This window comes from Musca autumnalis, unplaced genomic scaffold (assembly GCF_047663935.1).
Source record: "Musca autumnalis isolate F117 unplaced genomic scaffold, ASM4766393v1 scaffold_2, whole genome shotgun sequence".
Taxonomy (NCBI): domain Eukaryota; kingdom Metazoa; phylum Arthropoda; class Insecta; order Diptera; family Muscidae; genus Musca; species Musca autumnalis.
In genome coordinates, this window is record NW_027411755.1 from 243,887,156 (window position 1) to 244,031,334 (window position 144,179).

General features: G+C 36.5%; 1 protein-coding gene across 1 annotated transcript; it reads left to right on the top strand.

The window, feature by feature from the left end:
- The first annotated feature begins 135,242 nt into the window (after nt 1-135,242).
- On the top strand, nt 135,243-137,180 carry LOC141392557 (glycerophosphocholine phosphodiesterase GPCPD1-like). Its single transcript, XM_073965492.1, has 2 exons — nt 135,243-135,478; nt 135,616-137,180. The coding sequence occupies exons 1-2, from the start codon at nt 135,370-135,372 to the stop codon at nt 137,178-137,180; spliced, it is 1,674 nt and encodes a 557-aa protein (XP_073821593.1). The 5' UTR covers nt 135,243-135,369.
- The last annotated feature ends 6,999 nt before the right edge of the window (nt 137,181-144,179 follow it).

Here is a 144,179-nt window from a genome sequence, read left to right on the forward strand (position 1 = left end):
TAAACGGTGAGAAGACAAAGTTAATGGTTTCGTCGCGCAATGCGTCCATAGAGATCGGGCCAACTTTTGAAGATGGTTCCTATAATTTTGAGGTAGTAAAAGACTTCGTATACCTCGGCACCGCCGTAAACACAACTAAGCACATCAGTTGTGAAATAAAAAGAAGAATTGTATTGGTCAACAACTTTGGCCTAAGTAAGCACTTCAAAAACAAAGCCACAACTCGTCAAACAAAAATAACGTTTTACAAAACACTGATACTACCCATGCTGATGTATGGTTCCGAAGCCTGGGTACTTGCGCAAGCAGATAAGGCAGTGCTACGGACCAATCTGAATTGACGGTGAATATCGACGTCGTATGAACCACGAGCTGTATCTGCAATACAACGACATCAATATAGTTAAACGTATCGAGATGCAGCGATTGCGTTGGCTAGCCCATATAATAAGAATGAGCGATGATGAACCCCCTAAAATAGCATATAAATGCGGGACACATGGCGGTGCACGCAGAATAGATGGCGCAAACAAGTGGATGAAGTGATGACAAGGCGCGGTATTCCAGAAAGCGAAGCACTAAACAGAGACAATTGGAGATCTTTTCTTAGTTCGGTCTATGGAACAAATGTTCTGTAATGGACCATCTAAGTAGGTAAGTAAGTAATCAGCACCCACTCTTGGTTATACAACGGGTTCCTTGGACAATACCTTGCCCCTACGCTGATACGTTATCGGACCGAGGAGTGTTATTGCAGCTTACCGATGTCAAACTTTCATGTTGTGTGTATTCGTACATTACTAGTTCACTGCCGACCAAGAAGAGGGCACACAAAATTCTCAATATTGGCAACTTTTGACAGTGTGTTAGTAAGGTTGTAAGCACGCATGCTGCAAAACAAAAACAAATCAAAATATTTGCTCTTATTTGTATGCTATTTTGTTGCGTTCGGGTCGTGTGTGTGTGAATTACCGAAAAACTTCGTACAATACTTCAACAATACAAAAGAACGGCATTGTACTAGTTAAGTATAATCGTTTTTGTGCTTTGCAGCCACAAGGTAGTGATTCGACTGATGCACGGATTGATCCAGCACGCTCGATGAATGTCTTCAATTTATCACAACGTGATCAATTTGATTTCTTGTTTTTTGATCAGGAGATAGCCATGTGCCCTTATGGATATGATTTAATATGATGCTGTCAACTTTACCTCATCCCCAATCTCATCTTCAGCTACAACCATATAACGACGCCTACCTATTTTAAACATTTTCAAGTATTATGTGCATTTTTTACCGAACTACTTGTTACTTGACATTTCAGGCAAACAGTGGTAAAAAACACTTATCCTCAAAAAATTATCAACGTAGGTCCATGTTTTGGTGCATTCTACATATAACGGAAACTCTCAATTTTGAGTATTTTGAAGATTTTAGCTGAATTTTTTGACTGCACTAGCCACCAAAAATTTTCAATATAGGTCGATGTTTTGGTAGAGTCCCTATGTAAAGGTACCTCCAGAAATCACCCTCTCTCTGTAGCACCTCAACCGTCAGTCTTTTGTTTTACTCTCTGATAAAAATTTTACTTCATTCTGGTTCCTGTTCGCGCTTCTGCGCTCTTCTTTTCTCGAGAGAATTTCGAGTTACTATTGAAAACGATAGCACATCTAACACACTGGATGATTGTCTTCCGCATATCTTAATTTGATCAATCTGATTTCTGTTATTACTACCTGGGAACTTCTATGCAGCCTTATGTATATCGAGATGTGGAATCTGGTGATGGTTACTATCATATTTTTTACCGCTGCGACATCGAATTTTAACTCGTGTGGGCAGAACTTGCAGACCGTGGATCCTAATATGTTTTCCCTCCCAATTTTAGCATTAATGTCTCCTAGCACAATTTTAATGTCATGGCCAGGATATTGGTTATATTTTATCTATAGGCGGTCACAGAATATATCTTTAGGATAAAAAGTGTTGTCACGGCGTGTTAGCGTTCAGAGCCAAACTCAATACTTTCAAAGGCAGCGCTAAGAGTTTGTCGTGAAAGCACAACTAAATGGGAAAATCCCCATTGTTGTTGTAAGTTTGAGGGCCAATAGCAAGAGATTTAACATAATTTGTTGCTATAAACGAAAAATTAAATTTTTACAATGTTGGTCTTTGCAATACATTTGTTGTCTAACCGTAGATAGTAACATCATACATCGAAAAAATTCTTTCAGGATTGTCCTTTTGCAAGTGTTCTCAATAAAATAGAGCCATAAAATTATAAAAAAAGTCAACAAGACATTTTTGTCCACTGAGTCACCAGTGTGCGTAGTATTTATTAACTTTACGAGCTGTTTACCCAAAGAGACACATTTTACGTAAAGTTATATTAACATGAGTGACAGGTCAAAACATTGGAAAATAGAACAATCATTGGCAAATCTATTTTAATTTCTTACTGCCATAACCACCAATATTAGTAAGTAAGGGCAAAGTGTTTTATAGTGATGTGTGTGTGCAAACTTTTGAACCAAAGCCTTTGTCCCACAATGGTGTGGGACTACAACAATTTCTAAATCTAGTTCTATTATCAAACAATAATAGCAGTAAAATAGTATAATTAAATTTTAACTGCCTGTAATTCTATTCTCACATTAACGAACACCTGATGGTAATCATTTCGAACAACCAACCAACACCCATTGAAAATTGCTGGTGTGAGGTGCTAAACGATCACTGCAACTCAGGTGTTCTTTTATTTCACAAAATGTGGATTTAAACGTTTTCGAAACGACTCTATTTTCAAGGAATCAATCAAAGCTTTAAAACGATCGACCAATCATGGCTGGCTTGCTGCAACTTCAACTGCCTGCCATAATTTAGAACACTGGGAATTGCAACAGCGGCTTTAGTGCAAAAAAAAACTGCATAGTTTGGCAACCAAAAATCTATAAAACAACAATGTTATGATAGTGATTGCAACAACCAAGTGTTGCTGGTGTTGTTGTTGTTGTTGCTGGCAACAGACATTTGTTTGGCCATCAACTCTTTGGCTAAGAATGAATTTCAGTGTAAAAATTTACTATAATACGCCCACAATTTGCTTAAGTTCAAAGAAGTTCTTTAATGGGATGGAACGGCGGCAAAGTGGCCTTTTAAGCCAATATAAACATCGTTCATTGCTCATCTCTCAAGGAGAACGATATTTAGTGCGGTGGTGGTGGTAGTGGAGGTGGTAACGCCTGCACCAAATACAGTTAGGGTTCATAAGTCCATCATCTGTGTGTGTCTATGGCTTACTAATCACTTTACTGACATATGATGTAAATGTAACATTAAAGGCTGTTCACAAGATCCGGGTAGTAGTTGTTGTTGTTGACCATATGAAGTGATAATTATTCCCTACTTGGTGGTGGCAAGGAATTCACTGACTTTTTGAATTTAAAACAAAAATGTTCACACGCATTTTCTGTGCTGCTCAATAAACAATAATAAAATTCCATAAGGTTGATCTACAACAGCACAACCGTTTGATGTAGTTTCTCCTACTGGAGGATGGATTAACGGCAGCAACAGCAGTGGGATCAAACCGCTTATAAAACCATAAACTCTATAAAAGACCAAGAACCACATAATACGCCCAATTAGTTTGATGCTTCTTCTGTTGATTATGCTGCCATAAAGGAGAAGAACACATCACATTCACCTTCAGGTTCAAAACTCAAAACCACACACATTTATAAAATCACACTTTATTGGTTTCGTTTTTACTTTAGCTCAGGTCATCTGACTTTGTTTTGGCTGGTTTGAATTTTTTTGATTTTTTTTCGTTTGCAATTTTTCTCAGTAACGAAAGTGAGAGCACAGTGGATTCGATTTTAAATTTGGTACCAGAAAGTGACATGAAACTGGACATGGGTTTAGACCAGAGCTGCTCTTCTTTGCAAAGACAGTATACTCAGCGATGCCACTGAGTTGTCTTTGGATTTGCTTTTCTCCCTCACGTACACTAAGCTTGAACAAAAACAAACAAAAAAACATCATTTGGTTGTTGCTATTTTCACTCATACATTCACACATGCATCCGTTTTGTTCGTATTCCTATGGTCGGCGCTGGCTTAGACTCATGGGAATGGGAGACAACTTACAAGTCGGATAGAAGCTACATTTTTTAATATCATTTGTGCCCTTTATAAGACCGAAAATAAGGACGAAGAAGCCCAATCCCACATCGCCGGGTTCTTCGATACCGGATGAACCTAGAAGCAAAGTGGCTGCCACCTCAGTGTACATACATATTATGTTTGTATTTGTATCGTTTTTCTGTATTGGGAGCAGCATATCCCAGAATACCCACTACGGATTCTTTTGGTTCGTTGTGGGGGCGGAAGAAAAGCCAGGACAAATATAATTGTGCTCGGTTTGTCACATCCGCATTTTCAAACATCTTCGGTGAGATTCAAAAGATGTCGACAGTGGGTGCATCTAAGCGGTTGTTCCCTCCTTGCGAGGGACTACAACATTGACTATGTTGCTACATGCTGCGTGAACTCAGCCCCCAGAGAGTCGTCGTCATTATAATACGCGACTCTCCCGCAGCCCCACACGCAGCACTTAACTCCAGCCGTTGCATCCATTTTTTACAATTTAATTGCAATGGACTTCGAGATAACCTTTATAGCCTGTTTTTGGAAGGTCGTAACTTCCTGGTCTTCGGGGACATCAATTCTCATCATGAGTTGTGTCATTCGGTCCTCGGAAGTGACCACAGAGGTATAGTGCTGGATGAGCAGATAGATAGTTCCACGTTTTGCACGGTCTATGAGGACGCCCCAACCAGAATTAGCGGAGAGTGTTACAATTCGCCAGTCTGACAAATGACGTCAACTGGTAAACCGTTGTTTCTCTTGGATCAGACCTTCTCCCCATAATTATCTCCATCAGCAGACCGCCTGACTTTATCACCTCTGAACTTGCTTTAACCAATCACTAAACACCGCTTTAAAGATCTCCCCAACCCTTTTGATATTCGGACTTTCCGAGACATCATCACTGCCGAGGCCGCTCGCCATATACCTGATGGTCGAATATCCGAAGTGAGGCCAAATTTTCCAGTAGAGGCGACAGGATAAGTAAATGAGAGTGATGAGTTTCGTCGTACCAACCCCAGTGACCCCCAGAGTCAGGGAGCTGGCACTGGAAGTAAACATGTTGGTCGGTTAGCGGTGGTTAAATCATTTGAAGAATTGCAACATTGGAGCCGGAATAAGTAAATTGTGAGCAACGGTTAAGTCACTCTCGAACCCTAGAAGGAAGAAAGATCTCAGTGATGTTTGGCGACGTTACGCTGACTGATCCAAAGAGGTACGCACGTAATTTTAATCAATAGATTTCGTCCTGTCGGGGATGAACCATCACAATTTGTAATGGATGATGTTGCGAATGTCATCAGGAACGCTAAAACATCTAAAGCGTTGGTCCCTGATGGAATATCCATGGTAATGCTGAAACTGCTTGATGAGCCGGGAGTCGGGTATATCACTAAAGTTCTCAACCTGTCGTCAGCCATCGTTCACGAAGTCTAGAAAATGGGCAGGATGGACCCGCTACCGGCAGAGGTGAATCGTATAGATCGATTTTGCTTTTGTCGCCCGTAACAAAGACCCTTCAGGTTTTAGTTCTCCTCAACGTCAGAAATATCTACCCAGCTGCCGATCATTGGTTCCGCAAGCAGCACGGCAACACAACAGCGCTGTACGCCAACTCCACACATATTAGTCGAGGACACAACCAAGCCTTGTGATTTTAAAGTGATTTTAAAGTTTGACTTGATATGTCAAGCACTCCACGCTGCTTAAGGACATCAAGCAGACAACCCTCAGATAAAGTTTGAAACGTTGGATTATTATCAATTATATGTGTAGACGCCAATCCTGCAGGGAATTCAGAACAAGAAGTCCAAGACCAGTAGAGTGAAACAGGGAGTTCCTCAAGGTGGGTTGATATCTCCAGAACTGCTTAACCTCTACCTCTCCAGTATTCCGCCCCCTCCAGACGTCATCGAGAGAGTAACGTATGAGGATGATTGTACGATCTCGGCATCAGTTACCTTCCTACATGTCATTTGTGAAAGGCTGAACTACTCTTTGACTGTTCTTACCAACGCGAGGATTATTATTATCAAAATATTCGCCACTAAATCTACGACTACTCGGTTCACCACATGAACGACAGAGGTGAGAACTGAATTGAATGTCATGGTCGATGGTAGCAGAATTCCGACAACAACCAACCATAAACTTCTAGGGGTCACATTTGACATCATGTTCATGTCGTTCGCACGTGCCACAGCTATGTGCGACAAGCTGTAGCTGTAGGAACAAGGTCCTCAAGTCCCCGAGACGGCAGCAGCACTTGGAGTGCAGATAATGAAACCTTATTGACCACATATAACGCGAGAGGTTAGTCTGCGAATTTAAGTGCAACGCGGAATGTCACCCTCAGAACTGCAACAGGGTGTCTCCTCATGTTTTCTTACATACTTACTTAGCTGGCCCATTACAGAGCACTTGTTCCATAGACCGAACTAAGAACAGATCTCCAATTCTCTCTGTTTAGTGCTTCGCTTTTTGGAATACCGCGCCTTGTCATCTCTTCATCCACTTGTTTGCGCCATCTATTCTTTGGCCTGCCAATTCTGCGTGCACCGCCATGTGGCTCGAATTTATACGCCTTTTTAGCGGGTTCATCATCGTTCATTCTTATTATATGGCCTAGCCAACGAAATCGCTGCATCTCGATACGTTTAACTTTATTGTTGTCGCTGTATAGCAGATACAGCTCGTGGTTCATACGACGTCGATATTCACCGTCAACGCAGATCGGTCCGTAGATATTTCGAAGACTTTTCTCTCAAACACTCCAAGCACTGCCTTATCTGCTTGAGCAAGTACCAAGGCTTCGGAACCATACATCAGCACGGGTAGTATCAGTGTTTTGTAAAGCGTTATTTTTGTTTGACGAGTTGTGGCTTTGTTTTTAAAGTGCTTACTTAAGCCAAAGTAGCATCTGTTGACCAATACAATTCTTCTTCTTATTTCACAACTGATGTTGTTTGTTGTGTTTATGGCAGTCCCGTAGATGAAGTCTTTAACTACCTCAAAATTATAGGTACCAACTTTCACAGTTGGTCCGAGCTCAATGGACGCATTGCGCGTCGACACCATCAATTTGGTCTTCTGCCGTTTACCGCCAGACCCACTTTAGCAGATTCTCCTTCGACCTTCATAAAGGTATCGGTTACTTATTTTACTGATCGTCTCATGATGTCTATATCATCAGCATAAGCAAGTAACACGTGGCTATTGGTATAGATTGTGCCACATCTTTTGACGTTTGCCTCTCGTATAACCTTTTCTAGCAGGATGTTGAATAAATTACACAAAAGGCTGTCTCCTTGCCTAAAACCTCTTTTGGTACAAAACTCTTCGGAGAGGTTCTTTCTTATTTTAACTGAAAATCTTGTGTCAGTTAGAGTCATTTTACAAAGCCGAATGAGCTTTGCGGGGATACCAAATTCAGACATTGCTTGGAATACCTTTGAACGTAGCGGGCTGTCGACGGCTGCTTTATAATCGACAAAAAGGTGGTAGGTGTCGATCTGCATCTCTGGGGTCTTCTGCAGGAATTGCCGCAGGGTAAATATCTGGTCAATGGTGGACTTGCCTGGTCTAAAGCCGTATTGGTATGGTCCAATTATTTCGTTGACCATGGGCTTTAGTCGTTCGCACATTTCGTTGACACTATCTTGTAGGCGATAGGGAGAAGACTTATGCCCCTATAGTTGGAGCATAAAGTCTTATTTTCTTTCTTATGGACGGGACACAGGATGCTCAGGTTTCAATCGTCGGGTACGCGTTCTTCCAGCCAGATGGTGCTAACTAGCTGATGCATACACCTTATCAGCGTGTCGCCTTCGGTTTTAAACAACTCGGCTGGTAGGCCATCAGCTCCTGCTGCCTTATTATTCTTCAGCCGGTTTGTTGCTGTCTTTTCCTCATCTTGGCCGGGTGGTATACATTCAATGTCATATTCTTGGATTGGATCTGTGGTATCTTCGTCGACTTCGCTACTATTGGATACCAACAGTTTGGAAAAATGCTCTTTCTTTCTTTGTTCACACTCCCGCAATTCCATCTCTCCCTTTTTCCTGCGGAAAAGACGTTTCTTCTCCCTCCTTTTCTCCCGATACCTCTCTCGTGCTCTACGCGTTGCTACTGATTGTAAAGTAGCCCTATATGCCGCATTTTTCTCTTCGATAGCATCATGACACTCCTGGCCATACCATGGATTCCTTGGTGGAGGTCTCTGGTATTTACGTTCAGATTTTGGGGCTGTATGCATGGAGTGGGCAATGCTTTGCCATTGCGCTGATATGTTATCGGAATGAGGAGTGCTTTGATTAAGCAATTGGGCTAGTTGAGTGAAATATGCTGTGGCCATCTGTTCTGATTGCAGCTTACCGATGTCCAACTTCCGTTTTCATTGAACACAATGCTTCCGTTACAGTACTCGCTCGGGAAATACCGTAATAACCATCCTAATCTCCATATGGTGTATAGTACCCCACCACACAAGGGGGAGAGAGGTCCAGCGTTACAAGAGAGAACCTAGATTGATAGGCTTCAAGCAGGTTTAAATAGCATTCACACAGACGCAGTCGCATATGCCATAAACAACTACTGTGTGAATGCGGAACTCGGAGAAGGTCCCCCATCTTGTCAGTTGCCACGACAAACCAGAGTAATAGTATTTAGGTTAAAGAGGGTATCTACACTTTCTTACAGCAAAATGTGTCTCATCGAAATAAAGTTTAGACCCCAAGTACGTTTGGACGAAATTCGTTTCAGACAATTTTGATTCGATTTAGCAATGTCCATCTGTCTGTCTGGCTGGAGCGCACGATAAGTTTTGAACGTATGAACCGATTTTGTCCAAAATTTGGCATTTTTAATATTTTGCCCAAACTTAGTTTAAGTTCGAAGATGAGCCATATTGGTCCTATCTTCCAGATACTTTACCACAAAATTTGACCTTAGTCATATTTTGTCCAAGCTTAGTTTCAGTTCGCTCTACAACTTTCGGTACTTCCCCCCAATATTTAAAAAAATGTCCGAATTTAGTTTAACATCCAAAAGTGGCCCATATCGGTACTCTACATAGGGTACCTCCCCAACAAAAGTTCAATATTTGTGTCTAAGTGCAGTTTAGGGTCCGTTCGAAGATTTTTTGGAAATGTATATCGATGCTGTTCGTTGTGGTCCTGTTTGCAGCGATATTATATTTTCCGTGGACAAGTTCATCCTGGTCCAAAAGTTATTCGATGAGCCACTGATATGATTAGTAGGTGTGATATCTATCGAAAAGACATGACTCCCAATATAAGATCCACTTCCATAATGGACTACGTCGGTCCATTCCTTTAGGTACCTCTTCCGGAAAACTTTTGAACTTTAATCCAAATCGATATTTTTGCCGGCAAGTTCAAATGTCCAAAAAGGGTCAAACAAATCTGAAAAGACCCAGAATACATTCGATCTGTCCGCAGATGAAAGTTTCACTTCACAAAGGCTGAGGGTATATCTCCGTCGGCAAAGTCGACTGATACTTTTCTACTTGTTTATCTACATTTATGGACAAGATTGGATGTCCTTTGGTATATATGGTTCCTAATATTTAAAAACTTCATTTATGGTTCCCAATGTTTAAAAACTTCTCCATCAGAATTTGTGGATATAAGCCCACGTTGTAGTGTAGGCCCCATATAACGAAATCAATTTGGGCGAACTTTCGCGAGATTTGGAAATTTTGAATAACTTTAGTAGTTACGAACAGCAGACCTATCAATGTACTACAACAATAAAGGCTATGTTTAATACCTTGAAGCACTGTGTAGTGTACTATAGAAACCTGAAGAGTTTCTTCTTAGTTTCTCCAAAAGATCAACTTGACTGACGATAGATCTGTTCCTTTAAAAACACATAAAACCAAATGAAACATCAGTGGCATGAATTTTTATTTTGAAAATTATTTCTTTTTGAACTTTTGACAATTTAATAACAGACTACACAAGGCGTTCGCTACGCAACATTTGAACAGAAAGAAGCGGCAACAGCAACAATAACAAACATATCAGGAGCACCAAAATTCAACAGCCATACAAACATATTGTTGAAGAACAAAAAAAAAACATTCGCCCACCATTTCAATGTTAAGTCTGTTTTAGACAAATTTGATTTCCAATGAAATTCGTAGAATAGCTGCTACTCAAGCAGGCGTTTAAGGGTCTCCCTTTTTTCGGGTTTACCGCTGTTTGGTCAATTGGAACAATACAATGTTCGACCAGTTGAACAATGTTGAGCATGTTTGTTAAGCGTTAAATTTTATTTAACATTGAAAATTCACCTTTTTGGCCCTAGAAAATACCAACAAATTGAAGATGAGCAGCAGTAGTAGGAAAAAAAGAAAGGTGACCGACGACGACCACGACGTGTGCAACTGGTTGATTAGCTGACTCAGAAGAGTTCAAGCAATGATGCTACTCGGTAGTGTTTAAGGTAGCTGCTAAGCATTCACTCACTTGGTATTGGGGGCGTTAATATTGGGCAGATCACGTTCAGTTCAGTGTCCCAGCAAAATTGTGTAGCTGGCGCATTCACACACACACACACATAACGACTGACTCTCTCATTTATCCATTGCCAAATATAAATGATCTACAACATTTTTCTTAAGAATTTTGGGAAACAATAGCGGTCGGTGGTTTCAAATTAAATTATTTTAATGATCAGTAGTTAATCTCGTCCTTCCTCTTTTACTTTCTGTTCGGTCTTGTGGATTTCCAGAAAAACACACCGTTCAGTTATTTAACAAAACGTCAATAAGATTTGTTCTGGTTGCTGTGATGTTCTAAGCTTGACGCCTAAACGTGCTATCATTTCACCTACCATATGGTCTGTCCATGCAGATATTTCTGAAGCTAACCATGACTTATGCTTCAATTTTCTGTCATTATTGATATATTTTTTGATAAACGGTGCTAAATTGGGGGCCAAATTAAATTATTATTATAAACGCACCAAAAATCAAATCCAAATCCACATGACCGGGAAAAATTATCCTGATTGTGGTATTGGAGAATGATTGCTGGCATTTAGATTCGAAGTTGGGTTGAAATCGCTGAAGATTTGTACGTTGGTATTTTTTCAGTGATTTTGGTTCCCACAATTTCTGTTGAGTCAATCATCAGCCATTCTTCAGTTTGTGACTGACAGATTCTCTTGGCTTTAATATTTATTAGCGGTCCCAATTTCCTTTCGTTTACCTAATGATATGTTTTATTTTGAGAATTCACTTTCAGTTTTACTGCTGCGTGATATATGGCTATTCCCTTCAAAACATCAAATAGTGCTACTTCAGTATGTCAGTTGAATAAATGTTGTGGGATGGCATACATTTATAATCGGAGCGCTTAAGACTGTTCATTAAATTAAACGGTTTCGTGTCTATGACCACTTTGGGTTGGGGAACGCAGATTAATTCTTTCAAGGTTAGAGCAAAATAATAAACATCAATTTAGGATGTCAATAATTATAAGGATCAGCATCCCTCATGTGGACCAAAACTATGGCAAGGACCAGTATAAACCAATAAACGTGGTTTTTTTAAATAATATTTTTCAAGGACCACCACAGCAATAAACGTGGATTTTTTTAATAATATTCTACAACCACCCATACAACAATAAACGTGGATTTTTTAAATAATATTTTTCAACCACCCACACAACAATAAACGTGGATTTTTTAAATAATATTTTTCAACCACCCACACAACAATAAACGTGGATTTTTTAAATAATATTTTTCAACCACCCACACAACAATAAACGTGGATTTTTTAAATAATATTTTTCAACCACCCACACAACAATAAACGTGGATTTTTTAAATAATATTTTTCAACCACCCACACAACAATAAACGTGGATTTTTTAAATAATATTTTTCAACCTCACACACAACAATAAACGTTGAATTTTAAATAATATTTTTCAACCACCCACACAACAATAAACGTGGATTTTTTAAATAATATTTTTCAACCACCCACACAAAAATAAACGTGGATTTTTTAAATAATATTTTTCAACCACCCACACAACAATAAACGTGGATTTTTTAAATAATATTTTTCAACCACCCACACAACAATAAACGTGGATTTTTTAAATAATATTTTTCAACCACCCACACAACAATAAACGTGGATTTTTAAATAATATTTTTCAACCACCCACACAACAATAAACGTGGATTTTTTAAATAATATTTTTCAACCACCCACACAAAAATAAACGTGGATTTTTTAAATAATATTTTTCAACCACCCACACAACAATAAACGTGGATTTTTTAAATAATATTTTTCAACCACCCACACAACAATAAACGTGGATTTTTTAAATAATATTTTTCAACCACCCACACAACAATAAACGTGGATTTTTTAAATAATATTTTTCAACCACCCACACAACAATAAACGTGGATTTTTTAAATAATATTTTTCAACCACCCACACAACAATAAACGTGGATTTTTTAAATAATATTTTTCAACCACCCACACAAAAATAAACGTGGATTTTTTAAATAATATTTTTCAACAATAAACGTGGATTTTTTAAATAATATTTTTCACACAACAATAAACGTGGATTTTTTAAATAATATTTTTCAACCACCCACACAACAATAAACGTGGATTTTTTAAATAATATTTTTCAACCACCCACAATAAACGTGGATTTTTTAAATAATATTTTTCAACCACCCACACAACAATAAACGTGGATTTTTTAAATAATATTTTTCAACACACAACAATAAACATGGCTTTTTTAAATAATATTTTTCAACAATAAACGTGGATTTTTTAAATAATATTTTTCAACAATAAACGTGGATTTTTTAAATAATATTTTTCAACAATAAACGTGGATTTTTTAAATAATATTTTTCAACAATAAACGTGGATTTTTTAAATAATATTTTTCAACAATAAACGTGGATTTTTTAAATAATATTTTTCAACAATAAACGTGGATTTTTTAAATAATATTTTTCAACAATAAACGTGGATTTTTTAAATAATATTTTTCAACAATAAACGTGGATTTTTTAAATAATATTTTTCAACAATAAACGTGGATTTTTTAAATAATATTTTTCAACAATAAACGTGGATTTTTTAAATAATATTTTTCAACAATAAACGTGGATTTTTTAAATAATATTTTTCAACAATAAACGTGGATTTTTTAAATAATATTTTTCAACAATAAACGTGGATTTTTTAAATAATATTTTTCAACAATAAACGTGGATTTTTTAAATAATATTTTTCAACAATAAACGTGGATTTTTTAAATAATATTTTTCAACAATAAACGTGGATTTTTTAAATAATATTTTTCAACAATAAACGTGGATTTTTTAAATAATATTTTTCAACAATAAACGTGGATTTTTTAAATAATATTTTTCAACAATAAACGTGGATTTTTTAAATAATATTTTTCAACAATAAACGTGGATTTTTTAAATAATATTTTTCAACAATAAACGTGGATTTTTTAAATAATATTTTTCAACAATAAACGTGGATTTTTTAAATAATATTTTTCAACAATAAACGTGGATTTTTTAAATAATATTTTTCAACAATAAACGTGGATTTTTTAAATAATATTTTTCAACAATAAACGTGGATTTTTTAAATAATATTTTTCAACAATAAACGTGGATTTTTTAAATAATATTTTTCAACAATAAACGTGGATTTTTTAAATAATATTTTTCAACAATAAACGTGGATTTTTTAAATAATATTTTTCAACAATAAACGTGGATTTTTTAAATAATATTTTTCAACAATAAACGTGGATTTTTTAAATAATATTTTTCAACAATAAACGTGGATTTTTTAAATAATATTTTTCAACAATAAACGTGGATTTTTTAAATAATATTTTTCAACAATAAACGTGGATTTTTTAAATAATATTTTTCAACAATAAACGTGGATTTTTTAAATAATATTTTTCAACAATAAACGTGGATTTTTTAAATAATATTTTTCAACAATAAACGTGGATTTTTTAAATAATATTTTTCAACAATAAACGTGGATTTTTTAAATAATATTTTTCAACAATAAACGTGGATTTTTTAAATAATATTTTTCAACAATAAACGTGGATTTTTTAAATAATATTTTTCAACAATAAACGTGGATTTTTTAAATAATATTTTTCAACAATAAACGTGGATTTTTTAAATAATATTTTTCAACAATAAACGTGGATTTTTTAAATAATATTTTTCAACAATAAACGTGGATTTTTTAAATAATATTTTTCAACAATAAACGTGGATTTTTTAAATAATATTTTTCAACAATAAACGTGGATTTTTTAAATAATATTTTTCAACAATAAACGTGGATTTTTTAAATAATATTTTTCAACAATAAACGTGGATTTTTTAAATAATATTTTTCAACAATAAACGTGGATTTTTTAAATAATATTTTTCAACAATAAACGTGGATTTTTTAAATAATATTTTTCAACAATAAACGTGGATTTTTTAAATAATATTTTCAACAATAAACGTGGATTTTTTAAATAATATTTTTCAACAATAAACGTGGATTTTTTAAATAATATTTTTCAACAATAAACGTGGATTTTTTAAATAATATTTTTCAACAATAAACGTGGATTTTTTAAATAATATTTTTCAACAATAAACGTGGATTTTTTAAATAATATTTTTCAACAATAAACGTGGATTTTTTAAATAATATTTTTCAACAATAAACGTGGATTTTTTAAATAATATTTTTCAACAATAAACGTGGATTTTTTAAATAATATTTTTCAACAATAAACGTGGATTTTTTAAATAATATTTTTCAACAATAAACGTGGATTTTTTAAATAATATTTTTCAACAATAAACGTGGATTTTTTAAATAATATTTTTCAACAATAAACGTGGATTTTTTAAATAATATTTTTCAACAATAAACGTGGATTTTTTAAATAATATTTTTCAACAATAAACGTGGATTTTTTAAATAATATTTTTCAACAATAAACGTGGATTTTTTAAATAATATTTTTCAACAATAAACGTGGATTTTTTAAATAATATTTTTCAACAATAAACGTGGATTTTTTAAATAATATTTTTCAACAATAAACGTGGATTTTTTAAATAATATTTTTCAACAATAAACGTGGATTTTTTAAATAATATTTTTCAACAATAAACGTGGATTTTTTAAATAATATTTTTCAACAATAAACGTGGATTTTTTAAATAATATTTTTCAACAATAAACGTGGATTTTTTAAATAATATTTTTCAACAATAAACGTGGATTTTTTAAATAATATTTTTCAACAATAAACGTGGATTTTTTAAATAATATTTTTCAACAATAAACGTGGATTTTTTAAATAATATTTTTCAACAATAAACGTGGATTTTTTAAATAATATTTTTCAACAATAAACGTGGATTTTTTAAATAATATTTTTCAACAATAAACGTGGATGTTTTTAAATAATATTTTTCAACAATAAACGTGGATTTTTTAAATAATATTTTTCAACAATAAACGTGGATTTTTTAAATAATATTTTTCAACAATAAACGTGGATTTTTTAAATAATATTTTTCACCCACACAACAATAAACGTGGATTTTTTAAATAATATTTTTCAACAATAAACGTGGATTTTTTAAATAATATTTTTCAACAATAAACGTGGATTTTTTAAATAATATTTTTCAACAATAAACGTGGATTTTTAAATAATATTTTTCAACAATAAACGTGGATTTTTTTAAATAATATTTTTCAACAATAAACGTGGATTTTTTAAATAATATTTTTCAACAATAAACGTGGATTTTTTAAATAATATTTTTCAACCACCCACACAACAATAAACGTGGATTTTTAAATAATATTTTTCAACCACCCACACAACAATAAACGTGGATTTTTTAAATTAATATTTTTCAACCACCCACACAACAATAAACGTGGATTTTTTAAATAATATTTTTCAACCACCCACACAACAATAAACGTGGATTTTTTAAATAATATTTTTCAACCACCCACACAACAATAAACGTGGATTTTTTAAATAATATTTTTCAACCACCCACACAACAATAAACGTGGATTTTTTAAATAATATTTTTCAACCACCCACACAACAATAAACGTGGATTTTTTAAATAATATTTTTCAACCACCCACACAACAATAAACGTGGATTTTTTAAATAATATTTTTCAACCACCCACACAACAATAAACGTGGATTTTTTAAATAATATTTTTCAACCACCCACACAACAATAAACGTGGATTTTTTAAATAATATTTTTCAACCACCCACACAACAATAAACGTGGATTTTTTAAATAATATTTTTCAACCACCCACACAACAATAAACGTGGATTTTTTAAATAATATTTTTCAACCACCCACACAACAATAAACGTGGATTTTTTAAATAATATTTTTCAACCACCCACACAACAATAAACGTGGATTTTTTAAATAATATTTTTCAACCACCCACACAACAATAAACGTGGATTTTTTAAATAATATTTTTCAACCACCCACACAACAATAAACGTGGATTTTTTAAATAATATTTTTCAACCACCCACACAACAATAAACGTGGATTTTTTAAATAATATTTTTCAACCACCCACACAACAATAAACGTGGATTTTTTAAATAATATTTGTCAACCACCCACACAACAATAAACGTGGATTTTTTAAATAATATTTTTCAACCACCCACACAACAATAAACGTGGATTTTTTAAATAATATTTTTCAACCACCCACACAACAATAAACGTGGATTTTTTAAATAATATTTTTCAACCACCCACACAACAATAAACGTGGATTTTTTAAATAATATTTTTCAACCACCCACACAACAATAAACGTGGATTTTTTAAATAATATTTTTCAAACACTCACACAACAATAAACGTGGATTTTTTAAATAATATTTTTCAAACACCCACACAACAATAAACGTGGATTTTTTAAATAATATTTTTCAAGCACCCACACAACAATAAACGTGGATTTTTTAAATAATATTTTTCAAACACTCACACAACAATAAACATGGATTTTTTAAATAATATTTTTCAACCACCCACACAACAATAAACGTGGATTTTTTAAATAATATTTTTCAACCACCCACACAATAATAAACGTGGATTTTTTAAATAATATTTTTCAAACACCCACACAACAATAAACGTGGATTTTTTAAATAATATTTTTCAAGCACCCACACAACAATAAACGTGGATTTTTTAAATAATATTTTTCAAGCACCCACACAACAATAAACGTGGATTTTTTAAATAATATTTTTCAAACACTCACACAACAATAAACGTGGATTTTTTAAATAATATTTTTCAAGCACCCACACAACAATAAACGTGGATTTTTTAAATAATATTTTTCAAACACTCACACAACAATAAACGTGGATTTTTTAAATAATATTTTTCAAACACCCACACAACAATAAACGTGGATTTTTTAAATAATATTTTTCAAGCACCCACACAACAATAAACGTGGATTTTTTAAATAATATTTTTCAAACACTCACACAACAATAAACGTGGATTTTTTAAATAATATTTTTCAAGCACCCACACAACAATAAACGTGGATTTTTTAAATAATATTTTTCAAACACTCACACAACAATAAACGTGGATTTTTTAAATAATATTTTTCAAGCACCCACACAACAATAAACGTGGATTTTTTAAATAATATTTTTCAAACACCCACACAACAATAAACGTGGATTTTTTAAATAATATTTTTCAAGCACCCACACAACAATAAACGTGGATTTTTTAAATAATATTTTTCAAACACTCACACAACAATAAACGTGGATTTTTTAAATAATATTTTTCAACCACCCACACAACAATAAACGTGGATTTTTTAAATAATATTTTTCAACCACCCACACAACAATAAACGTGGATTTTTTAAATAATATTTTTCAAACACCCACACAACAATAAACGTGGATTTTTTAAATAATATTTTTCAAGCACCCACACAACAATAAACGTGGATTTTTTAAATAATATTTTTCAAGCACCCACACAACAATAAACGTGGATTTTTTAAATAATATTTTTCAAACACTCACACAACAATAAACGTGGATTTTTTAAATAATATTTTTCAACCACCCACACAACAATAAACGTGGATTTTTTAATTCATTTTTTTCAACCACCCACACAACAATAAACGTGGATTTTTTAATTCATTTTTTTCAAGTTCCCACATACCACTAATCGTGGATTTTTTAATTAATTTTTTTTCAAGGTCCCACATACCAGTAAACATGGATTTTTTAATAATTTTTTCTAAGACCCAAATATATGAGCTACAGCATTAACTCCTGCACATTATGAAGCCAATCAGAACCTTTCATTTTTGTTTTGTCATCCCCTACGTCACCCTTTTTAAGTCCTTTCAGAGCTACCGGACACTTTACCCCCTCTTTGTCCGATAAGTCATGGTTCGTTTGTGTGTACCTAAGGTCCACACTTTTTATGAACTAATCGCAGTAGGAGGAAGTTGATTCCAAACGTATGTGACATTGTCACATAGCATCTTATTAACGCCGCTACCACCAAATGCGTAAAGAATCTCAATACGGCTACTGGAATTTCAGATGAAAAAACATGAAAATCCTTATCCACTATTGCAACCAGCATGAATCTCCTCTCCAAAAACTCCCACAGTTTGATAGGTGACGCAAATGAATGGGTTGATTTTGTGGCAGAATGAATTTGCCTCTGTATGGACATGATTTTGGGTTTGACCAAACAGTTGGACATGGAACGTGGTTAGATTTGTTGGTTTTAACTACCGACCGCTGTTACAACAAGATCATTCCAGGAATGGCAACTGCAATGGCCCGCATACCGTGTTATTTTAGGTTTCTTTTTTCGATTGGTCTACAAAACTTGAAGATTCACAACCTGCGTCTGATCACCAAAGGTGGTGGCTGCACAGGAAGTGCAGCTTCCTTTCAAATCAATGGCCAGGCGGGGGCAGAAGCAAACAGCAGAAAAAAGAGGCAGAGATTAAAACAAAACAATGATTCCTCAAAAAAGGCAAAAACGAACGAAATATCTTCATAGATGGCAACTAGAAGCAGGAAAGGTTGGATAGTAGATTGATTTCCAATGGCTATATATTGGTTACACCGTGTGGTATCAAGAGCTGTGGCACGTGTGGTTTTTCAAAGGAATTCCAAAGGAAATCTCAAATGCACCGCATGACGTTTGTCTAACTGGCAGGGCAGGGAGATGTGTTGTATAAGAAGTTCACCTCCTGCTTAACATTTCTGCCTCTTCGTTCTTTACGCTGCAGTACATTCGCTAAGGATTTGCTTACTACGCCTGCAATGTGGGTGTGCAAGCATGCGTGTGTGTGTTGTGCGTAGTTTTATGACTCTGCACCGCATGAAATTTTGCCATACATTTCGCTCTGTGCTGAGAGTGATGCGTATTAACACTGGACTTATCGCGATGTTTGTACACAGACATTAGTTACGTTTTAAGCGTTACATCCAAAAATGATACGACGACCAGAAATCAGCTACCTAAGAATTGTTGTTCTTGCTCTGCTTTAGCTAGCTGGTACGCAATTCACGCTGTGCTAACAAGCAAAACAAAAACTGTTTCATTCTCCACGCTTAGTTTCTGTTTATGATAAAACACACTGTGGTTTCTATTGCCTGAAGGACCACAGAAATTGCGATAAAGTGTCGATAGATCCTAGATGCTTTTCTAATTTGTTTCAGTCATGCTTGTATGCCATGAAACGAAGTGTTAATGAGAAATATTTTGTTAGATATTCCTTGCTCGATCTAAATTGAATTAAATGTCATACAATTGCCATACCCAAGCGGGCCAATTCCAAGGCACTCATGCGAAAAATATTAATTTTAAAAATCTAAGTTTATTGGTCTATGGGTCCTTCAAAAATATAAATTAAAAAATCCTCTTTAATTGGTCTGTGGGTCATTGAAAAGTATTATGTAAAAATCCACGTTTTTTGTGTTTGGTTGAAAAATATTATTTAAAAAATCCAGGTTAATTGGTCTGTGTGACCTTGAAAAATAATATTGAAAATTATTTGGTCTGTGGGCCCCTTGAAAAGTATTATTACAAAATCCAAGTTTATTGTTGTGTGGGTGGTTGAAAATTATAAATTAAAAAAATCCACGTTTAATGGTCAATGGACCCTTGAAAATTTATATTTTTCAAAAAAATCCACGTTTTATGGTCAATGGACCCTTGAAAAATATAAATTAAAAAATCCACGTTTATTGGTCAATAGGCCCTTGAAAATATTATTAAAAAATCCACGTTTATTGTTGTGTGGGTGGTTGAAACATATTTTTTAACAAGTAAGGACGTATCAGTCAGCTGTGCTGACGGAGAAATACCCTCAACCACTGACCAAGAAAAAAAACCAAACCAAACACAATAATTATGCCGTACATAAAATATATTGATTTTATATCACGAGTTTATTTTAAAATCTGTAGGTACCATAACGTGGGCTTATACCAAATCATTGACATATACCAAACATTTTTGACAACCAAACTTCCTCATAAAGGACTCAAAATATTAAATTATGTTAAAATAAATTTGAAAGAAATTTTTGAAAAAGTTTTAGAGTTATCTTGCACAATATCCGACAGAGTTTTGAAGTTTTTGGGTCATTATCTTAGGAAGTATTGACTTACTCCGGAACAAAATATACCATTGTAAATGAGGCCGCTCTACTGAAAAAGAGTCAAAACGATGCGAGAGGAGCTCCTAAACTTCACTTTATCCGAATTTTGTGTGGGAGGTACCCGAAGGAGTGGACCGATATAGTCTATATTTCAATCCCTGGGCTGGATGAAATAATACGATGTGCAAAGTATGCATTAATCAAAAACTCCCTGCGAGTATTATCTTGCAGATTTACCATTTTGGTTGGTCCGTCAGGGTTTCGTGGAGCTTTTAGGCCAATATCTCAGGAATTATTGACTTACTCCGGCAAAAAATTGTACCGTCGTAAAGCGAGCCACAAAAAAAACTTACTGAAAAAAATTTCAAAATGATCCGTGAGGAGCTCTTAATCTTCACTTTATCCGAATTTTGTGTGGGAGGTACTCGAAGGAGTGGACCGATACAATCCATATTCCAACCTGATACATGACTGGATGAAATAATACGATGTGTAAAGCCTGCACCAATCAGAAATTCCCTGCGAGGATTATCTTGCGGATTTGCCATTTTGGTTGGTGCCGTCAGGGTTTCTTGGAGTTTTTAGGCCAATATCTCAGGAAGTATAGACTTCCACAAGAAAAAAATTGTACCGTCATAAAGGGAGCCGCAAGGAAAACTTACTGAAAAAGATAGCAAAACCATCCGAGAGGTGCCCTTTAACTTCACTTTATACGAATTTTGTGTGGGAGGTACCCGAATGAGTGGACAGATATAGTTCATATTCGAACCAGATCTATACCTGGAAGGAATAATACGATGTGCAAAGTTTTGACCAAATCGATTGCTCTCTTCGAGAGTTATCGTTCAGACCCTTTTACAGAAAAATGTTGAACTTTTGTGGGGGAGGTACCAGAAGGAGTGGAAAGATATGGCCCATCTTCGAACTTAAACTAAGTTTGAACATAATATTACGATAGAGAAATATTACGATTCGAGAGTTATCGTGCGTACAAGCCAGACAGACAGACATTTTTCGTATCAAAGTGTATATACCCTTCTAGCCTAAAGGCTGAGGGTATAAAAATCCACGTTTATTGTTGTGTGGGAGGTTAAGAAATATTATTTAACAAGTAAAAAAGTATCAGTCGGCTTGGGCGACAGATATATACCCTCAGCCTGTGTATGTATATTGAAGTAATTTTTCTCAAAAAACGTATTTATTTAGAGGGTTTTAAAAATTTTGTGCGTATGAACCGAAAAAATGTTGATTGTGATTGAAGAGCAAAAGTTTTGTGCAGGAAATACTTAAGGAATGGATCGACATTGACCATTATGGAAGTGGATCTCCAGCCACTACATATGGTGCCATAGGGGGTTTTCACACCCTTCGGGCTGTTTGCTCAAGAAGTGTTGATTTGTTCCTGAAAAACTTTTACCATCGTAATTGAGGCAGCGAATGCAAGTTGCTTCAACAAAAATCAAAGTGATTCGATAGCAGGTCTTAAAGTGAACTTATCCGAAATTTTGTTTGGGAGGTACTAGATGAAGTAGACAAATATAGTCCATATATGAACCTTATCTATATCTGGTAGATATATTAGGATGTGTAAAGTATGGACCTATTCGGCCATTCCCTTCAAAAGTTACCGATCGAACAATTTTTCCGAAGATTTTTGAAATTTGGTGGGGGAGGTACCTGAAGGAGTGGACCGATATGGCTTATCTTCGAATTTAAACTATGTTTGGACAAAATATTACTAAGGCCAAATTTTTGACCCAATCGGCAGATCCGTTCGAGAGTTATCTTGCGCTCCAACCACCTCACACGGTGTCATAGGGGTTTTGTGCAACTTTCAGGCTATTTTCTCAGGAAGTATGGACATGCCCCTGATGAAACTTGTACCGACGTATGGGGGGCAGGGAATACAAGTTGCTAAAACAAAAATCAAAGCGATTCGAAAGCAGGTACTAAACTGAACTTATCCGAAATTTTGTGTGGGAGGTACCCGATGAGTGGACCGATTGAGTTCATATTGGAAATTCATCTAAGTCTGATAGACATTTTACGATTTGCAAAGTATGGACCAAATCGGTTACTCCCTTCAAGAGTTATCGTATGACAAATTTTCCGAACATTTTCGAACTTTTGTGGGGGAGGTACCGGAAGGAGTGGGCCGATATAACCCATCTTCGAACTTAAACTAAGTTTGGGGAAAATATTACTAAAGCCAAATTTTTGGCCGAATCGGTTGATACGTTCGAGAGTTATCGTGCGCTCCAGCCCGGCAGACAGACAGACAGACAGACGGACATGGCTAAATCAACTCCAAATTGTCTGAAACCCATTTCGTTCAAACATACTTGGAGTCTAAAACCATTATTTCGATGAGGCACATTTTGCCCGTATGAAAAAGTATATACCCCGTTAGCATAAATGCTGAGGGTGGGTGGTTAAAAACTATAAATTAAAAAATACACGTTTATTGTTGTTTAGGGGGCTGATCACTACCTTGTTGCAGCAAATGTACATACCAGATTAAACGTAGCAAACAAAATACGAACAGACACAACACGAAAGTTAGACATCGGTAAGCTGAAATCACAACAGATAGCCACAGCATATTCCACTCAACTAGCCCAATTGCTTAATCAAAGCACTCCTCATCCCGATAACATATCAGCGCAATGGCAAATCATTGCCCACTCCATGCAAACAGGCGCAAAATCCATACTTGGATACCAGAGACCTCCACCAAGGAATCCATGGTATGACCAGGAGTGTCGTGCTGCCACCGAAGAGAAAAATGCGGCATATAGGGCTACTTTACAATCCGTAGCAACGCGTAGCGCACGAGAGAAATACAGGGAGAAAAGGAGAGAGGAGAAACGTCTTTTCCGCAGGAAAAAGAGAGAGATGGAAAAGCGGGAGTGTGAAAAAATCGAGATGTACAGAATGAAGTCCGAAAATTCTACCAAAGAGTCAAGCATCAAACTGATGGCTTTGGTACAGGCACATCCTCCTGTAGAGACCAGCAAGGTAATTTGGTAACTGATACAGATAGTGTACTCAGGATATGGAAAGAACATTTTTCAAAACTGTTGGTATCCAATAGCAGCGAAGACGACGAAGATACCACAGTCCCAATCCCAGAAGATGGTATTGAATGCATACCGCCCAGCCAAGATGAGGTAAAGACAGCAATAAATCGGCTGAAGAATAATAAGGCAGCAGGAGCCGATGGCTTACCAGCCGAGCTGTTCAAAACCGGAGGCGACACGCTGATAAGGTGTATTCATCAGCTAGTTAGCACCATCTGGCAGGAAGAACGAGTACCCAACGATTGGAACCTGAGTATCCTGTGCCCCGTCCACAAGAAGGGAGATAAGACTGTATGCTCTAACTACAGGGGCATAAGTCTACTCCCTATTACCTACAAGATCGTGTCAGGGATATTGTGCGAACGACTAAAGCCTATGGTCAACGAGATAACTGGACCATACCAATGCGGCTTTAGACCTGGCAAGTCCAACATTGACCAGATATTTACCCTGCGGCAAATCCTGGAGAAGACCCAAGAGATGCAGATCGACACATACCACCTTTTTGTCGATTATAAAGCAGCCTTCGACAGCCCGCTGCGTTCAAAGGTATTCCAAGCCATGTCTGAATTTGGTATCCCCGCAAAGCTCTTTCGGCTTTGCAAAATGACTTTAACTGACACGAGGTCCTCAGTTAAAATTGGAAAGAACCTCTCCGAAGAGTTTGGTACCAAAAGAGGTTTCAGACAAGGAGACAGCCTTTCGTGTGATCTCTTTAACATCCTGCTGGAAAAGGTTGTACGAGAGGCAAACGTCAAAAGGAGTGGCACAATCTACACCAATAGTCACATGTTACTTGCTTATGCTGATGATATATACATCATAGGCCGATCAGTAAAAGAAGTAACTGATACCTTTATGAAGGTCGAAGGAGAATCTGCTAAAGTGGGTCTGGCGGTAAACGGCGAGAAGACCAAGTTGATGTTGTCGACGCGCAATGCGTCCATTGAGATCGGACCAACTGTTGAAGTTGGTTCCTATAATTTTGAGGTAGTAAAAGACTTCGTCTACCTCGGGACCTCCGTAAACACAACAAACAGCATCAGTTGTGAAATAAAAAGAAGAATTGTATTGGCCAACAGATGCTACCTTGGTTTAAGTAAGCAGTTTAAAAACAAAGCCACATCTCGTCAAACAAAAATAACGCTCTACAAAACACTGATACTACCCGTGCTGATGTATGGCTCAGAAGCCTGGGTACCTGCGCAAGCAGACATGGCAGTGCTTGGAGTGTTTGAGAAAAAAATTCTCCGAAACATCTACGGACCAATCTGCGTTGACGGTGAATATCGACGTCGCATGAACCACGAGCTGTATCTGCTATACAACGACATCAATTTTATTAAACGTATCGAGACGCAGCGATTGCGTTGGCTAGGCCATATCATAAGAATGAGCGATGATGAACCCGCTAAAAAGGCATATAAACACGGACCGCTTGGCGGTGCAAGCAGAATTGGCAGGCCAAGGAATAGATGGCGCAAACAAGTGGATGATGAGATGAAAAGGCGCGGTATTCCAGAGTGCGAAGCAACAAATAGAGAAAAATTGGAGATCTTTTCTTAGTTCGGCCTATAGAACAAATGTTCTCTTATGGGCCAGCTAAGTAAGTAAGTAAGGGTGGTTGAAAAATATTGTTTTAAAAATCCACGTTTATTGTTGTGTGGGTGGTTGAAAAATATTATTTAAAAAATCCACGTTTATTGTTGTGTGGGTAGTTGAAAAATATTATTTAAAAAATCGACTTTTAGTGATGCCATTGAAAATTTTGATTATTAGGCTATATTTGCCATGACTTATTCACTTTCAAAACATATTCTCAATTTATTGCTCTTTAGAAAATTGCGGTCAACCATAAGCCATTTATCACAATTAAAGACATCACAGTTCCACAACAAATGCAAATTGCCGACATCATAGATGATAACTTTCTTCATTAATTGGAATCAAATGAAATCAATTCGCAGAAATACTATATTTCTCAATGTCTATGATGGCCGATGATGATGACTATTCGATGATTGTGATGGATGAATCATTCATCTGTACCAAGTCATAACCACATCTATTGATGTGTTATTCATGATAAGACATATTAACCACCGTGTGATGCTGTTGGTAGCTGTACAAATTGCAGTCGCAGCATTCAAAATTCAAAAGAAATTCATTGATAAAATGCTGCGAAACCAAAGTCGTAACCACCAAACGCATTTAAACGAACGAAGAGTTGGCCATGACTTTAAAACTAAAAACATTTCAAAATTTATGTCTGTAGCTTAAGACGCAGCAGTCGCAGACTCATACATGGCTTTTCCGAGACCACATTAGTCAGCAGCATTAAAATAACGCAACACTGCCTATGTGAATTGAACGCTTTAGTATTGAAACTAAAACAGAAGCCCAATTATTTTAGAGCTCGGCCTTGGCTATGTGAGACATAAACCAATGCAATGAACGTCAGACTTCAGCTTTGTTGCCACATTCATATAGAGCATGCAAAACAACTCTATTTATTTCTGAATCATGTATGGTAATTTGTTTGTTTGGTGGTTAACTTGAAAATATCGTAAAAAGAAGGAAATTGACGTTCTAAATTTTGGTCTTGGATACCGACTATCTAACACTTTACGCATCATTTAAAAATATTATTTAAAAAATCCACGTTTGTTGCTTTGGTGGTGCTTGAAAAATATTATTTAAAAAATCCACGTTTATTGCTTTGGTGGTGCTTGAAAAATATTATTTAAAAAATCCACGTTTATTGCTTTGGTGGTGCTTGAAAAATATTATTTAAAAAATCCACGTTTATTGCTTTGGTGGTGCTTGAAAAATATTATTTAAAAAATCCACGTTTATTGCTTTGGTGGTGCTTGAAAAATATTATTTAAAAAAATCCACGTTTATTGCTTTGGTGGTGCTTGAAAAATATTATTTAAAAAATCCACGTTTATTGCTTTGGTGGTGCTTGAAAAATATTATTTAAAAAATCCACGTTTATTGCTTTGGTGGTGCTTGAAAAATATTATTTAAAAAATCCACGTTTATTGCTTTGGTGGTGCTTGAAAAACATTATTTTTAATATCAGTTAACGATCCTTTAACTGACCTTAAACTGCAGTTTAGGTTACAGTTTTGATTAATTCAAAGGAGAAAGTGAACGATGTAAAGTAGTGTACAAATTTATTTCACAATTCCTATTAACTTCTTAGCCATTCAAATATGATTCATGCCTTTTTTGTGATTTCTTCTTAACCGCAAATGTGCCACTTGGAACAAGACATCGTCATTGAGTTTGTCTTAATTTTTGCAAATTTTGATTTGGAAAGCATCATCGTCATCACCATCATCAACAGCATCCACAAAAGCCGCAAGAAAAAAACCATCAACATCAACACATTATTACCAATGACACCACATTGTCGCCGGTAATCAATAAAACTCGGTTCCGAAAAGCTTACTCACCAACGACGGTTTAACCCAAGAAAAAAAAAAAAAAAACAAAACAACCCAAAGCAAAGCTCCCGCTTAGATTGTTATAAGCGATAAATCGCCTGAATTTACATACATTCACTTTTTTGACGCCGTAGGTGGTGGTGGTTGCCTGATGGCCGCCTAACATTTTGGGCTTTGTGAGATTGGCTTTTGATGACTCCCGTTACTAAATGAAACTCATTTGGTGGTTGCTGGTGGTGGTGGTGGTACTGAGGAAGACGGACAAAGAATAAAAAAACCCTCGCACAAAAAAAGTGTCATAAAGGCCAAATTATAACTTCGACAACGAACATTACGATCAGCCTGATGCTGCTGTCGTTGTTAACATTCATACACGCGCTTCCTTATACCGATCTCTAGCTGCTGATAAGAATTCCATTTCGAAAATGCGATACCCCAATCATCTACACACCAACACACCCATTAAATGGTCCACAAAAATACAAAACAGGCAGCAGGTCTGACACAAATGTCACATTCACCAAACGACCGTCCGTCGTTGCAATAAAATGTTATAGTTGTTGTTTACAACAACGAAAACATACATATTCTCACTACGAGACACCACCAACAACAAACAATACATGTAATAAATTCAAAATCATTGTATCAAAAAGTCAGCAGAGATCACCAAGTGTCACGTACTTATTAATTTACACAAAATGTTTAAATGTGCCGATTTTTACTGAGGACGGACGGACAAGAGATATTAAAGACGGTTGTAATGGATTTTTACATGCTGTGAGTACTCACACACCCAACAACTATGCTAATTACATGTTAGTGGAGCTTATGGAATAGGGAGTTTTTTGGTGTCATACACAACAGTTCCGAGGGAAGTTAATATGTAATGTTAAGTTAAAAAAGGGCAATATCTTTTGGATATGCACTTTGCTTGAAAAATCGACAATAGATAAATTGTTCAGTCTACTTCAGGATAACAGAAGGTTATCCTCCTTTGAGAGCCCAATAAATTCGAACAGAAGATAGACCAAAGCTAGCCGCAAAGGACATCTGGTACTCTAGTTTATAGGCCTAACATTAGCCCGCTATTAGAAGGCAATTACAGTCTACTACTAGGGTATGACCAAAGACTTATGGCAACGCAAACTGGCAAACTGATTGATCTACGTTTTGCACGGTGAATGAGCGAGCCTCCCGTCATAATTCGTGGAGAGAGTCACACGTCGACACACATAATGGTTGTGTCACCTCGTTTGACAAATGTCATCACCAAGCCACCATTCATTTCTCTTTGGGAGCCACCGTGGTGCAGAGGTAAGTACGTCCGATTTGCTCACAGAAGGACTTCGGTTCGAATATCCGATATAAGACGAAATTTTCAAGCATGTGTGGCGGGATTAGAAAATCAGCGTGATAAGCTTCGTCGAACAAACCCTAATGACCTCAGTCAGAGGCAGGGTAATAACATTGAAGGTCAACAGTTTGGTGGGTCAAAATTAGCAGGAAAAGGGGCTAGATCATCCGAAGTGTTATGCAACATTGAATCAGGTATTAATAAACAGCAGGTACTAGTAAACAGTGGAGTAAACAGTGGTTAGGTTAGGTTAAAGGACGCGCAGCTGTCTTAGTAGACAACTGCTCCACTCGGAGACCTTAAGGTCCATTGTGTTCATCCTGGTAGATAGCTGAAGAGAGAAAGAAGAAGATAGTAGATGGTGGTAGCTGGTAGAGTGTGGATAGAGTTTTCGGATTATTGCATGTTTGTGGTTGTAGTTTGTGTTTGATTATATACTGTTTGTTGGAGCCATAACAGGCCCTTTGAGAGATAGAGCAAGTTTGCAGAATGCTGTTAAGGACTGGGTTGTATGTTCTCCTATGGTACGCAGTCTTCTGGAGATTAACATAGGACAAATACATAACAGGTGCTCGATGGTCTCTAGTTCTTCCTCATCATCGCACAGCCTGCAGTGTTCAGCCAAGCCTTCTTCCCATTTGCACGTCATTGCCCTTATTCTGCAGTGACCAGTAATAATCCCCACTGCTAGTCTCAGGTCGAATTTCTTCATCGTGAGCAGTGAGGCGGTTCTCTGTTTGGATGGTGTTGTCCAGATAGCCCTTGAAGTGGTGCAGCTCGACGTATTTTGCCAGAGTTGTCGAAACATATCCCGACAGCCCTGTTCTATTATTCCCATGACTTGATATGATGGGACTTGAGTGATTTAAGGGCCGCTTGGCTATCGACAAAGATAGTCACCGGTCCAGATAAGTCCTTTTTCAAGTTGTTAATCAGTTCCGTGGCTTTCCTGATTGCAAAAACTTCGGCTTGGAAGACAATACAATATTCGTTCAGCCTGTATGAGATTTGTATATCGAGAAATTCGCTACAGACACCTGCTCCTGTGCCTGTTTCCATCTTAGAGCCATCAGTATAGATCTCTATACCGTCTGGGCTGCTATGTGTCCACTCATCCCTATGGTGTATGTGCACCTTCGTTTCCTCGAAGCACATTTGTGGTGATATATAGTCACTGATGTTCCCCGAAGTCATTGGTACTTCAAATCGACGTAGGATTGCAGTTCGACCGTACTCGGAACTGCGCCATGAACCTAGCTCCTTGTGCCGGATTGCATTTAGAGCCGCTTGTGGAGTGTTCCGCTTGGCACCAGTAATTTAAAGTGATGCCGCTCTTTGGGTGCTGTTCAGATTGCTAAGATATGTAGTTTTATTCAGAGCATTCCACCATACCAGAGAGCCATAGATAAGAATTGGGCGTACTATGGTCATATAGATCCAGTGAATGACCGTTGGTTTCAGACCCCAACTCTTGCCTATGGAATTCTTGCAGGAGAATAGAGCTATTAGACCTCTCTTGGCGCGTTCCTCGACATTTCTTTTCCACGTTAATTGGTGGTCCAGAATGATCCCGAGGTTTTTGGCTTCCGAGGAGAGTTTAAGAGTAACTCCGTCCAGCGTTGGTAGGGTGAATGGTCTGACTTTCCTTTTGTTCGTAAACAGAACTTGATCAGTCTTTGATGGGTTCACTCCAAGACCATTGTTAGATGCCCATCTTGACAATTTGACTAGAGCTCCTTGCATAAGTTCCGATAGTGTTTGTGGGAACATTCCGCTTAACATAATGACGACATCGTCGGCATATGCTACCGTTTTAATGTGTAATTTATCAAATTTCATCAGTATCTCGTTTATCACTAGAAGCCACAGTAGTGGTGATATGACACCTCATCCTACCGATGTTTGAGTTGATTATTCGACTGCTAAGCATGCCGTCAATCCAGTTGATCAGTGTGGAGGAGATACCTAATTTATGAGAGAGCTATGAATGGATTCGAGTCTAACTTTGTTGAAGGCCCCCCTCTATATCAAGATAGGCTGCTTACGTGTAGTTCGAACCCTCCATATTTCCCTCGATATATCCTACGACTTCATTCAGCGCTGTTTCTACCGATTTGCCTTTCAGGTAGGCATGTTGGGCAGGAATTAAATCTGTGGCCGAAAGCTTGGCCCTAATGCCAAGATCCAGCAGCCTCTCTAGAGTTTTTAATAAAAAGGAAGAGAGCCTAATTGGTCTATAGTCTTTTGGAAGTGTGTGACTTGACTTCCCCGCTTTGGGGATGTACAGATAAACACAAACAAGCCCTGAAAATAAGTTCCAGATGTGGAATCAGTGACCCCAATACATTATGCAGCATTGCAGGTATGATTCTGTCTGGACCGGGTGATTTGAAGGGCTTGAATGTGTTAATGGCCCATTTAATTTTTGGTCGGCTTATGAATTCCTCTATAACATTCACATCTTCGGTGGTATGGTTGTGTACCGTTGGAGCTTCGGGTTGCTCTGATACATCCATACAATTGGGGAAGTGAGTGTTAGTTAGGAGATCAAAAGTCTCTAGGGCCGAGTTGGTCCATGTGCCGCCGTCCCGTTTGATACTGCCAATGGTCTTCGGGTCCTTTGATAGTACCTTTTTTAATCTGGACACATCTTTAACTCCTTCTATATTCTCGCTAAAGCAAATCCAAGATTTGCGTTTAGCCTTCTTCATTTCGCTGTTGTACTTATTGAAAGACACTTTATAGTTCTCCCAATCGGTCGGCAACTTTGTTTTATTGGCCTTATTATATAGTCTTCTGCTTATTTTCCTAAGATTGGCAAGTTCTTTTGACCACCAGACCGGTTGGCTTCTCCTGCCAGGGTGTGTAAGTAGGCAGGAGGCCTCATAGCTATCCACTAAAACCTCTGATACATGTTTCACTGCATTATTAACCTCATTAGTAGATGTGGGATAGCGGGGTGCCTCCAGCTTTGAGGTTACTAGTTCAGCAAACTTGCCCCAATCGGTGGTTGCCGAATTCCGTCAACAGAGACTTGGAAGAGTATCTTTCGGTGATAAGAAAAGGAACACTCTTTGGATACTATGGGATTCGTCTTTATTGATGAGCGTTATGTCAATAATTTCCTCCCTATTTTTATTTTGAAAAGTGCTCTCATTCCCCCTATTACATATTCTCATATTATATTTTAGTATAAAAGCGAATACAGACTGACCTCTGGCATTCGTGTCACTGCACCCCCAGTGGAAATGATGGGAGCTTGTCTGGAGGTTGGGGTTCTGTCTACTGAGTATTGTCAGTATTCTACTGAGTATTGTCAGCATTCTCGGCCGCGGGCGGTGGTACCCATGCCGACAATACCCTTCTCTTGGGGATCTCATTTACACCCACAGTCGACAGCCTTCCCAGAGTTCACCAAGGCCATATATTGTGTCGACAAGGAAGTTCAGAGATTCCCTGTTTTCACAGCAGATGACCTTGATGCCCCTGTAGGGCATTCTTCACGTTCGGGGTTATTTAATCCGACAGTTCCTCGAGCACCACGATAGTGACAGAAATTTCTTAACCAGTCAATAGCCACGTTCATTGTTCCCGAAGTCTGGTAAAAGGGTAGTCCCGCTATTGAAACCAGACACAGATGGCAGTAAAGGCGAAATGGTACAGAGATTAGAATGGTAGAACAATTCTAATCACCTACTGCAGCAGGGTCCTTGGTTCACATTCGATGGTATGTTTAAATTGTCCTTGTATGCCACAGCCAATGTTGTGAGGTGTAGCAAGGTCATTAAGTCCCTAGCCGGCAGCACTTGTGGTGCAGAAAAGGTTTGGCTATGCGGCGCAGGTGTGTGCAACGCAATGGATAATTATTTCGACCTGCCAGAACGCTGGCCTAAAAATCCAAGAGCGTGCGTTCTCAGGCAATTTACATAAGGAGATGCTTCCCGTACCTCAGCTTGGTTTAGAGATAGAGAGGCCCAACATTACAAGAAAGAAACCCTAGATTAACGAGCTTGTCAGAGAAAATTGGATAGGATTCACAAGGATGCAGTTCTTGATGTCATAAACAACTATAGTGTGAATGTCGTCTTAGGAGTACTTCTCTACTATCGCAAATCGCTATTTAATCACCAGCGCCGGGTTCGTCGATTGACCTGGAACCAAACATCAACCGTGTTTCGGCCAGTGGCTGCCGCCTCATTGTACACATGTTTGTATTTGCAGTAGCACATCCCGACATGCTTGCTCCGAATTCCTTTGGTCGGTGCAAGGACGGAGGAAAACCCTGAGCCAATATATATGTGATCGGTTTGTCACATCCACATCTTCACTCAAACAAAAACTTCAGTGCGATGCAATAGATGTCGGGAGTGGGTGCGTGATAATACGACAGGGACTATGTTGCTGCATGCTGCGTGAACAAACAGCCACACACGCAGCACTTAACACCAGCCGTTGTTGTTCCAATCCCCGAAAATGCATCCTGTTTCCAATTTCCACTGGACTCTGAGTTAGGATCGGAAAATAGTGGAATTCATGAGTCGGACGACAATCATGGGCGCGGCGGTGCAGGAAACCAAGCTCAATAACAACTGCAGCTTACAGCGTTGTGATGGTTAAAACGTACTGAGGAAGGATAGCACCAAATGGGGAGTTGGGGGATTAGCTTTCCTATTGCACCAGTCTTATCAATACAGAACTATCTCGCTTGAGCCTGACTCTAATGACCCGTACATGGAATATATGCAGGTAGCACTCATATGTGGTAGAATTGCTGAACGTAGAAATCCCGCCGAGAAATAGCTGTACTCCAGGTTATAGACCCAACATTAGCCAGCTTTTGGAAGGTCATAACCGTCTGGTCTTGGGGGACTTAAATGCTCATCATGAGTTGTGGCATTGGGTCCTCGGAAACGACCAGAGGGCTATAGTGCTGACTGAGCAAATTGATAGCTCTACGTTTTGCACGGTCAATGAGGACGTCCCTACCAAACTTAGCGGAGTGTGTCAGAGTTCAGCAGACATAACCATCTTGGATCCGACCATCTGCCCATAGTTATCTCCATCAGCAGACCACCCGATTTCATCACCTGTGAACGCCTCACTTTCACCAATCATGGGATAATTGTAATAGTTTCAGAGAGTTCACTAATCACCGCTTCAGAGATTTGCCCAACCCTTCTGAAGTTCGTTCGGGTAGCATAAAGGATGTTCGGAGACATCATCACTGCTGCAGCCGCATGTCATATACTTGCTGGTCGAATGCTCGAAGTAAGGTCAAACTTCCCAGCAGAGGTGACGGGATTAGCAAATGAGCGTGATCAGCTTCGTCGTGACCCCAGAGTCAGGAAGCTGACACTGGAAGATAACAGGTTGGTCGGTGAGCATAAGCAGAAGAAGTGGTTAAATCATCTGAAGAGTTGCAATATTGGAGCCGGAATAAGTGAATTGTGGGCAACGATTAAGTCACTCTCGAACCCTGGAAAAAAGGAACATAGGACCTCAATCACGTTCCGCGACGTTACGCTGACTGACTCGAAGAGGTGCACAAGATAATTCAATCGACAGTTTCTCGAGAACCCCGGGAGTGATAGTGAAATTATCCAAAGCGTTGGGCCCTAAAGGTAACTCTCCATGGTAATGCTGAAACAGCTGGATGAGCAGGGAGTTGAGTATCTGATGAAAGATCACAACCTCTCGCTAGCCACAAACATCGTCCAAACATTGTTTGGAAATGGGAAGGGTGGTCCGATACTGAAGCCAGAAAAGGATGCCAGCAAAGGTGAATCGCACACGAAGATTTCGCTTTTTTCGGCCGTAGCAAAGCTCTAGAAGCTTTATACCTCTCAAACCATCAGAACTAGCTATCAAGTTGCCGATTATCAACATGAGTTCAGTAAGTAACACCGCCCTACAATAGCCATATCCACACATATTAGTATAAGACTCATCCAGAACAATCCGTGCGATAGTACAATGTTGATGGCGCTCGACTTATCGAAAGCCTTTGAAACTTTCAAGCACTCTACGCTGTTGGAGGACATTGAGCAGACAATCATCCGACAACGTTAGGCAATCAGACGTACTTGGAATGTAGTAACAAGAAGACTATGCCCCGGGATGAAACAGGGACTTTCCCAAGCTGGGGTGATATCTTCGAAACTGTTGAACCTCTACCTTTCCAGTTCGTTTCGTTACGTATGCGGATGTTTGTACGATCTCGGCGTCGGGTACCTTCTATGATGTTATTAGTGAAAGGCTACATTCCTATTTGCTGGAGAGTTTCCACCTATGCAAATGTCCGCCATTAAGTCTACCATCACTCAATTCCCCACAGAGTTGAATGTTCCGGTCAATGATAACAGAATTCCGACCACTAACTACCCCAAGAACCTAGAGGTAACATTTGACATGGTGTTCACGTCATCCGCGCATGCCACTGTTATCTTCGACATGCTGAGATATAGTAACATAGCTTCTAGTCCTTAGTCTGCAGCACTTGGGGTACAAACACAGAAATATTGGTGACTACATATAACGCGATAGGTTGGCCTGTGCTATGAGGCGCCAGTGTGATCCGCGAATGGAACGGTATTCAAACTTGTCAGAACGCCGCCCTGAGAAATGCAACAGGACGCCCCCTGATGTCATCAGTGGACCATGTTCCAGAACGGCAAAAGTATGGCATGCTTTCGGTGCAGTAGTTGATCGGGTGTTACCGTGAGAGACATCCCAATCACCTATGGTGAATAGGACTTCTCCACTCAGGCCTGGTACGAAAAATCGTTGTGATCTAGAGATAGAGCGACAACCATAGATCAGCACACAGATGCAGTCGCAAATGCCATCAATAAATATCGTGTGAAGATTGTCCTCGGAGTATCGCATCTATCGCAGCTGAAGAACGTCAGTTGCCACGGCAAACCAGATAGTTTTGGCCCAACTACGTTCGAAACGTATTCAACTAACTCCCGTAGCTTTGTGTTCATGGCCCATGCAGTCACATTACTAAAGCCAGATTAAGCAGGAAAACGAACACACAAACATGACATATACTGTTACAACAACAACAACAACTGATGAGCCGATGTGGCCGAAACTTTGCACGTCGTACAATTTATTTCATTTATTTATTACATTGAGAAGGTACACATGGAGACCTACATTGGACAACACCTTAGTGTACCTCCCTCAAATTAGTTAAAAAAAATAGCCTAAGTGCATTTTGAAGAATATTGTTTTGATTTCCTTTTCATGGGAAAATCGATGCTTCCTGACATAATGGCCAAAAAGATTATGAAAAATCCTACGGCGATTGATAGCACAATGAATATCTAAATGAGTGATTGACATTAGCTCAAACTTTGCACATCCTTATATTTCTCCAAACTTCTATGAAGTTCCAAGATAGCCTATATCTGACAACCTTCCTCACAAAACTTATTTTCTAAAAGTTCCAAAGTATCAATTCGCACCCTAATAATGTTCACAATGGTATTGAATATCCTCAGCAAATCCTTACCATCCTTTGCATTTTTCCACATAACTCCAACAAAACGCATTGCATGGATTCCAAAAAGTTCTACACCAATATCCACAATTTATAGACGTTGCCGCGCACGCGTTCTCCACCAGCACTATCACAACAACACCAACAATAACAACAAATGGGAAACAAATTGTAAATTGTAGAACACAAATGTGTGTCATGTTGACAAATCAACGCCAATTCAATCTGAATTATTTATACGAGCCTCTCTCTCTATGTGTCTGTCGGTTGGTCGGCCTGATGCCCGAAATGCAAAACACAAAACAAATTCTTGCAGCTAATCTATCTTCAAGATCTAGGCAAATCTATGCATCTCATGGTGAGGTGAGTTAAGGCAATGAGACGCCCTTCTTCTAGTTGATGATGTCGACATTAGCAGTGCTGGTGGTGATGGTTGGGTGCTCTGCTTTTCATTGCTGGATAAATGGTGGGAGCGAATGTTCAACTCGGCCCAGCCAGCTAACCAGCCAGCGAGCACAGCATGGCATCTTAATATCAATTGTTGTCCTCCCGCTGTATGCCGTCAAAGTGGAACTGATAAATGGGTTCGTAAAGAATGAAGATCATTATCTGGTCTTGCATACGTTTATGCCAATGCCACCACCACCACCAACATACACTGGCGGTATGTCCGCTCATAGAGAATTGGAATGAAACGTTTCCGTTTTTTCTTTTTTCATTTATTTGTTTGTGGTGTAGCATTACAAACGTTTATTCAGAATAAATGGGAGCAGCTTTACAACAAACCTTTTGGTTTGAAAAGGAAAAAAATGCAGAGGTGGTTCTACGCTTTTTATTTTCTTTTTTTGTTGAAATACTAAAAACGTCATGTGGAGATCATCTTTCGATCATTTACATAACATTAGATGTGCAGGAGGAGATCGTTTGTCTACTTTTTTGGGTTGTTCGTTACTTTTGTCGCATATTTTTAAGTGGTGGTCGTTCGGTCATAGGAAATGAATTGTTGCACTTCCACAAAATTTTACCAATCCAAAATTCAGAATATTTGTCAGCTTTTTACATATTTTTAATTTTTAATATTGTAGCTTTGGTTGGGAGCGTCAATGAGGTGGACATTTAGCCTATCATAAGCCTACAACCATCCATGTATATACGTGATTATTTCAATGCCATCGGAAGAGCGTGGAATTGCAGAAAGTTAGAAGTTAAACAGTTTCGGAGATATCATCCCTCCTAGAGGAACTTTATGCTTCGTTATACGGGGTTTGAAATTCTTGTTACTGAATTCCACGTATGACTGGCTGTCACACATATAGTTGGTGACCCAGCAAGGTCGGAGGGTAGTAATTTTAGCATCCTCAAACAACTTAGCATGGGTGACGTTATCAATTGCTTTGGTCAGTTCCAATGTGCCACGGCCTGTTCTGATTAAGATCTCGGAAAATATATGTGGAAATGTTTTGCAGTGCTCATGTGCTACTATGATGCTTTCGGGATCCGTGTTGATGATGTGCACCTGGATATCATGCTCGGATGCTGAGGAGACCTTTCTGTCATTATTCAGGATAACGGATAACAACTGTAACAAAACTCATCTTAAATTGAGGTGGATCCTCCTCGGCTGGAAGAAAACGCAAACGACCCAAAACTCTTCTCCTCGCTTGTTCGTTATCTGGGTGCTCAACAAAAGTTGTCCGCTAAAATATATCGCGCACCTCTTCGGATGTCACAACCATTCTCTTTCCCAGGGTTCGATAATGCCTTAGAGAGCATGACATTGTGTTGCCGTTTCGGAAGAATCTTCGACTAATCATGCAGATGAGAGGTTTTATTACTGTTGCACTTATGTAGCTTACCACAGACCCACCTAACGCGTTATATGTGTTAACAAGGTTTCTTTGCCTACACCACACGTGCTGCCGGCTGGGGACGCTTTGCTACATGTCAGCTTGTCACCTATAGCTGTGACATGCGCGGGTAGTAAGTGTTCGGAATTCTGTTGCCTAGGACAAGTCCATGTGGTGAAGAGAGTAGGCTTAATGGTAGATATTTTCACATTAATTTCGCGGTAATAGGTGACATAATCGATCAAATAGGAAGTATTGTCAGATAAGCCACAACATATCTGCCTGTTGCGAACAATCTTCGATCATTCAGCATGGATTTTTTAAAAATATTTTTCAGGCATCTTCAGTGATATAAGCTTGGATTTTTTCAAAATATTTTTCAGGTACATTCAGCTATAAAAGCGTGGATTTTTTCAAAATAGTTTTTCAGGTACCTTCAGCTATAAAAGCGTGGATTTTTTCAAAAGATTTTTTTAGGTACCTTCAGCTATAAAAGCATGGATTTTTTCGGAACCTTCAGCTATAAAAGTGTGGTTTTTTTCAGGAACATTCCTCCATAAAAGCGTGTTTTTTTTTAAATATTTTTTCGGGTACATTCAGCTATAAAAGTGTAGATTTTTTCAGGAACATTCCTCCATAAAAGCGTGGATTTTTTAAAATATTTTTTCGGGTACATTCAGCTATAAAAGCGTGGAATTTTCAAAATATTACTTTAGGTACCTTCTGCTGTAAAAGCGTGGAATTTTCAAAATATTACTTCAGGTACCTTCTGCTATAAAAGCGTGGATTTTTGCAGGAACCGCCAGTTACAAAAGCGTGTATTTTTTAAAATATTACTTCAGGTACTTTCAGCTATAAAAGCGTGGATTTTGTCAAGAACCTTCAGCTATAAAAGCGTGGATTTTGTCAAGAACCTTCAGCTATAAAAGCGTGGATTTTGTCAAGAACCTTCAGCTATAAAAGCGTGGATTTCAGGTACCTTCAGTTATAAAAGCGTGGATTTTTTCAGGAAACTTCAGCTATAAAAACGTGTTTTTCATGGTATTTTTTCGGGCACCTTCAGCTGTAAAAGCGTGGATTTTTCAAAATATTTTTTCAGGAACCTTCAACTTTAAAAGCGTGGATTTTTTCAGGAACCTCCAGTTACAAAAGCGTGGATTTTTTAAAATATTTTTTCAGGTACCTTCAGCTATAAAAGCGTGGATTTTGCCAAGAACCTTCAGCTATAAAAGCGTGGATTTCAGGTAACTTCAGTTATAAAAGCATGGATTTTGTCAAGAACCTTCAGCTATAAAAGCGTGGATTTCAGGTACCTTCAGTTATAAAAGCGTGGATTTCAGGTACCTTCAGCTATAAAAACATGGATTTCAGGTACCTTCAGCTATAAAAGCGTGGATTTTGTCAGGAACCTTCAGCTATAAAAGCATGCATTTTTCAAAATATTTGTTTAGGTACCTTCAGCTTTAAAAGCGTAGATGTTTTCAGAACCTTCAGCTTTAAAAGCGTAGATGTTTTCAAAATATTTTTTCAGGTACGTTTGATTACAAAAGCGTAGATTTTTCAGAATATTTTTTTCGGATACCTTTAGTTATAAAAACGTGGATTTTTTGGGAGCTATAAAAGTGTGGATTTTTCAGGAACCCTCCGCTATAAAAGCGTGGATTTTTCAAAATATTTTTTCGGGCACATTCAGCTATCAAAGGTTGGTTTTTTTCAAAATATTTTTCAGGTACCTTCAGCTGTAAAAACGCGTATTTTCAAAATATTTTCAGGATAAAGGCGTGGATTTTTTAAATATTTTTTTCAGGTAACTTTATTTACTTTATATTTTTTCAAAATATATTTTCAGGAAACTTTAGCTATAAAAGCGTGGATTTTTCAGGAACCTTCCGGTATAAAAGCGTGGATTTTTAAAATATTTTTTCTGGCACATTCAGCTATAAAAGAGTGGATTTTTCAAAATATAATTTCAGGTACCTTCTGCTATCAAAGCAAGGATTTTTTCAGGAACCTTCAGTTATAAAAACGTGGAATTTGTCAAAATATTTTTTTTCAGGAACCTTCAGCTTTAGGAGCTTGGATTTTTCAGGAACCGTCAGCTATAAAAGCGCGGATTTTTTCAGGAACCTTCAGCTATAAAAGCGTGGATTTTTTCAGGAACCTTCAGTTGCAAAAACGTGGAATTTGTCAAAATATTTTTTTCAGGAACCTTCAGCTATAAAAGTGTGGATTTTTCAGGAACCCTCCGCTATAAAAGCGTGGATTTTCAAAATATTTTTCGGGCACATTCAGCTATCAAAGGTTGGTTTTTTTCAAAATATTTTTCAGGTACCTTCAGCTGTAAAAACGTGTATTTTCAAAATATTTTCAGGATAAAGGCGTGGATTTTTTAAATATTTTTTTTCAGGTAACTTTATTTATAAAAGCGTGGATTTTTTCAAAACATATTTTCAGGAAACTTTAGCTATAAAAGCGTGGATTTTTTCAAAATATATTTTCAGGAAACTTTAGCTATAAAAGCGTGGATTTTTCAGGAACCTTCCGGTATAAAAGCGTGGATTTTTAAAATATTTTTTCTGGCACATTCAGCTATAAAAGAGTGGATTTTTCAAAATATTATTTCAGGTACCTTCTGCTATAAAAGCAAGGGGTTTTTCAGGAACCTTCAGTTATAAAAACGTGGAATTTCTCAAAATATTTTTTTCAGGAACCTTCAGCTTTAGGAGCTTGGATTTTCAGGAACCGTCAGCTATAAAAGCGGGGATTTTTCAGGAACCTTCAGCTATAAAAGCGTGGATTTTTTCAGGAACCTTCAGTTGCAAAAACGTGGAATTTGTCAAAATATTTTTTTCAGGAACCTTCAGCTATAAAAGCGCGGAGTTTGTCAGGAACCTTCAGCTATAAAAGCGTGGATTTTGTCAAGAACCTTTAGCTATAAAAGCGTGGATTTCAGGTACCTTCAGATATAAAAGCGTGGATTTTTCAGGAAACTTCAGCTATAAAAACGTGCTTTTCATGGTATTTTTTCGGGCACCTTCAGCTGTAAAAGCGTGGATTTTTCAAAATATTATTTCAGGAACCTTCAACTTTAAAAGCGTGGATTTTTTCAGGAACCTCCAGTTACAAAAGCTTGGATTTTTTAAAATATTTTTTCAGGTACCGTCAGCTATAAAAGCGTGGATTTTGCCAAGAACCTTCAGCTATAAAAGCGTGGATTTCAGGTAACTTCAGTTATAAAAGCGTGGATTTTGTCAAGAACCTTCAGCTATAAAAGCGTGGATTTCAGGTACCTTCAGTTATAAAAGCGTGGATTTCAGGTACCTTCAGTTATAAAAGCGTGGATTTCAGGTACCTTCAGCTATAAAAACATGGATTTCAGGTACCTTCAGCTATAAAAGCGTGGATTTTGTAAGGAACCTTCAGCTATAAAAGCATGCATTTTTCAAAATATTTGTTTAGGTACCTTCACCTTTAAAAGCTTAGATGTTTTCAGAACCTTCAGCTATAAAAGCGTGGATTTTTCAAAATATTTTTTTCAGGTACGTTTGATTACAAAAGCGTAGATTTTTCAGAATATTTTTCGGATACCTTTAGTTATAAAAGCGTGGATTTTTTGGGAACCTTCAGCTATAAAAGTGTGGGTTTTTCAGGAACCCTCCGCTATAAAAGCGTGGATTTTTCAAAATATTTTTTCGGGCACATTCAGCTATCAAAGGTTGGTTTTTTTTCAAAATATTGTTCAGGTACCTTCAGCTGTAAAAACGTGTATTTTCAAAATATTTTCAGGATAAAGGCGTGGATTTTTTAAATATTTTTTTTCAGGTAACTTTATTTATAAAAGCGTGGATTTTTTCAAAATATATTTTCAGGAAACTTTAGCTATAAAAGCGTGGATTTTTCAGGAACCTTCCGGTATAAAAGCGTGGATTTTTAAAAAAAATTTTCTTGCACATTCAGCTATAAAAGAGTGGATTTTTCAAAATATAATTTCAGGTACCTTCTGCTATAAAAGCAAGGATTTTTTCAGGAACCTTCAGTTATAAAAACGTGGAATTTGTCAAAATATTTTTTTCAGGAACCTTCAGCTTTAGGAGCTTGGATTTTTCAGGAACCGTCAGCTATAAAAGCGCGGATTTTTTCAGGAACCTTCAGCTATAATAGCGTGGATTTTTTCAGGATTCTTCAGTTGCAAAAACGTGGAATTTGTCAAAATATCGTGGATTTTTTCAAAATATTTTTCAGGTACCTTTTGCTATAAAAGCGTGGATTTTGTCAATCTTGTTTCAGACACCTATAAAAGCGTGGATTTTTTCAAAATATTTTTTCAGGTATCTCCATCTATAAAGGAGAGGATTTTTGTATATAAAATCTAAATTTTTTTACTTTTTTAATAATATAAAGAAAAATGTTATTGTAGTACAAATTTGCAGCGTCTTGCAGATTCTGGAACAGAACAACTATCTTTTTAAATACACACCTATTTCTTCTAGTTATCATAAAATTTAATTATACCCTCAGCCTTTAGGCTAGAAAGGGTATATACACTTTGATACGACCAAAATGTGCCTCAGCGAAATAACGGTTTTAGACCCTAAGTATGTTTGGACGAAATTCGTTTCAGACAATTTGGAGTCGATTTAGCCATGTCCGTCTGTCTGTCTGTATGGCTGGCTGGTGCGCACGATAACTTTCGAACGGATCAACTGATTCGAACGAAATTTTGGGTATCGTAATATTTTGTCCAAACTTAGTTCAAGTTCGAAGATGGGCCATATCGGATACCTTCCCCACAAAAGTTCAAAATTTGTCTGTAAAACGCTGTGAACGATAAGTCTTGAAGGGAGCAATCGATTGGGTCCAAACTTTGCACATCGTATTATTCCTTCTAGATATTGATCGGGTTTTAATATGGAGTACATTGGTCCACTCCTTCAGGTACCACACAAAATTCGGTTAAAGTGAAGTCTAAGAGATCCTCTCGGATCGTTTTGAAATTTGTTTCAGTAAGTTGAGCTCCTCTTGGATCGTCTTGAATTTTTTTTTTGTTCGGCAGGTTGTCCTTGTGACTCCCTTTATGACGGTTCAATTTTTTTCTTGCGCAAGTCCATACTTCCTGAGATATTGGCCTTAATGTTCCAAGAAACCCTGACGGCACCAACCAAAAATTCGAAAAAAGTGAAGTTTAAGAGCTCCTCTCGCATCGTTTTGATTCTTTTTTTCGGTAGGTTGTTCTAGCGGCCTGATTTTCAACGGTACAACCTTTTTCAGGAGTAAGTCGATACTTCCTGAGATAATTGTCCAAGCACCAAAACCTAACGGATTACTCTAGATTTTTTCAAAAATTTCTTTCAAACTTAGTTTAACGTAATTTAATATTTCGGGTCCTTTATGAAGAAGTTTGGGTACTAAAATGTTTGGTATATGTCAATGATTTGGTATAGCCCCACATTACGGTACCTACAGATTTTAAAGCAAACTCGTGATAAAAAATCAATATATTTTTTATGCGGTATAATTATTGACTGACTGATACTTTCTTACTTATTTTCTTTACTTTATTCGATCATATTAATTAAATGAAATAATCACAATCAATTTACAATCAGAATCAATTTATCTTTCATTTAAATGAAGTGGTTTACTATAAAATAAATTCTTTAATACGACTTTTATTCTCGTCTCGTTAAATTCATTCATAGCAAAAGTTCACATAACCTTCATCAATAAACAACAACAAAATAAACAAAAATATTTCAATTTAAAAGTTAAAATACTTTCGAGATGAATTAAACCAGTTTTATTATCTTTTCAGTCGCATCGGCAGCCTCACTCTTGTATTTATCACCAGTACCACCACCCTCATGTTATTAGTCATCTCATCTGAATAAGAAATAAATAAAGATTTCTTTAAATTATTACCGATGTCTACGCTGAGATTAGCTTTGAATAAATTCAATCTGGATGGACTCCCTACCACCCCCCTACAAAGTTTATGATATCGAAAACAAAAAACCCTCAAAAATAAGAAAAAACAAAAGTTTCTTTTGTCCCATAACATCATTGAATGAATTGGACCGGATCGGATCGTAAATAAATACTTAAGTTTAAGTGACTCTTTTCTTCTTCATCTACTTGTGGTGTTGTGCGTTATTTGTTTATTATTGTATGTTTAAAAGGCGATCACGACCACAACGACGCGCACACCTAAAAAAATCTAGTTAGCTACGTATTTCAATCAGACAAGATAAAAAACGGTATCATCTTGTCTGTCTGGCAGCAAAGTGTTACTTAATCCGAATTGGGGGATTTAATCAAAATTTTCAAAATTAGATCATAATTCTTTTTATCGAATGTTAATCGTGTATGTTTCCACCTATTTCGTGGTCTTGTTGTACAACTCTAGCAACAACGCCACCACCGCCACATTAACTAACAACAATAGCGACAAAAGTCACATTAAGCCACCATAGTTAGTTCCGGGTATTTGTGGAGACGTCGTTTTTTTTTTCTTTTTGAGAGTTTTAGTTTCTTTGGAGATATCGATAAATCTGATTGTGTTATTGATCATAATTTACATTAATGAGGTCACATTGACAGCACTCGCAGAGACAGAGAAATATCAAAATTCAATCTTAAAAAACCACCCAAAAAGATCGACTAACCGAAATACCGATTCTATTCATTGGAGATTTCATTCATAAACGAAATAAAAATGGAAAATCCCAAAAATCTAAAACAAAAAGAGTTTCTGTTGTTATTTGTGTTTGACATGAAGAGGATTTAAAAACACATTGACTTTAAAATACACACGGCTTTTGTTGGAGTATTAAGAGACTTAAGAGGCGCTACATATAATAACTATGGGATCATAGGTCTCAAATTAAATATTGTAATCAAAAATGAATTAGGACATAACAAAAACAAAATCGCGGACTTAACTCCCATACATTTATTCTTATATTTGTTTCATATATCATGTTTAAGCCGAATACAATTTTGTACGAACAGCCACCTAGTGAAAGTCTTAAATCCCGATCTAAGGTGGGACAAGGTACTCAAATTTAAATTTTAGAACAATTTGAAAGGCGAAGATGATGTCGAACGTGGATTGTGCGTTTATCCAATTTAGAAATATGTATCTGTAAGACAAAAATTACCATGTACCCGAAGCCGAGTTTGCATTTATTAGGCTGACCTTTATTAGGCTGCAAAGCCCAGGACTTACCTTGCTCGTGCTGTCACCTAGAGAACAGGGTTTAACACCCATTAAAGGCAGAGAGTTAACATGTACGGCGCGTTCACTCCTTAGAATGATAAAAACTTGGGTTGTGCGTCGGATTAGTAACCCATATAAAAAAATCCCACTATGAAAATACAAAGAAACAAGTAAAAAAGTATCAGTCGGCTTTGCCGACAGAGATATACCCTTAGCCTGTGTCCTAAAATAAAACTTTTCAAAAGTTTGGGCGTATGAACCGACAAAAGTATGGATAGGATTAAAGCTCAAAAATTTGCGGGGATATCGATAGATAGGGCTTTTTTATCACGCTATCATACGAAAAACATAATATCGCTGTAAACAGGGTCACTAGGAAAACCTTCGGTAACAAATAAAAAAGTATCAGAATAATACCCTCAGCATAAGTGAATTGGAACTTTCATATACGGACAGATCGAATGTATTTAGAGTATTTTCAGAATTTTGTGGCACTTTTTGGGTATTTGAACTTGCCGACAAAAATGTGGATTAGGAGTAAAGTTCAAAAGTTTTGCGGAGGAAGGAAAGGACCGACATAGTGCATTACGGAAGTGGATCTTATTTTGAGAGTCATATATATCTATATTGCGCCCACTAGTCATTTCAGTGGGTTATCGTACACCTGTTGGACCAGTATGCCACGAAGCATGGACTTGTCCACGGAAAACATATATGGCCGTAAACAGGACCACAAAAAACATCATCGGTATAAATTTGCAAATGATCTCCGAACAGACCCTAAACTGTACTTGGACACAAATGTTGAACTTTTGTGGGGGACGTATCCTAAGGTGAGGACCGATATGGACCATTGTAGAAGTTAAACTTAGTTTGGACAAAATATGACGAAGGCAAAATTATGGACGAAATCGGTTTATCAGTTCGAGAGTTATTATGCACTCCAGCTAATACATATGGTGCCATAGGGATTTGTACAACTTTCGGGCTGTTTTCCATAGAAGTATGGACTTGCCACTGACAAAATGTTTACGATTGTAATTGTGATAGCGATTGAAAGTTGCTTCAACAGAAATCAAAGTTAGTCAAAAGCAGGTCTTAAAGTGAACTTATCCAAAATTTTGTTTGGGAGGTACCCGAAGGATTGGACAAATATAGCCCATATTCGAACCTGATCTATATCTGGTAGATATATTAGGATGTGTAAAGTATGGGCCAAATCGGACACTCCCATCACGAGTTATCGTGCGCACAATTTTTTCGAAAATTTGTCAACTTTTGTGGGGGAACTTAAACTAAGTTTGCACAAAATATTATGAAGGCCACATTTTGGACCAAATCGGCAGATCCGTTCGAGAATTATTTTGCGCTCCAACGGCCATCTCAAATCGAACTATATTCAAAATTTGTCTTCAAACCTAAACGAAAAATGTAGTCTACAGGAAAATAAAAAGTTTTTCTTAAAATTCGCAAATACTTTCTGAAAAAAGATAAGCGCCGCTGGCGAAAATATTTTTAAAAATTAAAATTTTAAGAAGATAAAAAGTTTTTTTTTTTAATACTTTGTGAAAAACGAAAACGGCCGCAGGCGAAAATATTTTTTACAACTTAAGAAAATAAAAATTTGTTTGCAAAAATATTCAAATACTTTCCGAAAAACGAAAATATTTTTGAAAAAATCGCGCGATTTTTTACAAAAATATTTCCACAGTTTAAGAAGATAAAAAGTTTTTGTAAAAAATATTCAAATAATTTCTGAAAAACGAAAAGCGCGGCAGGCGAAAATATTTTTGAAAAAATCGCGCGATTTTTACAAAAATGTTTTCACAATTTAACAAGATAACAAGTTTTTGTAAAAATATTCAAATACTTTCTGAAAAACGAAAAGCGCTGCAGGCAAAAATAATAAAAAAATCGCGCGATTTTTTACAAAAATATTTTCACAATTTAAAAAAATAAAAAGTTTTTGTAAAAGTATTCAAAAATATTTTCACAATTTAAGGAGACAAAAAGTCGAAAATATTTAAAAAAAATTGCGCGATTTTTTAAAAAAAGAAAAATATGTTCACAATTTAAGAAGATAAAAAGTGTTTGTACAAATATTCAAATACTTTCTGAAAAACGAAATTATTTTTGAATAAATTGCGCAATTTTCTTAACAAATATTTTTACAATTTAAAACTTTTCCTAACTGCTACTTACGTAATTACGGGCATAATTTCGTTTTTAACTAATTTTATAAAATCAGGAGGATTTTGTGGATACTTCGGTATTGGTTGGCACTTAGGTCTTCTCAAATGTATAATTCGGCTTACATTCTAACTTATACTCTAAAATTTAAAAAAAAATTATAACTATAAATTTCAAAATTAAGCAAAGAAATAATTTATAAACTACGAAAAAATCGTTGGGAGTTATGTCCGCAATTTTTGTGGGTGTTATGTCCGCTTTGCTTCACGGACATAACTCCCAACGAATTTTGGGAGTTATGTCCGCAAAGCGCAGCGGACATAAAGCCCAAAATCATTTTGGGAGTTATGTCCGTGGGAGTTTTGTCCGGGCACCCGCTCCAACCACTACACACGGTGTCATAGGGGTTTTTGTACCTTTCAGACTATGTTCTCAGGAAGTATGGACTTGCCCCTGATGAAACTTATACCGTCGTATGGGGGCAGTGAATACAAGTTGCTACAACAAAAATCAAAGCGATTCGAGAGCAGATCCTAAACTGAACTTTTCCAAAATTTTGTGTGGAAGGTACCCGAAGGAGTTGACTGATTGGGTTCACATTGGAACCTCATCTAAGTTTAGTGGAAATTTCACGATGTGCAAAGTATGGGTCAAATCGGTTAATTCCTTCAAGAGTTATCGTGCGCACCAGCCAGCCAGACAGACGGACGGACATTGCTAAATCGACTCCAAACATACTTGGGGTCTAAAACCATTATTTCGATGAGGCACATTTTGTCCGTATGAAAGTGTATATACCCTCGTTAGCATAAACGCAGAGGGTATAAAAAATACAATTAGTCCTTGGTATACAAAAAGTGTAAAAATGGTAGCAATTTTTAAGAGAGAGAACAAAAATGGCGGTCTCATCTACCACAGGCTACCAAACAAATTTCTTCGGGTAAAAAAATGGTAGAACTGATTTTTCGACATTTGTTTCACGATTATTTGGTAATTATGAAAAAATTAACAAAAATAAAAGAAAAAGAGAGCGCTGGCAAAACAAAATTAAAAACAGTGAAATAAAAAAAGAAATTTGATTTTTATAAAATCGGCATTTATGCTAAAAGGGTATATGGGCAATATTTTTGAAAATTTAAAATAGTTGAAGCCTAGGTTTAGCCTTTAACAACTCGCTAAATGTGGTTGAATATTATACAAATTAAATGCTTTCGGATAAAATGAAATGTTTGGACATGGCAAAAATATTGGCCTTAAAAGTTAATTTGCGTCGAAGCTGTGTCTACATTTATGTTAAATAATGGGTAAGAAGGGGTTGAAGCCAACGTGTCTTTTTTGTTTTCTCTCGATTTGTGATTAAACCACACTTTTCACGATAAAATTGTCAAAGTAAAAGTAGAAGGCAACTAAATACGGATAATCTCACTAGTGGATAACTTTTCAAAATTTGATCTGCGTCTATTAAATGATGCTGACATTTTGAAGCCAGATTTGAAGTGTTTTTTGAAATTTTCTTCTAATTTTGTTCCACAAAAAGGTTTGTCAAAAAATCACATATAGGATGATAGAACTCGCGATTCTGAGTTATTTGATATATGTGTCGTGAATGTAGCCTACACAGCATCACAGATATCTGCATCCAAATACGAAAATTTTGTGCGAACATTTTTCAAAAAATCATATTTTTCGGGCCTAATTTTTACAATTGTCATTCGATTTACTCGTACTTGATTGCAAATTTTAGATTTTTACGTTGCGGATCTAATAAATCTTTACTCGTGAAATTCCATCTACTAAAACGCGAGATACGAGAAATTCCAAGGTAGGAAAATCACCTAAAATTGTTTTCGAAAATATCGCGCATTTTATCGCGTATTCTGCGGGCCGTTTCCACTGCAATGCAAAAACTAGTGCAGCATCTTCGTTTTTGTGGAAACAGAGATTTAAAAACTTCACTGATAAGGGAGCTACATTAATTGTATCCCAAAAGATAGTGTGTGATGCTACATCCACGGTTCTTGATTGATCGCCTTGAAATAGATATATATCGATGAAGACTTTCGTGGTGACACTGGAACAAAATTGATTGTACTTTACGCAAATTAGAGATGTTTTATAGGTTTTTTTAATGCTTAGAAGCAGCCGATGCTACATCTAAGCGTCCAAGTTATATTTCGAAAAATATATACAAATTAAAAGATATGGTCTTGCTGTACATGAAAATCACATGCGGACAAAACGATTTTGATAATTACGCGATTTACACATATTTTAATAATGCATATAAATTAAAACGGTTTATTTGAACTCTATTTCCAACAACCCGATAACTTTCCTCAATGGGAAACCTTCTATGTGAATGTAGATAAACCAAAATCCGCCCATTTTCTTGGGAGTTTCAAGAAAAATAAAAGATGTTCTCCTATAGATTTTTTCCAATATTTTCAACTCTAGAATGCATGTGAAAACTATTATTCCAAACCAAAATTTGTTTTTTGTTTTGGCTATAATAATAATAAGTTTGGTCTCATTTGATTCCCCGTGGAGTCTTTATTTAAAACTGTTATTTTTTTTGTAATTTTTGACGGGTAAATGGACCTTTATTATCAAAAAATTCGGATTACATTAAAAATTTTGTCAATTTTTTGTAAACTCCGCGAATGCTGAGTAACATTTTACAAATATTATGCAATCTACTTAATGACATCACTTCGTGATAACTTTTTAGTGACAATTGTGCTCAATAAAATAATTAGCGTTTTTATAATAATTTTTTTCTTCAAAGCAGAAGTAAAAGCGCGATAACATTTGTCCGCAACAACCAAAAATATGCTCGCGAGCGGATTTGTACTGGGGAATTTTTTCTTAACCTATGTACCAAAAATCATTAAGGTAGCGCGAAAAAAAAACAATTTTTTGGAAGTGGAATATGACATAATTGGCAACATTTCCAATATACCCTCGTTAGCATAAATGTTGAGGGTATAAAAATGGTTATTGTAATTAAACTAGTATTGCGAGATTCTGAAACAAAGAATTAAAGTTGTGTGATTTAGTAAATTTCCTAACCTTCGGTTTCCTACTTATAACAATTCCTCTAATTTGCAAGGGTTACCAAATATTTTAGTTATAATATTGGTCAAAGTGGAAATATTTAATATAGATGTATGGATTTCCTTAAAGTTCTATCTGCTTTCCAAGTATATGTAAGAATCGCCATTAGTAGCAAATTGAAACCTACGGTCAGTTCTGCGATTTGTATTATCATGGTAACTTGGAGGACTGACTTTATTAAATAATTTTTCATTTTTGGGACACCTTAATGTTGAACCACGCCAGAAAAATGGATGGTAACCCTATGTGGAGGCTGTGTTCAAAAGTTGACCGATATCACATTTCTTTATAAGGTGGTGTTCTGAACTCAGAGTTCATTATTTAAACATATTCGGTTGGAATATTATGGTTATCATTTGCTGAAATAAATCGAGAAAGAAATCATATAGGGAGTATACCAAATCATGGACCAATACTGACAATTTTTCGGGGGCAGTTTCACTATGCAATAAGAACTTTTGGTACAGGATTACAGAAACTTCATTACATGGAGCTACCTAGGACTATAATATCTTTGTTTTTTGAGAGTTTTTTGATAAAAATTTCGGATCAATATATAATCTAGAAGTATTTTTGTCACACCTTCCAAGGTAAGTGCCACCAATGCGCAAAGAACTGTACTTTCCGATTTTCGATACTTTGAAGTCTGTGGCCTCAATACCCCACTGAAATGGCTGAAATTTTCGTTGGGGTATAAAACTTTTCACCTGAAACTTGTGAGTATAGGTCCAAGTCTTCATATAGCCCACATAGAACGGTACCTCGGAATTTTCGATATTTTGGTGGTTGTAGGCTCAATATAGCACCGAAGTGTCTGAAATTTGGTATTTAGCCTTCGTTGGAGGCTTCACCAGAAATGTGTCGCTATCGGTCCACGTCTTCATACAGCCCCCATAGATCGGTCCTCCCAAAATTTCGGTATTATCAAACCGTAATGACCGAAATTTGATATTTAGTCTTATATGGGGGTATAAAATATTCCAGAAGAGAATTTTCAGTATGGGGGGTAAGAAACATTTCACCAGAAATTTCTCGGCATAGGCCCCCCATAGAAGGGTACGTCCCGATTTTCGATTTCAGCGTCATTATCAAACCAAAATGGGTGAGATATTAGTATTTGGTATTTTTTAGAGTTAACAAGTGAGCAAAGGCTATAGTCGGGATTGGGCCGACCATGTGATACCCTACACCACTACCCCTTTGCATAAGCTTTTCACTGCTAAACATTTCTTTTAGGGAATATAATCCGACTACCACCAAAAATAATATGCCTCTTTCTCTCTGAGACCCCCATAAGCAACCAAAATTTCGTGACTATCCGATCAAAATTACGACCTGTAGCGTGATTGCAAAAAATGGAAGAATTCGATGCATTATCGACTATTGTGGTATCTCCCTTGTTTGACCACCTTCGCCAACCTTCTTTACACCAATGTAAAGGTAATATTTTCTTCTTCCATTGACAGGTTTTGCCGTTGGAATACCACTACTAGAAGCCGATATATTCACAAAGAATAAAACTTTGAATTTGTCTCCAAATGAGTTTTTCCCCATTCCGACCCCTAAATATTATCCGACTATCACCAAAATCAATAGGCTTCTTCTTCTGTGGGGCCCCCATCTACCCCCAAAATTTCGTCACCATCCGATCAAAATTCCAACTTGTAGCGTGATTACAAAAAATGGAAAAATTGGGTTTATTACTGAATTTTGCACTATCTCGGTTTGCTCACTTACGCCAACATACTTTGCATCAATATAAACGAGATCTTTTCTTCTTCCATTGACGGGTAGTCCTTTTGGAATACTCCAACCGGAAGCAGAGATATTCGCATAAGAAAAAAAACGTTGACTTTCCTCCACATAAGCTTTTCGCTTATTCCGACTCCTGAATATTATCCGACCATCACCAAACTAAATAGGCTTCTTCCTCTGTGGGACCCGCATCCACTCCCAAAATTCGTGACGATCCGATCAAAATTGCGACCTGTAGCGTGACTACAAGCAAATCAGAAAATGGGATGCATTACCGACTATTGTGATATCTCTGCTATTTGACCACCTACGACAACCTACTTTACATCGTTGTAAAGGTGATATTTTCTACTTTCCTTGCCTAGTTTTGCTATACCTCTAGATATACCTCTAAAAGAAACAGAGATATTGGCTTTGAAATAAAACGTCGACCTTTCTCCAAATAAGTGTTTGCCCATTCCGATCCCTGAATATTATCCGACCATCATCAAAATCAATAGGCTTCTTTCCCTTTGGGACCCCCATTAACCCCAAAAATTTCGTGACGATCCGATCAAAATTGCGACCTGTAGCGTGATTACAAAAAAATCGGAAAATGGGATGCATTATCGACTATTGCCATATCTCTGCTATTTGACCACCTGCGACAACCTACTTTACATCGTTATAAAGATGATATTTTGTAGTTTCCTTGCCTAGTTTTGCTTTTGATATACCTCTTAAAGAAACAGAGATATTGGCTTTGAAATAGAATGTTGACTTTTCTCCAAATAAGTGTTTGCCGATTCCGACCCCTAAATATTATCCGACCATCACCAAAATCAATAGGCTTCTTCATCTGTGAGACCCCCATTAACCCTCAAATTTTCGTGACGATCCGATCAAAATTGCGACCTGTAGCGTGATTTCCAAAAAAATAAAAAAATGGGATGTGATACCGACTATTGCGATATCTCCGTCATTTGGTTACCTACGCCGACCTAGTTTGTATCATTGTAAAGACGGGATCTTCTACTCATGCTTTGCTTTTGGAAATTTTACAACTAAAGCTGTGATATTCGTAAATATAATTAAAATCGCAAAAATGAAAATTGGGGTTTTATTTGTTACTATTGTGATATCTTCGTTGTTTGATCACCTACGAGTACCTACTTTACATCATTAGAAAGGTGATATTTTCTACTTTAATTGTCAGGTTTTGCTTTTGGTATACCCCATATAGAAGCTGAGATATTCGCTTTGGAAAAAAACGTTGTCTTTTTATCCACCTAAGTTTTTTGCCCTTTCCGACCCCTAAATAGTATCCGACCATCACCAAAATCAATAGGCTTCTTCCCCTCCGGGACCCCCATCAACATGCAAAATTTCGTGACGATCCGATCAAAATTGCGACCTGTAGCGTGATTACAAGGTTTAGATGGACAGACGGACGGACGGACGGACTGACGGACGGACACACATAGCTAGATCGACTCAGCTCGTCGAGACATTCATTTTGGTATATATAAGTATGGGTCTACGACCATTATTTCGATGCGTTACAAACTTTTTGGCCAAAACCAACTTATAATACCCTCCCCACATAGTGGTGTAGGGTATAAAAACTTATCGGTATAGGTCCACGTAATGATATAGCCCCCATAGAACCGCACTCCCAATTTTCTGTATTTTGAATGTTTTAGTCACATCTTAACTGGTACAAAACATCCCTTGCAAAAAATCAGAGAGTATAGGACATATAAACATTGTCAAAGTCTCTCTCCGTCTCCCCAGTGGAATGCTTATTCCATTTAAATCACTGTGCATCCATAGTAGTTTAAAAGTGATGTTCCTCTTTCGGTGTTGTACGACTGAAGTTCAAAATCTCCTTCTTCATCCAACAATCCATTCAACCTCCATGAGTAATTGCGGCAACAAAGTGTTGAATGTGAAGATAAATGAGTTGTTGTATTGTTGTCGATGATGTTGTTGTTGCTGTTGGCACTGAGAAAGAAGCTAGGCGATGATGACAATGATCATGGCTTTGTTGTTGTTGGTTGGCCTTATGCAATCATTCATTCTTTGCAATTCTCATATCAAAAGAATAGAGATCAGCGATCAACAAATAGCCTGACATTCAGTCTGTCTGTCACTCAGTCACTCATATTCGGTCGCAGTCCATCTAATAGGATTTTGTATGGTTGTGACATGAACGATGATGAACAACATTCAGTTCACATTCAGTGCCGGTCGGTCGGTCGGTTGATCTCCTTTAGAAGCTCTTTTGTGTCCGATCTAAATGACAAGCCAAGGTGGCTGGCTGACTGGTTGGGCTCTGAATGTTGGTTGGTGGCAGTGGCGGGCGTTATTGTTTGCATTTTGTGAGAAACATTTAAAGTGATTTTTTTCCAGAGCAGCCTTTTGTATTTACGTGCGTAACCATTTCACGTTCGCTTTTGTGTTTTTTCTGTTAATCGTTTAAACTATAATTTGTCAACTAAATTGTTGGGTAAATATTTGTTTGGTGAAGGTTTGTGGTCAGCCAGCCAGTCACTCGTGTTTTTCTTTAGTGGAAGTTAGCTTTGGTTATGGGAAAAATTTGAATTTCATTGATGAAGTTCCGAAATGATTTGTGTGTGTGAACTATGTAAGGTAATTGAGGACTTTTACACTTGGATTGTTTTGGGGCTTTCTTTTCCCAAAACATTTGTCATTTTTTTGGTGGAATGCTGGTCATTTGTAATTTTCTTTGAATAATGGAAGTCATAAATATGAGGATTGCTTTCAAATCGACTGGGAAATGTTAAACTTTTTATCTTGAGAATACAAGATCCTGGTGGTTACGAATATTTTCTGGCGAAAATAGAGAACATACAAATAGCAAGAAAGGGCTTAATTAAACGTTTCGGACCAAAGTATAATTAGAGGGGAGGTGTATGTTTACACTTCTTGCTGCAACTCGTGGACCAAAACACCTAAAATTACTTACACAATAAGGTAGACTGTTTCAGAACATTTGTCCTATAAGCCCAACTAAGAATAGATTTCTATTCATCTCTATTTGTTGATTTCCATACTTTCCCAATTTTGAATACCATGAGTCTTTACCTTGTTTACTCCACCGGAGTCTGCCCTTCTGCTCGTCATGCTGGCCTTATTAAGTGCGATCATTCTTATGACATGGTATAATCAACGTAATCATTGTAACTCGATACATTTAACTATTCCGATGTCGTGGGAGCCACCGTGGCGAAGTAGTAAGCACGCCCGCTTTGCACTCAGAAGGTATGTGGTTCAGAATTGACCTAAAGCTTTGTAAATTTGATAGCTTTGACAGAAGTACATCATCTCCACGTGCCTCCAGACAATATCACCCAAAGGTTTTGATGGGCAGAACCACATACAATCAGTGTTAAATTTGCGGTCTCAGTCCCCAAAAGTTAAGATGGACAGAACCACGTCAACCAGTTTTTAATTTGTGGTCTCAGTCCCCAACTTTGACAAATGATGTTCTTGTAGGAGAGAGGAATGGTGAATAACCTAATTTGTATTTTTTTAATTTCAGAATGTATATTTTTTAGGAAAATAATTGCATTTTTATTCAAACTTGAATTTTTATTAAAAACGAAACTTGATTTTTTTTAAGAAAAAAAAATATGATAAAAATAAAAATATAATTTTAAAAAAATATTTAAAAAAGATTAAAAAAACATTAAAAACAGAAACATGAATTTTTTTAATAGAAAAAAAATCAGAACATTGACATTTTATTTTTGAAGACAAATTTCAAAACATTAATTTGTTTCAAAGAAAAATATATTTAAAAAATAAAACATTAGAAAAAGGATCTTGAATTTTTTAATAGAAAAAATTCCACAACGTCGACATTTTTTCGAAGACAAAATTAAAAACGTCAATTTTTTTTAAAGAAAAAAAAAATAACTTGATTTTTTTAATAGAAAAAAATCCACAACATTGAAATTTTTTTGAAGACAAAATATTCAAAACGTTATTTTTTTTAAAGAAAAAAATATTTAAAAAAATTAAAAAATAAAACATTAAAAACATTTTTTTTTTGAAGACAAAATTCAATGCTTTAATTAAAAAAAATTTAAAACAATTAAAAAAAAAAATAGAACATTAAAGAACTTGATTTTTTAATAGAAAAAAATTCCACAACGTTGACATTGTTTTTTTTTTTTTTTTTTTTTTTTTTTTTGAAGACAAAATTCGAAACTTTAATTAAAAAAAAAAAATATTGAAAACAATTAAAAAAAAAGAACATTAAAAAAGGAACTTGACTTTTAAATAGAAAAAATTCCACAACGTTGACATTTTTTTGCAAGACAAAATTCAAAATGATAATTTTTTAAAAGAAAAAATATTAAAAAAAATGTAGAAAAATAAAACATTGAAAACATTTACTTAAATTTTGTAATAAAAAAAATTCCACAACATTGACTTTGTTAGGACAAAATTCAAAAAGAAAACAATTAAAATATGACCTTGAATTGTTTTATACAACAAATTACACAACATTGACATTTTTTTAAGACAAAATTCAAAACGTTAATTTTTTTAAAGAAACAAAATTTAAAAAAAATAAAAACAAGTAAAAAAGTATCAGTCGGCGTTGCCGACAGAGATATACCCTCAGCCTGTGTATATTGAAACAATTTTTTCCCAAAATACGTATGTATTTAGGGGGTTTTAAAAATTTTTGGCGTTTGAACCGACAAAACTGTTGATTAGGATTAAAGATCAAAAGTTTTGCGGAGGAGATACTAAAAGGAATGGATCGACATTGACCGTTATGGAAGCCACAACATATTGTGCCATAGGGGGTTTTTACACTCTTCGGGCTGTTTGCTCAAGAAGTATGGACTTGCCCCTAAAAAACTTTTACCATCGTAATTGAGGCAGCGAATGCAAGTTGCTTCAACAAAAATTAAAGTGATTCGAGAGCATGTTTTAAAGTGAACTTATCCGAAATTTTGTGTGGGAGGTACCGGAGGATTGGACAAATATAGTCCATATTTGAACCTGATCTATATCTGGTAGATATATTAGGATGTGTAAAGTATAGACCAATTCGGCCACTCCCATCCAGAGTTATCGTGCGCACAATTTTTCCTAACATTTTTGAACTTATGTGGGGGAGGTCCCTGAAGGAGTGGACCGATATGGCTTATCTTCAGACTTAAACTATTTTGGACCGAATCGGCAGATCCGTTCGAGAGTTATCTTGCGCTTCAACCACCTCACACGGTGTCATAGGGGTTTTTTTGCAACTTTCAGGCTATTTTCTCAGAAAGTATGGACTTACCCCTGATGTAACTTGTACCTTCGTATAGAGGGCAGTGAATACAAGTTGCTAAAACAAAAATCAAAGCTATTCGGGAGATGGCTCTAAACTGAACTTTTCCGAAATTTTGTGTGGGAGGTACCCGAAAGAGTGGACCGTTATAATCCATATTCGAACTTGATGTATGTCTAGAGGTAGTATTACCATATGCAAAGTTTGGTTCAATTCTGTTACTCCCTTCGAGAGTTATCTTGCGCACAAGTTTTGCGACAATTTTTGAACATTTGTGGGGGAGGTACCTGAAAGGGGTGGACCTATATGGCCCATCTTCGAACTTAAATCAAATCTGGACAAAATATTAGGATACCCAAAATTTGAACCGAATCGATTGATCCGTTCGAGAGTTATCGTGCGCACCAGCCAGCCAGACAGACAGACAGACGGACGGACATTGCTAGATCTACTCAAAATTGTCTGAAACGGATATCGTACAAACATACTTGGGGTCTAAAACCATTATTTCGATGAGGCACATTTTTGGTCGTATCAAAGTGTAAATACCCTCTTTAGCCTAAAGGCTGAGGGTATAAAAATAAAACATTAAAAACGGGAACTTACATTTTTTAATAAAAAAAATTCCACAACATTGACATTTTTTTTGAAGACAAAATTCAAAACGTTAATTTTTTTAAAGAAAAAAATATTTAAGAAAATTAAAAAAATAAAACATTAACATTGCATTTTTTAATAGTAAAAATTCCACAACATTGACATTTTTTTTGACGACAAAATTCAAAACTTTATTTGTTTTGAAGAAATGATTATAAATTTTTTGACAAAAAATAGAACTGGAATTTGTTAAAAGAAAAATGCAGAACAAGATTTTTTTAAGAAGAGAAGTTCCTAACATGGATGAAAAAAAAGAATTCAGAAAACATTTAGGATCGTTGATTTTTTTGAAGAAAACACAAAATAATTGGAGATTTTACAGTGGGTAGAGTATTATGTATTGTTTGTTAATAAAAGTGGAAATTTCAAAATTTTGAGTTACTACCCCACGGTGCTCTTGAAGCAACTTTAAATGGAAGGTGCTTACACCTTTTTCAATAAATCGCGATTCAAATTTAGGGGTTTTTTAGGTTTTTAGGAATATTATTGACATTTATGATAATTTCGTAGGATTTACCGTTATTGAGATGTAGAGACGTTCTTTTTGTTTGAAAAAATCCAAGCTCTAATATTTTTTTCCAAAAAAAAGTTCCGCATTTTTCTTTTTTTGAAAAATATACGTTCTGTTTTTTTTCGTACAAAAAATAATCGTTCTGATTGTTTTTTTTTAAAGTTCCAATTTTATTTTTTTCTTTAAAAATTACTTGTTTTAGTTTTTCATATAAACTTCCGCGTTTTGAAAAAAATTTTAAACAAAAAATACAGATTCCGAATTTTTTCTTAGAACTGAAATACAAGTTCTAAGTTTGAACTTTTTTCTTTAATCAAAATCCACGTTTTGATTTGTTTCTTTAATCAAATCCACGCTTTGAATTACTTTCTTTCATCAAAATTCCCGTTTTGAAAATTTTTCTTTAATAAAAATCCACGTTTTAAAATTTTTTTCTTTTATCAATATCCATGTTTTGAATTTTTTTTTAATCAAAATCCACGCTTTAAATGTTTTTCTTTAATCAATCAATATCCACGACTTGAAATTTTTTTCCACGCTCTGAAAAAATTTCTTAAAAAAAAATTCGAAATTTTCTTCTTAAAAAAATCTACGTCCTAAATTGTTTCTTCTTCTGGGATTTAAAAAATATATTTGTATAACAAAACCCAGGTTCTGAAAATTTTCCCCAATAAGAATCGATGTCGGACGACCTTAGAAAAGCAAACGTTATGTTAGCTCGATTAATTCAATCAATTAAAACCTTTCATAAATAATGACCTTCGTCCTAATAAGACAACAATAAATAAAAGTTGTGGAAATTGTTCTTCAAAAAATTCAAGTTCTAAAGTTTTTTTAAAAAAATGCATATTATGATTTTTTTCTCCAAAACATCCACGTTCTGAAAGTTTTTTTTTGATCCTTGTTCTCAATAAAAAATATGGTCTTTACAGAAATCCATGTTCCTATTTTTTTAATAAAAATCAAAGTTCTAATTTTTTTTTCTTAAAAAAAAAATTACATTCCTGTTTTTCATAAAAATCCAAATTCGGATTTTTTCATAAAAATCATATTTATACCCTCCACAATAATATGGGGATATAAATAAATTTGTCATTCCGTTTGCAACACATCGAAATATTCATCGCAGACCCTATAAAGTATATATATTCTTGATATGGATAAAATTCTAAGTAGATATAACCATTCCGTCCCTCTGTTTAACTCAAGATACAGCTGGCATTTTTTAAGATAAACCTTTGTAATTTGGTATAGAAGTTTCTATTACTCCTAGGATGTTCGGTATTGCAAATGGGCTATATCGTTTTGATATAGCCCCCATAGAAAGGTACCACCCGATTTTCGGTATTTTGAAGGATTTAGCTTCAGTACCACACCCAAATGGCTGAAATTTGGTACTTAGTCTTCGTTGGAGGTATGAAACGTTCCACCAGAATTTTGTTGGTATGGGTCCACGTTTCATATTTTACCAATTTTCGGTATTTTGAATGTTTTAGCCAATTATCACACCGAAATGTCAGAAATTTGGTACTACGCCTTCGTTGGGGGTATGAAATTTCCACCAAGAATTTGTTGGTATGGGTCCACGCCTTCATATAGCCCCCGAAGAACGGTACCTCCCGATTTCCGGTATTTTGAAGGTTGTGGCCTCAACATTTCTCTGAAATTGCTGAAATTTGGTCCTCACTTGAGGTATAAAACTTTCCATATGAAATTTGTCGGTATAGGTCCACGCCTTCATATAGCCCCCATAGAATGTTACCTCCCGATTTTCGGCATTTCGCAGGTTGTGGCCACAACAACCCACCGAAATGGCTGAGATTTGGTATTTAGTCTACGTTGGAAGTAAAACCCTTTCCGACTGAATCTTGTCGATATAGGTCCACGTTTCGATATAGCCCCTATAGAACGCTATCTCCCGATTTTCGTAATTTTGAAAGATGTGACGTCAATATCCCATCGAAATTTGTTATTTAGTCTTTCATGAGGTTATAAAATGTTCCGGAAAAGAATTATCAGTAAAGGTCCACGTCTTCCTATATACCTCATAGAAGCGTTCCTCTTGATTTGAAATATCGGAAATTTGGTATTTAATCTTTTTTGAGTCTAACAACTTTACGCCAGAAATTTGTCTGTATAGATCGACGTTTTGATATAACGCCCATAGAACGGTACCTCCCGAATTTCCGTATTTTTAAGGTTAGCGTTTTGTTTAACCGAAATTGCTGAAATTTGGTATTAAGTCTTCTTCACAAACGAAAGGAAACTAATTGTTCCATTTTACTTAAATACTCGTGGTGGAGGGTATAAGAAGTTCGGCCCGGCCGAACCTTAAGCCGTTCTTACTTCTTTTTATAAAAATTAAATTTTTTCTTCATAAATTCAAGGTCTAAAATGTTTTCAAGAAAAAAATTCAGAGTGTGGATTTTTTGAAGAAAAAAAATTTCAGAACATTTTCAATGAAAAAGGTTTAGAATAATATTTTTTTACGACATGCAATTTTCAGATCTTGGATTTTTTAAAGAAAAAACGTCCAAAGAACGGCTGTAATTTTGTTTTTCTTTAAATTAAATTTTTCAGAATATTATCAATGACTTGCGAAAACCTTGAACGACATATTTTTAAAGGACAATTTTTCAATCACCAGCATCTGAAAATGGATTTTTTAAATGAAAAAGTTTTAGAAAGTCAAAAAGTTTTAGAAAGACCAGTCAACGCGGGTTTTTTAAAGGACTTGCTACAGAAAATAAATTCAATGTCCAGTTGATCTCTGAACATGGATTTTTAAGGAGAATTATATTTTGAAACTACTGGGGTGAATTTTTGTTCAATATCACAACACTTCGCTGCTGGACATGCCAACTACTTCAACAAGCTTAACCAGAAGCACACTTAAGAACATTTGGGATTGTTTTAATGCAACACCCTTTTGTGATGCCCAGCACCTTGCAACAGGTCAGACAAGGTTGTTAAGAATTTCGCAATACTACGACATCATCAGCATAAGCCACAGCTTAGTCTTCAGATGGATGAAACTCAAAAGACTTTTTTTATTATGAAGAGACGCAATATGGTTGAGAAAACTCCCTCGGTGGTCGGTGAACTGGAAGCGGCGGAAGTACTTCTCCAACTTTATGTAGTCCCAATTTTCGTGCCGTCCAGCAACAATATATTACTATAATTCCTACTTTATCAATTAGTAAATTCGAACACTTCTGGCTGCGTACAAGCATTTTTTTTTTTTTTCGATGACAAAGTTACTTTTATTCCATTTTCAGATATTTGTTAAAGTTGATGTTAGATGTCAGTAAATTTGTTAAACATTGAATAGAGTGGCTGGCGGAGACATTGGCAGTAACACAAACAACAATTTCGTTTAGCCCAAGCAACAATCAAAGTCAAGTCAGCCAATCGAAAAAATGCCATCCATTGTTGAACGCTTTGAAGTGGTTGCCAGCAATTTGTATGGCATATTTTTGTTCTTTTTGTCATGTTTGCCTCTGCCAAAAAATGGTGAGTGTTTTGGGCGCTTGTTCACCAATTTTTTTTTACTTGAGTTTTGTTATAAAAAAAACTCTCGAGGGTTACCTTGTAGTTGGCGTTCAAACACGCTTCATAAGGTAAACATGAAAACTTAACGTTTACATATTATTCCCATTAGCATTTTTGCTCTTTCTACAAGAAAAAAAAAACGCACACAGAATTTTACCAAAAACATCAGCAAGGGAAGCAAAATATCAGCAGCAGCAACTCAAGTATAATATTTATATGACACGCGACCATTTTCATATACATATTGAGGAAGCAAAATTTCAATAAAACAAAAACGAAATCCAAAAATTCCTTGGTGAATAACTTCTCCAATCATGATAATATTCTCTGGTGGTTCTGGGATTGTTGCTGACTCTGCTGCTGCTGCTGTCCGCTGATGTTTCACTTTACTCGGTGATTTGTATTCTTAACACATATTGGCATGTGTCACCTTGTGTCGACTCTTGTCGAACTGTTGTCGATGCCATCAAATGTGAAGTTCTGGAGGAAACATATCCCCAATGACTTGGCTTGGCGTTAAATTCAGTTCTGTGGTTACTTTATATTTTGTTATTTTGTTGTTATTGTTGTTTAATCTTGTTAAGATGTAAAATATTTCCTTGGCCATAAAAAAATGTTAATGCCATTACTGTTGTTGTTACTGTGGTTTTTGTTGTTGCTGTTCTCTTAAAAGAAATTATTATTTTACATACGGCTTTCAAGGAAAAACCTATTAAGACCCCCAATAAAATACATGAATAACAAGCTCTGGTGACAATCTGTTGCAACACTTTAAAGTTGACACTTTAAAAATTACAATGGTCAGTCAGTCAGTTAGTTGGCTTAGCTAGCGGGTGTGTGAAACCCTTTAAACGCCTCGCTTGCTTGGACGGCCGGACAGCAAATAGTGTGTTAACTGCTTAATTTAACCTTAATTTCAGTTAGCATCCGCTCTCTACAAAGAAACAACAATGGATTAGTCCGAGACAATAAACAAGTGTTAATAAAACCATAATCATTAATAAGAGAAGTAACAACAACATGTTGCGATTGTCCACACAATCTGAATAGGTGGAGATGGGTCACATTATTAGGCTGACTAATCTCTTATGAATTCGATGTCGTTTTACAAAAAGCAAAAAAAAAAAAATTAAATTGTGAAAAACAACATAACTGCAACTGATGTGAAGACAGCCAAACAAAAGATTATCCCACAGATGCCGCCTTCAGAAACGGCAACCCTCTGAAATCAGTTAATGTCTGCCATTAATAGCCTACAAATATTTTGACTACAAGCTAAAGTAGTTACTGATATGCGATACAGTATACTGCCAAGAAGTTATTGCGCCTTTGAATCGATATTCAGGAAAAATATTTAAAAAAATCCGTGATAAAAAATCCAATAGGTTGTTGTTGTAACAGTGTTTATTATTATGTTTGTATGTTCGTTCTTCTGTTCAATCTGGCTCTGGGTCTATCTCCAGTTCCAGGAAAGTGGCTACTTCTATGGGATGTAACCACAGATCCACTGGAGTTAGATGAGTAGGTTTGGCTGGGCAGTTGAAAAGGTGTTTTGTGTCGTGCGGGCCCATGCCACATACTGGGCAGATGTCCTGCGCGGCGCGTTCGATTTCCGCCCAATAAGAATTTAGGCGACTGCAATATCCCGAGCGTAGTTGAACCAAAACTATTCTAGTTTGTCGTGGTAGCTGACGCTCCTCAGCTGCAATAGATGGGGGATGTATTTCGAGGACTTTATTCACACTATAATTGCTTAAGGCCTTGGCAACTGCATCCGTATGAATACTATTTAAACCTGCTTGATATGCTTGTTGATCTAGGGGTTCTCTCCTGTATCGTTGGACCTCTCCCTCTAGAGCATGGATTATCCTTCCTGATCTGCCTGAATGTGTCGGGCCTACCCACAAGATGGTGATTGGGATGGCTCACACCGTAACATCCAAGCGGGTACTGCAACGAAAGCATCTCATTGTGTTGCTTTACTGGAAGAATATTTGCCTCATCATGTAGATTGTCCACTGAAGATTTGAGGAGCCACCCTGTTGCTGTCTCAGGGCGGCATTCTGGCAAGTTTTAATCTTTTTCCCATTCGTACCACATAATGTCGGGGACCAGACTGGCGCCGCATAGCTTACCACAGACCGACCTATCGCGTTATATGTGGTCAACAAGGTTTCTTTATCTGCACCCCAAGTGCTACCTTGTGCGACCTTGTACCTACTTTTCAGTTTGTCACAGTTAGCTGTGGCGTGCGCGCACGACGTGAAAGTAGTGTCGAATGTGACCCCTAAAATTTTGGGGCAGTTTGTGGTCGGAATTCTGCTACCACGACATTCAATTCTCTTCTAAACTGCCCTGTCCATGTGGTGAACAGAGTGGCTGTTGATTTTGTGGCGGAAATGTAGATATTCCTGGAATGGAAAAAGGTGGTAAGATCGGTTAAATAGTTGTTCAGTCTCTCACAGATGTCTTCAGGATAGGTACCCGACGCCAGGATCGTGCAATCATCCGCATACGTTACGATCTCGATGCCGTCTGGAGGGGGCGGAATACAGAATAGTTAGAGGTGAAACAGTTCCGGACATATCACCCCACCTTGGGGAAATCCCTGTTTCACTCTACGGGGTTTGGACTTCTTGTTCCTGAATTGCACGTACGACTGGCGTCCACACATATAATTGACTATCCAACGTTTCAAGCTTGGCCGGAGGGTTGTCTGCTCAATGTCCTCAAACAGCGTGGAGTGATTGACAGTATCAAAGGCTTTTGATAAGTCAAGCGCCACCATCGTGTTCTATCGCACGGCCGTCTCTGGTTGAGTCCTTGACAAATATGTATGGTACTGGCGTGCAGCGCAGTTGTCGTGCTGTGTTGCTTACGGAATCCATGCTGATGATCGGCAACTTAATAGTTATTTCTAATGCTGGGGAGGACTAAGGCCTCAAGGGTCTTTGCTACGGGCGACAAAAGCGAAATCGACTTGTACGATTCATTTTTGCTGGCATCCTTGCCTGGCTTCCGTAGTGGGGCCACCCTGCCCATTTTCCAGACTTCGGGAACAATGATGGTGGCTAGCGACAAGTTTAGAACTCATCCAGCTGCTTCAGCATTATCATGGAGATTCCATAAGGGCCCAAGGCTTTGGATGATTTAGCGTTCCTGATGGCATTCGCAACATCATCCATTGTAAACTGTGTTGGTTCATCCTCGGGATGAAGAGATCTGATACGACGTAAAACTCTTCTCTTCGCCATGTCACTCTCGGGGTGCTCGACAAACTGTCGATTGAAATAACTTGCGCACATCTTCGGATCAGTCAACGTAACGTAGCCAAATGTGACTGAGGTCGTATCTTCCATCCTTCCTTCCATGGTTGTTCGAGAGTAACTTAACCGTTGCCCACAATTCAATTATACAGGCTCCAATGCTCCAATTCTTTAGAAGATTTAACCACTTCCTCCGCTTATGTTCGCCGACCAGCGTGTTAACTTCCAGTGTCATCTCCCTGACTCTGGGTTCATTGGGGTTGGCTCGACGAAGATCATCACGCTCATTTGCTAATCCCGTCGCCTCTGCTGGGAAGTTTGGCCTTATTCGGGTATTCGACCAGCAGGTATATGGCGAGCGGCTTTCCGCTACCCGAATATCAGAAGGATTGGGCAGTTCTCTGATGCGGTGATTGGTGAACTTTCTGAAACTCGGTCAATCAGCTTTCCTATGATTGACGAACGTGCGGCATTCATAGGTGATGAAATCGGGTGGTCTGCTAATGGTGACAATTATGGGGGATGGTCTGATCCTGGGGAAATGACGGGTAGCCAGGTGACGTCAGGCAAGGTGACACGATGGTTATGTCTGGCGATCTGTGACAGTATCCTCTAATTTAGGTAGGGGCGTCCTCATTGACCGTGCAAAACGTAGAACTATCAATCTGCTCAGCCAGCGATGTACCCCTCTGTCGTTTCCTAGAGCCCTCTGTCGTTTCATGATGCGCATTAAAGTCCCCCAGGACCAGAGGATTATGACCTTCTGAAAGCGGGCTAATGTCAGGCTCGTAATCTGAGATACAGCTATTTCTCGGCGGGATGTATACGTTCGGCAACTCTATCTTGGCAGTTCCACACCTGACCATACATTCCAAGTACGGGTCATTAGATACAGGGTCAAGCGAGATGGGTTTGTATTGCACAAACTGGTGCAATAGGAAAGCTAATCCCCACCTCCACTTCTGGTCCGATCTTTCCTTAACACGTTGTAACAATCACAACGTTGTAAGCTACAGTTGTTGCTGAGCTTTTTTTCTTGCGCCGCCGCGACCTTGATATTCTTCCGACTCATTAAATCTACTATTTCCTCGATCTTACCTCGGAGTCCATTGCAATTAAATTGCAAAAAGGATGCATTTTCTAGGGTTGGGAAAACAACGGCTGGTGTTAAAGGCTGCGTGTGCGGTTGCTGTCGAGAGGACTGCGGGCCTGTGTGGCTTCGTCTATGATATATACATATATAGATATTTTAGCGAATATTTTCGAACTTTTGTAGGGGAGGTACCGGAAGGAGTGGACCTATAAGCATCACCTTTGAATTTCATCTAATATTGGAAGAAATATTACGATGTCCAAAGTGTGGACGAACGCAGTACTCGGTTTGAGCTCTCTAGCCGCTACATGTTGTGCCATAGGGGTTTTTAACAACTTTCGGACTGTTTTCTCAAGAAGTATGGACTTGCACCTGAAAAAACTTTTACTATCGGAATTGTGGAATTTATCCAAAATGTTGTGTGGGAGGTACCCGAAGGAATGGACAAATATAGTCCATATTCGAACCTGATCTGTATCTGGTGTATACATTAGGATGTGTAAAGTATGGGCCAAATTGGTCACTGCCATGAAGAGTTATCGTGCGTACAATTTTTCCGAACATTTTTGAACTTTTGTGGGGGAGGTACTTGAAGTAGTGGACCGATATGGCTTCTCTTCGAACTTAAACTAAGTTTGCACAAAATATTACGAAGGCCACATTTTGGACAGAATCGGCAGATCCGTTCGAGAGTTATCTTCAGCTCCAACCACTACACGGTGTCATAGGAAGTATGGACTTTCCCCTGATGAAACTTATACCGTCGTATGGGGGGCAGTTAATACAAGTTGCTACAACAAAAATCAAAGCGATTCGAGAGCAGTTCCTAAATGAACTTTTCCGAACATTTGTGTGGAAGGTACCCAAGGAGTGGCCCGATTAAGTTCATATTGGAACCTCGTTTAAGTCTGGTAGAAATTTCACGATGTGCAAAGTATGGACCAAATCGGTTACTTCCACCAAAACATAGGTCCACACTTTGATATAGCCCCATATAAGGTTCCCGACCGATTGAATACTTTTTATACCCTCCACCATAGGATGGGGGTATATTAAGTTTGTCACTACGTTTGTAACTACTCGAAATAATCATTGTAGACCCCACAAAGTATATATATTCTTGATCAGCGTGCAATTCTACATCGATATAGCCATGTCCGTCCGTCCGTCTGTCCGTCTGTCTGTCTGTCCGTCTGTCCGTCTGTGGAAATCACTCTAGCGTCCGAACGGATTGACGTAGGTTGATGAAATTTTGGGAAAATATGTTATATTTACGTAGGACTTTTGGTATTGAAAGCGGGCTATATAGGTCCACGCTTTCGTATAGTCCCCATACAAAATGACGCGTGACGCGTCGTCGTTTTAAGGAATTTTTAAGATATTTGTCCCATTTTACCACCGATTTGGTTGTAATTTGGTTATTTGTGTCCCCAGAGGCCAGAAAACATTCCTACCAAAGTTGGGTTATATAGGTCCACGTTTTGGTATAGTCCCCACATAAGACCCCTTATAAAGTACGCGTCATTTTAATATATTTTGAATGTATTAGACCCATTTGACCACAGAATTGGTTGTAATTTGGTACTTTGTGTCTTCAGAGGCCAGAAAACATTCCTACCAAAGTTGGGTTATATAGGTCACGTTTTGGTATAGTCCCCACATAAGACCCCTTATAAAGTACGCGTCATTTTAATAAATTTTGAATGTATTAGACCCATTTGACCAAAGAATTGGTTGTAACTTTGTATTTTGTGTATCCAGAGGCTAAGAAACATTTCTACCATAAAATGTTTATATAGGTCCACGTGTTGATATAGCCCCCCATAATACAATATCGCCCGATTTTCGATATTTTGAACGTTTTAGCCTCATTATCACACCGATATGGCTAAAATTTGGTATTTAGTCTTCTTTAGGAGTATAAAACTTTCACCCAGAAATTTGTAGGTATAGGTCCACGCAATCATATAGCCCCAATAGAACGGTACCTTCAGAATTTCGGTATTTTGAAGGTAGTGGCCACATTAATCCACCGAAATGGCTGAAATTTGTGGTGGAGGGTATAAAAAGTTCGGCCCGACCGAACTTAACGCTTTTCTTACTTGTTTATGCTTATTTTAGCTTATTTAGGCATCAAAATATCTCCGCCTAAAATATTATATGGCGGAGGGTATAAAAAGTTCGGCCCGGCCGAACTTAACGCTTTTTTAATTGTTTTTTATTATTCTCATATATGAACATTATAGTTCCACTTAAAGTTCGTCCAGGCGCATCGTGGCATAAGTCTGCTCCCTACTGCTTATAATATAGCGTCAAATCCAGGAAGAGACCCAAGAGATGCAGATCGACACATACCATATTTTGTTCGATTATAGAGCAGCCTTCGTCGGCTCCTTACCTTCAAAGGTATTCAAAGCCATGTCTGAATTATAAAATAAATATTACTGATACTCGGCCCTCAATTAAAATAGGAAAAAACCTCTCCGAACAGTTCAATAACAAAACAGGTTTAACATCCTGCTGGAAAAGATTATACGAGATGCGAACGTCAAATGAAATGGTACATAAGTAAGCAATTTAAAGCAAAGCCACATCTCTTCAAACAAAAATAACACTTTGCAAAATGCTGATACTACCCGGAGCATAGAAAAAAAACTGTTAGATATGTATATATACGGGTCAATTTGCGTTGACGGTGAATATCGACGTTGTATTAACCACGAGCTGTTTCGGCTATACAACGACATCAGTATAGTTAAAATTATCGAGATACAACTATTCTGTTTGTTAGGCCATGTCATAAGAGTGAGCGATGAAGAACCCGCAAAAAGGCTTGGCGGTGCACGCAGAATCAGAAGGCCAAGGCTTGGATGGATCGAACAAGTGGAAAATGGAAAAACATGGTATTCTAAATTGGAAAAGTAAAGCAACAAATAGAGAGGACGGGAAATCGTTTCTTAGTTCGGCTTATAGGACAAATGTCCTGTAGTAGGCCAAACTTATTACAAGGTCCGAAATTCTCCCCATTTTCCTTACACTAGACTGTAGAAATTCTTTATTGACATGCTTCTTCTTTGTATAATGTCAACGACTATTAATTTAGGTTGCGTTTTTATGACAACAACAAGAACACCAACAGAGGCCACAAATATACCGAACCATGCGACAAAGTAGTTTAATCTGTGCTCCCCAAACCAACCACAACAAAAACAACAAAAAACGAACAACAAATTCTATATTCACAAATAAAAAATGGTCATAAAGATAAATTCTAACAAGGTTTATAAATAAAAATCCGCCATTAGCACCATCACCTTATTGGCGAAAACACAATCCAAACTATATTCATTCATTGAAGCTTCACACAAACTTGTTGGCTCGTTTTTTGGTGATTTATTTCGGCTACGAAGAACAGAGAAACAAATTCTAGAATTTATTCATATGGTCTTGGCTTCCCCAGCCTTCCCCTTCTGCCTCATTCGACCATACCTTGTGAAATATCAAATCATCATCATGAAATTGAGATTTTATCACATTTGTCTCCCCAAAAAGAAAAAAAACCGAGAAACAAATTTCTCCATGTTTGCGTAGGAGATTTTTAACTTTAACCATGTTCGAAATATAGGACACAAAGCTGTGCCGCTTAATGCACCACTCAACACCACCACCACTCATTGATCCGCCGTGGCTTAAAATAAAAATCTTGCTTGATTCTTTAAACATTTTTGTCAACTCGGCTAAACTGCTTTCTGTTCGATGGAGAAGTTTGGAATGCAAAGAATTCTGCCAATACAATGTCCAAATGTCAGGGAGTACGAGTGTGTGTGCACGTCAGTGATAAAGGTGTGCATTTTCTTTTGTGTTTTTTTTTATTATTTTTGGCAGGACAGGTTTAATTTGTCCGATCAAGGTTAGAGGTTTCGTTAAGTTACTTAATTTATATTTTAATTTAGGCGAACAAGAAATTTCTTGTTCAGACCTTGTCACGAAAAGAAAGGAATGCGTAAATGTTGCGATGATTCACCCGCAACAAAGAGATAAATATATACATACATAATACAATAGAGATGGAGGTTTTTTTTTTTAATTTGCCATATAATCTCCCTGTGCATATTTGGAATTTATATTTAATGGAAATGAGTAATTCGGAGGACACATCTTTATGTAGACAAATTTTGAAATTTCGGGAATATATAAAAAATCTATAAAAATGTATCAGTTGTCTTTGCCGACAGAGATATGCTCTCAGTCTGTGTGAATTGCTGGTGCGCCCCTTTTCGAACTTAAACTAAGTTCAGACAAAATATTACGAAGGACAAATTTTGGACCAAATCGGCTTATCTGCCCGAGAGTACGCTATAGCCGCTACACATGGTACCATAGGGAAACAATGGGACAGCGAATACAAGTTGCTACAACAAAGATCAAAGCGATTCGAGAGAAGGCATTAAACAGCATTTTTCCGAGATTTTGTGAGGGAGGTACTCGAAGAAGTTGACGTGATTCAAATCAAATTTGAAACTGATCTATGTCTCGTTAAAATATTACGATGTACAAAGTATGGACCAAATCGGTTGCTGCCTTCGAGAGTTATCGTGCTCACCATTTTAGTGAAAAGTTTTAATCTTTTGTGGGGGAGGCACCTAAAGGAGTGGACCGATATAGCTATTCTTCGAACTTAAAATAAGTTCAGACAAAATATTACGATGGCCAAATTTTGGACTGAATCAGCAGATCCGTTGGAGAGTTATAGTGCGTTCCAACCACTACACATGGTGGAGTATTTTGTACATGTCAGGCTATTTTCCCAGGACTTGCCCCTATATGACTTGTACCGTCGTAATACGAGCCGTGAATAAAAGTTGTTACAACAAAAATCAAAGCTATTCAAGAGCAGGTCCTAAATTACACTTTTTCGAAACTTTGGGTGGGAGGTACCTAAAGAGTCCATATTGGAACCCCGCCCATGTCTAGAAGAAATTTCACTATTTTCAAAGTATAGACCAAATCGGTTACCACCTTTAAGAGTTTTCTAAACATTTTCGAACTTCTGTAGGCCCATCTTCGAAGTTAAACTAAGTTTGGCAAAATATTCCGAAGTGAAAAATTTGGTTAGAATCGGTTAATCCATTCGAGTATGCAGCAGCCAGACAGACGGACGGACATGGCTAAATCGACTCCAAATTGTCTGAAACAGATTTCGTCCAAATATACTTGAGGTCTAAAACCGTTATTTCGATGAGGCACGTTTTTGGTCGTATTAAAGTATATATACCCTCGTCAGCCTAAAGGCTCGTTCATGTGGAATGGTCCGTTCATGTGAATGGTATGCATGATAAATCTCATTTTTGCACATCGTAATTTGTATCTTAAATTTTGATAAATTTCGAAGTGTGACTCAACAAATGTTCACAAATTTTGTCTAAATTGAAGAAAATCCCGTTTTCGACAGTTTTGAATTCGAGTTCGACACCGTCGCTATATAATGGTTAGACTGCGTAATCCTATGCAAATGCATATATGGTTAGGATGGTCGTGGAGGATGGAGAAAATCTGATTAGACAGAAACTCGTTTTATTACAAAATAAAACGAATTAGGCCCAGAAATTTTTGCATATTTTGAATTTTCTGCATATCGTGCATATTTTGACATTTTGTACATATCTGCATTAAAGGAGCATATGCAAAACCATATGCAAAAATATATTCAAGGATTTGTGGTCTAAATATCCTACCAAAATGGCTGAAATTTGGTATTAAGTCTTCGTTAGGGGTATGCAACTTTACACCTGAAATCTGTCTGCATAGGTTCACGTCTTCATATAGTCCCCATAGAACGGTACCCACCGATATTCGGTATTTTGAAAATTTTAGCCTTAATATCCCACCGAAATGACTAAAAATTGGTATTTAGTCTTCGTTGGGGGTATAAAACATTCCACCTGAAATTTGTCGGCATAGGTCCACGTCTTCATATAGCCCCCATAGAATGGTACCTCCCGATTTTCGGTATTTTTAAGGTTGTGGCCTCAATATCCTACCGCAATGACTGAAATTTGGCATTTTGTCTTCGTTGTGGGTATAAAACTTTCCACCTGAAATTTGTCGGTATAGGTCCACGTCTTCATATAGCCCCCATAGAACGGTACCTCCCGATTTTCGGCATTTTGAAGGTTGTGGCCTTAATATTACACCGAAATGGCTGAAATTTAGTACTTAGTCTTCATTTGCAGTATTAAACTTTCTCCTGGAATTTTTTCGATATAGGTCCACGTCTTCATATAGCCCCCATAGAACGGTACCTCAGGATTTCTGGTATTTTGAAGGATGTGCCCTCAATATCCACCCGAAATGGCTGAAATTCGGTATTAAGTCTTCGTTGTGGGTATAAAACTTTTCACCTGAAATTTGTTGGTATAGGTCCACGTCTTCATATAGCCCCCATAGAACGGTACCTCCCGATTTCTGGTATTTTGAAGGATGTGCCCTCAATATCCCTCCAAAATGGCTGAAATTCGGTATTTTGGGGGTATAAAACTTTCAACCTGAAATTTGTCGGCTTAGGTTCAGGCCTTCATATAGCCCCCATAGAACGATACCTCCCGATTTTCGGTATTTTGAAGGTTGTGGCAGTGGTTATACTTTTCTCTATTTTATTGACTTGTCTGAAGAGAATTTTAAACAGAAAAATTGTGCACATAGACATTTTTGTACATATTATTGAAATATTTGTTGCATAAGAAAATATGTAAAATGCATAAATTTTGCATATGCATATGTAATCAGAAGCCAAAAATATGCCCGTTCCTAAAATTTTACATGAATCGGACCAAAAATAGGGGTTGCATAAAATTCCGCTGTCTAATAATGGTGCAGGTTTATTTGCGCTACCCGAATATCATGTTGCATACAATACTTACTGCTACTGAGTGATGAGAGACCAAAGCCACCCCAGCCAGAAGTACAGCTATTCCTTTCATCCCTTCATGTAGTTTGCACTCTCACTGTTCATTATGCGCTTCATTACTGTACCAACCCCATCCTGGAAGGGGTTGACCAGTTTCCGACTGTCAGTTTGGAGGCCTCATTTCTGTTTCTGGATCAGCTTTAACACCTCTTTCACATCCATGTCGTACCGCAAGTTTTAATTCACATAGGCTGAGGGTATATCTCTGTCGGCAAAGCCGACTGATACTTTTTTACTTGTTTCCTTCGTGTATACCGCCTACGACATCAATAAGCTCTCTAAGAATAATAAGGTCGCAGCTGCCGATGCGTTGTCAGATGAAATATTCATGGCTAAAGGCGACACACAGTGTTGCCGCTGTCATATAAATGTGGACAAAAATAGAAGGCGTTGACCTAGGTTGATGAATGTTTGCACAAGTACTTATGAGGGCACAGGAATGAAAAATATCAATGTTTTCTAAGGCCTGTGCCCTCATAAGTACTTGTGCAAACATTCATCAACCCAGGTCAACGGTAAAACTGAACAGGGGCCTGAGGAAACGTCCCATGTTAAATTTGAAGACTATTCATCAAAAATTAAGCGAATTATAGCAAAATCGGGGAAAGATATATATGGGGGCTATATCCAAATCTGAACCGATTTTTGGTAAAATCAGTGAAACTACTCAGGAGCCTTAGGAAATATAATATATTAAATTTGAAGGCTATTCGATTTAAATTGACCGAGTTATAGCGAAATCGGAGAAAGATATATATAGGGACTACATCTAAATCAAGAACCTAAAAAAATAACACATACTAAATTTGAAGGCTATTCGATCAAAATTGAACGAGCTGTTGCAAAATTGGGAAAAGATATATATGGGGGCTATATAAAATCTGAACCGATATATCTCAGAAGGTTGCAGGGATGGGCAGAATGTTATTAAACATTTTGATTTGGAAGAGATGCCCAATTAACGGAAAACAGGAGCCAAGGTGGCAATCAAAAGTTCTGCTCTACTAAATATTAAGAATTTTGAATTTTTTTTATAAAATTTAAATTTTGATTTCTTGATAACGGTACATTGCCCATGTGCAGTTAATGTCTACTTTTTGTACTAAAATTTTATATCTATAGCCCACTCATCAAATCCCCACCTAAAACTTTTAGTATTTTTCAACAAATTTTTCAGAAAATGTTATTTTAAATGTCGTCTAATTTTCATATGATTATCGCCTTAGATTACCTGGGAAATATTTTTCATATTTAAGTTACTGCCTACCATCTTTCCGGATTCTTATTTTTATACCCTCCACCATAATATGGAGGGTATAATTACACTACGTGTAATTTTTTGAGTCATGTTTGATTAACCATATTCTGACTTCACAGTGTGATAGAACACCAAAAATGAGAAGACACGTGTCTCGCCGTTTTTCCCTACCTTATCAACTTTCGCGATTATAGGCCTCCAAAGGTTTGATGCTTTGATGTAAAAAGGGTAATTTCGTCAGGACTATATATTCTAAACCGTTAGGAAATATGAATTTATCTCAGAGGCAAAGTTGTAGCTCTTGCCTTATAGAACAAAAATGAACACATATTAGATTTCAATTAACAACTTTTTAGAACATATGAAGATTCTAGGAATGATTCTTAGGGCTGATATTCACGAACAATTAAATTTTTTTAATATTCCCCCTGCTCAGGTTTGGAAATAATAAACTCAAGGAAATTTGAAAGGTTTGTTATTTAAGGACCTGAACAGGAAAGAATTATTTAAAATAATCGAATTTTGAGCTTGAAGAATCGTTCCTAGAATCTTCATTTGTTCTGAAAACTTGTTTGTTGAAATCTAAGGTACATTTTTTTAGTTGACTGTATCCTTAATTTTTGAGCGGTTGCGTATCTTTGGACAAGAGTCGGAGAAAAAGTATAAAAATTGGATTGGAGAAAAGAGGATAAAAATCGCAATTGTTTTCGTATATTTTAGAAATAGTCCGGTCAAAATAGACATTGAAATAGCAAAAATTCCCACAAAGCTGAATTTTGGTGGAGAGCTAGAATTTGCCATTAGAAGCAACGTCCTAAAAGTCCCCATCGATCCCATGTGTGCAAACAAAAATATTCGGGGTCAAAGGTCAAAATTTAAGGGTTTTTAGGTTTTCGGATTTATTTTTTGAAAACGGTTGATCGAATCAGAAAGTGACTAAAGTAAATATTGTAGACAGAAAAATTATCTACAAGTTTGACCTTTATAATTTTTTTCTTAGAAGGAACCATTCTTGAGATATAGCTGTTCTAAAAAACACATGATTTTTATGCACTTATAAGGGAAATGTGCACATATTCAGAAGAACCGGCTAAAATAAGCGAAGTAATCGGGTCTGTCCCCCCAAAAAATATACATTTTCTTGAAGAGGGAAATTATAGCTATCTTCTAAAAAAAATTCCAACAAAATCGGAGTGTGTTTAGTAGAGTTATTCAATGTTAGAGTCATTTTATGCAAAAATAGCCTATTTAACCCACAAGCATAATCGAAAGCCCAACGGGAACGACTCCAACGAAAACTCTCCGATTTTTTTCAAGTTTTGTCCGAAGGTAGGGTTTGTTGCGCTGATTACGGAAATGTATAATTTTCAACGGTTGCGGATCCGGTTCGCCGGTTATTAGACCCGAAAGGCCAAATTTAAAAACCGGGTTAGACCCGGTTCTACTGAACCGATTACTGCAAAGTGGATATCGTTTGAAAGCTTACGGAAGTATCTAACACATACTGTCGTTACTTTAACCGGTTCGCCACATAATGTACTTACGCGGCTAATTTTTTATTTGACCTTTAGATCGAGATATCTCGAAAATGGTAAGTCGTTTTTAAGAATCATAAAGACCAATCTTGTAGACAATTATTGAATCTACAACTTTTACTTTAGCGGGCTTTTGCTAAGTATTACCGTTTTTGAGAAAAACTAAAAAAACTGAATAATGCCTCCAAAAATGACCTTTGACCCCGAATAACTTGTTTTGCACACATGGGATCGATGGGGACTTTTAGGACGTTGCTTCTAATGGCCAACCCTAGCTCTCCAACAAAATTCAGCTTTGTGGGAATTTTTGCTATTTCCCCCTTATACGCATGTCTATTTTGACCGGACTAAAAGATGTTTATTGAGATCTGAGGAACATTTTTATAGTTGGTTGTTTGCTTCAAATTTGATCGGTTTGATAGCTGCATAACAAAACTTGAGAAAAAATTTTAAAAGAAATTTGACCATGGTGATTTTGACCTTGCAGATGAAGTTTGATGGATTATATGTATGTGTTCACAATTTTTGTTCTTTAAGACAAGAGCTACAACTTTGCCTCCGAGATAAATTCAAATTTCCTAACGGTTTGGAAGATATAGTCCTGACTAAATGACCCTTTCTACATCAAAGCCTCAAACTTTTGGAGAAAGAAAGAAAGGATACAGATTCTAGTTTTAATATAGCCCCTATAGAACGGTACCTCCCGATTTGCGGTATTTTGAAGGTTTTAGGCACATTATCCAACCAAAATGGCTGAAATTTTATTTTTAGTCTGTGTTGAGGGTACAAAACATTCCAGCTGAAAATGGTCGATACAGATTTCTCTTTCCCGTTCTTGCTTGTTTAATACTATCCACGTTAAATCGTAATCCCGCTAAATGGTGCTCTCGATAATTCGCCAAATTTGTGTGGTCCCTTGAATTGCGGATTATGGTGATTTTACGGTACATTACCGACTGACTAAGTGACAACACTTTTCTCTTAACACAATAGTAAGTCCTCATAACTAGTTTTAAAACTAATTCCGATTTCCATTTTATATTTCTAATATCTGTAATTCGAATTAATTTATTTCCCACTTCAAAGTCCACATTTTAATATTCCATCTTTTAATGTTTTTTACTTCATTGTAGCTAAACAAACTATTAAAGGATGATCCAACAGACATAAAAACTCTATAATAACAACAACAATGTGTCCGTATGTTATAACAACAGCAGTTAACAGCAACAATTCATGTTGGTCAACAACAGTAAAACAACACAAACAGGCCAAAAAGCTACAAGGTAAAATACACCAAAAACAACAAGAAAGACTTCGACAAACTTTGAAGAGACCACAAGGAGAAATCAGAGGAAAAAAAATAACGCAACGACAATACAAATAAACATTCGCCACTCGAATAGCTCGCCGCAAGCCAGTCACAAAATAAACCAATAACAACAGCAACAACAACAACCACAAAAACATTAAGAAAACATTTCAACCATGTGGAAGAAGGTTAGCCCGCGCCCATTCATGTCATCGAGCGTGGTAAAACATGCCGTATTCCATTAGCTGCAGCTCTAAAAATACGAATTTCTTGTTAGATGCATTCCGACAAGTTGTTTTCTGACACCTTTTCATTGTAGGACGAACCTCTCCTCGCCAGCTCTCGCTATCTCTCACTCTCAAGCACTCTGGGTGATTCTCTGTCATTGTTGCATCGATCTTTGGGCTATCATTCGATTGGAGTAGTAACAACATTAACAACACCACCACCACCGATCAACAGCGAATATAATAATCGCAATAACAACACCAACTACAAAAGAGCCTATAAACAAGTAAATAAAGAATCGGTGGGCTTTGTCGACAGCTAAGTACGCTAAGCCTATGACGGCAAAAAAGAATGACAAAGAAGCATAACAGAAGTGTTGGACCTAAATGTCCAATGGAGAAATAAATACACCACTTTAATGGGGTTTTTGGAACTTTCAACATGATCCGATAAGTGACATTATAGGGGATTTAAGTGCCGAAGTGTTCGACTTAGGGGAGGAGATACTAGAATGAGTGACCTGGCCTATTTGGACTAAAACGGGTACCAATATTATCCCATACTTTGAAGCTTATAACCGTTCATATGTTCATGTGTCACAAATGCCAGGACAAACTTAGTTTGCCCACCTCACCAAAATGACGGTTATAAAAACGTCCATTTGTCCAAAGTCATGTCCGTCCGTTTGCATTGGATTTTCACTGATTTTTTGCTGACCAAGTTTAGGGAACAGGAAAGTGCTTTTCTTGAACACCATGAGTGAGTGTGTCCAAACAAATGTTGTTGTCGTATGTCTTGTTACCGGTATGTTGTTGGTATGTATAACTGTTTGTTTGTTGTTGCTGGCATGTTGAGCCTTAATGTTCAGAACAACAACAACAAATGCCATCTAAAAGTATCGCTTAAAAGAAATTAAATTACGCGAATTTAAGGTTGAAACGGTGGTGAATCATGCCAACACCACGACCGCCACAACCACCACCACTCTGGTACAATTTCAATAAAGACCCCATAACACGGCATGAACAGGAAAGGAAGATAGGGAGAGGGTCAACGACAATAACATTTTATTGCCAATCGAAATGCAACATGTTGTGGCAGCAAACAACAGCATGAGTCCAGCAGCAGCAGTAGTAGTAGTGGTAGTTGTTGTTGCAACAACAATTCCATGTGACCAATTCGCCCGCGTATTAATTATTGATTTTTCTTGCCATTGCAACTGTCCTGGCTGCATATTTTTTTATTGCTTATTTCTTGTACGGCTAAAGAGCAACATATGCTCTTACATATGTTGCACCCTTTCGTTGTTGCTTATTGCATTTAACAACTATTAGTATTGCATTGCTTGAATTCAACCGCTGTGATTCCGTGGCCTCACATGGCAGTGTGGCCGGACGGCCAACCGTCCTGCTACATGCCTGACGACCACAACTTATATAATTTATTTAAATCACACTTTCGATTTAGTGCATTTCGCACCCAACACTATCACCATCACCACCACTGACTGGGCTGCTCTGCCCGGTGCCACATTACATTTGGCTTGACTATCTGTTGTGCCTTCATATCATCGACACCAATTGTCGTCGTACAGCGGCAGCGCACAGACAGACACACAGTCATTTCTATGAAACGATAAAAAAACAACGGCAAGTTCGAGTGCAAATTTGACTCAACATGACGACCAACCACTGTGTCCCGTCTGCTGCCGTTGCGATCTATTGTTGTACAGTGGTTTTTACGGAAAAAGAATTGAATTTAAATATTTATGTAATCCAAGACATGAATAAATATATACATATTAGCAAATAGATGACAGGTATAACCTTGCTACCTAATCCAAGACGTGACCTACCTGGCACATGGCGTGACTAAGTATAACAAAAGAGGGTATAGATATAAAAAAGGCGTAAATCGTTGTAGTCCAAAACGAGACCAGGCACGTCACACAACCAGAGTAAATACAACCCATGACGAGGATATACAAATATGAGGCGCTCAGAGCCAAAGCGGCCTAATCCAGAATTTCACTGTGTGTAATTTTTTTGAGTCATGTTTTATTAAGCATATTCTGACTCCACAGTATGATAGAAGACCAAAAAATGGAAGACACGTGTCGACACGTGTCTCGCCGTTTTTCCCTATCTCATCAACTTTCACGGTTATAGGCCTCCAAAAGTTTGAGGCTTTGATGTAAAAAGGGGTAATTTTTCAAGACTATATATGAAGAAAAGACAAAATTTTTTAGTTTTCCATAAAAAAAAAAATTAAAAAATTTTTTTTAATCTACATGAAAGATTTTTGGTACATAGATTGGGAAAAAAATCCCATTCATAAATCTGTTCGAGATACTAATTTTGGTTGTTGCGCGCAAAAGTTATGGCGGTTTCAATTCTGATAAAAAGAAAAAAATCTTTAAAAGACTCTAATCATTATATTGAGAAACTCTCTTAATTAGGGACTCCCTACGTAATATATGATTACTGAGGCCCCATAACATTAGTGAAAAAGTTTTAAGTTTTCGCGGAAATTGAGAAAGAGTTAATAAAATTCAAGCTGTTTACGCATCCTAAAAATATGTAAAAAAATATGTCCGTAATCTAAACATCGCGATGATTCAAATGAAATAAAAACTATACAAATCCGTTTAATGGTTTGCAGATTATAGCAAAAACAAAAAGATATATTGAGGAAATTTATAAATTTTTTGTAAGAGAAAATATTTATTAAAATTTATTTTGTGAGTTAGTTGAAAAAATGTAGGAAAAATTTGTCGGAATTATTCTTCTATTTTAGAGAAATTTCACGCAAAAAATCAAATTTTTTATTCTAATCACTTCTCGAATACACACTAACATCTAGCGGAAGAGATGGGTATCGTTCAAATAAATGTTGGGTTCCTTTTAATGGGGTATACTCTTGAAATAAAACTGTATCGAGTAATGTTCTTTTTGAAATGCGTGTAAATCGCGAAATCCTCAAAATCACTTGATGCGCATGCGGTTTAACAACACAGCGAATTCTTCTCTTTTAATTTGTACACATTTGCCAGGATTTACTTTGGCCGCTAAGATGTAGCATCGTCTGCAGTTTAGTGTGCAACAAACTGTATAACGCTTATATTTTGCACAAAGTGCATATACTTTTTATGCGCATCCGATTTCACTATCAACCGTGAAAAAATACATCGATCTAAACATATTTCAATAAAATCCATCAAGAACCGTGGATGTAGCATCACACAGTATTTTTTGGATAAATCGGATACAGCTCCCATGCCACTAAATTTTTCAAACCGCTGTTTTCGCACAAACGCGAGTGATGATTCACTTTCTTCATTGAAATGGTAACGATCCACATAAAACGCGAATTAGTCAGCGATATTTTGAAAAACATTTTTCGCAAATTTTTCAATTTTTGCAGTAGCCATTTCCGCCGTTCTAGTAGATGGATTTTTACGATCTGTGATTCATATGATCCGGATCGTCGAAAAACTAAAATATCGCGGGGTACCAGCACACTCAAAACGATATTGTAAATACTTTACCCAAAAAATAGGTTTCTTAGAAAAAATATCGCATTAAATTTTGGCCTTTGGCAGTAGATTACTCTGCTGCTGTGTGGGCTACATACTCAATATACATATCAGATTATGCGAAATCGCGAGTTCTATAATCCTATAATTGGTTTTTCGAAATATCCGAATGCGCGTCCCAGTAACATAAAAAATACAAAAAACACCTGAAATCCGGCTTCAAAATGTCAGCATCCATAAAAGGTGGATGCAGTGGAAATTTTGGAAAGTGATACATTAGAAGTGTTATCTTCATTTTGTATTCTCCTACTTTTACTTTGGACAGATGTCCGTCATTTGAATGGTTTAATCAGAAATCGAATAGCAATGTAAAAAGCCTGTTTAGCTTCAACGTGTTTTTACCTATGTTTTTTCCTTTACGCGGTCGTAACTACCACGTAAATTAAATTTTTTTGCTAAATTTTTGAGCTTTGTACAAAAACATCTAAATTAATCCAGCAATAGTCATAGTTACTGGTAAACTACAATAGTTCGCGTATTATAATAGTGCAAACCTTGGCTTCATGGAAACTAAAAAATTTTGACTTTTCCTCATATATCCTCCAAACCATTAGGAAGTTTGAATTTACCTCAGAGGCAAAGTTGTAGATCTTGTCTTAAGGAACAAAAATTGTGAACACATGTAATCCATCAAACTTCATCTGCAAGGTCAAAATCGCCAAGGTCAAATTTCTTTTAAAATTTTTTCTCGGGTTTTCGTCTGCAGCTATCAAACCGATCAAATTTGAAGCAAACAACCAACTACAAAAATGTACCTTAGATCCCTATAAACATCTTTCTAGAATATACGATCTTTGTATACACGGTTCTTAAAGGTCAAAATAACAAAACACATGGGATTTTTATCCTGTTTTCTCTGGTTTTGGTCCACAGATACTAAACCGTTCAATATTCAAGAAAACAACCAACTGCAATAATGTAGCAAAAACATCAATGAACAACTTTCTGTAATATGTGAAATGTCTATGAACGGTTCTTAAAGGTAAAATAGCAAAAAACTTTTGAAAATATTCAATTTTTACACTTTTTTCTCCGATTTTGGTCCAAAGATACCCAACCGCCCAAAAATGTAGTTACAATGTACTACAAAAATGTACCTAAGATTTCAATAAACAACTTTCTAGAACATATGAAGATTCTTCGAACTGAAAGTATGACAAAATATCTGGAAGGCCAAATTTGGACCAAATAGGTTAGTTCCAGAGTTATGGTGCTCTCCAGCTATGTAGTGGCTATGTAGGGCCATAGGGGTTTTTTACACCTTTCGGCCTGCCTTCTCAAGAAGTATGGACTTGCCCCTGAAAAAACGTTTACCGTCGTAATTGAGGCATCGAATGCAAATTGCTTCAAAAAAATCAAAGTAATTCGAGAGCAGGTCTTAAAGTGAACTTATCCGTAGTTTTGTGTGATAGGTACCCGAATGAGTGGACAAATATAGTCCATATTCGAACCTGACCTATACCTGGTAGATTTATTACGATGTGTAAGGTATGGACCAAATCGGTTACTCCCTTCAAGAGTTATCGTGCGCACAATTTTTACGAACATTTGTGAACTTTTGTGGGGGAGGTACCTGAAAGAGTGGACCGATTAGGCTTATCTTTGAACTTAAACTAAGGTTGCACAAAATATTACGAAGGCCACATTTTGGACCGAATCGGCAGATCCGTTCGAGAGTTATCTTGCGCTCCAACAAGTTGATATAAAAACAAGTAAGAACGGCGTTATGTTCGGCCGGGCCGAACTTGTTATACCCTCCACCACAAGTTGTATTGAAGTAAAATGGAATAATTAGTTTCCTTTCGTGTATGAAGAAGACTTAATACTAAAATTCAGCAATTTCGGTAAAACAATGTGAGGCGCCATTCTATGGGGGCTATTTCAAAACGTCGATCTATACTGACAAATTTCTGACGGAAAGTTTTTAGGCTCAAAGAAGACAAAATACCAAATTTCCTATATTTCGGTAAGAGAATGTGGCTAAAACTAAAAAATACCGAAAATCAAGAAGTAAGCTTCTATAGGAATAATACTCTTCTGGAATATTTTATAACTCTTGGAAGACGAAATAACGAATTTCAGCCATTTCGCTTGGATATTGACGTCACAAACTTCAGTATTACGAAAATCCGGAGGTACCGTTCTATGGGGGCTATATCGAAACGTGGACCTATACCGACGAATTTTAGTCAGAAATGGGGCAATATGAAAGCGTGGACCTGTACAGTCATATTTCTGGCGAACAGTTTTATATCACATTGAAGACTAAATACCAAATTTCAGCCATTTTGGTGGAATATTAAAGACACAACCTTCAAAATACCGAAAATCGGGAGGTACCGTTCTATGGGGGCTATATGAAGGCATGGGCCGATACCGACAAAGTTCTGGGGGAAAGTTTTATACCACCAACGTAGACTAAGTACCAAATTTCAGCCATTTCGGTGTGATAATGAAGCTAAAACCTTCAAAATACCGATACCGACAAAATTCTGGGGGAAAGTTTTATAGCCCTAAAGAAGACTACGTACCAAATTTCAGCCATTTTGGTTGGATAATGAAGCTAAAATCTTAAAAATACCGAAAATCGGGAGGTACCGTTATATGGGGGCTATATGAAGGTGTGGACCGATACCGACAAAATTCTGGGGGAAAGTTTTGTACCCCTAAAGAAGACTACGTACTAAATTTCAGCCATTTTGGTAGGATAATGAAGCTAAAACCATAAAAATACCGAAAATCGGGAGGTACCGTTCTGAGGGGCTATATGAAGGTATGGACCGATACCGACAAAATTCTGGGGGAAAGTTTTGTACCTCTAAAGAAGACTACGTACCAAATTTCAGCCATTTTGGTAGGATAATGAAGCTAAAACATTACAAATACCGAAAATCGGGAGGTACCGATCTATGGGGGCTATATCAAAACGTTGACCGATATATCCCAGTTTCAGTACCAACCATCCTGCAAGTAATAAACACGTCTGTACCAAATTTTGACTCTCTATCTTTAAAATTGCGAGCTGTATCTTGATTTCAACAGACAGACGGACCGACGGACATGGTCAAATCGACCATGGCAGAAATTTTACTATTTGCAAAGTATGGACCAAATCGGTTAGTCCCTTGAAGAGTTATCGTGCGCACAATTTTTTCGAAAATTTTTGAACTTTTGTGGGGGAGGTACCTGAAGGAATGGAACTTAAACTAAGTTTGGACAAAATATTATGAAAGCCAAAGTTTGGACCGAATCGGTTGATCCGTTCGAGAGTTATCGTGCGCTCCAACCAGACAGACATGGCTAAATCAAATCCAAATTGGCTGAAACGGATTTCTTCCAAACATACTTGGGGATTAAAACCATTTTGCCCGTTTACCTTCGTGGGCATAAATGCTGAGGATATAATAAGGTCAGATATAACTCAAGACTTAGGACTTAGAACAAAGATGTGACTCTACAGGCACAAACGCGGGGAATGTAACCCAAAGTATGATTAAGTATAGAAATATGTCACTAGTTGTAGGTCAAAACGTATCTAGGTGAAGAGTCTGCCCCAAACTTGAGTAGATATAACCCAAAGATGTAAAGCCCAAACCGAGCTTTCCGGTCAATATATAAGAAAAAAATATAGCCTTACGACAGAGGCCAAAAAAACCACCTGCACTTAAAACCTGAACGCCATCGTACCGTGTTTGTGGAGATGCTTGAAGGAGGGCCTCTGCATATTGCAGTATATAGACTCCTAAGTAAATCCGCTGTACAAATTCAACACTTTTGCGTTTAAATCCTGTTTAATGTGCACATTTTAATAACAGACCACTAATCGTACCCACCAACCATTTAAGTAGGTCTCTTTAGGTTCTTTTAGAGTTTTCGGTCCATCATGTCAGGAAGTATGGACTCAAAAACTACCCTCTGTAAAATTTTCAATGCATAACTTATTTTAGGTAATACCACATGGTCAGGTTTAATGAGGACCGCAATGACTAATTTCGATAAAAATGGCAAAACGATTCTCGAACTCTCAAACTACACTTAAGCGAAAATGTTGAACTTTTGTGAGAAAAGCACCGTCTACGATCTTGATCAATGTTTGAATCAAATATAATCTACAAATTTATTCTTATCCTGTGCTTATACTTCCTTATACGGACAGACAATTTCCCCTCGTAAAATAGATTATATGAAATACTCGAATAGCTACATTCTCTGACATTTGAAAACAAAATATTGAGTCCATCCAATAAAAAGCTACATTATATATCGATCAGTGGATGAAGGAAACCCCACCCAGCAATAAAAGTCCTCCCAAAATCATGGGTTTTGTAAGGGATTTTTGGCAGCCGTAACTACTCGCAGACCCCCTTTCTTCCCCATTATATTTACAAGGGCATGTCGAACTCAGTTTGTAGTTATTTTATGACCACTAGAATAACTAGTTATTCTGTGGTCATTAGAAGTTGAAAAGTAAGTTGAAAAAAATTCTATTTTTAGAACAGCTGATGTGGAGAATTTGTTTTTAATTTCAACACACTTCTTACTTTGATTTTACTTTATTTTATTTCGCTTGCTGTGCGAGTTGAATACACGAACCCTCTGATTTCTAGCCAAAGACACACATACTATGCCACGCACACGAACATTAAGGGTTGCTTAAGAACTTAAATGTGCAGTGCACATGTGAACCACGAACTGTTATTTTTGTAATTAAAAAAAAAACTCGCTTGCCAACAGTGAGCGTTGAACACACAACCCCAGGATTTATAGTCGGACACACACTCACTGTGCCACCGTCCTCATTACTTAGTGAGGAGCAAAGTAAGTAGGTTTGCCTTGTAATTTTTTTAAGAAGTATCCCATTACTTTTCAGATTACTTGTAATGGGAAAAGAAGCTTGTTTACATTACTTTGTAATGGGTTACGTAATGACTAATGGATACGAATTTTTGCTGGGCCAGTACTAATATAACTGCGCTCGGTTATTCATATCCGCATCCACCACACAGAAACATCAATGAGCAGCAATCCTCGTAGATGTCGGGGCTGGGTGCATCTCGATGGTTTCTCTGGAAATGTCTCTGTTTATAGCCTCTCACGGGACTATGTTGCTACATGCTGCGTGAACACATCCTCCAGGAAATCTTCGTCGTCATCAGAATACGAGACTCCCCCAAAGTTCTCCCAACAGCAAATGCACAGCAGCACTTAACACCGGTCGTTTGCTATTCCAATCCCTGGAAATGCATTATTTAATGCAATTTAATTGCAATAGATTTCGAGAGGTAAGAATCGAAGTAATAGTAAAATTAATGAGTCGGAAGAATATAAAAGTGGCGGCGATTAAGCCCAACGAAAACTGTAGGTTTGAGCGTTGTAATGGAGAATGATCGCACCAGAAGTGGAGGTGTGGCACAAGTTTTAGTCTGTTTAGTAAGACATATCTCGCTTGAGACTGGTGTGAAACTGAATACATCCTAATAAACCTGTACTTCAGGTTTAAGCCTAACATTAGTCAGCTTTTGGAAGGTCATAAACGACTGGTCTTTGGAGACTTTAATGCTCATTGGGGTACAGTGCCGGCTGAGCAGATTGATAGCTCTACGTTTGACACGGCCGATGAAAACGTTCCTACCACAATAAGCGAAGAGTGTGACAATTCCCCAGACCAGCCATCGTGTCACCTGGTATGACATATGACCAGGCAACCAGTCATTTCTGAACGCCGCATTTCGTCAATCAGTTTGAAAGCTAATTGGCCAAGTTTCAGAGAGTTCTCTAATCACCGCTTTAAGGAACTATCCAAACCTTCTGATGTTCTGGTGCAGAAAGGACGTTCCGAGACATCATCACTGCTGCAGCCGCTCGCAATATACCTGTGGTCGAATACTCGAAGTGAGACCAAACTTCCCAGCAGAGGCGACGGGATTAGCAAATCAGCGTGAGGATATTCGCCGTGCCAGTGAACCCAGAGTCAGGAAGCTGATAATGGAAGAAAACACGTTGGTCGGTGAGTGAGAAAAAAATCGCTAGATTCTCTAAAGAGTTTCAACATTGAAGCCGGAATAACTGAATTGTGGGCAAAGGCTAAATTACTTGCGAACCCAAGAAAGAAGGAAGGCAGGATCTCAGTCACGTTGAGCGACGTTACGCTGACTCATCCTGACGAGGATGAAGCACCATAATTTACAATGGATGATGTTGCAATTGTCATCAGGCAAGCAAAATCATCCAAAACATTAGGCCCTGATGGAATCTCCATCGTATGAGAGAAACAGCTAAAGTTCTCAAACTGCCGCTAGCCACCCACATCGTTCCCTAAGTGTGGAAAATGGGCAGGATGGTCCCGCTACTAAAGGCAGGCAAGGATGCCAGCAAAAGTGAATCGCCAGCAAAAGTGAGTCGCCCATACCAAAGACCATTGAGGCTTTGTCCTCCCCAGCATCAGAAATAGCTATATAGTTGCTGATCATCAACATGGGTTCCGTAAGCAGAACATCACATATTTGTCGAGGACTCAACAGTTATGGTGGCGCTTGACTCATCAAAAGTCTTTGTTAAGCACTACTCGCTGTTTGAGGACATCAGGCTGAGTATCTTGCGAACAAGTTGGAAACGTCGGATAACCTATTATATGTGTGGACTCCTGTCGTACATTGAACTCAGGTACAAGAACTCCAAACCTAACTCTACGAGGGAGTTCCCCAAGGTCGTGTATTCCACCCCTCCCAGATGGCATTAAGATCATAACGTATGCGGATGATTATACGATCTTGGCGTCACGTACTTTCCCTGATGTAATTTGTGAAAGGCTGAACTCCTATTTAACTGTTCTTATCGCCTTTTCCACGAGTGGAGTATGCTAATAAGCGCCATTGAATCTACAGCCACTTTAGGTCCTCGAGTCCCTAGCACTTGGGGTGCAGATAAAGAAACCTTGTTGACCACCAATAAAGCAATAGTCAGCCTGTGGTAAGTTATGCGGTGCCAGTGTGGTCCGCGAATATATGTAAGTGCAACGCGATGGATACATATACAAAACTTTCAGATCGCCTCCCTGAGACCAGCAACAGGGTGTCTCCTCATGTCTTCAGTGGACCATCTACATGAGGTGACTAACATTCTTCCAGTACGACAACACAGTGACATGCTCTAGTTGCAGTAATTGCTAGGGTCTTAGAGTGAAAGCCATCCTAATCACCGTATGGTGGAAAGGACTCCGCCATCCAGGTATGTCAGGAATATTCATGATCTAGAGAGAGTGGTACAAAGTTAAAAGAAAACCCCTTAAATCTGCAAGCCTATCATGTTTATCAGGTTGCAGGTGACATATACAACTAACGTGAGAATGTGGTCCTTGAAGTACATCCTTCATCAAGGACATTTGAAGAACAACAAACCAGAATAGTATAGCCTCAACTATGTTCGGGATGATTCAGCCGTTTAAATTTCTTGAGGTCAAGGATTTATTAGACCGTGCTAAACATCTGTCTACACGCAGAGAAGAGATATTGTAGGAGCAATCATATTCTAAGAATAAACTAGTGTATTGTAAAAATCTGAAAATATGTTGTTGGTACAACAATATATTTTGTGTCACTATGGTGCCTGACACAAAATATATGGTTGAAACAACAATACATATTTTCAGATTTTTACAATACACTAGTTTATTCTTAGAATATGATTGCTCCTACAATATCCCTTCTTTGTGTGTAGCATGTGGAACAGCTTTTCAGACCTACCAACTCAAGTAGCTTTGTGGTTACAACCCATCAAAGCAGCCGCTTTCCTAGACTTGTAGATAGAGCCAGAGACAGAATAAGCAAAACATTTTGATGGAGAAGTTTTGTGAATACTGGGAGCCTCAAGTGCCAAATAAGAGGTAGTTCGGTCTAAAATATAGCTAAAATCCTTAAAATACTGAAAATCGGGAGGTACACCTATACGTTGGTACGTTCTTTCTAAAGCATCCATGCAAAAATATAGTTGGAATACCATGAGAAGCCCTTGAAAATAAACCTTCCTTAGCCCCGGGATAAAACGACTAGTTAAAAAAGTTATAGCTCCTTAGTTCCTTTTTCCTTCAAAATCACTGTTCTTCACTTCCCAACTCTTTTATTAAGCATAATCTATACACATTCATATGTGTTGCTGTTGTTGTTGTTGGATATAAATTAAAATAATTCATTGCGATATCACCACACATGGACGTATCCTTATCCATATCGAAATGGACATGAGCATAGAGCACATCCATGATTTTGTGTTGTGGCGCGTTGTAAAAAGCTCGTGTCAATCTAAGCAATAATTTAATTGCAATCAACTGAAGTGGTCAAGACATCGGCTTCTTTTTTTCTGCAGCGACCACCTCCGACCGATCACTGAGACGGTGACGGTAGTAAATTTTATTCACTCGTTGAAATATATTGTATTATGTACTGTCGTCTATAAACTCTACTACATTAGCTAGACTTTATTGGGAGTGTGTGTGTGTGTTTGGCTATTTAGCATTTCGGCTGATGAATTCCTAAGATCAAAAGGATACCAACAAGTAATCATTTAACAAATGGTGTTACGCTCAATTGCGGGTAATGTTGTTAACCATTAATTATTACCAATAAATGTATTTTGTATATGGCCAGAGAACAAAATATTGGAGGGTTTAATTTGGAAAATAAAATAATTAAGAAGAAAATGAATAAAGGACGGAAATCGTTTTTAGGAACTTCTCTAGTAGACAGGATACCTTAAAAGGTCTTCTATAGTAGACATAAGACTTTTTAAGGTCTTCAATGGTAGACGGAAGACTTTTTAAGGTCTTGTCTAGTAGACAGAAAACGTGCTCAGGTCCTTTTCAGATCTTCTATAGAGGACAGAAGACCTTTTATGTTATTCTCTAGTTGACATAAGACAGTTTAAGGTATTTTATAATAATTTTTTTAAATACCAAAAAAAATCGATTTTTTTAAAGAATATTTTTCTGGGCAATTATACAATAAAACGTGGATTTTTTAAAGATTAATTGTTTCTAACTTGGAGTTTTTAAAGAATAATTGTCTCTAACATGGACAATATTTTGCTTTTCCATTAGACAGCAAAACATGGATTTTTAAAAGAATATATTTTTTAAGAATATTTTTCTACCGTCATCCAATGATGAATATGGATTTTTAAAGAATATTTTCCAAGGGTAATTCTTGAAAAATAATTTTTTAAAAGATTTTGAAAGATATTTCTTTCTAACGTGGAATTTTTCAAAAAATAATTTTCACTAACGTGGATTTTTTGAAAAATAATTTTTTCTTAGGTAGATTTTATTAAAGAATAATTTTTTCTAACTTGAATATTTTAAAGAATAATTTTTTGTTTTTTTCAAAATAGTCTGGCTTAATCCCATTGTTGTTGTTTTATTATTTTAAAACAACTAATTTATTAGTGGAAAAAGGTTGGCAATGTTCGCCAAGGGGTGAGGCAGAGAAGACTAGTTTCGATCCACGCCACTGGATCTCATCAGTTCCCTTGTTTCTTGTTTGTGGATATTCTCCACCGAAGTTATTTTTCAATAACTTCTTAAACAAACAAAAACAAAATTGTATTAGCTATTCCAATAAAAACGACGCCACCAATGTTCAGAATAATGTTTTCTAACTAGGATTTTTAAAGAATATTTTTTCTTACGTGGATTTTTTAAGAAAAGCTTTTTCCAACGTGGATTTTAAAAAAATATATTTTTTCTAACGTGGATGTTTTTAAAGAATAATTTTCTTCTAACGTGTAATTTTTAAGTAATATTTTTTTCTAACGGGAATTTTTTAAAGAATAATTTTTTCTAACGTGGATTTTTTAAGGAATATTTTTTTTCTAACATGGATTTTTTTAAGAATAATTAGTTTGACGTGGATTTTTTTAAGAATAAGTTTTTTATCGTAAATTTTTTAAGAATATTTTTCCTAACGTGGATTGTTTTAAGAATAATTTTTCTAACGTGGATCTTTTTATGAATATTTTTTCTAACGTGGATTTTTTAAGAATAATTTTTCTAACGTGGATTTTTTTTAAGAGTAATTTTTCTAACGTGGATTTTTTTAAGAATATTTTTTTTAACGTGGATTTTTTAAGAGTAATTTTTCTAACGTGGATTTTTTAAAGAGTAATTTTTCTAACGTGGATTTTTTAAAGAATAATTTTTTTAACGTGGATTTTTTAAAGAGTAATTTTTCTAACGTGGATTTTTTAAAGAATAATTTTTTTAACGTGGATTTTTTAAAGAGTAATTTTTCTAACGTGGATTTTTTTAAAGAATAATTTTTCTAACGTGGATTTTTTTAAGAATAATTTTTCTAGCGTGTATTTTTAGGAATATATTTTTCTAACGTGGATTTTTTTAAGAATAATTTTTCTAGCGTGTATTTTTAGGAATATATTTTTCTAACGCAATTTTTTTAAAGATACATTTTTTCTAACTTGGTTTTTAAAGAATAATTTTTCTAACAGGGATTTTTTTAAGAATAATTTTTCTAGCGTGTATTTTTAGGAATATATTTTTCTAACGTGGATTTTTTTAAGAATAATTTTTCTAGCGTGTATTTTTAGGAATATATTTTTCTAACGCAATTTTTTTAAAGATACATTTTTTCTAACTTGGTTTTTAAAGAATAATTTTTTCTAACAGGGATTTTTTAAAGAATATTTAACGTAGATTTTTTAAAAACAGTTTCATCTAACGTGTATTTCTTAAAAAAAATGTTCAAACTTGAATTTTTTAAAGACGATTTTTTAGAGAATAATTTTTCTAATGTGAATTTTTTTAGGAGTAATTTTTCTAACGTTGATTTTTTTAAGAATAATTTTTCTAACTTGGATTTTTTAAAGAATAATTTTTCTAACGTGGATTTTTTTATGAATAATTTTTCTAACGTGGATTTTTTAAGAATAGTTTTTTTCAACGTGGACTTTTTAAAAAATATTTTTTTCTAACGTGGATTTTTTTAAAGAATAATTTTTTTCTAACTTTGAATTTTTAAGAATAATTTTTTTGATGTGGATTTTTTTAAGAATATCTTTTTTCTGACGTGGATTTTTTAAGAATAATTTTTCAAGCCTGTATTTTTTAAAAAAAAAATTTCTAACGTAGATTTTTTAAGAATAATTTTGGTAACGTGAATTTTTTATGAATAGTTTTTCTAACGTGGATTTTTTAAGACATAATTTTTTCTAACGTGGGTTTTTTAAGGAATAATTTTTTCTAACGGGAATTTTTTAAAGAGTATTTTTTTAGCGTGGATTTTGTTAAGAATATTTTTTCTAACGTGGATGTTTTTAAGAATAATTTTTCTAACTTAGAATTTTTAAGAATAATTTTTCTGGGCCATTAGACAACAAGACGTGGATTTTTTAAAGAATAATTTTTCTATCGTGGATCTTTTTAAGAATATTTTTTTTAACGTGGATGTTTTAACGTTGATTTTTTTAAGAATAATTTTTCTAACTTGGATTTTTTAAGAATAATTTTTCTAACTTGTATTTTTTAAGAATAATTTTTCTGGGCCTTTAGACAACAACACGTGGGTTTTTTAAGAATAAATTTTCTAATGTGGATTTTTTAAGAATCATTTTTCTAACGTGGATCTTTTTATGAATAATTTTTCTAACGTGGATTTTTTAAGAATAATTTTTATGGGCCATTAGACAACAAGACGTGGATTTTTTAAAGAACAATTTTTCTATTGTGGATCTTTTTAAGAATATTTTTTCTAACGTGGATGTTTTAAGAATAATTTTTTAACGTTGATTTTTTACGAATAATTTTTCTAACTTGGATTTTCTAAGAATAATTTTTCTAACTTGGATTTTCTAAGAATAATTTTTCTAACTTGTATTTTTTAAGAATAATTTTTCTGGGCCTTTAGACAACAACACGGGGTTTTTTTAAGAATAAATTTTCTAATGTGGATTTTTTAAGAATCATTTTTCTAACGTGGATCTTTTTAAGAATAATTTTTCTAACGTGGATTTTTTTAAAATAATTTTTCTGGGCCATTAGACAACAAGACATGGATTTTTTAAAGAATAATTTTTCTATTGCGGATCTTTTTAAGAATATTTTTCTCTAACGTGAATTTTTTAAGAGTAATTTTTCTAGCGTGGATTTTTTAAGAATAATTTGTGTGGGCCATTAGACAACAAGACGTGGATTTTTAAAGAATAATTTTTCTAACGTGGATTTTTTTAAGAATAATTTTTCTGACATGGATTTTAAGAATATTTTTTCTAACGTAGATTTTTTTAAGAATAATTTTTCTGACGTGGATTTTTTAAGAATATTTTTTCTAACGTGGATATTTTAAGAATAATTTTTCTGGGCCATTAGACAACAAACGTGGATTTTAATGTCTTCTATAGTGGACATAATTGCAGTTAGGATCTTCTCTAGTATACAGAAGACCCTCTAAGGTCTTCTATAGTAGACATATGACCTTCTAAGTTATTATCTTGTACGCAGAAGTCCTTTAAGGGTCTTCTCTAGTATACAGAAATCCTTTTAGGATCTTCTATTCTACAGATATGACTATTTAAGGTTTTCTTTAGTAGACAATAGACCTTTTAAGGTTTTATCTAGAAGACAGAAGTCCTTTTAGGATGTCCTCTAGTAGACAAAATTCATTTTAGGTTCTTTTCTATTAGAAAGAAGGCCTTTTAAGGTTTTATGTGGTAGACAGAATTTCTTTTAGTGGTTTCTCTAGTAGACAGATTACCTTTCAAGGTTTTGTCTAGTAGACTGAATTCCTTTTATGGTCTTCTCTAGCAGACAGAAGAACCTCTAAGGTATTCTATAGTATACCTTTTAAGGTATTACCTAGTAGACAGAAGACTTTTTAGGGTCTTCTATTCTAGAGTTTAGTCATTTTAAGGTCTTCTCTAGTACACAGTACCTCTTTTAAGAAGACAGAATTCCTATTAAGGCGTTCTTTAGTAGACAGACGGCCTGTTAGGGTCTTCTCTAGTAGACAGAAGACCTACTGAGGTTTTCTATAGTAGGCAGGAGACCTTTTAATATCATCTAGGAGACATAAGCCGTTTTAGAGTCTTCTCTAGAATACAGAAGACCGTCTAAGGTATTCTATAGTAGACAGAAGACCTTTTAAGGTATTCTCTGGTAGACCGAAGATGGTCTAAGGTCTTCTATAGTAGACAGAATACCTCCTAAAGTATAATCTGGTAGACAGTATTCCTTTTAGTGTCTTCTCGAGTAGATAGAAGACCTTCTTAGGTACTATCTAGAAGATAGAAGTCCTTTTAGTGTCTTCTCTAGTATACAGAAAATATTTTAAGATTTCTATGCTAGACATAAGACCTTTTAAGGTCTTTTCTAGTAGACAAAATACCTTTCAAGGTATTATCTGGAAGACAGAATTCCCTTTAGGTTGTTGTCTAGTAGACTACGGTCTTTTATATTTGACAGAAGACCTTTTAATGTCTTTTATAGTAGACAGAAGACCGTATCAGAAGACATAGAAATTTCAGAAGAAAAGAGGACTTTTATCAGAAGACCGGATTGAATTCTCATAAACTCTATCATCGCCAAAAGAAATTATTTTTTAGAATATCAAATAATTTCCTTATAGTAGAACAATGTTATCAGTATTTAGCTTTCAACCTCCTCAGGAAAACTTTACAAGAACTTGCAAAAGTGTCATTGCTGTTAACACCAACACCGAGCCATACCCAATCCATAGTACTGGTGACTTCAAAGATATTGGGTAAAAATATTCATTTCCCTCTTTTCACCAAATCTCTTCCTTTCACTTTATTATCAAACAAAATGGAAAAAATTAGCTCCTTATTAATCTTGTTCAGCAACAACAACATGACATCATTTGACTCTTGAGCAAAATCATTGTCCCGATCAGTAATAATATGTCATCACAATCACCAAAATGGTTGATATCTACAGAAATCTCTTTGTATTGTCATTCCACTGAGAGAACGCAACCGGCATCCATTAATTAAATTGTTTGTCTGCTTTGGGAATTTCCTCAGCCAACAAAAAGAGAAGTTGTGTGCCACAGCGAAGGTGTAAAAACACAGATACCGATACATTCCTCCTGATATTCAACAAAAATAAGGATTTAAATTAAAAATGCAAAAGACAACAAAATAAATGTTATTTGTCGCGGTTTGTTTTGGGTTTTTGGGGGACCACGGCATTGTTGCGATGAATGGTTGTTTCAAATCTACAAATGTGTATTTTGAAACGGATATAAAATGCTGTGTTTGGTACCACAGAGGACAAAGCACGATAACATAACTCTGATTGATGGCCAGCAGATGGAATATATTTGTTTCAATAAATTTTCTTAAATTTATTACAAAATTGTTTTCGGAACCAAGAGGAGGAAAAAAACAATAAGAGGTGTTAGATGGAATGTGTGGTATGTTGAAACATTTTTAATGGATAAATTCCAGAAATGAATTTAAGCTAGGGACATGTAATTGAAATAAATCGCAGCTTGCCAGACAATGGCTTTATTTATGCAAAAATAAGTTTAAAACAGAGCCAGACATTATTACCTATGCCCTGCTGCCCAAGTATACAATTGCTGTAATGATCAGATGCTCGGTGTAATGCTCAGATGCATTACTTCTATAGAGAATGGATTGATGCGGGCTTTAAACGTTTAGACTGACGTTAAATCGCATAAACCTGTACAAAGACGTAAGCATTGACCCATCGACCCAGACCCCCCTCAAAAGAAACCTTTTCATACAATGCTTGAACATTTTGTTCCAAGACGACAAATTTCGTCCAGTTGGCTTCCTACGAAAGAAATTTCTGGCAACGACCCAATATTTTATGAACTTTTCAAAAATGCAACCGAACACCCAAATTTACAGTATGGAACCCCCATATCCCATTAAATTATCGTCGTTGTGGAAAAAGCCACCCAGAGTTTGTAAAAGAAATAAAAACTCCAACCTTAATGATGACGCTTATAGTGCCCATCATTCTTACGCTAAACAGAAGTGTCAGTTGTGTAATAAATAAACAGATAATTTTCCAGTGACCCATTCGACAGCCAACAGACACAATAACATGATCATTGGACCTCCCGACTAGACAGACAGACAATGTTAGCAACGGCAAATTAGAAATTAAAATTGACCCATAGCCAAGCTATGAGCGTCTATCTCTATCACCCTCTCTTCAATATTCAGTTTATCTTCGAATTAGGTGTTGTTTATGACTGATATAAAAACAAGAAATGAAACAGAAAACAAAAACGAGGGTCGTATACGAACATCTAACAAGGTACACAAAATGGTCAAGTCAAAATAGACACTGAAATAGTAAAAATCACTTTCCGAGTCGATTTGTGCATGTCTGTCCGTCCGTTTACAATGTACAGGTCGCTTTTATTGTTCGATTCAGCCGAATATTGGGAAATATAATTTTTTTAGCAATAGGAAAACGCTATTGCTTTTGGTGAAAATCGATACAGACTTGGATATAGCTCCCATATATTTTTTCGGTCTACTTTATGTATTTGCTGCACCAAACACGCTATATATGTATATACGATTTTGATGAAATTTGGAATGTGCGACTGATCGGTCTAGAAATAAATGTGCCAAACTATATCGAAATCGGTTCAGATTTGCATATAGGTCCCATATATATTTTCGGCCGATTTCAGGTATTTGCTGCACCAAACACGCTTTATGCATATCTGATTTTGATAAAATTTGGAATGTTTCAGTCACACATTCCAAATTTTATCAAAATCGGTCTAGAATTACATGTGCCAAATTAAATCGAAATCGGTTAAGATTTGTATTTAGCTCCCATATATGTATATTTGTATACCCTCCACCATAATACTCGTATGGGGGTATAATAAAATTTGTCATTCCGTTTGTAACACATCGAAATATATATCGGAGACCCTATAAAGTATATATATTCTTGATCAGGGTAAAATTCTAGGTCGATATAACCATGTCCGTCTGTTGAAATCAAGATACAGCCCGCAATTTTTAAGATAGGGCTTCGTAATTTGGTATGGAAGTTTCTATTACTCCTAGGATGTTTGGTATTGCAAATGGGCTATATCGGTCCACGTTTTGATATAGCCCCCATAGAACAGTACCTCCCGATTTTCGGTATTTTGAAGGTTGTGGCCACAATAATCCACCAACATGGCTGAAATTTGGTACTTAGACGTCGTTGGTGGTACAAAACTTTCCCCCAGAAATTTCTTGGTATAAGTCCACGCCTTAATATAGCCCCCATAGAACGGTACCTCCCGATTTTCGGTATTTTGAAGGTTGTGGCCATAATAATGCACCAAAATGGCTGAAATTTGGTGCTGAGACGTCGTTGGTGGTATAAAACTTTCCCCCAGACATTTGTTGGTATAGGTCCACGCCTTAATATAGCCCCCATAGAATGGTACCTCCCGATTTTCGGTATTTTGAAGGTTGTGGCCCCAATAATCCACCAAAATGGCTGAAATTTTGTACTTAGACGTCGTTGGTGGCATCAAATTTTACCCCAGAAATTTGTCGGTATCGGTCCACGCCTTCATATAGCCCCCACAGAACGGTACCTCCCGATTCTCGGTATTTTGAAGGTTGTGGCCACAATAATCTACCGAAATGGTTGAAATTTGGTACTTAGTCTTGGTTGGGGCTACAAAACTTCCCCCCAGAAATTTGTTGGTACAGGTCCACGCCTTCATATAGCCCCATTGGAACGGTACTTTCCGATTTTCGGTATTTTCAAGGTCGTGGCAGCAATAATCCACCGAAATGGCTGAAATTTGGTACATAGTCTTGGTTGGGGGAACAAAACTTTCCCCCAGAAATTTGTCGGTACCGGTTCATGTCTTAATATAGCCTCCATAGACCGGTACCTCCCGTTATTGTGAAAATTAGCCAAATTTTTTACCGAAATTGCTGAAATTTGGAATTCAATCTTCTTCATAAACGAAGGGAAATTGTTCCATTTTACTTCAATACAAATCGTGGTGGAGGGTATAAAAAGTTCGGCCAGGCCGAACTTAACGCCGTTCTTACTTGTTTTTTACTAGATTACCAGATCTTCTCTCAGAAGAAGAAGAGGACATATCTTAGCAGGTCAGAAAGTCTTCCCGGTAAAGACCAGTGGTCTTCTTGTAGAGCGATTCTCATAGAAGTCTTGAGGTCTTCTTATAGAAGACTGGAGGTCTTCTTATAGAAAAGTGAATATCTGCTTATGGAAGACTAAATATCTGCTTATATAAGTCTAAAGGTCGGATGGTCTTCTTATAGAAAAAAAGGAGGACTTCTTATGTGAGATTGGAGGTGTTCTTATAGAGCACAGGATGTCGTCTTATGAAAGCATGTGAGTCTTTTTATAGAAGACTGCTTCTATGAAAATCTGCTATAATCTAGAGGTCTTCTTATAGGAGACTGAAGGTGTTTATTAGGTGGACTGGGAGTCTTCTTATAGAATACAGAAGGTCTTCGTATAGAATACAAAATGTATTCTGATAAAAGACAGGCGGTTTTCGTATAGACGACTGGAAGTTTTCTTGTAGAAGACTAGAAGTCTTCTGATAGAAGGTCGTCCTATAGAATACTGCAGGTCATCTTTTACAAAACTGGAGGTTTTCTTATACAAGACTGGAAGTCTTTGTATAGAAGACCGAATACCTGCCTAAAGAAGACTGAATATCTGCTTATGTATCGTATAGAAAAAATGTCTCCTTATAGAAGACTGTAGAATTTCTTATGTAAGACTGGATGTGTTCTCATAGAGGACAGGAGGTCATATTATAGAAGAATTGAGTCTTCTTAGTAAGTCTTCTTATAGAAGACTGAATTACGTCTTTTAGAAGGCAGGAGATTTTTTAACACTGGAGGTCTTTTAATAGAATAATGGAGGTCTTCTATAAAAGTCTAGATGTCTCCTTATAGAAGACTTGCGGACTCCTTACAGAAGCTGGATGGCTTCTTCTAGATTACTGTAGGGCTTCTTATAGAAGACTCGAAATCTTTTTAAAAAAGACTCAAAATCTTCTTATAGAAGACTCAACATCTTCTTATAGAAGACTGGAAGTCTTCCTATAGAAGACTGGAAGTTTTATTATAGAATACGGAAAGTCTTCTTTAAGAAGTCTTGAGGTCTTCTTATACAGTGGCACAGGAAAGTATACATACACCCTACAAAAATGCAGTTTTGGCTAAATCGTTGGGTTTTTTACAGCAACAAATGCACTGTGTGGCTCCTTGGTGACGAAATAACCATAATTACACAAATTTATTTTAATCTAATACGTATATTTAATACAATTAAAGAAATTCAATTTTCACAACACAGAAAAGTATACATACACCCCAAGGAAATACGAGTATTATCGTAAAATTTATGGAATTAGAAGCAAAATTTATACATTTTTTTAGTTTTGGCGAATGTCTCTGGGTGTCTGAGATATATTTTAGAGAAAAGACAATAATTTTTGGGGGTCAAATGCCGTTACTTAGGGTCAAATTTCATATATGCCTCGTGAAAGCTGACCCTTGCTTAATTTTTTGCGTTTTTAGGTATTGTACATTATAAAAAGCACAAAATTCGTATCAGATGGCAAATCTTGACACCCTAGAAAGCTTTGAAGTTGTTTTTGTGCATAATATTCTATCCTGGACGTCGGTTAATGCACGTTTTTCCTCAAATTTCTCAGGAAGTTAATATATTCCGCGGAAATCCTGGCGCAAATTACATACAAAATGCATTGAATTGCCTTGTAATATGGTCTTATACAATCCTTGGGCATTAATTGAATCAGAAATGTGACATATTTTGTTACAAACCTCTTCCCAAAACTTCTAAAGCAACAAAATATAAGCACTACCAAAAAAGCATGAAATTTGTACTGTGAACAACGTCGTTTTCGTATTATGATCATTACCGCTACTATAGGCGCGAAACGTTTCGTACAATTGTACATTTCTGAGTCAATTGATGCCCAAGGATTGTATCCGACCATATTACAAGGCAATTCAAGGTCATCTATATGTAATTTGCACCAAGAATTCCGCGAAATCTATTCACTTCCTGAGAAATCTGAGGGAAAACGTGCATTTATCGACGTTCAGGAAGGTATATTATGCACAAAAACAACTTCAAAGCTTTCTAGGGTGTCAAGAGTTGCCATCTGATACGAATTTTGTGCGTTTTATAATGTACAATACATAAAAACGCAAAAAATTAGGCAAGGGTCAGCTTTCACGAGGCATATATGAAATTTGACCCTAAGTAACGGCATTTGAACCCCAAAAATTATTGTCTTTTCTCTAAAATATATCTCAGACACCCAGAGACATTCGCCAAAACTAAAAAATGTATAAATTTTGCTTCTAATTCCATAAATTTTACGATAATACTCGTATTTCCTTGGGGTGTATGTATACTTTTCTGTGTTGTGAAAATTGAATTTCTTTAATTGTATTAAATATACGTATTAGATTAAAATAAATTTGTGTAATTATGGTTATTTCGTCACCAAGGAGCCACACAGTGCATTTGTTGCTGTAAAAAACCCAACGATTTAGCCAAAACTGCATTTTTGTAGGGTGTATGTATACTTTTCTGTGTCACTGTAGATGACTGGAGGTCTTTGTTTAGAATACTTTAGGTCATCGTATAGAAGACTTTAGGTATTTGTATAGAAGATTAAGGGTCTTTATATAGGAGACTTAAGTCTTCCTATAGAAAACTTTAGGTCTTATAGTTCTTCGTATAGAAGGATGGAGAAGACAATGTATATTCTCAGAGAAAACTGGAACTCTTCTAATAGAAAACGCATGGTCTGCACATAGAAGACGAAAAAACTAAGAGAATACAGAAGGTATTGAGGTGTTCTTATAGAGAATTGAGGTCTTCTTAAAGAAGTCTGATGGTTTTCTTATAAAGGGCTAGTTATAGATAATTGGGAATTTCCGTATTTATGAATGAATACCTTTTTATAGCAGACTGGATGTCTTCTTATTGAAAAATAGAGGTCTTTTTGCAGAGGACTGGGGGCTTCACATAGGAGACTGGAGGTTTTCTTATAGAAAACTGGAGATCTTCTCAATTCATGTGAAATGAAAACTTTTATAAACGAGAAAACTGTCAAATGAAAAAAATTATAAAGGAAATATTTTTCATTTCAAATTTTCATAGAACAAGAATCCAGCCCAAGGTCTTCTTATGGAAGACTGAAGGTTTTCTTATTGAAAACTGAAGGTCTTCTTATTGATGACTGGAAGTCTCTTGCTGGAGACTAGATATCTTCTTATAGAAGACTGGGGATCTGTTAATAGACAACTGAAGACTGGGAGTCATCTAACAGAAGACAGAAAGTCTTCTTATAAAATAGAGAAGGTGTAACGTGACATACGGAAACAGCCATCCAACATGCCACATACACTACATCATTACTACCCATCCGCTTCGGAGATAACAAGTAATGCAAGGGTGAAGTGCATTCCGGTATAACTTAACAACGATCGCCGTCAGTGCTTACGACTTAGAATCCTCATTTACTTCATACTCCAAGTCACTGAAGTATTTCAGAAATGGTTGAGAATGGCGAGATTACTACTGCAGGGAGTAGCTACATGGGTTGGAACAAAAGACTGTTCTAAATGCGCCAACTTACACTTCGGTGCTAAAGTGTTGGGAATACTTTTTGAGGGCTACCCATTAAGTTGTGGTGGCTAATACATACACAGGGCTTTCGAGTCAGCTGTTCCACAGGGCCTTCGAGTCAGCAGTTCCACAGGGCCTTCGGGTCAGCTGTTCCACTGGGCAATTGGGTCAGCAGTTCCACAGGGCCGCGCCTTCGGGTCAGCAGTTACACAGGGCCTTCGGGTCAGCTTTTCCGTAGTTAGAAACCAGTAGCGCATGGTAGAAAATAGATCATAACACTAGACTAATACCCGAAATCGTCCTGTTTCCGAGCATCAACAGCCGAACGCCTAACACATCGTGTTCTCGAGCATCAACAGCCGAACGTCGAACCCTTCGTCTTCCCGATCATCTGTAGCCGAACACTGAATACATCGTTTTCCCGATCATCTGCAGCCAAACACCGAATACATCGTCTTCCCGAACGTCTGCAGTCGAACACCGAGGTCATCGTCATCCCGATCATCTTTAGCCGAACACTGAATTCATCGTTTTCCCGATTATCTACAGCCGAACACCGAATACATCGTCATCCCGATCACACGCAGCAGAACACAAACAACACCGTTTCCCTCCAAGAATAACTGGCTGATTCCACGCGAGCTCCTCAGCTGCCAAACCCTACCGAGTATGCATAATCCTTACGTAACAATTAATAAATTAATAATATATTACCATTGAATTCATTCGTATCGCATCTAAACACAAGTAGATTGTAAATTAGTATTTAATCAATAGATCCCCGATTTAGCCCCAGGAAAGGGAGAATACTAGTCTTTTCATTTCGTAAGGTTTAGTGGGTCCTTATGGAGACCCTGGACGCGGCTGAACTTAACCCAGCCGACGAGAAAACCACGGTTCAAAGGTCTTCTTGTATAAGACAGTAACTATTCTAATAGATTATTTCACTTGAAGATAGTGACTCAACTCTTAGACGATAGAAGTCTTCTTTTAGAAGTATTGAGCTTCTACCATCGAACAGAGGAGATGTTCCCAAAGAAGACAAGTGCACTTCACACGGAAGGATCTCTCACGAAAGACTGAATGTATTTTCCTATAAAACTAGGTGGTATTCACACAGAAGACCAGCAAGATTCTTAAACATATTTTGGATGTCTTCATATAGAAGACAGGAGATGTTTTCAAAACAGACCAGAATGAGCCTTCTCATAGAAGAACAGGCGATATTTATACCCTCCACCATATGGAGGGTATAATTAAATTTGTCATTCCCTTTGTAACACATCGAAATATTCGTCGGAGACCCTATTCTATGTCGATTTAACCGTGTCCGTCCGTCTGTCTGTTGAAATCAAGATACAGCTCGCAATTTTAAAGATAGAGAGTCATTATTTGGTACAGAAGTTTTTATTACTTGCAGGATGGTTGGAATTGAAAATGGGATATATCGGTCCACGATTTGATAAAGCCCCCATAGAACGGTACCTCCCGATTTACGGAATTTTTAAGGTTTTAGCTTCATTATCCTACCAAAATGGCTGAAATTTGGTATTTAGTTATCGTTGGGTGTATAAAACTTTCCACCTGAAATTTGTTGGTATAAGTCCACGCATTCACATAGTCCCCATAGAACTGTACCACACGATATTCGGTATTTTGGACGTTTTAGCTTCAGTATCCCACCAAAATGGCTGAAATTTGGTATTTAGTTATAGTTGGGTATATAGAACTTTCCACCTGAAATTTGTTGGTATAGGTGCACGCTTTCATATAGCCCCATAGAACGGTACCTCCCGATATTCGGTATTTTTAAGGTTTTAGCTTCATTATCCCATCAAAATAGTTGAAATTTGGTAATTAGTCTTCGTTGAGGACGTAAAACGTTCCACCTAAAATTTGTTGGTATATGTCCACGCCTTAATATAGTCTCCATAGGACGGTAGCTCCCGATATTTTGTATTTTGAAGGTTTTAGCTTCAATATCCCACCAAAATGGCTGAAATTTGGTATGTAGTTATCGTTGGGTGTATAAAACTTTCCTAGTGAAATTTGTTGGTATAGGATCACGCCTTCATATAGCCCCCATAGAACGGTATCTCCCGATTTTCGGTATTTTGAAGGATGTGACGTAAATATTCCACCGAAATGACTGAAATTTGTTATTTAGTCTTCTATAGGGATACAAAATATTCCAGAAAGGATTTATTTGTATAGGTCAACGTCTTCCTACATCCCCCATAGAAGCATACCTCTTAATTTTTGGTATTTTTTTAGGTTTTAGCCACATTATTTTACAAAAATATTGGTATTTGCCTTTTTCATAAACGAAAGGAAACGAATTGTTCCATTTTACTTCAATACAACTCGAGGTGGAAGGTATAACAAGTTCGGACCGGTCGAACTTAACGCCGTTCTTACTTGTTTATACTAAATTAAGAGGAATGTTCAAAGAAATGCTCTAGGACTGAAGTCCTTCGAGAAACCATAAGGAAAGAATGTAGTTTTATAAGAGCGGGAAGTCGTCATACAAAATATCAGGAAATATTCGTAAGGAGAAACCCTATTCGCATTGAAGATCAGTCAGGTTCTTATAGAACACCAAAATAACGTCTTACACAACACCAGAAGATCGTGGAATAGAAGGTATAAAGGGGTTCTCGTAGAACAGTGCAGCAAGTTCTTACTTGGCCCATTACAGAAAATTTGTTCCATAGACCGAACTAAGAAAAGATCTCCAATTCTCTCTGTTTAGTGCTTCGCTTTTTGAAATACCGCGCCTTGTCATCTCTTCATCCACTTGTTTGCGCCATATATTTTTTAGCCTGCCAATTCTGCGTGCACCGCCATGTGGCCCGAATTTATACGCCTTTTTAGCGGGTTCATCATCGCTCATTCTTATGATATTGCCTAGCCAACGCCATCGCTGCATCTCGATACGTTTATATATACTGATGTCGCTGTATAGCAGATACAGCTTGTGGTTCATACGACGTCGATATTCACCGTCAATGCATTGGCCCGTAGCTCTTTCGAAGAATTTTTCTCTCAAACACGCCAAGCACTACCTTATCTGCTTGCCCAAGTACCCAGGCTTCGGAACCATACATCAACACGGGTAGTATCAGTGTTTTGTAAAGCCTTATTTTTGTTTGAGGAGTTGTGGCTTTGTTTTTGAAGTTCTTACTTAAGCCAACGTAGCATCAGTTGGGCAATACAATTCTTCTTTTTATTCCACAACTGATGTCGTTTGCTGTGTTTTTGGAGGTGCCGAGGTATACGAAGTCTTTTACTACCTCATAATTATAGGAACCAACTTCAACATTTGGTCCGATCTCAATGGACGCATTGCGCGTCGACACCATCAACTTGGTCTTCTCGCCGTTTACCGCCAGACCCACTTTAGCAGATTCTACTTCGATCTTTATAAACACTATCTTGTAGACAATAGGGAGAAGACTTATGCCTCTATTCTTAAAGCATACAGTCTTGTCTCCTTTCTTGTGGACGGGACACAGAATGCTCAGGTTCCAATCATCGGGTACGCGTTCTTCCTGCCAGATGGAGCTAACTAGCTGATGCATACACCTTATCAGCGTGTAGCCTAAGGTTTTAAATATCTCGGCTGGTAAGCCATCAGCTCCTGCTGTCTTATTACTCTTCAGCCGGTTTATTGCTGTCTTTACCTCATCTTGGCCGGGTGGTATACATTCAATACCATCTTCTGGGATTGGATCTGTGGTATCTTCGTCGACTTCGCTACTATTGGATACCAACAGTTTGGACAAATTTTCTTTCCATATCCTTAAGATACCAGATTACCTTGCTGGTCTCTACAGGAGGATGTGCTAGTTCCAAAGCCAGTTCGCCTTATAGAAAACATGAGCAGCGTCCAAAAAAAAAAAAAGAATGGACGAAAATTCCACACCCAATATGCCCTTGAGGGTCTCCTCTTGAAGGATAACGAGGACTATTCATAAACGACTTTCAAATCATACCACAAGGTCTACAGTTCAATTTAGAAAAGGTTGTTCTCTTGAACTTGAAGGAAAAAGGTGTGATTAATCAGGGAATAGGATGTTTTGGATGTATGTTGTTATTGTGACTTTCGCTGTGTAAAACGATATAAACGACCCTGTAATTCCATGTACGTACATCAATGCACACACGACACATTTTCTTGTCAAATCAGGTAATTTTCTGGGACACAGTCCCAGCTAACATTTTCCACTTTTATAAAGAAGTGTATCTTTTTTTAAAATTGTCATTAACCCTCGTATTTAAAATCTATGATTAAGCCTATCTTCTTCATATGTCAAGCGAATGGATGCTTTGACTAAGAGTTCTTGTGTGTTTGTGTATGTGTGTGTGTGAAGGTTGATGGGTCCCTTTTTTGTGGTCAAATTATGGAATAAGCGTGCGAGCACATTGATTCATTCATACACGGATATCTAAAAAAAAGTGTCGCTTGATGAGCTGTGGAATATGAGCTTAGCATGTTGTTGTTGTTTCATTGTTGAACATATATTTGCTGTTCATCTTGTCTTTTCCTCGTTTCTACTGTCGTTGTTGTTGTCTCAGTTTTTGTTTTATAATATCTGTTATATGTTTGTTTAGTGCTGATAACAAAATTGAAACAATAAACATTTCCTCTTAAAAAACATACAAATCCACTTAGCAGACCACCACCAACTAACGTCAGGGCAGCATCTAAATATTATGGAAACCACATATACATATTTACATATGTGAACAGCATCTTCACTTCGACATCGTTGTTGATGGAGGAGATGATGCTGGTCAGACCTAAGTTCGCCAGCTACCAAGCTATGTATAGCTGTGGTTATTGACACTATCTATCTGTATAGCCTGCTAGTCTACAGCCGATTACTGGGGGTTTTTCTGCCTTGCAATACCAAAAGTTTACATTTATACATGGAACATATTAACATTGCCAACAACAATAACAACAACAAAATCATTGTCATCTACATCGACAGAATTTTCAATATCAGCAACAGGGAAAAAAGATGACATTGTCAAATATAAGGAGGCCTAAAATAACAGCCATTGTGGCATCCAACGAACCAAATAAGCAACCAGCCAGTCATGCCTTATTAAATTTGGTCTCATCTTCATCATTAACAGAATCTTGGGAGATATTTTTTCGGGTGAGGGGTATTATCAAAAAAAAAAAAAAAACATTTTTTTTCGTGATTGTTTAACTCGGAATTAAGTGAGAGATATACATTCACACAGTAAGACAGTCTGCTGTACAATTGTTTCACAATTTTATTTGGTTTTCCTTTGGAATATTTGTAGACAATTTATCGATGAGTTTATTGCGCATGCGTGTCGCTTGTGTTTGTTTTTATGACTGTCAGAGGCAGGCTGGCAGACAACTAACCGATTTTGGCATACACCACACATGACATCTCTACTCATTGAAAGTCATGTCGTCTCATCAGCATTTATTGGTCTTTGGTTTGGTCCTAAGAAGGGACATCGTCATCATCACCATGGTAATCTTCCATGAGCAGGGCGTCTCCTCCGGCCAATGTGTAATGTTATACGCTTTGTATCGCAGCTTGTATCGGGTTGTTGTTATTAAATGTATTATTAACGTTGTCGTTGTCAACATCGGAACTTGGGGTATCAACATCAGCTCAGTATCACCATAATCATCAATGTGGTTGTTGTTATTATGATTGCCTTGGTTTTTATCCACTTTCATGGTGGTAATTTCTGTTGCTGATGAAGATGACGACGATGTCAATGATGGTGGTATTTTTTGAGAACAACAAACAAATATGAGAAACTGTTGTTGTTAATAAAAAATGAAGAGATTTAATTTTGTTGTTGACATTTTGCCAAAAACTTGGCAAGTCGGTCATGGGAAAGGAATGGAATGGCAATTTTTTTTCTCAAGGAGCAACAGACCGATAAATGTGGATTCTTTAAATAATATTTTCAAGGACCCACACAACAATAAACGTGGATTTTTTAAATAATATTTTTCAACCACCCACACAACAATAAACGTGGATTTTTTAAATAATATTTTTCAACCACCCACACAACAATAAACGTGGATTTTTTAAATAATATTTTTCAACCACCCACACAACAATAAACATGCATTTTTTAAATAATATTTTTCAACCACCCACACAACAATAAACGTGGATTTTTTATATAATATTTTTCAACCACCCACACAACAATAAACATGGATTTTTTAAAAAATATTTTTCAACCACCCACACAACAATAAACATGGATTTTTTAAATAATATTTTTCAACCACCCACACAACAATAAACATGCATTTTTTAAATAATATTTTTCAACCACCCACACAACAATAAACGTGGATTTTTTATATAATATTTTTCAACCACCCACACAACAATAAACGTGGATTTTTTAAATAATATTTTTCAACCACCCACACAACAATAAACGTGGATTTTTTAAATAATATTTTTCAACCACCCACACAACAATAAACGTGGATTTTTTAAATAATATTTTTCAACCACCCACACAACAATAAACGTGGATTTTTTAAATAATATTTTTCAACCACCCACACAACAATAAACCTGGATTTTTTAAATAATATTTTTCAACCACCCACACAACAATAAACCTGGATTTTTTAAATAATATTTTTCAACCACCCACACAACAATAAACGTGGATTTTTTAAATAATATTTTCCAATCACCCACACAACAATAAACGGGGATTTTTTAAATAATATTTTTCAAGCACCCACACAAAAACAAACGTGGATTTTTTAAATAATATTTTTCAACCACCCACACAACAATAAACGTGGATTTTTTAAATAATATTTTTCAACCACCCACACAACAATAAACGTGGATTTTTTAAATAATATTTTCCAATCACCCACACAACAATAAACGGGGATTTTTTAAATAATATTTTTCAAGCACCCACACAACAATAAACGTGGATTTTTTAAATAATATTTTTCAACCACCCACACAACAATAAACGTGGATTTTTTAAATAATATTTTTCAACCACCCACACAACAATAAACCTGGATTTTTTAAATAATATTTTTCAACCACCCACACAACAATAAACCTGGATTTTTTAAATAATATTTTTCAACCACCCACACAACAATAAACGTGGATTTTTTAAATAATATTTTTCAACCACCCACACAACAATAAACGTGGATTTTTTAAATAATATTTTCCAATCACCCACACAACAATAAACGGGGATTTTTTAAATAATATTTTTCAAGCACCCACACAACAATAAACGTGGATTTTTTAAATAATATTTTTCAACCACCCACACAACAATAAACGTGGATTTTTTAAATAATATTTTTCAACCACCCACACAACAATAAACCTGGATTTTTTAAATAATATTTTTCAACCACCCACACAACAATAAACGTGGATTTTTTAAATAATATTTTTCAACCACCCACACAACAATAAACCTGGATTTTTTAAATAATATTTTTCAAGCACCCACACAACAATAAACGTGGATTTTTTAAATAATATTTTTCAACCACCCACACAACAATAAACCTGGATTTTTTAAATAATATTTTTCAACCACCCACACAACAATAAACCTGGATTTTTTAAATAATATTTTTCAACCACCCACACAACAATAAACGTGGATTTTTTAAATAATATTTTTCAACCACCCACACAACAATAAACGTGGATTTTTTAAATAATATTTTTCAACCACCCACACAACAATAAACGTGGATTTTTTAAATAATATTTTTCAAGGACCCACTCAACAATAAACGTGGATTTTTTAAATAATATTTTTCAACCACCCACACAACAATAAACGTGGATTTTTTAAATAATATTTTTCAACCACCCACACAACAATAAACGTGGATTTTTTAAATAATATTTTTCAAGGACCCACTCAACAATAAACGTGGATTTTTTAAATAATATTTTTCAACCACCCACACAACAATAAACGTGGATTTTTTAAATAATATTTTTCAACCACCCACACAACAATAAACCTGGATTTTTTAAATAATATTTTTCAAGCACCCACACAACAATAAACGTGGATTTTTTAAATAATATTTTTCAACCACCCACACAACAATAAACCTGGATTTTTTAAATAATATTTTTCAACCACCCACACAACAATAAACCTGGATTTTTTAAATAATATTTTTCAACCACCCACACAACAATAAACGTGGATTTTTTAAATAATATTTTTCAACCACCCACACAACAATAAACGTGGATTTTTTAAATAATATTTTTCAACCACCCACACAACAATAAACGTGGATTTTTTAAATAATATTTTTCAAGGACCCACTCAACAATAAACGTGGATTTTTTAAATAATATTTTTCAACCACCCACACAACAATAAACGTGGATTTTTTAAATAATATTTTTCAACCACCCACACAACAATAAACGTGGATTTTTTAAATAATATTTTCCAATCACCCACACAACAATAAACGGGGATTTTTTAAATAATATTTTTCAAGCACCCACACAACAATAAACGTGGATTTTTTAAATAATATTTTTCAACCACCCACACAACAATAAACGTGGATTTTTTAAATAATATTTTTCAACCACCCACACAACAATAAACCTGGATTTTTTAAATAATATTTTTCAACCACCCACACAACAATAAACCTGGATTTTTTAAATAATATTTTTCAACCACCCACACAACAATAAACGTGGATTTTTTAAATAATATTTTTCAACCACCCACACAACAATAAACGTGGATTTTTTAAATAATATTTTCCAATCACCCACACAACAATAAACGGGGATTTTTTAAATAATATTTTTCAAGCACCCACACAACAATAAACGTGGATTTTTTAAATAATATTTTTCAACCACCCACACAACAATAAACGTGGATTTTTTAAATAATATTTTTCAACCACCCACACAACAATAAACCTGGATTTTTTAAATAATATTTTTCAACCACCCACACAACAATAAACGTGGATTTTTTAAATAATATTTTTCAACCACCCACACAACAATAAACCTGGATTTTTTAAATAATATTTTTCAAGCACCCACACAACAATAAACGTGGATTTTTTAAATAATATTTTTCAACCACCCACACAACAATAAACCTGGATTTTTTAAATAATATTTTTCAACCACCCACACAACAATAAACCTGGATTTTTTAAATAATATTTTTCAACCACCCACACAACAATAAACGTGGATTTTTTAAATAATATTTTTCAACCACCCACACAACAATAAACGTGGATTTTTTAAATAATATTTTTCAACCACCCACACAACAATAAACGTGGATTTTTTAAATAATATTTTTCAAGGACCCACTCAACAATAAACGTGGATTTTTTAAATAATATTTTTCAACCACCCACACAACAATAAACGTGGATTTTTTAAATAATATTTTTCAATCACGCACACAACAATAAACGTGGATTTTTTAAATAATATTTTTCAAGGACCCACACAAATATAAACGTGGATTTTTTAAATAATATTTTTCAAGGACCCACACAAATTTAAACGTGGATTTTTTAAATAATATTTTTCAAGGACCCACACAAATATAAACGTGGATTTTTTAAATAATATTTTTCAAGGACCCACACAAATATAAACGTGGATTTTTTAAATAATATTTTTCAAGGACCCACACAAATTTAAACGTGGATTTTTTAAATAATATTTTTCAAGGACCCACACAAATATAAACGTGGATTTTTTAAATAATATTTTTCAAGGACCCACACAAATATAAACGTGGATTTTTTAAATAATATTTTTCAAGGACCCACACAAATATAAACGTGGATTTTTTAAATAATATTTTTCAAGGACCCACACAAATATAAACGTGGATTTTTTAAATAATATTTTTCAAGGACCCACACAAATATAAACGTGGATTTTTTAAATAATATTTTTCAAGGACCCACACAACAATAAACGTGGATTTTTTAAATAATATTTTTCAACCACCCACACAACAATAAACGTGGATTTTTTAAATAATATTTTTCAACCACCCACACAACAATAAACGTGGATTTTTTAAATAATATTTTTCAACCACCCACACAACAATAAACGTGGATTTTTTAAATAATATTTTTCAACCACCCACACAACAATAAACGTGGATTTTTTAAATAATATTTTTCAACCACCCACACAACAATAAACGTGGATTTTTTAAATAATATTTTTCAACCACCCACACAACAATAAACGTGGATTTTTTAAATAATATTTTTCAACCACCCACACAACAATAAACGTGGATTTTTTAAATAATATTTTTCAACCACCCACACAACAATAAACGTGGATTTTTTAAATAATATTTTTCAACCACCCACACAACAATAAACGTGGATTTTTTAAATAATATTTTTCAACCACCCACACAACAATAAACGTGGATTTTTTAAATAATATTTTTCAACCACCCACACAACAATAAACGTGGATTTTTTAAATAATATTTTTCAACCACCCACACAACAATAAACGTGGATTTTTTAAATAATATTTTTCAACCACCCACACAACAATAAACGTGGATTTTTTAAATAATATTTTTCAACCACCCACACAACAATAAACGTGGATTTTTTAAATAATATTTTTCAACCACCCACACAACAATAAACGTGGATTTTTTAAATAATATTTTTCAAACAACCAAACAACAATAAACGTGGATTTTTTAAATAATATTTTTCAACCACCCACACAACAATAAACGTGGATTTTTTAAATAATATTTTTCAAGGACCCACACAACAATAAACGTGGATTTTTTAAATAATATTTTTCAAGGACCCACACAACAATAAACGTGGATTTTTTAAATAATATTTTTCAAGGACCCACACAACAATAAACGTGGATTTTTTAAATAATATTTTTCAAGGACCCACACAACAATAAACGTGGATTTTTTAAATAATATTTTTCAACCACCCACACAACAATAAACGTGGATTTTTTAAATAATATTTTTCAACCACCCACACAACAATAAACGTGGATTTTTTAAATAATATTTTTCAACCACCCACACAACAATAAACGTGGATTTTTTAAATAATATTTTTCAAGGACCCACACAACAATAAACGTGGATTTTTTAAATAATATTTTTCAACCACCCACACAACAATAAACGTGGATTTTTTAAATAATATTTTTCAACCACCCACACAACAATAAACGTGGATTTTTTAAATAATATTTTTCAAGGACCCACACAACAATAAAGGTGGATTTTTTAAACAATATTTTTCAACCACCCACACAACAATAAAGGTGGATTTTTTAAACAATATTTTTCAACCACCCACACAACAATAAACGTGGATTTTTTAAATAATATTTTTCAACCACCTACACAACAATAAAGGTGGATTTTTTAAACAGTATTTTTCAACCACCCACACAACAATAAGCATGGATTTTTTAAATAATATTTTTCAACCACCCACACAACAATAAACGTGGATTTTTTAAATAATATTTTTCAACCACCCACACAACAATAAACGTGGATTTTTTAAATAATATTTTTCAACCACCCACACAACAATAAACGTGGATTTTTTAAATAATATTTTTCAAGGACCACGAAAGCAATCAACGTGGATTTTTTAAATAATATTTTTCAAGGACCCACACAACAACAAACGTGGATTTTTTAAATAATATTTTTCAAGGACCACCAAAGCAATATACCTGGATTTTTTATATAATATTGGTTAATAGTATTTTTTATAAAAACAGATATACGTATGGCTGTTTGTTTATCTTCCTCCTTTTGTGCATTTTATGAAAATTTCCACTCCCTGATTTTGATATGGAGATAATCTCCAAGCTTCTTTGTGTCAACAAAATCAAGTATAAAATGAGATTTTGATCTTTTTGAGGGAAAACCCAAAACAATTTAGATTCAAATTCACAACATCCAAACCAAATGCCCACCCACAATTTTATTCATAAAGGAAACATTTAAGGTCGCCGAGGTCAATTTCAGCTACTAATAATTATGCTGGTGAATGCATCTTTGTAGCAAACAGAAAATATTAGCAAACAAAAAAGCTGCAAAACGCTAAGATTTCTACGAACTATTTACTTTATAGGTGGGCACAGGTTTTTGTTGATTTCTTTGCATCTGCTTTGCCGAAGCAACAAAACACACAAAAAGACCGACAAAGTAATGACAACAAACCCAGTTAAAACAAATCAAAAAATATTACAGTTAGGTTCAAGGTCGACTGGGAAAACCCCTACTTGCAGAAAGATATATTTTTGGCGGAATAATTATTTTGGTTTTCTTCAGAAAGAAAGTCTGGCCTTGAACTTAGCGGAGGGTTTCCATTACTTGGAGGATATTGTGAACAACGACATTTAAACGTCCCGTCGGCAAGAAAAGTTTAAAACATTTAGACATATTTTTTAAGGCCCTTCAATTTAACACTGATGTAGGGTGCAACAAAGCCAAATCGAACAGCACTGGAATGTCGAGGGCAACAAAGCGCCGCCTAAGCGCTAAACAATTGTTAAAAAGTTGTAAAAAAGGGGAACAAACCATAAGCACTCTACTAGCCATGGCTTCAAGAAAAAACAAACTGTTTGCCGAATATTTATTGGCATTTTGCATCCCTCGGTAATCATCTTCATTTTGTGGCAAAGTTTAGTTGTCGGTTTTGACAAACGTAAACAATTTAAGAAACGCTTTACGTTGTTCCAGTTGATTTTGTCGGTTTTTTGTTGTGTTACTTTGGGCTTTGCCCAGTGCCTCCAAATGTGAGTACTCTTCTGTTGAATTATTACCTCCAGCACACCTTAAAGCGTACAACAAAAGGTAACAACAACAACAACAACAACACAAATCGCTCACTCACTAGCTGGGGTCGCCTATAATCGTAACAATATAACTCGTACTTTGACTTTTTCTTAAACTTTGTCTTCTTTCTTTGCAGCTATTTTCTTAAAGGCTTGAACTGTTTTTTTCTGTGGGCATTGTCTGCCATGGCATGGGTGGATGGATAGCAGATTCCAACAGCGCCAGCTGAAATATTTGTTGCCAGTGATATGAATAGATATGATTGAGGGGGTAAAGTGAGCGGTCAATGAATTGTGACAAAAAAATTTTCCTTCAAAATCTACGTTTAGTGGTCTGATGGCCCTTCAAAAAATATTCCTTAAAAATCCACGCTTAATGGTCTTTTGGCTTTGGAAAAAATATTCCTTAAAAATCCACGCTTAATGGTCTTTTGGCTTTGGAAAAAATATTCCTTAAAAATCCACGCTTAATGGTCTTTTGGCTTTGGAAAAAATATTCCTTAAAAATCCACGCTTAATGGTCTTTTGGCTTTGGAAAAAATATTCCTTAAAAATCCACGCTTAATGGTCTTTTGGCTTTGGAAAAAATATTCCTTAAAAATCCACGCTTAATGGTCTTTTGGCTTTGGAAAAAATATTCCTTAAAAATCCACGCTTAATGGTCTTTTGGCTTTGGAAAAAATATTCCTTAAAAATCCACGCTTAATGGTCTTTTGGCTTTGGAAAAAATATTCCTTAAAAATCCACGCTTAATGGTCTTTTGGCTTTGGAAAAAATATTCCTTAAAAATCCACGCTTAATGGTCTTTTGGCTTTGGAAAAAATATTCCTTAAAAATCCACGCTTAATGGTCTTTTGGCTTTGGAAAAAATATTCCTTAAAAATCCACGCTTAATGGTCTTTTGGCTTTGGAAAAAATATTCCTTAAAAATCCACGCTTAATGGTCTTTTGGCTTTGGAAAAAATATTCCTTAAAAATCCACGCTTAATGGTCTTTTGGCTTTGGAAAAAATATTCCTTAAAATCCACGTTTAGGGGTCTGATGGCTCTACAAGAAATATTCCTTAAAATCCACGTTTAGGGGTCTGATGGCTCTACAAGAAATATTCCTTAAAAATCCACGCTTAATGGTCTTTTGGCTTTGGAAAAAATATTCCTTAAAAATCCACGCTTAATGGTCTTTTGGCTTTGGAAAAAATATTCCTTAAAAATCCACGCTTAATGGTCTTTTGGCTTTAGAAAAATATTCCTTAAAAATCCACGCTTAATGGTCTTTTGGCTTTGGAAAAAATATTCCTTAAAAATCCACGCTTAATGGTCTTTTAGCTTTGGAAATAATATTCCTTAAAAATCCACGCTTAATGGTCTTTTAGCTTTGGAAAAAATATTCCTTAAAAATCCACACTTAATGGTCTTTTGGCTTTGGAAAAAATATTCCATAAAAATCCACGTTTAATGGTCTTTTGGCTTTGGAAAAAATATTCCTTAAAAATCCACGCTTAATGGTCTTTTGGCTTTGGAAAAAATATTCCTTAAAAATGCACGCTTAATGGTCTTTTGGCTTTGGAAAAAATATTCCTTAAAAATGCACGCTTAATGGTCTTTTGGCTTTGGAAAAAATATTCCTTAAAAATGCACGCTTAATGGTCTTTTGGCTTTGGAAAAAATATTCCTTAAAAATCCACGCTTAATGGTCTTTTAGCTTTGGAAAAAATATTCCTTAAAAATCCACGCTTAATGGTCTTTTAGCTTTGGAAAAAATATTCCTTAAAAATCCACGCTTAATGGTCTTTTAGCTTTGGAAAAAATATTCCTTAAAAATCCACGCTTAATGGTCTTTTAGCTTTGGAAAAAATATTCCTTAAAAATCCACGCTTAATGGTCTTTTGGCTTTGGAAAAAATATTCCTTAAAAATCCACGCTTAATGGTCTTTTAGCTTTGGAAAAAATATTCCTTAAAAATCCACGCTTAATGGTCTTTTAGCTTTGGAAAAAATATTCCTTAAAAATCCACGCTTAATGGTCTTTTAGCTTTGGAAAAAATATTCCTTAAAAATCCACGCTTAATGGTCTTTTGGCTTTGGAAAAAATATTCCTTAAAAATCCACGCTTAATGGTCTTTTGGCTTTGGAAAAAATATTCCTTAAAAATCCACGCTTAATGGTCTTTTGGCTTTGGAAAAAATATTCCTTAAAAATCCACGCTTAATGGTCTTTTGGCTTTGGAAAAAATATTCTTTAAAAATCCACGCTTAATGGTCTTTTGGCTTTGGAAAAAATATTCCTTAAAAATCCACGCTTAATGGTCATTTGGCTTTGGAAAAAATATTCCTTAAAAATCCACGCTTAATGGTCTTTTGGCTTTGGAAAAAATATTCCTTAAAAATCCACGCTTAATGGTCTTTTGGCTTTGGAAAAAATATTCCTTAAAAATCCACGCTTAATGGTCTTTTGGCTTTGGAAAAAATATTCCTTAAAAATCCACGCTTAATGGTCTTTTGGCTTTGGAAAAAATATTCCTTAAAAATCCACGCTTAATGGTCTTTTGGCTTTGGAAAAAATATTCCTTAAAAATCCACGCTTAATGGTCTTTTGGCTTTGGAAAAAATATTCCTTAAAAATCCACGCTTAATGGTCTTTTGGCTTTGGAAAAAATATTCCTTAAAAATCCACGCTTAATGGTCTTTTGGCTTTGGAAAAAATATTCCTTAAAAATCCACGCTTAATGGTCTTTTGGCTTTGGAAAAAATATTCCTTAAAAATCCACGCTTAATGGTCTTTTGGCTTTGGAAAAAATATTCCTTAAAAATCCACGCTTAATGGTCTTTTGGCTTTGGAAAAAATATTCCTTAAAAATCCACGCTTAATGGTCTTTTGGCTTTGGAAAAAATATTCCTTAAAAATCCACGCTTAATGGTCTTTTGGCTTTGGAAAAAATATTCCTTAAAAATCCACGCTTAATGGTCTTTTGGCTTTGGAAAAAATATTCCTTAAAAATCCACGCTTAATGGTCTTTTGGCTTTGGAAAAAATATTCCTTAAAAATCCACGCTTAATGGTCTTTTGGCTTTGGAAAAAATATTCCTTAAAAATCCACGCTTAATGGTCTTTTGGCTTTGGAAAAAATATTCCTTAAAAATCCACGCTTAATGGTCTTTTGGCTTTGGAAAAAATATTCCTTAAAAATCCACGCTTAATGGTCTTTTGGCTTTGGAAAAAATATTCCTTAAAAATCCACGCTTAATGGTCTTTTGGCTTTGGAAAAAATATTCCTTAAAAATCCACGCTTAATGGTCTTTTGGCTTTGGAAAGAATATTCCTTAAAAATCCACGCTTAATGGTCTTTTGGCTTTGGAAAAAATATTCCTTAAAAATCCACGCTTAATGGTCTTTTGGCTTTGGAAAAAATATTCCTTAAAAATCCACGCTTAATGGTCTTTTGGCTTTGGAAAAAATATTCCTTAAAAATCCACGCTTAATGGTCTTTTGGCTTTGGAAAGAATATTCCTTAAAAATCCACGCTTAATGGTCTTTTGGCTTTGGAAAAAATATTCCTTAAAAATCCACGCTTAATGGTCTTTTGGCTTTGGAAAAAATATTCCTTAAAAATCCACGCTTAATGGTCTTTTGGCTTTGGAAAAAATATTCCTTAAAAATCCACGCTTAATGGTCTTTTGGCTTTGGAAAAAATATTCCTTAAAATCCACGCTTAATGGTCTTTTGGCTTTGGAAAAAATATTCCTTAAAAATCCACGCTTAATGGTCTTTTGGCTTTGGGAAAAATATTCCTTAAAAATCCACGCTTAATGGTCTTTTGGCTTTGGAAAAAATATTCCTTAAAAATCCACGCTTAATGGTCTTTTGGCTTTGGAAAAAATATTCCTTAAAAATCCACGCTTAATGGTCTTTTGGCTTTGGGAAAAATATTCCTTAAAAATCCACGCTTAATGGTCTTTTGGCTTTGGAAAGAATATTCCTTAAAAATCCACGCTTAATGGTCTTTTGGCTTTGGAAAAAATATTCCTTAAAAATCCACGCTTAATGGTCTTTTGGCTTTGGAAAAAATATTCCTTAAAAATCCACGCTTAATGGTCTTTTGGCTTTGGAAAAAATATTCCTTAAAAATCCACGCTTAATGGTCTTTTGGCTTTGGAAAAAATATTCCTTAAAAATCCACGCTTAATGGTCTTTTGGCTTTGGAAAAAATATTCCTTAAAAATCCACGCTTAATGGTCTTTTGGCTTTGGAAAAAATATTCCTTAACAATCCACGCATAATGGTCTTTTGGCTTTGGAAAAAATATTCCTTAAAAATCCACGCTTAATGGTCTTTTGGCTTTGGAAAAAATATTCCTTAAAAATCCACGCTTAATGGTCTGTTGGTCCTTGAAAATATATTTTTAATTTTTGTTATAGGACCTGTCACAACTCAATAACCCTACACTGTATCTCGAGTGGATGTCATGGATGAACAGATGGATGGATGGTTAGATATTTGACTGGCTGCCAGGCAGTGTTAGCAGCAAGTATTCGGGCAATGCCAATTCCAATTTTTCGTCATCTGAGGGTTTCTTCAATGATGTTTTTGTTGCTTCATTGTGAGATTGTTGCCTTTTTTCAGCTCGTGGGTGGGTATCATACATATTTTGGAAAATAAACGCCTATCTGGAGTTTTTTTGCTGTTCCTTTGCTTCGTAATTCAAGCAAAAAAAAAAAACACACAGAACACCCTCCAAAACTAACGCATTCAAGACATAAAGTCATCTCTTTACGCTTAAAGTTCATACTTAAGCATTCCAATACATTAAGTATTTCATGTATTTCTAACTTGATGTCTGTCCAGTTTATTTGTCTGTCCGACAGCGTGCAAAGAATTCGCACATACCAAATACAACAACACATAGAAAGACAAACATACAGAAATACTTACCAAAAAAGACGAAAAGAAGGCAAACAGTCGCCTATTGAAACGCGTCGCCTCTTTTCATTTTTTTTCTTTTTTGACTACGATTATGACGACGTCAATGATGATGACGCCGAGTGGCGGTATATTGTGGCGTGGCCTGTTGTACTTCATGGAGATTTTTTTTACTTTGTCTTTCTTGTTTTGGTTCATGGTGTATAAGGACGCTCTTAAATGTTTCTCGTCTTTAGCGATGTCGTTATACGTCCATCATCATTGTTGGCTCATAACTTGGAGTTCAATAGCGAAAGCCGCAGGGCATTTGCCAAACCTTAGGTTGTTGAATGCTGCGAAAGGAAATCACAAATCGCCCACGTTTGAACTTGTGTCTGTATGTCTACTGTAAAGAAAAAAGACAACAGAATAGTGGTATATTTAAATGTATGTATGTATATAAATGAAAGTATGTGTGTATGGAAGATACGTTTGTGTATGAGGTATGGACAGAAAGTTTACTTCATTGTAACTCAATGTGAAGATACATACCTTAGAAATTGCATAAAATTGTCGATGTAAGATCCGTACAATACCTATTCTGAACACTGAACGCCTGGGTTCAGCTTCCAGACCGACCACTAAGGACCATAACAAATTAAGGACTTTAATCAGCCCGCTAAGCAGGCCATGTTATAATTCTTCTGAGGGGAAAGAATACAAATGTGTTTTGCAACTGATCTATACCATAGTCTAACATCAACACGGAAAATGGAGACCAATTCTATGGATAAAAATGTTATATAACAAGTAAAAAAGGTATCCTAGTGAATAGAGACTTTCAGAACCATAGCCACGACCAAAATAATTTTCTCCAAAAATGTTAAAATGGTCGCCGTTTTAGAAATCCAGCAGAACGTTGAGCTTTACGAAATCCACTCGATTTCAAATATGAATTGCATTGTGTATACGTCAAACATCATCGTCATGAATCCAGTGGATTTTATTTGACATCAACGCTATGGAATTTACGTGTGAAATGCAGTGGACTTATCCACGAAAAGAAATTTGTCATTGTAATCATAATCACAAGGACTACATGCGATAAAAATTTTTAAAACAATCCTCGAACCACCCTTAAATTGCAATTATGCGAAAATTTTAAAAATTTGTGAGGGATGTATCGGATGGAGTTGTCCGATATTATCTATTTTTGGTCCAACCTTTGCACTTCTTAGTATTTCTCTAAAACTTTAATCGGACAACCAATTCCGGTACCTCCTCACAAAAGTTTAAAATTTTCGCATAATTGCAGTTTAAGGGGTGTTCGAGGTGGTGTACTCTTATCGCACCCACCACTCATTTTTATTGGTCACCTTAGGATTTTGTTCAGCTTTCGGGCCATTATATCAGGAAACATGGGCTTGCTCACGAAGAACATTATATCGCTGTAAGCAGGATCACAAGGAGTACCTTCGTTAATAATTTCAAAACGATCCTTAAACAGCCCTTAAACTGCAATGAAGTAACAATTTTGAACTTTTCTAATGGAGGTACCCAAAGGTGTTGTCAAGCAAATCGGATATTCAATTCGTAAGTAATGCTACTCATCAGTTCTTGTTGTTGTAACAGTATTTTTATTATATGTTTGTGAGTTCGTCTTACTGCTTAATATGGCTCTGAGTCTACCTCCACTTCTAGAAATCCAGCTGCTTCGTTTGGCTGCTATGTTTGGGTCCAAACAAAAATATGTTTGCAACATTTTGTAACATATCTCAATTTGATATGTTTGGGTAAAACATATTTTTTATGTTAGAACATTTTTTTCATGGGTGGAGAGAGGATGTTTGTCAATGAGAGTAATAACAGTGCTCTCGCGGCTTCGGAATGCTGTTTTATAATAAAGAGTTGTGTGTATTGTATAATAGAAGACATAGAAGCGAAGAAGGGGGCTTTGGTGCTTTGATGGCGTGTATGCGTCAAACTCGTGTGTTTCTTGTTTTGTTGTTGTTAACAGCAGGCGAAGAGGATAAGAAGAAATGGTATGAATTATTTTGTTTTTTCTTTCTTCAGTGTTTTAGTTGCCTTTGTAGAGTCAAGACGGTAAAGTGAGTGAATAAATCAGTGTTTTGTGTGTTCTTAAAGAAATTGTGCTTTTTAGTAAATTAAATGCCCAATACATTTTATAAATGAATCGGAAAGTTGAATGGAATTATTTTATTGGACAAGGAAGAAATCGCATTTAATATTGGTAATTACATACATACTTATGTATATTTGAAATATGGCATATCCATATTTATTTATTACATTACATAATCATTTGATTCTAGATGCCGATTCCCCGCTGATGATTTCAACTATGAGGACAAGTTGTTTTATTTCACAACTAAGGAGAAGCGTTCAACTACGTTTCTATATATTTTTCCTTTTTAAAAGTGTGACTATTTACAAATTATTTCAATCAGTTTTTCTTTTATTAAAGTGTGTCATGTATTTCTTTGGAATTTTGTATGTACCTATGTGTTTGTTGTTCTTTTTCCTTTCAATAAACAACCTCAACATTTGTGTGTATACTATAGAGATAGCCAGTGAGTTCTTACTGAGAGCAAATGAGCACACATTTCAAAGTGTTTTACATTGAATTTTACGCTCCCTTGCTCTCAGTAAGAGCCCACTGGTGCATGTGTTTGTTTTTCTCTTGTGCCTTTTGGGTTTGTACTTTTTTGCACCCAAACATATAAAATGTTTGCACCCAAACATATCTTTGTTTGCACCCAAACATATATATCTTTGCACCCAAACATAAATATCTTTGCACCCAAACATAAATATCTTTGCACCCAAACATATATATGTTTGCACCCAAACATATATTTGTTTGCAGACCCAAACATATATTATGTTTGGGACTGTTGCAAACATATATATGTTTGCTGCAAAATATGTTTGGGACATATGTTAGAGAGGCCGTTTTTTTTGCGTGTTAGAAATAACGGCTCTGATTGGTTTTATCTCATAGATAATGGAATGACACTTATCCCAGATATAACGGTCATGACTGGCCCTTAACCCTTTCGGTGATTCTATGCCATATGGCATAACCAGTTTTTGAAGCCCGTTTTAAGGCAAAATACTTATGGGTACTCTTTTTTTAATAATTTTGTATTTTTCCCTGAAGTGTTATCTAAAAAAAATTCGACAAAAATTTTTGATTGGTGGACCCTATACATTGTTATGTCTCAAAGAGCAAGCGCTTTTCGTTCGATTTAAAATATGCATGAAAATACCATCTTATAATTTTATATATTTTATTAACAAACATATTTTTTTGTTAACTTTTTGTATTTAATTTAGTAGATAATCATTGCCTTAATAATTAAAGCGAAAAAAAGATCCGAAATATAGTTCAATGGAGCTGCCAGATTTTTTATATTTCATACTATGCCATATGGCATAGATTTTTCCCAACGGAAATGTTTTACTTTATTTGACTCCCAGATCTTCTATTGTAAAACCCCTAGATCTTCTATAAGAAGACCTCCACATCTTGTATAAATAGACATCCAGGTCTTCTATAAGAAGACCTCCAGATCTTGTATAAGTAGACCTCCAGGTCTATATAACAATTCTTGCAGATTTTCTAAAATAACTCCTCCAGATATTATATAAGATGGCCCCCACGTCTTCTACAAGCTGACCTCCAGCTCTTCTATAGGATGACATTCAGGTGTTTTATAAAAGTCCTTCAGATCTGCTACATGAAGACATTCAGGTCTTCTATAAGAAGTCCTCCAGTTTTTCTATAAGAAGGCCTCAAATCTTCCATAAGAAGACCCTAGGTTTTCTACAAGAAGACCCTAGCTTTTCTATAAGAAGACCCTAGGTTGTCTATAAGAATGTTCTAAAAGAAGACCTCCAGATATTCTATAAGAAAACCTTCTATGTGAAGACCCCCAAATCTTCTAATAGTAGACCTCCAGATATTCTATGGAAAACCTTCATGTCTTCTATAAGTAGACCTCCTGGTCTTCAATGAGAAGATCTTATGCTTTTCTATAAGAAGGGCCCCTGCTCTTCTATGAGAAGACCATCTGGTTTTTTATAAGAAGGTCTCCTGCTCTTCTATGAGAAGGCGTCCTGCTCTTCTATGAGCAGACCTCCTGCTCTTATATAAGAATACCTCCTGCCCTTCTATATGCAAACGTCCTTCTCTTCTACGAGAAGACGCCCTGCTCTTCTATGAGCAGACCTCCTGCTATTGTATAAGAATACCTTCCGCCTTCTATATGCAAACGTCCTGTTCGTCTATGAGCAAACCTCCTGCTCTTATATAAGAAGACCTCCTTCTCTTCTATAAGGATACCTCCTGCCCTTCTATATGCAAACGTCCTTCTCTTCTACGAGAAGACGCCCTGCTCTTCTATGAGCAGACCTCCTGCTCTTGTATAAGAAGTCCTCCTTCTCTTCTATAAGAAGACCTCCTGCCCTTCTATATGCAAACGTCCTGCTCTTATATGAAAAGACGTCCTGCTCTTCTATCAGAAGACGTCCTGCCCTTCTATATGCAAACGTCCTGCTCTTCTATGAAAATACGTCCTGCTCTTCTATCAGAAAACGTCCTGCCCTTCTATATGCAAACGTCCTGCTCTTCTATGAAAAGACGTCCTGCTCTTCAAGAAGAGGATATCCTGCTCTTCAAGAAGAGGACCTCTTGCTCTTCTATTAGAAGACCTCTTGCTCTACTATAAGAAGACCTCCTGCTCTTCTATATGCAAACGTCCTGATCTTCTATATGCAAACGTCCTGATCTTCTATGTGAAAACATCCTGTCCTTCTATGAGACGACCTTTTGCTCTTCCAGGAGAAGACATCCTGCCCTTCTATGAGAGGACCTTCTGCTCTTTTATTAGAAGACGTCCTGCTCTTCTATAAGAAGACCTCTTCCTCTTCTATAAGGCCACCTGGTCTTCTATAAGATGAAATTTAATTAAAAACTTGAATATTTTAGTTTTGTTTTTTTTTTTTTTCCTTTAAATACATTCTATGCCATATGGCATAGTGTCCAAAAACCACTTTTCCAAACATAATGTTAAAAAATTAGTTTTGATTATTCATATAGTGGGCTTAAGTATATATAAAATTGGAAAAATATATTTTTCAGATCAAAAACAAAAAAGAAGCACCGAAAGGGTTAATTTAGAAATAATGGTCCTGACTGACATTATTCTCCGAAATAACGGTCCTGACTGGCCTTATCTCAGAGATTATGGTCTTGACTATCCGTTATTTCGAAGATAGTTGTCCTGGCTTACCCTTATGTTAAAGATAATGGTCAAGACTGGCCCTAATCTCGAAGATAATTCTCCTGAATTAGCCTCATCTCAAAGATAATGGTCCTGAGAGGCTCTAATCTCGAAGATAGTCGTCCTGACTTACCCGTATCTCAGAAATCGTGGTCCTCACTGGCATTTATCTTAGAAAAAAGGTCCTGACTGGTCCTTATCTCAAAGATAATGGCCCAGAGTGGTCTTATCTCAGAGAAAATGCTACTGAGTTGTCCTTACCTCAGAGCAAATGGCCTTGATGGGCCCTTATCTCAAAAATAATTGTTCGGGCTTATCCTTATCTGAGAAATAATGGTCCGGACTCTGTCTGTCTCCTATCTCTTAAATAATGGTTAAGTTAAGATAGTGGTCCTGGCTGATCCTTACCTTAGAGATAATGGTCGTGACTGGCTTTTATCTCAGACATAATGGTTCATACGGGTCCTTATCCCGGAGATGGCGGTTCTGAGTCTCAGAGAATATGTTTTGAGTGATAATGGATCTGGCAGGGCCTTTTTTGGTGGTAAGGGTCCTACCTATTTATATGTCAGAGATAATGGCCCAGATTGACCCTTTTCTTATAGACAATGGTTCTGATAAGGCTTTATCTCAAAAAAATATTGATCCTGACCTGCCCTAACTCAGAGATAATTGCCCTACCTGGTTCTTATATCAAATATACTGGACCTGATTTCACAACTCCCAGAGATAATGGCACATCTCAGCTTTTCGCATACAGCTTTGGCATGCTCGGACGACGTGAACATGCTGTCGAATGTGACCCATAGAATCTTGAGGTTGTTGGTGATCGGAATTCTGCTACCATCGATCATGAAGAATTTGTGTCTCCTCATGTAGATCAGTACTCACCTCTGCCGTCCACGTGGTAAACAAAGTGGCCGTAGATTTAGTGGCGGATATTTGCATATTTGATGCGTGTGTGGCTGCTGTTGGCGGGACTGCTGGGGGTCGTATATTCATGACGACAACTCACTGGACGAACCCGCCGCCATGGGATTGCTCATCAGTAATGCTTTTGGGTCATTATATAAGAAAGTATGGACTTGCGCTAAAAAAATGGTACCGTTGTAATAGGGGCCGCGAAGACAACCTAGGGATTCATACTTTACCGACAAGATAACTCTCGAAGAGAGCACCCGATTTGATTAAAACTTTATACATGGTAACAGTTCTTCCAAATGTTTATCTATTGACACAGCTCACTCTTATTCGGAACCACAATTTTTCGGCAAATTTTTGTTGTCCTTTCTCAGAAAGTAAAAGGGCCACAAAGAATTTGGCTTGTAAAACCGGTATTCAATTCGCAGATAGATGTGAGTCTCAATTTCAAAACAAAAAGTGTTAAATTTTCACGAAATATTGACGACCAATACAATTTCAATGAAAAATACGTTTTTATTACAGTGTCTTATTTAACTGGCTTTGGTGTCCGTTTAGTTCAAATCTGGTAACTCATTATACCCTCAGCATTTATGCCAACGATGGTATATACACTTTCATACGGGTAAAATGTGCCTCATCGAAATAATGGTTTTAGACCCCACGTATGTTTGAACGAAATATGTTTCAGACAATTTGGAGTCGATTGAGCAATGTCCGTCCGTCTGTCTGTCTGTCTGGCTGGAGCGCACGATAACTCTCGAACGGATAAACCGATTCTGTTCAAATTTTGGCTTTCGTAATATTTTGTTCAAACTTAGTTTAAGTTCGAAGGTGAGCTATATCGGTCCACTCCTTCCGGTACCTCCCCCACAAAAGTTCCAAAACTTTCGGAAAAATTGTGCGCACGATAACTCTTGAAGGGAGTAACTGATTTGGTCCATACTTTGCCCATCGTGAAATGTGTACCAGACTTAGACAAGGTTGCAATATGGACTCAATCGGTCCACTCCTTCGGGTACCTCTCACACAAAATTTGGGAAAATCGATTTGATTTTTGTTTTAGCAACTTGTATTCACTGCCCTCCATACGACGGTACAAGTTTCATCAGGGACAAGTCCATACTTCCTGAGAAAATAGCCTGAAAGTTGCAAAAAACCCCTATGACACCGTGTGAGGTGGTTGCAGCGCAAGATAACTCTCGAACGGATAAACCGATTCGGTTCAAATTTTGGCTTTCGTAATATTTTACCCAAACTTAGTTTAAGTTCGAAGATGGGCTATATCGGTGCACTCCTTCAGGTACCTCCCCCACTAAAGTTCAAAAATGTTCGGAAAACAATTTCCTACTGTAACTCTTGAAGGGAGTGGCCGAATTGGTCTATACTTTACACATCTTAAAATATCTACCAGATATAAATCAGGTTGAAATATGGACTGTAGTTGTCCACTCTATCCGGTACCTCCCATACAAAATGTCGGAAAAAGTTCACTTTAAGGCCTGATATCGAATCAATTTGATTTTTATTGAAGCAATTTGCATTCGCTGCCTCAATTACGATGGTAAAAGTTTTTTTAGGGGCAAGTCCATACTTCTTGAGCAAGCAGGCCGAAGAGTGTAAAAACCCCATATGGCACCATATATTGTGGCTGGAGATCCACTTCCATTACGATCAATGTCGATCCATTCCTTTTAATATATCCTCCGCAAAACTTTTGATCTTTAATCCTAATCAACATTTTTGTCGGTTCAAACGCCCAAAATTTTTAAAACCCCCTAAATACATACGTATTTTGGGAAAAAATTGTTTCAATATACACTGACTGAGGGTATATCTCTGTCGGCAAAGCCGACTGATACTTTTTTACTTGTTGTTAACACAGTTGCAGTTGACAAATCGAACTGAAACTTTGCACGCTTTTCAGATTTGGATGACAATAAATGAATATGAAATCAAATCCAATATTGGTCCATTTCTACAGTGTTTTTACGGTGTTTTATTGCATTTCAAAACTGGTAACTCATTTTTGACACAGTTACAGTTGACCAATCGGACTAAACCTTTGCACACTATTCAGATTTGGATGACAATACATGAATATGAAATTAAAACAAAGATTGGTCCACTTTACAGTGTTTCAACGGTGTTTTATTTAACTTGCATTTCAAATCTGGTAACTCATTTATGACACAGTTGCAGTTGACTAATCGAACGTAAACTTTGCACACTTTTCATATTTGGATGACAATACATGAATATGAAATCAAAACCAATATTGGTCCATTTTTACCATTTTTGCAGTGTCTTTACGGTGTTTTATTTAACGTGCTTTTCAAATCTGGTAACTCATTTTCCACACAGTTGCAGTTGACCAATTGAACTGAAACTTTGCACACGTTTCAGATTTGGATGACAATACATGAATATGAAACCAAATCAAATATGGGTCCATTTTTTCCTATGGCCCCCATATAGGACCACCCGATTTAGTTCAAATCTAGTAACTCATTTTTAACGCAGTTGCAGTTGACCAATGGAACTGAAACTTTGCACACTTTTCCGATTTGGATGACAATATATGAATATGGGCCCATTTTTTCCTGCAGCCTACATATAGCGGTACCACCCGATTTCAGTTATTTTGAGGATTTTATCTTTATTTTTGCCCGAATTAGCTGTCATTTGGCTTTTGGGATTTCCAATGATGCAGACATTTCCCCACCAAAAATTGTGAACATAGGTCCTGGTTTTGGTATAGCCCCTTATAGCGGTACGGCCCGATTTCAAGTGTTTTAAGGATTTTATCTTCATTTTTAGGCCGAATTGGCTGTAACTTGCCATTTGGAGTCCCCAATGGTACATAAACTTCTCCACCATGACATAGGTCCAGGTTTTGGTATAGCCCCATATAGTGGTACCACCCGATTTCAAGTGTTTTAAGGATTTTATCATAATTTTTAGCCAGAATTGGCTGTAACTTGGCATTTGGAGTTCCGAATGGTACAGAAACTTCCCCACCAAAAATTATGGACATAAGTCCAGGTTTTGGTATAGCCTTTTTAATATAAGTATAACGGTACTACACGATTTCATGCATTTTAAAGTTTTTATCTACATTTTCGGCCTAAATTGACTATAATTTTGTTCACAGTGGTCAAAAAAATGTATTTACTAAAAAGTTAAAAATAAAAAAATAATTAAAAAAAAAGGTTTCAGTGCTTTATTTAGAAATGCACTTAAAACTAGAAAATAATTTGTCGCTTAGCCTCAATAAATTTATTCTTTCTCATGATGGAATATCTCAAATAAAACGCTTGCATTTAAATTAAAAATGGTCGCAAAATTAAACGTTTTATTTGAGAGATTCCATCATGAGAAAGAATATATTTATTGAGGCTAAGCGACATATTATTTTCTAGTTTTAAGTGCATTTCTAAATAAAACACTGAAACTTAATTATTTTAAATAATTTTTTTTAAAGATATCTCTGTATATCTCTGTTGGGAACGCCGAGTGATATTTTGTTACTTTTTGCTTGATCGCCAAATTTTAGGTATCCCGCAAACTTCCTACAATTTTTTCGCTGTGTATTGCTAGGCATCATAGTGCAACCACAAGTTTGTTCTTCTCTCCTGAAAACTAAGCGCCACAATTCATTCATTCATTCGAAAATATAAAAATTGTGGTTTGATTTTTAAATGCCTGCTTGCCTTTTGTGGGTTTTCAATAAAATAAAATAAGAACAATAACCACCAGCATCACTGGCAGCAGCTAAAACTCACAACGACGGTCATAAAACCCTAGGGATAGTACAGTATAGAGGGGAAGAGAAAGAGAGTGTGGTGGACCATTCATATTCTTGTGCCATTCATATGCAATAATTTTATATTTGAGGTTTTCCTATATAAGTATTTATTTTTCGTTTTGTTGTTGCTGTCGCTTTTAATTCACTTCACTTGCGATATCTTTGTATAAGGTAAAGAAGGGCTCGGCCATGTTAGTCATTCTGTCAAAGTTCGAAAATAAAGTCAGTCGTCATCATCTCGTCGTCGTCATCGATTGTCTTGCACTGGGAGACAGACTAGACTTTGATTTCTTTTATTGTTGTGTTGTTGTAGAGTCTGCACTTTTGGGTCTTCATTCTTACCGCATGTGGCATGATGCTCCACACGCGCATTTCCACCGGCCGTTTGGCTTAGCCCTTATGCCACCTCCGCATTTTTGTCTTGATTTGGTTTGTTGAATGAAACGCCACATGCATTGACAGTCTTGGTCTTTGAGATGCTTTTTTTCATTGTCTTTGTTCAAAGGGATTTTTGTTAATGTTGTTGTTGTCTTTGTTGTGGCATCGATCTCGGGCATTATGCATCATTCCCATCCCGTGGTTTATTTAAAACAAATAGTTTTACAACCATAGACCACAATGGCGACAACAACAAAAAGCTCCACTGAGACCGTTTGTTGACGCTATCTTTGAATTTCATACGGAACACTTCGTCATCGTCAAGGGACTGAGGAGCACCACCACCAGAGTTCTAAGTCCTATCCCAACCAACACCAAGCAGCAACATTTTACTCATCATTTATCTGGTTATGGTCTATTCTTCACACGGTATTTTACTTCCTTTAAGAGAACATTAGCTTTGCATTGTGGTGTACCCCACACTCCCTGATTCTCCACCACCATCCTTTTCACATGACAAAATATCTTCATAGCCAGTCAACGTGTCTAATGATCCGATTTGTTGATATCAGGTTACAAAAACAGGCAAAGAACCAGAATCGTTCCAGCACTGTAAGATGTTTACACCGAGACTACGCCCACATCCGGCACATAAATGTCGACTTGCTAATGTACACAAGCGTGTATATCATTGGCGTTTATGGTAAACAATTTAGAATCAAATTTCTTAGGCCTTTCAGCTTTGTCTCCCTCCCTGCTGTGGCTGAGGAAAATGGGCACATTAAACACTTCACGCCAAAGGAAGAAAAAGAAATTAACCGAAAAGAGTTGTTTCTTGTCGCTGGCAAAAAAGCAAACATTTCATTAAATGTCACCTCCCTTTTTGATTAAAGACTTAAAGCGATGCATTTCTTATGGCGTTGCGACGTCACAGATTACACCTGAGGAGATAACCAAGCATATTCAATTATAATAATGGAGAAAGGGTAAGGTGATATGGTAAATCGGAAATTTTCGATCTATTTTCTATGATGTTTGAAATATTGTTTGAAAATCCACGTTTATGGGTCTAAAGGTCCCTCTAAAAATATTGTTTGAAAATCCACGTTTATGGGTCTAAAGGTCCCTCAAAAAGTATTGTTTGAAAATCCACGTTTATGGGTCTAAAGGTCCTTCAAAAAATATTGTTTGACAATCCACGTTTATGGGTCTAAAGGTCCCTCAAAAATCTTGTTTGAAAATCCACGTTTATGGGTCTAAAGGTCCCTCAAAAAATCTTGTTTGAAAATCCACGTTTATTGGTCTGAAGGTCCCTTAAAAAATATTGTTTAAAAATCCACGTTTATTGGTCTGAAGGTCCCTTAAAAATATTGTTTAAAAATCCACGTTTATTGGTCTGAAGGTCCCTTAAAAAATATTGTTTAAAAATCCACGTTTATTGGTCTGAAGGTCCCTTAAAAATATTGTTTATAAATCCACGTTTATAGGTCTGAAGGTCCCTTAAAAATATTGTTTAAAAATCCAAGTTTATAGGTCTGAAGGTCGCTTAAAAAATATTGTTTAAAAATCCACGTTTATAGGTCTGTAGGTCCCTTAAAAAATATTGTTTAAAAATCCACGTTTATAGGTCTGTAGGTCCTTTAAAAAATATTGTTTAAAAATCCACGTTTATTGGTCTGAAGGTCCCTTAAAAAATATTGTTTAAAAATCCACGTTTATTGGTCTGAAGGTCCCTTAAAAATATTGTTTAAAAATCCACGTTTATTGGTCTGAAGGTCCCTTAAAAATATTGTTTATAAATCCACGTTTATAGGTCTGAAGGTCCCTTAAAAAATATTGTTTAAAAATCCACGTTTATTGGTCTGAAGGTCCCTTAAAAATATTGTTTAAAAATCCACGTTTATTGGTCTGAAGGTCCCTTAAAAATATTGTTTATAAATCCACGTTTATAGGTCTGAAGGTCCCTTAAAAATATTGTTTATAAATCCACGTTTATAGGTCTGAAGGTCCCTTAAAAATATTGTTTAAAAATCCACGTTTAGGTCCCTTAAAAAATATTGTTTAAAAATCCACGTTTATAGGTCTGTAGGTCCTTTAAAAAATATTGTTTAAAAATCCACGTTTATTGGTCTGAAGGTCCCTTAAAAAATATTGTTTAAAAATCCACGTGTTTATAGCTGTGAAGGTCCCTTTAAAAATATATTTTAAAAATCCACGTTTATAGCTGTGAAGGTCCCTTAAAAAATATATTTTAAAAATCCACGTTTATAGCTGTGAAGGTCCCTTAAAAAATATATTTTAAAAATCCACGTTTATAGCTGTGAAGGTCCCTTAAAAAATATATTTTAAAAATCCACGTTTATAGCTGTGAAGGTCCCTTAAAAAATATATTTTAAAAATCCACGTTTATAGGTCTGAAGGTCCCTTAAAAAATATTGTTTAAAAATCCACGTTTATAGGTCTGAAGGTCCCTTAAAAATGTATTTTAAAAATCAACGTATATAGGTCTGAAAGTCCCTTAAAAAATATATTTTAAAAATCCACGTTTATAGGTCTGAAGGTCCCTTAAAAAATATATTTTAAAAATCCACGTTTATAGCTGTGAAGGTCCCTTAAAAAATATATTTTAAAAATCCACGTTTATAGGTGTGAAGGTCCCTTAAAAAATATATTTTAAAAATCCACGTTTATAGGTGTGAAGGTCCCTGTTTAAAAATCTAGGTTTATATTTCTGAAGGTCTCTTGAAAAAATATTGTTTAAAAATCCACGTTTATATTTCTGAAGGTCCCTTGAAAAAATATTGTTAAAATCCCCGTTGTTAGGTCTGAAAGTCCCTTAAAATATTTTTCTAAAAATCCACGTTTATATCCATTGCCTATTAAATTTTTAATTATATTTTTTCTTCAAAACATTTTCGAAAACTATACTTAATAACCTAAAGAAGCAAACCAACCACCCTAATGTCCCTAATTATGATTTCTTGGTTACGTAAACTAATCCCGTAACCTAAAAAAACAACTACACATGTCAGCCGGCATTAAAACTGGAATGGGACTGTCTCATTTTAATTAGCATTTCTTTACCGGAAAAAATGACGCATAATTGCAGCGGCTCATTTTAAGGATATTTTACGCTTGCCTGACTTTCTGCACACAAATCCCAATTGAGAAGATGTAAACGAGAAGAGCAATAATCCAGTCATCAAAAACAACCACTTCACACTTGTGTGGCTGACAATGGAAATTATTTCATCAACAGACATTTTTTGCGGGATATCATCATTATTGTCATTCTCATTGCGAAACAGCAGAAACGACAACAACAACGTCAGGAATGATGAGCTTAAATAATTGTCATACACAATCAATGGGATGTTTATCCCATTGATGGTATAAAGCCCATTCCTTTTCATCCCTCTTGTGCAGGGCTGAATTTTTATAGCAGATGTTAGGGGTTGTGGGGCGTGCCCATTCTTTCTCTCTCTCAGTATAAGTGGTGGTCTATTACAACCATTATGGCCGGATATCAGCACTTAACTGTGATTTGTATGTTGTTGTGTTTTTTTTTGCGACGCTTATTAAAACTGTCAGTAATTCACCCTTCTCGCGCGCTTTGAACACTCATCCCTGTTGTGATAATTAAATAAGCGTTATCGCACAATGGCAACAACAAACATTGATTTTGGAGTTTATTTTAGGGCTATGTTATCGTTGTTGTTTGTTTAAACATTTTTTCCTGTTACCGAATTGATGTTTGTTAAACGACAAAGAAAAACTCACACACAAACACAATCCAGGATTTTATTGGAAAAAATGTCCTGTGGCGTTTAATCTCTGTTATCTGTATCACTGCATCTCTCTATGGTTCACTTTCTGTTGGAATTGCTGTTTTGCTGTTGTTGTTGGGTCAAAACGAGAGATTTTCAGTGATTGCGATAAAAGTTTAAATTGAATGCAATTTCATATTTTTGTCAAAGGAGGGAAATATGAAATTTGGTTCCGCAGGGATTTTTGTTTAATTTCAAATGTAAAATATGTACATATATGAAAAGAATACATATGTGTGTAGAAGTGTTTATTCAGATGACGCGAATGAAGGAGGTGTGGCTACAGGCGAAACATTTTAAGTGATAACATCTTCCAAGGGTTATCATTTGCAAATGAGATGTAAAGTTGAAAAATGTCAAGATCTAGAAATATGCATATATAAGTTAACTTTTTAGCCTTTATGATTTCATATCCTTGAGGACATTGTAGTTTTTTATATCAATTTGTTGATTGAAAATGCAGGGTAACATTACAAATTCAATGCATGAAGCAAGTAAAAACGGAGTAAGTTCGTTTGGGCCGAACTTTTCATCCAGCTATAAGGCTAACTTAAAACTTTAACATATGCCAAATCACACCATCTGCATGAAGACAACACCGAAATCGAAACAATTATGCCCAATTCTTTAGAATCGCGTGTTTTTTTTATAAAAAAATCAGATTTGAAGAAAATAAAAAGTTTTTGCAAAAATATGCAAATACTAACAATATTTTTTGAAACGAAAATGGCCAAGGATAACCAGTGGAACTTTGTGGATGATGAATCGGAAGCCTGTGACGCTATGCTGGCGCCTCCACCTGTACGCCCTACCAATAGTCAGGCTGAGCGTATGTGACATTTCCAGGTCCTTATGAATGATGACATGGCTGCCGGTGAAAAGTTAGCTGTTGTGGGCAACTGTGATTCATTGGGAAATTGGCAGCTCAGTGGAGGTGTTTTAATGAGCAAGGATGACGAGGGTATTTAGGCAATGGCCATGTCTCTTTTATGTAATTTGACCAGAAAAAAATAAAAACATATGGTCAAAATAGAGGATTGCATACATGCAAAAAACACACAAAAACAACAACACACATTTTCGTAACTTCTTCTCCAGATTCGAATGTATGGAGTGTGGATATCTCTCTGCGAAAGGATCGCACAATTGTCTATCGCTACTTTGTATGTGCAGTGGATCCGACCACTGAACAACTTTTGGTACGCCGTAGGGAAACTTCATTGGCACTACGACAAATAGCAGCGGATGAAGAAGGACCTCGTCGACTCGATGACGATATCTTTGGTGTTGTTAATAATAATACCAAGGTGGATCGTGGTTGGTTATCAACGGAAACCATTGTCCAATTTAAAATCTTCGATGCGCCATTCTCATGGAAGCAACGCATGAAGAAGAGACTCATGTATGTTAAAGTGACACCCATGAATTTGCGTATACCAATCGGAGGCGGTTGTGGTGGGGCAGATAATAACCTGCTGGCGGGTTCTATTGCACCATTGGAAGACTCCCTATCCAATGATACGCATGATACACGTGAGAATGGTGGTGATTGCGGCCTAGCATTTTCCTTTTCTGAGGTTGTTACTCTGTCGGCGGATGACAGTGTTATCAAGCCGCAGCCGCAATTTGGTGCAAGATGCGGTCCCGATGATTTAGTCATATTCCACTTGACTATTGGCGATTTTGAAAACACCGCCTATTTAATTGATTTGTATACCTACAGTTCGAAGGCAGAAGATGGCGAACCACCACATCATTTGGGTTATCACTATGTTCTACCCAATCTGTTTAAAATGTCAGAGGGTCGCTTGGAAGTGCCCATAACATGTGCCTCAAAATATCGCCCCATGGGTATGATGCAATTGGGTTATCTTCTTATAAAACCCACACCATCTCTCAATTTGAACATGTCGGTTTCGTATACACGTTATTGGAACAAGAAATGGTCCGGCTTGGATGTGGGTCATCGCGGCTCTGGCACCTCTTTCAAAACCAATGACATTTCAATCAGAGAAAACACCATTACCTCGTTGAAAAATGCTGCAGCCCAGGGAGCCGATATGGTGGAGTTTGACGTTCAATTGAGTAAAGATTTAGTGCCTGTTGTCTATCATGATTTTATGATTTATGTATCGCTGAAGTCCAAATGTGATGTGAATGAACATTATTTTCTTGCCTTATCAGTGCGTGAGCTAACGCTCCAACAATTGAAAAATCTCAAGGTATATCACACCACTGAGGGTAAATCACGTTCGTCGCGTTCATTTCAAGATGAAGATTTACAATACAAGTGGTCTCAGCGTCTAGTTGAAGAGGAATTTGAGCATATTATTGATCGCAATCTTTGTGTGGATTGTATATTAGATGTGGTGTTTAGAAAAGCTGGCAAGAGACGTGTTGTCTTCTCATGCTTTGATCCAGACATATGTACCATGTTGCGCTTCAAGCAAAATCGTTATCCTGTTATGTTTTTGACCATTGGTGTGACGGAAAAATATCAGAAATATCTGGATCCACGAGGCAATCGTATCGAGACGGCTGTTTTTAATTCACTGGCTATGGAGCTGTTGGGTATTGTGGCACATACCGAGGATTTACTCAGAGATCCATCTCAGGTGAGTTATTTTTGTAAATTTATTTTTCACACAATTTATTTTGATTAATATAACATGTTCTTGGGCAAAATGTTTTCAAAAATATTTGAATAACTGTTAACGCCCCGACAGATAAGCATAATAAAAATATGTAAAGAACGGTCCAGCCAAATTTGCCTTTAGGTCTTTTACCAGGAATAACTTAAGCAGAAATTTCAGCCGCTTATATACCGAGGCATTCAGACGCATCCCGTATAAGTTAGACTTAGGAATGTCGTTGGCGTTAATGTGTGCTTGGGATTACTTCAGATTACAAAAGGACATCAAGTTCGAAGAAGGTCTACATCAAACCACACCACAGGGTATCTCCGACGCAAAGTCAAATTTTTTGCTTAATTGTAGTTTAAGGGCTGTTGCAGTATCGTTTTGAAATGTTTTCCGAAGGTACTTCTTGTGGTCCTGTTTGCAGTGATAATGTTTTTCGTGGCCAAATCCATGTTAACTGACAGAATAGCCCACAATCTATAATAAATTCTACGCTGACAAATTTAAATGACTGGTAGCCACGATAACTATAGGAAGAAATAACTCCCAAAATTAGATTCATTTCCAGAAGGGACTATGGCTTGCGGAAATTTGAATATCTTTTGATCATTGTAATCAGGCGATCATCAATGTGTACATTACGCCCGTCAACATCTTCGATACCGGATTGACCCGGAACCACACAACAGTGTACACATACGAGTATATGTATTTGTATCGTTTTTCTGTGTTGGGAGCAGCATATCCTGGAATGCATGCTCGGTATTCTTTTGGTTCGGACCATCCGCTTCCACCACACTCAAACTTCGGTGAGATGCAATAGATGTGGGAGTGGGTGCATCTCAAGGGTTGTTCTCGACTCGTTCATGTAAGGGACTACGGCAGGGGATATATTGCTACATGCTGCTTGAACACAGACCTCAGTGACCGTCGTTGTCATCAGAATGCGCGACTTCCTGGCAGTCCCCTTAACACCAGTCGTTGTTGATCCAATCCCTGAAAATGCATACTTTTTGCAATTTAGTTGCAATGTCTTTAATGCTCACCATGAATTACAAATGGAATAATTCGAATTACAAATGAAATAATTCGAATTACAAATGGAACAATTCGAATTACAAATGGAATCATTCTAATTTCAAATGGAATAATTCGAAATACAAGTACAATAATTCGAATTACAAATGACTTAATTCAAATTTCAAACGAACGAAATTTTTCCAAAAATATGCTCACTATTTAAGGAAATAAAAAAGTTTGTATAAAATAAGACAAATTGTTTCTGAACTAGTAAAAAAGTATCAGTCGGCTTTGACGAAGGATCTTTAACCAGACCCTAAACTGCACTTAGACACAAATGTTGAAGTTTTTTGGGGGATGAACGTAAGGAGAGGACCGGTATGGGCCATTTTAGAAGGTAAATTGGTTGCCCCTCCCCAGAGATATCGTGACATTTTTGAAATATTGGGAACCGATATTGCCCATTTTCAAACCGAAACTAAGTTTGGACAAAATACGACGTCGGCCAAATTTTGGACCAAATCGGTTGATCAGTTCGAGAGTTTTTGTGCGTGGGTTTCTACACCTTTCCGGCTGATTTTTCTAGAAGTATGGACTTGCCCCTGAAAAAAAACTTTTACGTTCGTATTCAAAGCATCGACTTCAAGTTGCTTCAACAAAAATCAAAGTGATCCGAGAGCAGGTCTTAAAGTGGACTTATCCGAAATTTTGTGTGGGAGTTACCTGAAGGAGTGGACAATTATAGTCCATATTCGAACCTGATCTATATCTGATAGATATATTAGGATGTACTGTATTATAGCTGCCATGACATAAAGCATGAGTTTGGTTGCGAATTTTTAGTTGCGGGTTTGTAGTTGGTCGAATTTAATGCCAAAATTGGAAAGGAAAATATATTTGGCCCAACAGTCGGAAAATTCAGTATCCACAATGAAACATCTGACAATGGCATGAGGCTGATAGACTTCGTAGCGGCAAAAAACATGGTAGTTAGCAGCACCAGATTTAAACATCTCGACATCCATAAGGACACCTGTTTGGCTCCAGATCAGAAAACAAGAAATCAAATTGATCACGTTGTGATAGATGGAAGACATTCATCGAGCGTGTTGGATGTGCGTTCGTTCCGAGGTTAAACGGTTAAACGTAGCAAACAAAGTACGAACAGACACAACACGAAAGTTAGACATCGGTAAGCTGAAATCACAACAGAGCCACAGCATATTCCACTCAACTAGCCCAATTGCTTAATCAAAGCACTCCTCATCCCGATAACATATCAGCGCAATGGCAAAGTATTGCCCACTCGGAGCAAACAGCCGCAAAATCCATACTTGGATACCAGAGACCTCCACCAAGGAATCCATGGTATGATCAGAAGTAACGTGCTGCTACCGAAGAGAAAAATGCGGTATATAGGGCTACTTTACAATCCGTAGCAACGCGTAGCGCACGAGAGAGATATCGGGAGAAAAGAAGAAAGGAGAAACGTCTTTTCCGCAGGAAAAAGAGAGAGATGCAAAAGCGGGAGTGTGAAAAAATCGAGATGTACAGGAGCCAAAATGAAGCCCGAAAATTCTACCAAAGAGTGAAGCATCAAACTGGTGATCCTGTAGAGACCAGCAAGGTAATTTGGTAACTGATGCAGATAGTGTGCTCAGGATATGGAAAGAGCATTTTTCAAACCTGTTGGTATTCAGCGAAGATGACGAAGATACCACAGATCCAAACCCAGAAGATCGTATTGAATGTATATCGCCCAGCCAAGATGAGGTAAAGGCAGCAGGAGCCGATGGCCCACCATCCGAGCTGTTCAAAACCGGAGGCGACACGCTGATAAGGTGTATCCATCAACATCTGGCAGGAAGAACGTGTACCCGATGATTGGAACCTGAGTATCATGTGCCCCGTCCATAAGAAAGGAGATAAGACTGTATGCTCTAACTATAGAGGCATAAGTCTACTCCCGATTGCCTACAAGATCGTGTCAGGGATATTGTGCGAACGGCTAACGCCTATGGTCGACGAGATAATTGGGCCGTACCAATGCGGCTTTAGACCTGGCAAGTCCACCATTGACCAGATATTACCCTGCGGCAAATCCTGGAGAAGACCCAAGAGATGCAGATCGACACCTACTACCTTTTTGTTGATTATAAAGCAGCCTTCGACAGCCCGCTGCGTTCAAAGGTATTCCAAGCCATGTCTGAATTTGGTATCCCCGCAAAGCTCATCCGGCTTTGTAAAATTACTTTAACTGACACGAGGTCCTCAGTTAAAAGAGGAAAGATCCTCGCCGAAGAGTTTGGTACCAAAAGAGGTTTCAGACAAGGAGACAGCCTTTAGTGTGACCTCTTCAACATCCTGCTAGAAAAGGTTATACGAGAGGCAAACGTCAAAAGAAGTGGCACAATCTGCACCAATAGTCACATGTTACTTGCTTATGCTGATGATATAGACATCATGGGCCGATCAGTAAAAGAAGTAACTGATACCTTTATGAAGGTCGTAGGAGAATCTGCTAAAGTGGGTCTGGCGGTAAACGGTGAGAAGACCAAGTTGATGGTGTCGACGCGCAATGCGTCCGTTGAGATTGGACCAACTGTTGAAGTTGGTTCCTATAATTTTGAGGTAGTAAAAGACTTCGTATACCTCGGCACCTCCGTAAACACAACAAACGACATCAGTTGTGAAATAAAATGAATAATTGTATTGGCCAACAGATGCTACTTTGGTTTAAGTAAGCAGTTTAAAAACAAAGCCACATCTCGTCAAAAAAAAAAAATAACGCTCTACAAAACACTGTTACTACCCGTGCTGATGTATGGCTCCGAAGCCTGGATACTTGCGCAAGCAGACATGGTAGTGCTTGGTGTGATTGAGAGAAAAATTCTTCGAAAGATCTACGGACCAATCTGCATTGCCGTTGAATATCGACGTCGTATGAACCACGAGCTGTATCTGCTATACAACGAGATCAATATAGTTAGCGATGATGAACCCGCTAAAAAGGCGTATGAATACATGCCACATGGCGGTGCACGCAGAATTGGCAGGCCTAGGAATAGATGGCGCAAACAAGTGGATGATGAGATGAAAAGGCGCGGTATTCCAGAGTGCGAAGCAAAAAATAGAGAGGAATGGAGATTTCTTCTTAGTTCGGCCTATAGAACAAATGTTCTGTAATGGGCCAGCTAAGTAAGTAAGTTACCTGAAGGAGCGGACAATTATGGTCCATATTCGAACCTGATCTATATCTGATAGATATATTAGGATGTACTGTATTGTAGCTGACATGACATAAAGCATGAGTTTTGTTGCGAATTTGTAGTTGCGGGTTTGTAGTTGGTCGAATTTAATGCCAAAATTGGAAAGGAAAATATATTTGGCCCAACAGTCGGAAAATTCAGTCTTCACACTGAAACATGTGACAATGGCATGAGGCTGATAGACTCCGCAGCGGCAAAAAACATGGTAGTTAGCAGCACCAGATTTCAACATCTCGACATCCATAAGGGCACCTGCCTGTCTCCAGATCTGAAAACAAAAAATCAAATTGATCACGTTGTGATAGATGGAAGACATTCATCGAGCGTGTTGGATGTGCGATCGTTCCGAGGAGCAATCATAGACTCGGACCACTACCTAGTTGCAGCAAGGGTACGCACCCGGTTAAATGTAGCAAACAAGGTACGAACAGACACAACACGAAAGTTAGACATCGGTAAGCTGCAATCACAGCAGATAGCCACAGCATATTCCACTCAACTAGCCCAATTGCTTAATCAAAGCACTCCTCATCCCGATAAGATATCAGCGCAATAGCAAAGTATTGCCCAATCCATGCAAACAGCCGCAAAATCCATACTTGGATACCAGAGACCTCCACCAAGGAATCCATGGTATGATCAGGAGTGACGTGCTGCTACCGAAGAGAAAAATGCGGCATATAGGGCTACTTTACAATCCGTAGCAACGAGTAGCGCACGGGAGTGTATCGGGAGAAAGGAAGAGAGGAGAAACGTCTTTTCGGCAGGAAAAAGAGAGAGATTGAAAAGCGGTAGTGTGAAAAAAATCGAGATGTACAGGAGCCAGAATGAAGTCCGAAAATTCTACCAAAGAGTGAAGCATGAAACTGATGGCTTTGGTACAGGCACTTCCTCCTGTAGAGACCAGCAAGGTAATTTGGTAACTGATACAGATAGTGTGCTCAGGATATGGAAAGAGCATTTTTCAAACCTGTTGGTATTCAGCGAAGACGACGAAGATACCATAAATCCAATCCCAGAATATGGTATTGAATGTATACCGCCCAGTCAAGATGAGGTAAAGACAGCAAAAAACCGGCTAAAGAATAATAAGGCTGCAGGAGCCAAAGGCTTACCAGCCGAGCTGTTTAAAACCGGAGGCGACACGCTGATAAGGTGTATTCATCAGCATCGGGCAGGAAGAACGAATACCCGACGATTGGAACCTGAGTATCCTGTGCCCCGTCCATAAGAAAGGAGATAAGAGTGTATGCTCTAACTATAGAGGCATAAGTCTACTCCCGATTGCCTTCAAGATCGTGTCAGGAATATTGTGCGAACGACGAAAGCCTATGGTCAACGAGATAATTGGGCAATACCGATTGGAACCTGAGTATCCTGTGCCCCGTCCATAAGAAAGGAGATAAGAGTGTATGCTCTAACTATAGAGGCATAAGTCTACTCCCGATTGCCTTCAAGATCGTGTCAGGGATATTGTGCGAACGACTAAAGCCTATGGTCAACGAGATAATTGGGCAATACCAATGCGGCTTTTGACCTGGCAAGTCCACCATTGACCAGATATTTATCCTGCGGCATATCCTGGAGAAGACCCAAGAGATGCAGATCGACACCTACCACCTTTTTGTCGATTATAAGGCAGCATTCGACAGCCCACTACGTTCAAAGGTATTCCAGGCCATGTCTGAATTTGGTATCCCTGCAAAGCTCATTCGGCTTTGTCGAAGGAGAATCTGCTAAAGTGGATCTAGCGGTAAACGGCGGGAAGACCAAATTGATGGTGTCGACGCGCAAAGCGTCCATAGAGCTCGGACCAACTGTGGAAGTTGGTACCTATAATTTTGAGGTAGTTAAAGACTTCGTCTACATCGGCACTGCCATAAACACAACAAACAACATCAGTTGTGAAATAAGAAGAAGAATTGTTTTGGCCAACAGATCCTACCGTGGTTTAAGTAAGCAATTTAAAAACAAAGCCACATCTCGTCAAACAAAAATAACATTTTACAAAACACTGATACTACCCGTGCTGATGTATGGTTCCGAAGCCTGGGTACTTGCGCAAGCAGATAAGGCAGTGCTTGGCGTGTTTGAGAGAAAAATTCTTCGAAAGATCTACGGACCAATCTGCGATGACGGTGAATATCGACGTCGTATGAACCATGAACTGTATCTGCTATACAACGGCATCCCTATAGTTAAACGTATCGAGATGCAGCGATTGCGTTGGCTAGGCCATATAATAAGAATGATCGATGATGAACCCGCTAAACAGGTGTATAAATTCGGGCCACATGGCGGTGCACGCAGAATTGGCAGGCCAAAGAATAGATGGCGCAAACAAGTGGATGAAGAGATGACAAGTCGCGGTATTCCAGAAAGCGAAGCACTGAACAGAGAGAATTGAAGATCTTTTCATAATTCGGTCTATGGAACAAATGTGCTGTAATGGGCCAGCTAAGTAAGTAAGTACAGTTGAAACTGAAAACAAATTCCACCTCAACTGTTCTAAAATTAGATGTGTTTAGCTTATTTTTCAACTTTTAATGGCTACAGGATAACTAGTTATTCTAATGGTCATAGAATAAGTAGTAGTTCAGTGCTACATGCCCTTGTTAAGATAATGGGTTAGTAGGGGGTTTTGTAAGTAGTTATGATTACCAAAAAGTACTATAAAACCCATTATTCAGTAAGGATTTTTTTGCTGGGTACGATATGAACATTTCTGACCAAT

Bases quoted from the DNA above. Each gene is read 5' to 3' on its own strand.
- LOC141392557 (XM_073965492.1), top strand. From the start codon at position 135,370: ATGAATGATGACATGGCTGCCGGTGAAAAGTTAGCTGTTGTGGGCAAC. The intron at 135,479-135,615 runs GTATTTAGGCAA...CTTCTTCTCCAG, and splicing joins AATGAGCAAGGATGACGAGG to ATTCGAATGTATGGAGTGTG.